The sequence below is a fragment of the Tamandua tetradactyla genome, chromosome 13 (assembly GCF_023851605.1).
Source record: "Tamandua tetradactyla isolate mTamTet1 chromosome 13, mTamTet1.pri, whole genome shotgun sequence".
Classification (NCBI taxonomy): Eukaryota; Metazoa; Chordata; class Mammalia; order Pilosa; family Myrmecophagidae; genus Tamandua; species Tamandua tetradactyla.
In genome coordinates this window covers 56297223-56407199 of record NC_135339.1, presented here as the reverse complement: position 1 = coordinate 56407199, position 109977 = coordinate 56297223, and the positions used below count along the sequence as shown (strand labels likewise).

General features: G+C 39.6%; 3 protein-coding genes and 2 pseudogenes across 6 annotated transcripts; 3 read left to right on the top strand and 2 right to left on the bottom strand.

Annotated features, from left to right (window-relative positions):
* The first annotated feature begins 14680 nt into the window (after positions 1-14680).
* LOC143654036 (cytochrome P450 2C19-like) lies at positions 14681-34010 on the top strand. Its single transcript, XM_077125497.1, has 9 exons — positions 14681-15237; positions 16814-16976; positions 22730-22879; positions 24996-25156; positions 26356-26532; positions 27803-27944; positions 28392-28579; positions 31743-31884; positions 33365-34010. The coding sequence occupies exons 1-9, from the start codon at positions 15070-15072 to the stop codon at positions 33544-33546; spliced, it is 1473 nt and encodes a 490-aa protein (XP_076981612.1). The 5' UTR covers positions 14681-15069; the 3' UTR covers positions 33547-34010.
* On the bottom strand, positions 19073-19652 carry LOC143654039 (rRNA-processing protein FCF1 homolog pseudogene; annotated as a pseudogene).
* Positions 34011-34135: 125 nt separating the features above from the next.
* Positions 34136-73114, top strand: LOC143654041 (cytochrome P450 2C18-like). 3 transcript variants are annotated; one of them, XR_013161645.1, is made up of 8 exons: positions 34136-40876; positions 41107-41837; positions 48227-48362; positions 55891-56053; positions 59944-60093; positions 61909-62095; positions 65311-65452; positions 66898-73114. XR_013161645.1 is itself a non-coding variant. In XM_077125501.1 (7 exons), the coding sequence occupies exons 4-6, from the start codon at positions 55933-55935 to the stop codon at positions 62055-62057; spliced, it is 420 nt and encodes a 139-aa protein (XP_076981616.1). In that variant the 5' UTR covers positions 34136-40876; positions 41107-41837; positions 48227-48362; positions 55891-55932; the 3' UTR covers positions 62058-62095; positions 63535-64685. The 3 variants fall into 3 exon arrangements, 2 of the variants coding, with proteins under 2 accessions (XP_076981616.1, XP_076981615.1); XM_077125501.1 differs by lacking the exons at positions 65311-65452; positions 66898-73114 and adding an exon at positions 63535-64685; XM_077125500.1 differs by lacking the exons at positions 65311-65452; positions 66898-73114 and having other exon boundaries at positions 61909-64685.
* A 5806-nt stretch (positions 73115-78920) lies between these two features.
* On the top strand, positions 78921-108130 carry LOC143654037 (cytochrome P450 2C9-like). 2 transcript variants are annotated; one of them, XM_077125498.1, is made up of 8 exons: positions 78921-82859; positions 88141-88290; positions 96537-96697; positions 99348-99489; positions 99809-100005; positions 103227-103290; positions 107564-107767; positions 108017-108130. In XM_077125498.1, the coding sequence occupies exons 2-7, from the start codon at positions 88176-88178 to the stop codon at positions 107761-107763; spliced, it is 879 nt and encodes a 292-aa protein (XP_076981613.1). In that variant the 5' UTR covers positions 78921-82859; positions 88141-88175; the 3' UTR covers positions 107764-107767; positions 108017-108130. The 2 variants fall into 2 exon arrangements, with proteins under 2 accessions (XP_076981613.1, XP_076981614.1); XM_077125499.1 differs by lacking the exons at positions 78921-82859; positions 108017-108130 and having other exon boundaries at positions 87117-88290; positions 104823-107676.
* Positions 85616-86203, bottom strand: LOC143654038 (rRNA-processing protein FCF1 homolog pseudogene; annotated as a pseudogene).
* Positions 108131-109977: the final 1847 nt, after the last annotated feature.

Below are 109977 nucleotides of genomic sequence, written 5' to 3'. Positions count from 1 at the left end.
AATTATACCACTGAACTACCCTCGCACCCCCTACTACTTTTTTTTTTTTTTAAATATTTTTATTGAGAAATCTTATGCATATAGCCCATACATGGTATACAATCAGGGGCTCACAATATCATGACATAGTTGTGTATTTATCACCATGATCATTTTTAGTACATTTGCATCACTCCAGAAAAAGAAACAAAAAGAAAAAACTCATACATCCCATACTCCTTACCCCTCCCTCTCATTGACCACTAGTATTTCAATCTACTCAATTTATTTTACCCTGTACCCCCATTATTTATTTTTAGATCCATATATTTTTTTACTTATCTGTTCAGACTCTTGATAAAAGCAGCATCAGACACAAGGTTTTCACAATCACACTGTCACATTGTAAAAGCTATATATGTATTCAATCATCTTCAAGAAACAAGGCTGCTGGAACACAGTTCAACAGTTTCAGGTACTTTTCTCCAGCCACTCCAATATACTCGAAACTAAAAAGGGAATATCTATATAATACATGTATTAGTTAGGGTTCTCTAGAGAAACAGAATCAGCAGGGAACACTCGCAAATATAAAATTTATAAAAGTGTCTCATGTGACTGTGGGAATGCAGAGCCCAGAATCCGCAGGGCAGGCTGTGAAGCCAGCGACTCCAATGGAGGGTCTGGACAAACTCCACAGGAGAGGCTCGCCAGCCAAAGCAGGAATAGCACCTGTCTCTTCTGAATCCTCCTTAAAAGGCTTTCCGTGATTAGATTAAGCATCACTCATTGCAGAAGACACTCCCCTTGGCTGATTACAAATGGAATCAGCTGTGGATGCAGCTGACGTGCCCATGATCTAATTCTATGAAATGTCCTCATTGCAACAGACAGGCCAGCACTTGCCCAACCAGACAAACAGGTACCACCACTCGGCCAAGTTGACACATGAACCTGACCATGACAATACATAAGACTAACCTCCAGGATAACCTCTCGAATCTGTTGGAGATCTCTCAGCCACTGAAACTTTATTTTGTCTCATTTCTCTCTTTCCCTTTTTGGTCAAGAAGGCTGTCTCAGTCCCGTGATGCTGGGTCCCGGCTCATCCCAGAAGCCCTGTCCCATGTTGCCAAGGAGATTTACCCCCTGGGAGTCATGTCCCATGTAGGGCGGTAGGGCCGTGAGTTTACCTGCCGAGTTGGTGCAGCATTACTTCTTAGGAGTGGGTGGTATGTACAGGTACCTCACTCCTAATGGAGGCCAGGTGCCAAGAGCATCAAGTGACACTCTTACCATTACCTGCAGCCTCCGTGGCTAATTCATTTCTTGACAGAATGAACCATCCCGAAGTGCAAGTCGATAATGCAGCTAAGTTTATCCCCATGTTATATATTTTTCAGGATTTGGCTTTTAAAATTGTTGCCTGCCTGTTTCTTGTGCTTGATAATTCCTCTGATGTTTCCCCCCTTTAGTGTTTACCCTAAAATGAAGGCAGCATGGAAGGAACATATGGAACCATCCAGTCTGACCTGCCTTAACTCTTCAATAGTAAGGTTTCAGATAGTTTCCGAAAGAAGAATAAGCCAGCCAGAGCCAGAGAGACTCTGCTCAGGCCGTTCTCTGACTTGGAGTGCTCTTCCTGCATTTGATTCAGTTAACACGTGTGGTCTTTCAAGCCTAAGCCCCAGCATCATTGCCCGTGCCGGGGCTCCTCTGGCTGCCCAGCTGGACGGGGTACCGCTCTTCGATGCACGCATAATCCAGGGCACACCTCCTTGGCGCTCACCCTGCAGAGCCCAAAAGGCACCAGGCACTCATCTCCTGAAAAGAACGAAGCCCTTCAGGAGAGCCAACCCTCTTTCTTCCCCTGCTTTGAGTTCTCTGCACCATGCTCAGTATCTCACAAGTGGCAGAGATAGTCTGCTCATGTTCAGCGAATGAAAACATAAACGAAAGCTTCATCCCTGTCCAGTAGATAAGAGTTACATATGCCATTTTAAAGTTTCTAGTAGCCACATTAAAAAAGAAAATTAAAGTAAATAAATTAAATTGATTTTAATAGTATATTTTATTTAACCCAGTATATCTAAAATATTACTATTTCAACTTAGGGCACCAACCACATTTCAAGGGCTCAGTGGTCACATGTGGCTACCACCATTAGGGACAGCAAATCCTCACTCACCTTGCAACTAATGTGTCTTGGATTTCTGCTTCCCTTCTAAGTATCATATTCTTTTCACATCCACCAAATCTCTTCTAACTGCCTTGCATTCTAGTAAGAGAACTAGAATGCCCCCCCTTCCCACTAGGATGCTTTATTGAAGGCTCCCTGTTGCTTCCTCCCAGCCAAACTCAAGGGCCTATTCTTTTTTTTTTATTGTGAAATATAATATGTACTAAAAAGCAATAAATTTCAAAGTACATTTTAACACTTAGTTATAGAACAGATTTCAAAGTTTGATATGGGTTATGGTTCCACAATTTCAGGTTTTACCTTCTAGCTGCTCCAAGACACGAGACTGAAAAGAAATATCAATATTTCTTTTTGATCCAGTAGTCATACTCATTTGTTAAATCCTAACTTCTGTTCTAACTCCTCCTCTCCTTTGATCCTTCTCCCAATCTTTAGGGATATTTGGGTTATGCCCATTCTAACTTTTTTATGTTGAAAAGGGATGTTGACAATATGGAATAGGGGGATGGAACTGGTTGATGTACTTGGAGATACTGGCACCCCAGGATTTCAGGACTTATCTGGCTTAGGAGCCATCTGAAGTCTTTAGGTTTCTGGAAAGTGAACTTAGTGCTTGAGACTTTTATAGGGTATCAAATAGAGAGACCTGGGTGTTCTTTATGGTTGACAGGATTGATGTTGTTTGTTTTGAGTTTGGCAGACCATAGCAATTGGCAATATCTTCCTGAAGCTTGCATAAGAGTAGCCTCCAGAATAACCTTTGAACTCTTTTTGGACACTCTTAGCCACTGATCCCTTATTTTGTCCATTTGTTTTCCCCCTTTAGGTCAGGAAGGCATGACTGATCCCACCGTGCTATGGTCAGACTCATCTCAGGGGGTCACATCTGTGTAGTGGGAAGGAGTAAAGATTTTATGTGCAGAGTTGGGCTTAGAGAGAGAGAGAGGCGCCACATCTGAGCAACAGAATGTTCTCTAAAAATAACAGGCATAATTATAGATAGGCTTACCTTTTCTGCTACAGAAATAAGTTTCATAAGAGTGAGCCTCAAGATCAGAGACTTGGACTATTAGCTTGGGAGTCCCTAGTGCTTGAGACAGTATCAGGGGTTTCCAGGGTGAGAAGGTTTAATAATTCTATATTGTTTTCTCTCATCCCTGAAAGGACTTTGCCAATTCTTTTTAATTATCTGCCCCCAATACTCCAGGATGTATATGGGTATTACAATAAGCTATATGGAATTACAAGCACTCATTTCTCATTCTGGGTTCCATGTATTTGGGTTGTTTAAATGAGCAATTCAGACAGGTTAACTTAGATTCTGTGCTACAGAAAACTTAGGTTTTGGACAAAATAAAGCCCTCTTCCTTTGGTCTCATACAATAGGAGAAGTTCTAAAATACAGACACCGTCAACCTTTACCCTGTATTCTATTTTACCTTAGTCCCCAAAACATTGGTTTCATTCTTATGTGTAATTGAAGCCTGCTCTCTTTTTCGGTTTCTTTAACAGTTGCTGTATGTAAGAACGCTGACTTTCAGAGCTACATAATTCCTACTCTGAGTCTTAGGTGTCACAAAGGCACCCAGAGGTGCAGGGGGAATGCCAGGCTATACACATAGAGCAGAGCATCTCAGAACCTAGAAATAACACTTAAGCTCAGGAATAAATGTGACTGCTATAAGAGCTTACAATCTAGGCCCAATTTTCTTATAAATGTTCTCTAAAAGAGACCGTACAATATTTGTCCTTTTGTTTATGGCTTATTTTGCACCACATAATGCCTCCAGGTTCATTCACCTTGCTGCATGCCTCCAGACTTTGTTTCTTCCTGCAGCCAAGGGCCTATTCTTGGTCCTCACTTATCTCGTCCACTCGGTGGCATTTCCATCATTGCCCACCCAGGGCTTCTTGAACCTCCTGCATTCTTTGACTTGCATGATTGTGAACTTTCTAAGTCACTTCCTGCTTCTCTGGGTCTCTAATTGTCTCCTTGCCAAAATCAGGAGGACTCCTATTTCAGGTAAGTCCTTTTAGAAAACAGAATGACCAAAGATTTAGGAAACCAAATGTGTTGGTTTGAAAGCTGCCGGAATGCAGTATACCAGAACTGGAACAACTTTTATAAAAGGGGGTTTAATAAGTTATAAGTTTACAGCTCTAAGGAAGTGAAAATGTCCAAATTAAGGCACCACCAAGAGGCTACCTTCACTCAAGAAAGGCCAATGGGTCAGGAACACCTGTCAGCTGGGTTGTCACATGGCTGGCATCTGCTGGTCCCTTGCTCCTGGGCTCTGTTGCTTTTAGCCTCTGTTCCTGTAGGAATTCCTCACTTTACTTCTCCTGGGCTGGCTTTCTTCTCTTGGCTTCCCTTGGATCTCTCCAGGTCTGGCTTGCTTAACATCTCACAGCAACGTCTTCTGGGCTCCAAGCATCTCTAAACATCCATGTCTCTTTTTTCCACATGTCTGCATCTGTGTCAACTCTGCTGTGAAATTTCTGTCAGCTCTGAGACTTCTGTTATTTCTCCAAAATGTTTCCTCTTTTAAAGGGCTCCAGTAAACTAATCAAGACCCACCTGGAATGGGTGGAGTCACATCTCCATCTAATCAAAAGGTCACACCCACAGTCAGGCATGCCACAACTCTGTGGAGATAATCTAATTAAAAGTTTCTACCCTACAGTATTGAATCAGGTTTAGAAGAAACAGCTGCTCCCACAGGATTGGATCAAGATTAAAACATGGGGCTCTTTTTACATAATACTTTCAAAACTGCCTACCAAAGATCAAAGTGTTTTCAAAGAGATTTTCTTCTTCTCTTTTATTCTCTACTGAAGACAATGTTTTAAGCATGATCTACATTTTACCTATGTTGGGTTCTGCCCTTTTCTTGATGAATTTTCCCCCAATTTTTTGAGTTTATCTGGGTTTCCTTAAGTTGAAGGAGAGGCTCAAGGGAATATGCCCTGCATTCAGAGCCAGGAATATTTTCCTTAAAAGAAAATATTGGTTAGGGTGGCATCTAGTCACTACTTTCTTATCTCACAGGAGTTATTAAGGACTGGATTTCATTAGAAGAACATTGAATAGAAAGCAAGAATATTTTTTAGATACAGCATTCTTTTTTGATTGTATAAAGTAAAATTAATAATGTATTATGGAAGTAATTTAATATAGAACTAAAATTATAGCATAATTTGCACAAAGAGTGGGAATGGAGAATGAAAGAATGCCATTATAATTTTCTCCTGTGTTTGAAGTCTACAAAGGTAGAGTGTGATAAATTAGAGAAATATATTTTGAATACTAAAACAGCCATGTAAATGAAAAGAATTAGCTATAAAGTTAACAGAACTATAATAGAATCATAAAAATACTCAATGAAGGAAGGCAGGAAATGAAGGTAAAGGTGGGGGGGGCGGACCAGAAAGAACAAATAGAAATTAAATTGTAGAATAGTATACCTGAACTCAACATCAGTGATCGTATTACGTGTGAATGCTGTAACATCCCTATTATAAGATAAAGGGTTTTTTTTAATTGAGAAATCTTCACACACATATAGTCCATACATGGTATACAATCAGTGGCTCACAATATCATCACATAGTTGTGTATTTATCACTACGATTATGTTTAGAACATTTATATCACTCCAGAAAAAGAAATAAAAAGAAAAAAGAAAAACTCATAAATCCTGCCCTTACCCCTCTCTCTCATTGACCCCTAGTATTACAATCTACCCATTTTTTTTTTTACCCTTTATCTTTATTTTTTTCACTCGTCTGTCCATATTCTGGATAAAAGGAGCATCAGACACAAGATTTTCACAATCACATGGTGTGCCAGTTTGAAGCTATTATGTACCCCAGAAAAGCCATGTGCTTTAATCCTCATTCAGGATTGCTAGGTGGAATCTTTTTTTACTGTTTCCATGGAGATGTGACCCCAGTTGTGAGTGGCAACTTTTGATTAGATGGTTCCCATGGAGATGTGTCTCCACTCATTCAAGGTGGGGTTGCTTACTAGAGTCCTTTAAGAGGGAAGCTTTTTGGAAAAAGCTTTAGAGCCACCAGAATTGATAGAGCCAACAGAATGAACAGAGCCCAGGGGAAGCCATTGGAGAAGGCTGGAAAGAAAGCTAGCAGATGTCGCCATGTGCCTTTTCAGCTGAGAGAAATCCCAAACATACCTTCCTGAGCCAAGGTATCTTTCCCTGGATGCCTTAGATTGGACATATTTATAGTTTTGCCTTAATTTGGACTTTTTCTTGGCCTTAGGACTGTAAACTGGCAATTTAATAAATTCTCCTTTCTAAAAGCCATTCTGTTTCTGGTATATTGCATTCTGGCAGCTTTTACAAACTAAAACACTGCCAAATTACTCTGGGATATATTGGGGCATCACACTAACCTGGACGAACCAAAAAAAAAATCTCATGCCCTATTCAAGATTCCATGTACTTATGGTGTTCAATTAAACTGACCATACAAGTTAGATTAGGAAATGCACTAGCCAAAATATAGATATTGTATCAAATAAACATTTCTCCCTTTAGTCTCATGCAGCAGTTGAAGTTTTAAAATATGGATGATATCATCCTTTACCCAGTCTTCTGATATACTTTAGTCCTATCTGATTAGCTTCATTCATATCTCTACTCTATGTCTGATCACTATTTCAGCTTTTTGAACACTTCCCATATGGGGTACTGCTGATTTTCATAGCTTCAAAGCTCTAACTCTGAGTCTCAGGTGTCACATAAATGCCTGAAGTTTTTGGGGAAGACCATGTTATATACAAACATCTCAGTATCTGAGAATTTAGAATGAACAGTTACACCTCCTGAATATATGTGACTGCTATAAGAGCTTACAGTCTAGGACCCTTTACAATAAGCCCCAACCTGATAACCCATGCTCTTGACTTTAGTTTACCAAATTTTTATATTATAGTTAGTCCATATAATTGAGGCATGATAATATTTGCCTTTTTGTTTGCCATAATTCATTCAACATACAGCTCTTAAGATTCATTCATCTAGTTGCATGCCTCACATCTTCATTCCTTCTTGCTGCGGCTCAGTAGTCCATTGTATGTATACACCATCATTCCTCCTTCCATTTCTGATTCGTTGTACCCTTAGGCCACCTCCATTCGTTGTAGATCACAAACACTGGCCAGAGACACCAGTGCGCAAATGTCCATTCATGTCCCCATACTCAGCTCCTCCAGGTATATACTGAGCAGCAGGTTTCAGGATCATATGGCAAACCCAGCCCTAGTTCCTCTGGAAGCACCACACTCCCCTCCAAGGGGCTGCACCTCTCATTTCCCTACCAACAGTGAATAGGTACATCTCTTTCTCCTTATTTTCTCTAGCACTTGTTTTTCTCTGACTTGTTTCTCTCTACTTATTTTTAAATAGTTTTATTCACATGATGTGACTTTTCACATAAACTTTGCTCTTCCCTGGCAAAGAATATGTCATTGTTTGGGCCTGTGCCCTCTCTTATGAAGTTATGGGTGGAGTGAAAGGGCAATAGCCATATCTTCATTGTTTTGCTTGGCTCTGCTTCCGCCTGTAGAACTGAGTATTTAAAGTGCCCCAGGATTTGGGGTGGGGGTGGGGGTACGGGTGGAGGAAGGGAGAGAAAGAAGGAAGGGGAAGAGAGAGGGTAGGGGGTCGGCAGAGGAAGGAGGCAGAGAGGGAAGAGGGGTGAAGCAGTTTCCTCCAGGAAAACACATACCCAACTTTTCTTTTAAAATGGCCCATGGAATGACAGGTTGGATGGGGATTGAGGAGCATAATTGTTGTAGTTCATTTACATGTGTGATTGTGCTTCAGTCTTAATGACAAGGTATTGTATTCATATCCTTAAGTCTGGGAAGCATCCTGGTGGACTGGAAAGTAGTACCTTTAGTAGTCATAAATGGCAGCTTGGTTAATTATGCAAGCCTACCCATCTGTACTTATAAGTTGCACCACCATTGATTCCTCTGATGTGTGCTATTTGGCTCCACTGAATACACAGTCCCCTAGCCAAGGCTGAGAGGAAGAACAGGATCCAGGGCCCAGGAGGCTGGGCTGGTATCTCCCTGGCACAGCCCTTGGGGCCCCCACTACCCTGGAGGATCCCTGTGAGCCGGCTGGAGAAGGGAGTGGGCATGGCAAGGAGGAAGAAGGAACTGATATGTTTACATTTTTTCATTCACTTACCCAATATCTGCTGAGTTCTGACTGTGTGCCAGGCACTGATCCAAGGCAGAAAATAAAATGGTGAACAAGACAGATAAAGTCCCTGCCATCATGGGACTTATTTTTAGGGGGAGACAGACAATAAAGAAGCACAAGTGTTATGCAAGGTAAGAAGGTGATAAATAACATGCAGAAAGATGCAGTAGAGTCAGGGGCTGGAGAGTGAAGGCGTGGGGTGGACTGTTTAATGTTGAGGTCAGAGAAATCCCCTCTGAGGAGTGACATTTAGGCAGAGGCCTGAGTGAAGTAGGGGAGTAGTGGGGATATGTGAGGAGAGGGCCTTCCAGGCAGAAGGAGCGATAAGAATGAAGGCTTTGAGGCTGAAGTGTGCTCTGTGTGTTGCAGAAGCAGCAGGAAGGCTAGAGTGGAGTGAGCAAAGGAAGAGTGCAAGATGTGTTGGGGCAGAGAGGAAGGGGCCTGGTCTTCTAAGTTTGTGTAGGCCACTGCAGTGTGAAACTGTGCTGTGCTTTCCCATTCCCCTTTAGGCAGGACTGACAGGGCTCATTCTCTCAGGAGCGTGGGCTGCTGCCAACTGACAAACCTCAGCGCTTTTTAGGATTGCACAAGATCATTCCCTTTCACTAGTAGCCTGTATCTAATGGAAATATAAAGTCCTCTGACTCCTACTTGAGGTGACTCTGAAGGGCCATCCCAGCCTCAGAGTTCGCCATGCCTTGTTGAGATTGCATCACATCTCTACCCAGCCCTGCTTCCTTTTCCTCCCACAGGTGATGGTGCTGTACATTCTCACAGATAAACTCCTTGTATGCTAACCTGTGATGTTGGGGAGTGGCCCGTAAAAACAGAAGCTGTGATGGGATTTGGAGCTGGATCTCCTGCTGCCTGGCTGGAAGGAGGACCTGTAACTGGTGGGAAGTGCAACACAGGTAGACCCAGCACGAGGGAAAGTACCAGTGATTAACAAGTTCACCAGCAGTGAATCTGGTTGGCACCATAGAACTGAACGTTCTAAGTGTTTGAGAAATACAGGCAAGATAGTAATTGTAAGGACAGCGAAATTGGGTGTTGTTGCTATGTTTGATTTATGCTTTGGTAAAAAGATAATGAAAGGCTGAAAATTATTGCTCATCTACTAAAAGCTAACAGCCAATGCTAGAGGGCCATCCTGGTAGAATATAAAGAAGACAGAGAAAACTAAGTTCCAGGCCCAGGACTTAGGAACAGAACTCCTAAATAAATGCATACAATCACGAATAGATAGATAAATAAATAAGTAAATACATAAGCTCTCAACATTAACAATTTTGTTATGCCAGCACCCTATCCTATTTGGGAAAGAATGATCCTGATACATGGGAACATCTGGGCTGATGCCTCCAGAAAATCTTGAATTCTTATATTTCTCTAAATTCTCACATCCTGCAGAAGTGACTCTCTCTTCCCTTCTTGGAGCATGTGTTGCTGCCTTGCTTGAAGGCAACACTGAGTGTTTTGGTTTGTTAATGCTGCTGAAAATGCAATATACCATAAACAGGTTGGCTTTTATAAAAGGAATGTATTAACTTACAAATTTATAGTTCTAAGGCCATAAAAATGTCCAAATAAAGGAATCCAGAGAAAGATACCTTGACTCAAGAAAGGACTGGTGACATTCTCTGTCAGCCAGAAAGTCACATGGCGAGGTCCGCTAGTTTTCTATCCTGGCTTCTCATTTCAAATGCCTTCTTTGGGGCCTTTTCTTTCTGAATCTCACTGTCTCTGTATGTGTCAGCTCTGAAGCTTTTTTCAAAATGATTCCCTCTTAAAAGCCATTTAAGAGAGATGATTCTCAATGGGTGGAGACACATGTCCATGGAAACCACCTAATCAAAAGGTCCTACCCACAATTGAGTGGGTCACATCTCCATGGAAACAACTTAATCAAAAAGATTCCCCCCAACGATATTAATCAGGATTAAAGAACATGGCTTCTATGGAGTACACAACTGGCATATGGAGGCCTCTCCTCTGCAGGACAATACGTGTCCACTTCAGGATTTGTCCCCATCACCCGTCCTGGCTTTAATTCAGTACTTTGGGTTATATTGCAACATAACTCAGCTGGGGACGTGCTTGACCTGATAGGGAGGAGAGGGACTGTATCCCAAAATTGCAACATTTAGTGGCTGGAGCCAGGAGATGACACATAGTACTGGCTTCTGGGGTTTTTGGAACAAGAAGCTCAGAGGAGAAGGTTGGGTTGGGTAGAGTTTGTTGATTTGGGAACACTCTCCCAGGATAAAAGATTTACTATCCTGGCAAGGACCCCAGGTGATTGCACAAACTTAAAGTTTGGCTGGCTCTCAAAAGCATGGAAAAAGGAGTGGCTACGCTAAGTGCTAGAAAGACATGGCAAATGGCAGAAGAAGGGATTAAAAAGCTTAGAGAATTGGGCATGCTGGAATGAGTATATTATGTAACACTGGAAAATTCACCCTCTGTGGGAGGACCCAAAGATGTGTCATTTGCCAAAGCAAAAAGGAGCACACTTACTGCTTTCTGGTGAGAGGGGCATCAGCATCACTGAGTTCAATGGTGACCCTCCTGGAAGGCCTGGGCTGAGGGTTCAAGCTGCTGGTACAGAATTGGATTCATAACTAGCACTGGGGATGATAGGTCCCCTGAAAAATAAAGGCCAGGTATAGCTTTAAACATCAGCAGAAAGTGGATGCAATTATTATAATGATAACTGGATTGGCAGCTAAAGGGAACTGAATTACAGAAATTTGGGAGATAGTTGAACAAGGTATTTTGAGGGGCTAAATAGATGGGCAGCCAAAAAGGATATTGCTCAAGAGGCATGACTAAAGAAAGTGGGAAAATCATGAGGAAGATGAGGGCAGTTACCCCAGTAAAAGTTACCATTTATTGACTGTTTTAAATCTGAGTCTGTTTTCAGATCTGAAACACAATGAATGAAGGATAGGTAGGGACCTCAGGAAGGAGAACCTGCAGCATCATGACAAATGTTTTCTTTTCTTTTTTTTTAAATTTTTAATTGAGAAATCTTTATACATATCCATTCCATACGTGGTGTACAATCAGTGGCTCACAATATCATCACATAGTTATTTATTCATCACCATGAATGACAAGTGTTTTCAATAATGATTTCAAGACTGTCCCCTAAAGGACCACTGTCTATTTTCTCAGGTAGTAGTATACTCAGGAAGAAGAATCCACAGATATTTTGAGAACTGCTGGATACAGGATTTGAATTGATATTGATACCTGGAAACCCAAAGCATCATCTTAATTCTCCTATTGGAGTGAGAGCATGTGGGAGGAGATAGTCATTTTCCTGATCCCCATATGTAATTGGAAAAAAAGCACGACATGGTTTATGTTTGGCACAGCACCTACATTGGTGTCCTGGTCATTGAGGTTAGAGCTATGATTATTAGGAAAGCCAAATGAAAACCTTTGGAACCAAAGGAGATATCAATTTAATGATTCAACAATCACACTCATCTATCAAATCCTATCTTCTCTGTATAACTCCACCATTACCTTTGATCTTTCTGTCCCTCTCTTTAGGGGTGTTTGGGCTATGGCCATTCTAACTTTTTCATGTTGAAAGGGTCTGTCAATAATGTGGGGTAGGGAGATGAAACTATCTGATGTTCTGGAAAGGCTGTGCCCTTTAGGTTTCAGGACTTATCTGGTCTAAGAACCCACCTGGAGGTTGTAGGCTTCTGGAAAGTTACTCTAGTGCATGGAGCCCTTGTGGAATTTTAATATTGCCCAAGGTGTTTTCTTTTAGGATTGGCTGGATGTCCTAGTTGGGGTTTGGCAGGTTATGATAGGTAGAAAGGTCTAACTGAAGCGTGCATAAGAGCAATCTCTAGAGTAGCCTCTCGACTCTATTTGAACTCTCCCTGCCACTGATACTTTCTTACACTTCTTTTCCCCTTTTTGGTAAAGATGGAATTGTTGATCCCATGGTGCCAGAGCCGGACTCATCCCTGGGAGTCATCTCCCACACTGCCAGGGATACTTTCACCCCTGGATATTATGTCCCACATAGTAGGGAGGGCAATGATTTCACTTGCAGAGTTGGGCCTAGAGAGACTGAGGCCACATCTGAGCGACGAAACAGGTCCTCCAGAAGTAACTCTGGAGGTTATAGGTAGCCTAAGCTTTTCCTCTACCTAGGTAAGCTTCACAAGGGTAAGCTGTAGAGCACTTTCTAAGCTGAGGCACTTACTGTTTTTAGAGCTCTGAACTTACTGAAATCAGTCAATAAAAAAAGATTGCTCTAAAGGGAGCTAGTGAATTTGTTTTTCTCCAAACTTTTCTAAATTTGTATTTTATTCAACTGGTGTTGTAATATTAAACTCAGTTCCTGTTTATTTTGAAAGTTATAATTCATAGTGGATTACACAATACTGAATTATTAGATTCTCAGGAAATATTGGTTAATCTCTTAAATTAATGTGTTACCAGGATAGGAAAGTCCAATACTCCAGAGAGGGCGTCCAAGCCTAACCTCTGCCCCTCACAGACTGTGTGTTCTTGGGAGGGCATTGAATACCTGAGGTTTTCTTTCATCACCTCTGGAAATGGGAATACTTTTATGGAGGTGACATTGTGATGACCAAAAGAAATATAAAGGATATAAAAATGCTTTGTACATTGACCAGCTCCTTGTAATATGTGATAAAAACACTTTGAAAATACCAAAGTAATATTGTATTTTAAAAATAATTTCTTTAACTAATTGATAACAAATCTGATAGTGCTTTACCAAAAAAGCTTTGAGAAGAAGTGTGTTCCCATTAGGAGCTTGGTGTGAAGTGTTGGGATTCAGTCATGTTACATTTAGCTCTGCAGGGTCCCTCGTGCTGTCTCCCAGGTCTGCACGTGGTGGTGTCCTGTGCTGCTGCTGTGTTGGGAGCAGTCCTTGTCTCCCATCTCCCCCCTAAGGCCACACGGTGCTGTTCCCCTAGAACCTCTTTTCCTTGCTTCACAGAAGTCATTGGTGGGTGGGGTGAGGACATTGGGAAGGGGAAAAGCCCTTGTCTCTCAGTCTTCCCCACTGACTTTCTCTGACCAGGTTTCTCCATAACGGGGCTGAGCTAGTTTCATCCCCACTGCGATGGGGAAGGGAGCAATCAGCCCCTTGATTTTGGGTTTGGCTTCTTATGATCACTTGTGACCCAGTGTATCAGAAATGGGCTCCTATTTGGTGTGAAAGGCATCAGTGGGTGGTATTTCATTGTAACTGATGATTTTTTAAAACTTTTTAATTGTAAAATATATACACAAAGAAAAAAAAAAGCCATAATTTTCAGAGCACATTTCAACAGCGCAGATCCCAGGGTTTTTCATGGGCTACCAGTCCACCAGCTCAGATTTTATCTTCTAGCTTCTCCAAAACACTGGAGGCTAGAGGAAATATTAATATGATGATTCAGCAGTCATACTTGTTTATAAAATCCTGTTTTCTCTGTTGTGCTTCCTTCTTCTTTGATCCTTCTCCCAGTCTGTATGGATCTTTGGGTAATGACCCATGTTGAGATAGGGTGTCCACACTAAAGGAGAGGAGGATGAAATTAATTGATAATCTTGGAAAGGCTGGTCCGTCTGAGTTTCAGGATTTATCTGACCTAGGAACCCTATGGAAATGATAGGTTTCAGGAAATGAAAAATTGTAGCTAATGATTTTTTCACTAAATTGCCCTCCTGGCAGCTGTGATGTAGGAGATGGTGTGATATAATGGTGCACTGATGTTCTAGGTTCAGATCCCTGCATTGCACTATCAATGGGCAAATCTCCATATTTTTCTCTCATTTTAAAAATAAAAAACAATGATCCTCATTTTCCAGATTTGTTTGAGGAGTTCAATGATAAAGCATGTGGAGAATTGTTTAGCACATATTGATTACACAAAAAATGATTTTTCCCATTCAGTGTGAATACGTTATTCTTGCTATTTTTTATATATTCAGCTGTAACTGTTAATATAGCACCTTAAAATATTTCAAAAGATACCTGTTTTCAAGGACAAGGTATTACAGTTTTAGCTGAAGTCATAAGAGAAAGATACATTTTTTTAAAGCAAGGACTTAATCATACTGCTTGTCCTAAGTATTATCTCATCCTAATATGTCATCATGAGCATTAAGAATAGTAGCATTCAAAAAAAAAATAGTCATCTGTTCTAGTGGTTATTCATCCTGGCTCATATTGCAATCATCTGTGAAATTATTAAAAAATATATCAATGCCTGATCTTCTCTCTAAAGCTGCCAGATTTTGCAAATGAACACAAACGACATCCAGTTACATTTTAGTTTCAGATAAATATGGGATATTTTGGGTGTTGAAAGCACGTATCTGGGTCACTCAAGAACATCCACTCAACTGAAACCTCTCTTCTGAGAAAAACAGGTTTTATTTTTCTTTCTTAACTAAAATCTTCTGTACTTTATAATTCCTCCAAATTCGTAGAGATGCACTAGTTTGATATTTAATGGCCAGCCAAAGTTCACTTGGGAAAGACCTAAGTTGATGTAGCTGATCAGCCACTGTAATGATTGGTAGAGCACAGGTCAAGGGGGCACTGGGTGTTTATAAGGCATTCAGTTCCAAGCTTACCAGCTGCCTTAGGAGAAAGGAAACGTTCCGATGGATCCAATTTTGGTCCTACTGCTGTGTCTCTCGTGTTTGCTCGTCCTTTCACTCCTGAAACAGAGCTATGGGAAAGGGAGGCTCCCTCCTGGCCCCACTCCTCTTCCAATTATTGGAAATCTCCTCCAGTTAAATCTGAAGAACTTCGGCAAATCCCTAGACAATGTAAGTATGCCTAATGCTCTTCCAGTGGCTTGTAAGGGGAAAGTAGCATAGCTCTGCACTGCTAAATGAAATGTGTTCTTTGAGGTCAACTGTTAAAATAGATCATTATATTACTGAGCAATTGTAATGCTAATTTTCAGGCTTGTCATTGTCAACAATAATTGAATAAAGTGATGTGGTTTGAGGAAATAAGATATAGAAAGCCTGGATCAAAAGAATAGAAACAGTAAAGTTGTGAAATGGCCACATTAGGGTTTTGCTTTCAATGATTTTTCCATGGTTAAAGAATGGCAGTCTCTGTGATTTGTGTATTTTTGTTTAAAAAGTTGAATTTCCTCTTGCAGTGGTGTCTCCTGGAGCTGGGAAGGTTGGGAACAGTGTTCCCAGCAGGGAGATGCATTTAATCACTGATAATGTATAGAATTCCTGGGGGCATGGTGATAATATTAAGAAATCAGACTTTTAGCCAATCATTATTGTTACAAAGTCTTTATAGTAAATACACTCTTTTATATTAAATACAACCTTTTATTGCCTCTCTCTGGCAATAAAACCATTCGGGAGTTTAATGGTAAAGTGTGTGGTGAATTGCTTAGCATGTATTAATTGCATAAGTAATGATTTTCCAATTCAATGCGGATGCATTATTCTTGTGATTTTATGTGTATGCTTCTGTAACTGTTAATATGACACCTTAAAATATTTCAAAAGCTATCTCTTTGCAAAGGCATCCCCAGTCCCATTTCCTCAGACTTGCCTCTAAAGCAATGTGTTTTGTTTAGATTTGTTATGAAAAACTTTTGAAAAGATGAAAATTATGTTTGAATTCAAGGAAAGAGCCAGGCTTTAGTGCCAGAGGAAGTGAGCTAATCAATCAGGTGCTGACATATCCTGCAGAGGGCTCTGGGGTGCAGATGCTTTAGGAGGGAAGAAGTTGGTCTTCCTGTAGCTGCATTTAACTTCAACAAGCATCGCTGTCCTCCCACTTTTTCTGTGTTGGTGCCACTGGGGGTTCTCAAACTGGGTCTGGGTGAATATTTAAAATAGAGTTTTATAGGGATCATCATAGCTCTACTGAATCTGAATTCCCAGGCCAGAGCCCAGCAACATGCATTTTGAATGCCCTTCCTGATGATTCTGGACTGTCAGCTTGGGCACTGGTTCCCAGGCAGGTACAGGAGATGATACATTCCTTAGGCTTTAGTTGGACCAAACAGGATTTGAATTGTACTTTTCTACTTTTTGGAGTTATGGCCCTGGGACAGATCCATAAACTCTCTGAATCTCGGTTTTGTCATATGTAGAATAGGGATAGATAACCTTATCTTGAGAGTTTGTTAAAAGCATGGTTGGAATAGGGTTTATACGAAGTTCCTAGACTTACGTCTAGCACACACTGGGCATCCCATGAATAACAGATTTATGGGGTCTATATATAAAAGAAATGTTTGATATTGTGGGTGCAGATTAAGAGTATCAGTGGTACAAATTGAAATCAATCTGAGTCACATACAACCATTCCAGGCCAAATAAATGCCTTTGTGGTTAATGTTTTCCCTGTTGTTTGGTTTCCCAGCTAGCCAAAGTCTATGGCCCCGTGTTCACAGTGCATTTGGGCATGAAGCCCTCCGTGGTGTTGCATGGGTATGAAGCCGTGAAGGAAGCTCTGATTGACCATGGAGAGGAGTTTTCTGGAAGGGGAACTCCTACAGTGATAGACAGAAGTCATCGAGGACTTGGTAGGTGTGTGTGTGTGTGTGTGTGTGTGTATGTAACAAAAGGCCAGATTAAATTCATATTCAAATATCCGAATACCACACCGCAAGAAACCATCCACTAATTGAATGCTGATTTTTTTTTCCTTTTTTTTACTCTCTTTCTTTCCTTTTTCTCCAAAGTTTTTTTAATGGGTAGTTCTGTTCACATACCATACAATCCATCCAATGTGTACAATCGATAGCTCTCAATAAAATCACAGAGTTGTGCATGCATAACCACAATCAAATTTAGAACATTTTTATTACTCCTAAAAGAAAATTTTTACCCTATTGTTGACACTTAGCATTGTTTAGTAACTTTTTTACAATTGATGAAAGAAAATCAAATGTTACTCTTATTATAGTCCACAGTTTACATTGGACATATTTTCCCCATATAATAAAAATGTTCTAAATTTGATTGTGATTATCCATTTCCAGACATTTCCAGTCAACTTAATTAGAATTTCTGCACAAATTAGCATCAGTTTCCCAGTCTCTATCCACATTGTATCTCCTAGTGAACTTCATTCTAGATTCTAACTTGGTGACTTTACTTATTATAATTAATTCATAGTAGTGCAATTGCACAATATTTGTCCTTTTGTGTTTGGCTTATTTAATGACATAATGTTCTCAAGGTTAATCCATGTTGTTCACGTGAATCAGGACTTCATTCCTTCTTATAGCTGAGTAATATTCTATGGCATGTATGTACCACACTTGGTTTATCCTTTCATTGGTTGATGGGCACCAAATAATGGCACCATAAACGTAGGTGTGAAAATGTCTGTTCACATCTCTGCTTTTAGTTCTTCTGGGTGTATACTTAGCAGCCTGATTGCTGGATCATAAGGCAATTCTATTCTTAGCTTCCTAAGGAACTACTAAATTGTTTTCACAGTGTGTGCACCTTTTTACTTTCCTACCAGCAGTGAATGAGTTCTCTACATCCTCTCTGACACTTGTAGTTTTCTGTTTTTTTTTTCAATAGTGGTCTCTTTAATAATTGTGAAATGATCACTCATTGTGGTATTGACTTTTATTTTCCTATTAGCTCATGATGCTGCATATCTTTTCATGTGTTTTTTAACCATTTGTATTTGCTCTTTGGAAAAATGTGTATTCAAGCCTTTTCCCATTTTTAAAATGAATTGTATTTTCATTGTTGAGTTATAGGACTTCTTTGTATATTCTGGATATTAAACCCTTATTGCATATGTGGTTTCCAAATATTTTCTCTCATTTTGTACGCTGCCTGCACTTTCCTTTCCTGCCCAGCACATGGCACTCCTTTTCCTCTGCCGTCTATACTTTCCCTCCATGCCACACACACAACTCTATTCTTATTCTTGGAAAGGAGCTTCCAGGGCTTTCTCCATCTGTAGCAGCCAGCCAGGGGCCAGAGCCAAGGTGGTTCACCTTGAGGGAGGGGGATGGCCACCAGCCACCCCTTTTGAGAGAGTTATTCAGGCTTTCTTTGTTTTTTTCATTAAAAAAATTATTTTGAAATATTTTCAAAGTTACAGGACAGTTGCAGAGTAATACCAGCCCCACACAGAGAACTCCAAAATAACCTACTGACACGTCAAAACACCACCACCTCTGGTCTTCCTTCTGTCCCATCACAACCAAGTAGAAAGACATCATTCTTTCCATGCTCATATATCTATATCCTACCCCTCCACACTTTTACCCTAGCTCACTATTTTACTGTATTTATTTATTTATTTATTTATTTATGTGTTCCTCCTCCCCAGTATAACACTGAGTCTTGAGGGCAGGACCATATCTTACTAAGCACCTTGCATGGACTTAATAAATATTTGTTGAATAAATGAATATAAGACAAAGACCATGAAATGATCTGAACAATCATTCGAGCATCTGATTTATAAAAAAAATGCAACAAATCTTTAAATTATATGAAATATTTTTAAAACAGCATCAAAAAGTGAGCCCATTTAATAACACTCAATTAGCTCATAACAGTATGTTTAATGAACTAGTAACAGAGAAAGTCAGTTGAAGGAAGGCAGAGACACTTTGTCTTGCAGGGACTAGCATCGAGTGGCTCCCTAATCATCTGGCATCCATTTGATGTTGTAGCTATGGTTAGAAATGTACACGATAGGCACTCAGGGCGTCTTTTGGATTCTTTTCTTAAAGTCCAAGTCCATCGTGGCCACAATATAACCCTTGTGCTGAGTTACTCTTTGTACTAAGCAGTCATCTGCACAAGTTCCTTTGTGTGTGCATGGCAGCCATTCAAATCGCGGATCCTTAGCCATCCTTAGAGCCACTCGAATCTTCTGTCCCAATTTCTCAATTTCAGCCATTACACAGTCAGTTATACAAAGGATACACTTGGCATACAAACAGTCCATCATTGACTGCACTAAATCCAGTTTGGCTATAATGGAAAAGTTGATAAAATTGGTATGGACAAGGACATGGTGAGGAGGGCCCAGCTGTGTATTGTATTGGAAGAATAAGCCGGAAGCGTGTTGGGGCACTTCTCTTTTCTTGAGTGTGCTGGAATCTTTCTTTTCTTTCTTTTTTAGGTTTTAATCTATCCTTTTCTTTAAGCCTCTGATCTCTGAGACTAAGCATTCATTTCATGGTCGCATGCTTCCTTGTTATCTTGTGCTTCCCCATGTTCATGGCGCACTCTCATTCTCATTTCCGGAATCACCTGCAGTGCGACCCTTTTAGTCATTCACATGCTGTTTCCGTCTACTCAGTTTTTTTTTTTTTACCACAGCTTCTCAGTCTCTTCATCTTGCTCTTACCTGGATGCTGTAGAGTGCTCCCTGGCCTCCAGAGTCTCAGAACAGTTGTGTCAGACGGTTTCTGATGGAGGAGTGAGTCCTGTAGCTTCCTGCTCCACCATCTTCCACCAAAGATCATTGGATCCTTTTGAAACATAGAAAATATAATTCGGTTTTTCATTTTGGACAATTAGGGATAAGGGTAAAGAGATAGAAGGAGAGGATTAAATAGAAGCAAAAAATGTTGGGGCATGACCAGAGAAAGGATGGAGGTTATCTTGTCCCTCCCTTAAGTACCCCTCCCTGCCCCTAGACTGGACCCATGAGAGCTGTAATAGTTGCAGGTTATTTACATTGAAATTATTTACACCAATTACACTAAGGCCTAGAACTTCCCTGACCTGGTCTTAGATCATCTATTACAAAAAGATGAATAAAAATTAACATGTGGAGTGAACCAAAGCAAGAAGCCTTAAGAGTTTTTAAAATGGGTATTTGTTCAGTCCAGATAAGGGTGGATGTGGGACTAGGTTATCTGAACAGTCACATGAAGCAGTTTCCCCTCCTTTTGGAATTGGCATCCAATAACCATGGTTGACAAGGCAGACCCTCGAGTCCACCTATATGGCTTCCTTGACTATCTGGTCTGCGTTTGCAGCTGTGTAACTTTGGGTGAGTTCCTTCATGATTCTCTGTCTTACCCATTCATATGTAAAAATGGGAATAGTAATAGCACCCACTTCCTAGGCCTCTTTCTAGGATTAAATGAGATACCCCTGTTTTGTTGGCAGAACAGAACTGGACATAGTAATGTCGGAGATGGTTGTACTGTTCACCTGGATCCCTGTGAACCTGCTCAGGTCTTGACAGCTGAGGAGAGAATGGAGTTGCTCTTCCATAGTGTGCACATAGCTCGGTCCTGCAAAATTTCCTGTTCTCCTGTCGTCTTACCTCAAGGAAGTTCACTTTGCTCTTACACATTCTTTTGATTGTGAACTTCCAAAGGAGAAGATATAGAAGAATATAGAGTAAGAGTAAAATGTCTTTGTCAAGGGTTGAGTAAACTTACCCCTTCACAGCAAAAATCCCTGTAGAAAATCCTCCTCCTGTGCAAATTTCTGGTTGACAGATTTCAGGAGAGAATTAGTCTAAGAGTTGATGGTGCTTTTCTCACAACCATCATGATGGTGAGATCTTGGGCCAGGCATTTACCTCTCTGAACCTCAGAGTCACATCTGTTCAATGGGGACAATAGTAGCGCTTTTTGGTTTGATGAGGTTGAGATGCGACAATGGAGAAAATAGAGCTCCTGCAGTATGTGTGTGTATTGTGGGTGGTGGGACCATTACAATTGACAGTTGGAGCATCTCTGGCAGAGGTTGGCACATGGGCATGCCAGCCAGGTCTTCCCTCCTAGGACCTCCTTCCTTGAATGCCATGTTGTACTAGATTTCTTTGCCTGGTATAGCAAATTACCCAAACTTAGTGGCTTAAAACTTCACACATTTATTATCTTACAGTCTGCCTGTATCCAACTTTTCAATAGGCACATCTTCTTTTTTTAAAATTTTATTTATTTATTTATTAAATTAAAAAAATTTAACAACAAACGAACAAAAACACTCAACATATGATCATTCCGTTCTAAATATATAATCAGTAATTCACAATATCAACACATAGTTGCATATTCATCATCATGATTGTTTCTTAGAACATTTGTATCAATTCAGAAAAAGAAAAAGACAACAGAAAAAGAAACAAAATGAAAACAGAAAAAAAAGAGATTATACATACATACACATTACCCCCCCTTTCATTGGCCACTAGCATTTCTAACTAAATTTATTTTAACATCTGTTCCCCCTATTATTTATTTTTATTCCATATGTTCTACCTGTCTATTGACAAGGTAGATAAAAGGAGCATAAGATGCAAGGTTTTCACAATCACACAGTCACATTGTGAAAGCTATATCATTATTTAATCATCATCCAAAAACATGACTGCTGGAACACAGCTCTACATTTTCAGGCAGTTCCCTCCAGACTCTCTATTACATCTTGAATAACAAGGTGATATCTACTTAATGCGTAAGAATAACCTCCAGGATAACCTCTCGACTTTTTTTTGGAATCTCTCAGCCATTGACACTTTGTCTCATTTCACTCTTCCCCCTTTGGGTTGAGAAGGTTTTCTAAATCCCTTGATGCTGAGTCTCATCTCATTCTAGAGTTTTTCTCAATCCCTTGATGCTGAGCCTCAGCTCATTTTAGGATTCTGTCCCATGTTGCCAGGAAGGTCCACACCCCTGGGAGTCATGTTCCATGTAGACAGGGGGAGAGTGGTGAGTTTGCTTGTTATGTTGGCTGGAGAGAGAGAGGTCACATCTGAGCAACAAAAGAGGCTCTCCTGGGGGTGACTCTTAGGCCTAAATTTTAAGTAGGCTTGACCTATCCTTTGTGGGGTTAAGTTTCATATGAACAAACCCCAGGACTGGGGGCTCAGCCTATAGCTTTGGTTGTCCACACTGCTTGTGAGAATATCAAGAGTTCAACTTGGGGAAGTTGAATTTTCCCCCATTCTCACTATTCCCCAAAGGGGACTTTGAAAATACTTTTCCACTTACTGATCAAATCACTCTGGGATTTATCGGGGCATCACTCTGGACAAACCAACAAAATCTCATGTCATACTCAAGGTTCCATGTAGGCACATCTTCTAAGCACAACTGGCAAAAGCTCTCTGCGTTTAAGGTCTCATTTCATTGGATTATATCTACCCTATAAACCAGGATATTTTCTCCATCTCAAGGGCCTTAATGTAATCAGATAAGCAAAGCCCTTTGCCTTGTCATGTAACATAGTCACAGCTTCCAGGTTTAGGAGGTGGAGACGTGCGGGGCCATTATTCTGACCCCCACACCTTTGAGGGAGGATTTTCTCCTGTTTCCCATCCTGGTAGGAGTCCTTTTCAGCAATGGAGAAACATGGAAGCAAACGCGGCGCTTCTCGCTCATGACCCTGCGGAATTTCGGGATGGGGAAGAGGAGCATTGAGGACCGCGTCCAGGAGGAAGCCCGCTGCCTTGTGGAGGAGCTGAGGAAGACCAACGGTGGGTGACTCTTTCCTCTGTCACTACCTCACCACACTCATCTCTCCTCTGATATGGCCTGGGGAGAATTGCAGCAGCTGCTGACCTTTCTGAGGAATGGCTAAGTTAGACCTCAGCTGGGGAGCAGGAACCTTCTCTACGTGGGTGCCCATGTGATTGTAGGTACAGTGAGGATATAAAGCCTCATTTAATTACATCATTATCCAAGCTTTCATTTTTTTACTCGAAATATCCTGATAGTAGGAAATTATGAGATATATTTTCATTATCGCAAAAAACAGGGACAAACAAAATCCTGGGCCGGCAAGCCACTATTTTACATATAACAGGCCAGCAATATTAATTTTTAAGCTTTGGAGCCAAGAGGCAAAATGAGGGCTATCATGCATGTACTTTGTAACTGTTGGACCTATAGCTATTTGAAATATACCACTGAAAAATGTAAAACCATTCTAAGCTCACAGATCTTCAAAAAACACACAAGTTAGAGCTATCCTTGTAGAGTAGAGTTTTAAATAGTAAATGTAAGTGCTTTAATTATTCATGACTGTTCTGTTTCATATATTTCAAGAAAACATGGAAAATTAATGAGGATACGCATACATAATGGCCAATGTGACAACTTACAACTCACTGTGTCTGGCTCTAGCAGCTTTTACCTGGAGGGCAGATTGTGGGAGGAGAGTCACCCTGGAAAGGACTTTCCCAGGGAGGATTTCCCAGCTAAAGCAGGGGCAGGGACCCAGGAAGGGGATGCAGATCAGTGCCAGAAAGCCCTGGGCGGAGTCAGGAAAGGGGCCTTAAAGCCTTTTGGTCAGCTTCCCAGAGCTGCACTTTCACCGCCTGCCCAGCAGATGGCAGACTGCAGTGAACTTTGCAGTGTTGGGAGGTCCTCATCTTTAAACCTCCATCTCTTTGCTTCTATCAGGGGCGGGTTGAAACAATGGTTGTTCTTCCCTGTGCAGGGCGGACTGAAACTGCAGTTCAGAGCTGAGACCCAGAGACTCAATTTGCTGATCAAAAGCCGTGATCAGTGCTCAGCCATACCCTCTCTCACTCCATTCTTCGAGAAAAGGGTTTTGATGTCCATTTTCATCTGCAGAACTAGTCAGGGACCAGATCCCTGCTGTCTCTCCTCGAGAGTGGGGTGTGGGCACCTGGCTGCTGTGCAAAAGTTACTCAACAGTTTCTTACCGCAGTTTCTCAGTCTCTTTGTCCCGCTCTTCCCTGAGTGCTAAGGAGCGCTCCCCTGGCCTTCAGAGCCCCAGAAAGTTGTTTCAGACTGTTTCTGCCTGTTGTCTAGCTGTTTTTGTGGGTCAGTAGCTCCCTCTGCTGCCATCTTCTTATCCACATAAGCGATATTAAAAATAGCTTCACTTAATATGTGTTTGGTTTGCCTGCAGATTCACAGGGTTACAGAATAGTGTGAGTAAGTCAGCAGTGCCATGCTGAGCCATACTGGAGCCTGAAGCCACAGAAAATATGTCCACCCCTATATTCAGGTGTTATGTATTTTTTAAATGGTTAATGGTTTTAGTGAAAATATTGATGGCTTTGCTTCCTTTAAAGTCAAGAAAGTAAAATTAGAATCAATTCTGTTTTTTTTTTATAAGTAAAACATTTGATCCTGAAATTATGAGTTTTAATATACCAAGTGTTCAATTCTTTAATATATTTCAACTACTTTAATCTTCTGGAACAAATAATCACTGAGCATACAGAAAATTGTTGATGTTCACTTTGTCATTTATTTTAGCATTAATTTTGATTTTTGAAATATTGCATAAATTATGATGTTTTGTAATTGCTGAGATTTTGCTGCCTCCTTAAATTTTGTACCCAAGAGTTATGCCTCACTCATCTTACCCTAACATCACTCCTGAAAGGTAGAACAGGTAAGTGGGTGTTTGGAAAACTATTTTTATGTTGGTTAGGATGGAACAATTAGTTCAGATATTGAGGTAAAAGGATGTGTTTAATTTAGATATCCCTTTTACAAAATGGGATTTTCAGGTGGCAATTGCTTTAGAACTTCTAAAAGTCAAATGTACCATTATCTCAAAAAACCGTGAGATTCATGTTTGTATCAATTAAAAAAATGTTTCTATCTGTTTAGGTTCTCCCTGTGATCCCACTTTTATCCTGGCATGTGCTCCCTGCAATGTGATCTGCTCCATCATTTTTAAAAATCGTTTTGAGTATAATGATGAGTATTTTCTTAATTTAATGGACAAACTCAGTGAAAATTTCAAGATTGTGAACTCACCATGGATTCAGGTGAGGTTAAAATCCTTTCTTTAGGAACTATGCTCTTGTGCTGGAAAGTTCAAAATTCTTTGTGGGCCAAGCTTTGATAGACAGTATCTGAACAACAAAATGTTGCTCAGAGCTTAAAGTGATAGAGTATACATCTTGGAAAGTCTCTGGGGATCATTTATTACAATCCCTGAATGTTTTGAATGAAGGAACTAATGCCCAGAACTGCTAAGCAAAGTTTTAAGGTAGGTCTTGCAAGAAGCTCGAGTGGAAACTAGGAATGGAGCCAAGTCTACTGGCTCCCTATTTAGTGATTTTTTCACTGTCTCCCATGTCCCCATGTCCACATAGATGACTCTGGGCTCTCCAGGCGCATGCCTACAGTCCTCAGTGAGCATCCGATCCTTGTGAACACCTCACAGGTCATCTAATCAGACGTCTTTACTCTTCTACTGTGAAGCAGGGACAATGTTCTCACTGAATGTAATGCAGGACAACACCACCCTACTTTGTGATGTGGAGGAAAGGGAAGTTTGGGGCAACAGATACTTATATAAACATGTGAAATATCACTAGAGAATAATGTGTGACCATCGATGCCCTAGCTACCAGGGGTCCAGAAATCTGAGTCAGGGATGTTCAAATCGTGGAATGTGAGTATGGATTTAGGTACATATCACATTTTTACCCTCTGCTAAACCACCATGTTTCACACTCACCCTGAACTTCAATTAATGGTGTGACTTTATAGAAATCACTTAATCTCTCGATCCAAGGCCAATTCATGTATAAAGTATGGAGCTCCATTTTGTGATATATTCGGACCCTTCACATATTTAAACTATGGTATTAGTAGTTGACTGGTGTCAGAAGAAGGAGCCGTGACTACGTTTGTGCCCTATAACAAGTTTCCAGAACTGTCTTAGACTCTGTTCTTATCTGCAAAATTTGGATCACCTATAATTGCTACCATCCTGTAACTCAGGATTGCTGTGAAAGTGCTGATGCAAGAATGTGAGAATTGATTGAAGGAGATGACGTGGTGTTTGATCATTTAGTAGGATGCCTCCCTCAAATCCTCTGTCATTGTAGAGAATTGTGTGGTATGTACAGTAGGAAGTTATCCCTCAAGCGAGAAGCCATGGCCTAGCATAATGGTTGGGTTATATGGTTGTGCTCAAACGCTATTGCATGGAATAAATGAGTCTTTTCCTTTTCAGGTCTGCAACATGTTTCCCATCTTCATAAACTTTTTACCAGGACGTCATAATAAGTATTTAAAAAATAAAGACGAGTTACATAACTTTATTTTGGAGGAAATAAAGGAGCACCAAGAATCCCTGGATATTAACAATCCTCAAGACTTCATTGATTGTTTCCTTATCCAGATGGAAAAGGTAGGATGTGAACGAATAATTGACTATCAAGGTTATATAATTCATTGATAAGTCCAATATATTCTGGGGTCATTTAGCTGGCTTGGTAAACACTGCTTGATAAGCAGTTAGACCTTGCCCACGGGTCAGTACCATGCATATAAGATGCTTTAAAATGTGATAGTGAGGTACAGGGAAGGGGATTTCCAGTGAAGTGGGCAATGAAAGTCCAGAGGTATGGGCTATCAAAGAGATGCAGTGGATGGAAGAGGAAAGTTTAATTGGATTTGATGAAATAGGAGTTTGGGCAGAGGTTGGTGTTTTTGAAGAAACTTGAATACTGGTTTGGAAATCTGAGATTATTTTTAGATGGGAATTTGAACCAACATGAGGTATTTGACAGAAATTCTGGTGTTCTGTACTATATGGAGTGCTGGGAGAATGCAGTTCAAGGGATAGATAGAATATTTTTCATTTTCTAGACTTGGCATGATAAGATTCTAGATAATTATTACAACTGTGGGAATGCAGAGAATGTGGTAGAAACTGAAGTAACACTGTGCTTGCTTAGCTTGCTTGATTCTCAAGGTGTCTAGTTAAAGAGTGACTTTACATGTGTCACGTGTGTTTCTCCCATAGCATCAGGCCCAAGTCTAGTTCAACATCTTAGTAACAGTGTCAGATACCCAAATGCTTTCCATTTCCCTTTCAACTTTCCTGGCATATAGTCCCATGTTCATCTTCACATCCATGTTGATAGAAGACATATGAACCAACATGCTTGTCCATATTTTTCTTTGTCAAAAATAATATTTAATCATTTAATAATCATATTGAATTATTTAAACCAAACCTGGCTGTATGTGTGTGTGTTGAGAGATGGGTGAGAAAGTAAAATTTAATTTTTAAAATCACTCTGTTAGATTAGAATAAAGGAGAAGGAGGTTGGAAATGAAGCCACCTACATTGTCTGCCACAGCACATACCAGTTCAACATATGTATTTATCACTTTTCATCAGAAGTCCTTCTAAAATAAATCAGAGATCATTTTGAAAAGTAAATATTAGCAAACACAAAAGAAGAGCGGGGGAAACAGGAGATTTGAATGCATATTTGTAATGTAGAAAATGATAATTTCATCAGAGTGGTGACAACAGCAGTTTCTTCTAATATTACATTCTCCAATTTTTAGCTTTGCTGAATTTTACAACTCCTGAGTAGCTTGAATGAATTGTGATTAAATATGCTAGCAAATTAATTTGTAAAATAATTGTATCACATTATTCCTAGGAAAAGCACAATGAGAATTCTAAATATTTCATTGAGAACTTGGTAGTCACAGCAAGTAATCTCTTTGTGGCTGGGACAGAGACAACAAGCACAACCCTGAGATATGGACTCCTACTGCTGCTGAAACATCCAGAGGTCACAGGTATGACAGTAAAAATGAGCAAGTCATGGTAGTCCCAATGTAGAAAAGACTCATTATGTGAATTTGTGTGTCTCCAGCTTCATCTGTTCAGGGGTTCCCAATGGTGACAAAGTCAACTACAACAGAGAGGAAAAAAAAGTGTAGGTCTTAGGAAAAGTGACAACTCTCTCAGCTGTGATGCAGGTCTCGACTCCTAGGGACGGAGTCTGGGGCAGGCACAGACTGACGTAGGAGTGGGTATTTGTTGGGAAAGAAAAGAACCAGTCCAGGTTCAGGTGTTCTTCTGCTGGGCATGTGGTCTGGGTATCTCTTATGAACCTCATTCTTGCCTAAAAAGCTAAATTCACTCTTGACCTGAAAATAATAATATACAGACACTGCATTATGAGTCTTTGGGAAAGTGATGTTTCTTTTTTTTCCCATCGATTTTTACTTGTGTGTCATCAGCTAAAGTACGGGAAGAGATTGACCGTGTGGTTGGGAGACACCGCAGTCCCTGCATGCAGGACAGGAGCAGCATGCCCTACACGGATGCCGTGGTGCACGAGATCCAGAGATTCGTTGACCTCCTTCCCACCAGCCTGCCCCATGCGGTGACACAGGACGTTCAGTTTAGAGGGTATCTCATCCCCAAGGTGAGTCTAGTGTGTTTTCTTCACTCCCTGTCAATGCCCTTGAGGTGCCCATGTCTCAGTATAATCGCAGAGCATTCATTCAGTTCTTAACTGTCCCAAAATGGAGGAGGAGTGAGTCACTGTGGGGAGATCATTAGAAGACTGGTTTGGGCAGATGTAGAAGGCCAGGTGTCTGTTTCTTAACTTCATCGGGCCTGGAATGTATTGGATATGGGAGCTCTTGATAACTTCTTAAATTTTTATACCTTTTAACTGTCCTTTCTCTGAACACATGGCATTTTAAATGTTGTAAAATATATACCCGCTATTTTCTTTATTTGATAATCACATATTTAGCATGTATGAAAGTCAATTCCATGTGTCCACAATTGGAGATATGATGAGCTGTGGTACACCCATGTCATGGAATACTATGCAGCTATTTGGATGATGATATGGAGCTTTCCTAATAGAAAGATAAATGTGTTTATGCTACACTGGTAAATGAAAAGGCTGAATGTAAAACAATATGTAAAATATGATCACTTATTAAAAGTTTTCACCCTCAATTTATTATGAAAATATTATAACAGAGACTTTGGAAGAATTATACAGTGAAAATCTACCTCTCTTCTACTCAGATCCTACAACTAACATGTATTATATTTGTTTTGTCACATATCTCTCTCAGTTTCTGAATGCATCCATCAATCATTGTTATATTTGATGCATTGCAAAGTATGTTAAAGACTTCAGTTTATTTTACCCGTAAATACTTCAGTGTGGTATCATTTAGTACAGTTCCCTATTTGTTTGAAGTCCTTTCTTTAACTGTTGAGGTAAAATTTACATGCCATGAACTGCACAAACCACACTTGATCTTTCAATGAATTGTGACAAATGTATACACCATTTTTTACTTAGAACCCTATCAAAACATAGAAAAAACTACTACCATTTAGACTGTTCTGTCATGCCCATCCTTTTGATCTCTACTCCACCCAAAGACTTTCGTGATTTTTTCTTTAATGAAAGATAGTTGTATAATTTCATATAAATGGAATTCTACCATATGTAAATGTCCTACTTTGTGAGCTGCCAGAATGCAATTTACCAAAGACAGAATGGCTTTTAAAAGGGGGAATTTATTAAGTTGCAAGTCCACAGTTCTAAGGCCAAGAAAATGTCCCAACTAAAGCAAGGCTATAGAAATGTCCAATCTAAGGTCCAAGCAAAGGTACTTTGGTTCAAGAAGGCCAATGACATTCACGGTTTCTTTCTCAACTAGAAAGGCAGATGGTGAACATTGTGACATCTGCATGCTTTCTCTCCCAGTTTCTTTTTACTTGAAGCTTCCCTGGGAGCAATTTCCTTGTTCATATCCAAAGGTCTTGGGCTGTATGGCCTCTGTTTTGTTGCTCTAAAAAGGGACTCTGTCCAAAATGTTTCTTTAAAGGATTCCATTAAACGAATCAAGACCCACCTGGAATGGGTGGAGTCACATCTCCCTCTAATCAAAAGTTAATACCCACAATTGTGTGAGTCACATCTCTGTGGGAACAATCAAAATGCTCTCAACCAACAATATTGAAGGAGGATTAAAGGACATCGCTTTCTGGGGTCCATAATAGATTCAAATCAGCACAGTAAGTATGTAGCCAATTGTTTAAGGCTTCTTATTCAGGATAATGCTTTTGAGATTCATACATATTATGGCATGCATAAATACTTTGTTTCTTGGTATTGCTGATTGATTTTCCATTGCATAAATATACTGCAATTTATTTATCCATTTTCCTGATGGTGGGCACCAAGACTGTCTCCAGGATGGGGACATTTTGAATAATTTGTTCTTTTTCATGTCTTTCAATTGGTTCATTTCTCTTGGGTAATTACCAAGCCTGGAATTGCTGGACTATACATTGGGGGTTTGTTTAGTTTTATAAGAAACTTATAGGAAATTTTCCTACTTAGGTGTACCATTTTATAGTTCAGAAAGTATATAGGAGGGTGGTGCAAGGGTAGTTCATTGGTAGAATTTTTGCCTGCCATGTGGGAGACCCAAGTTCAATTCCTGGTCCATGTACTTCCCCCAAAACAAACAAACAAACAAACAAATAAAATTTAACCAACAGGAAAAATCCAACAAATGATGCTTCAATAACAGGATACTAATGTGGAAAAGTAATGGCATGTGACCCCACCAGACAGCATACAAAAAGAAAGTGTATATGAAAGTTCTGGTTCTGCACCCTCACTGATATTTGGTATTGTACGTCTTTTAGATTTTAGCTATTTTGACTGGTGTGTATAGGCATTTCACAAAGGTTTAATTTCCATTTCCCTAAGGGCTAATGATACTTAACATTTTTTCATGTACTTGTTGGTAATATCTTTCTTTTTTGAACTGTCTTGTTATACTTAAGTTACAGGAGATATTTATTTATCTTAGATACCAATCCTTTGTTAAATATGTATTGTGAATATTTTCTCCCCATTTGACCCTTACCTATTCTTTTATTTTTATTTTTTGGCATGGGTAGGCTCCAGGAATTGATCCTGGGACACTGGCATGGCAGGCAAAAATTCTGCCACTGAGCCACCTAATTTTTTTTAACATATCTTTTGACAGACAAATAATTTTATTTTGGAAAAGTCTAATTAATCAATTTGTTCCTTCATAGTTACTGCGTACTGTGTTCTAAGATAAGTTTGTCTATGGCTAAGTCACAAACATTCTCTAATTCTTTCTTCTGGAGTGTTATAGTTTTAGGTTTTATGTTTAGGTCCATCTTGAATTAATTTTTGTGTATGATGTCAGGTATGAGTTGATAAACTTTTGAAGATGTGGATATGCAATTGTTTTGGCACCATTTGTTGAAAGACTTTCTTTTCCATATTGGATTGATTAGTCTTATTTTAATTGACTGTATGACTTTATAGAAATCACTTATTCTTGGGATACGGAATGTGAGTTTGGGTAATATGTTTTGTAATTGAACCCAGTATACCTGGGATATGTTTAGGTTCTGGTGCTTAATTGTTCTATGGGGTTGGGAATGCTACTTCTTCTACTTGGAAATAGGTTTTCTTATTTATAAATTAAGGATATTGGGCTAGTGATTTTCAGTGATTCCTCCAGCTCCGTGTGCTCCTTATAATGAAGTTTCTCTGTTCATTCCAGGGCACGACTGTTTTAGTATCACTGAGTTCTGTCCTGCATGACAACAAAGAGTTCCCCAATGCAGGTCAGTTTGACCCTGGCCACTTCCTGGATGAAAGTGGAAACTTTAAGAAGAGTGACTACTTCGTGGCTTTCTCAGCAGGCAAGACTAATTCTTTTATCCATCTGAAACAATAGATTTCTTGGAGAAAGGAGGGATTCTCTGGAGTTGTCAGGACTGCTCTCTATAGTAATCCTAAGCCCCATTCCCAATGCCCCAGCTCTTTTTTATTTCATGACACCTCTTTGTTATAGGACCAGTTCAGTGTTACCTTGGGGTCTGGCCCTATTTCTTACAAAGGCAAGGCAGCAGGAGTCTGGAGTAACTGCACTCTGTCCCCAAGTGATCCTTTCAGGAGCTCAGCATTATTAAACCTTTCTTTTCTGCTCTGAAGACAGAGCTCTCTCATCAACCTCATTTAGACCCATATGTGTGGCTGCCATAGGCTAAGCTCTAGGTATGGTCAGAACATTCCTTCAAGGGTCAGACCAGCTTTGTGAGTGAGGAGGGACACATGTGATGATCTCTAAGCCTTGAAATGTTCCACCAACCATGATCATCCTACCTGGTTATTGGAGGGCCCACCTCCACAGTGGCCTCTCGGCACTGAATCTCTGACCAGGTAGTCTCCTGTATTCCATGGCATTTAATGCCTGAATTGGCTCAATCCTGTGGATACCAAGAAAATGGGGACAGATCCTGTCTTCTGGTTCCACATTACAGCAGGGGAGAAGGATAAACAATAGGAGGATTATGTCTTGGGCTGATCCATGCTTCAATGGAAACATTAATGTGAAACTGAAGAAAACCCACAGAAGAAATGTTTCTATTGATAGTGGGATTCAGAGAGATTTTCCCACAGAAAAGGAAATGAAATTTAAGCTGGGTCCTGAAGGCAGGGGTAGAAGAGGAGAATTGTGCATTTCAATCAAAGGGAACAGAATGAGATTAATTTTACAACTGGCTGTCTTATTTGGGAATTGGTGAGTGCTGAGTGTGGCTGTACCTGCAGCTAGACGGTAGGAAGAGTGGAAGGAAAGAGCATAGACTGCAAGACAAGAGAGATAATATGATCACCTCACAATTTGCAACTAATCCTGTAGTCCAAGTAAGGAGAGCCATGTAAAGTGTTTAAATAGGGGAGTGGCGAAGTTTGACAAGACCTTTAGAAATCACATGAGAGGTATTAAAGTTTCGTTAAATTCTGTACCAGAAATAGAAGGAGAAGCACAATTACACAGCCCCTTTCATTTCTCTACTGCTCCATCCCTTTGACAGATCAACATGTGGGTCATTCTGGAAAGCCCAAATCCCAAAAGATGAACAGTTTCATTACGTGAATGTTTGTTTAAATTCCTTTTGTTGAGCAAGCACTCAGTAAATGTTATGGAAGTTAAGGACAGGAAGTGCTTCCTTTCATCCATCCATCCATCCATCACTCCCTCCCTCCATCCATTCATCCATACATACATACATCCACTGATGCTCTCACCTAGTAATTCTTGAAATAGTTATGGTGATTTGCTTGGTGCCATTTCAGGAACAGGATTCAAAGAGAAAATAATTTTTTGTTTCTTTGTAGGGAAACGAATTTGTGCTGGGGAGAGCCTAGCACGCATGGAACTGTTTTTATTCCTGACCACCATTTTACAGAATTTCACCCTGAAATCTCTGGTTGAGCCTCAGGACATTGACCTCACCCCATCTTCCACTGGGATTTTCCAAGTGCCACCCTTGTTCCAGCTCTGCTTCATTCCTGCCTGAAGAAGGGGAGACCAACTGCGTGTGTTCTGTTGTCTGCAGCTACCCTTCCTCTGGGGTGTTGTGTTTCCCATTACCTGGGGCACCTTTTCTGGATTCTTTTCCTGCCCTGTTTCCCCTCATCATTAACTAGCTAGTGAAATATTCACCTCCGTTAATAATATTTTCCTGATTTTTCACTTGCCAGAGTTACCTCCTATCCTCCAATCTCTGCCCTTGTATTAGAAACCATTTGCCTTACTATTTTGCTTTCTTGGTTTTCCCTTGAGTAACTGGGAGTTTGATTGGAGAGGAAGATAAAAGATTTGTGGAAGTGGCTGCAATATCTAAGGATATATTGAGAGGTTCAGTAATGGAAAGAAGTTATTCTAAGATTTTTTGCTCTGCATTGTGATTCAACCCATTCTCTCCCCCCATTGTTGTTGCCTTTCACATCCTATTAAAATTTAGTTACTTTTCATCTCAGATATGACAGTGTAATTGTGCATCCTTTTCTATTGTTTAATCATGTATCCTGTATATTATTCCTTTCTAACCAAAATGCAAGCCTAGTTATTATTGTAGAAAAAATTACATTGAACAATTATGCTCAGTGCACTGGCAAAGATCACTTTATTCAAAGCTATATGAAGTAGAGCAGAGAAATGTCACTTGAAAGGCTATCGTCAACAAGAAAGAGAGAATGCAGTTCCCCTGAAGTGGGGTTCTAGACGGTTTTCAAGGACTTTATGAAAAAATGGAAGAGTACTGAAGGTGGAGGTCAAGCAATTGGGTGTGTCCATTAAGGAGATCATCTCCTGAGTGTACCATTGCAGCTAGCAGAACATGTTGTATGTGGATTCTGCAAAGGCAAAGGTGAGGGAGGTCAGGGGCCTAGAGACAAAGGGAAGCTTATGTAAAGATTCGGTAAGCTAAGGAGAAGTTAAGGCCATTTTAGACAGTAACCTAGTGGGTAGGGAATTTCTTATCTTACACTGTTTTCCTGGATCACAAGGTTCAGGTAAAATTCAACACTGTAAGTCTCCCCTTTTGTTCAAGATGATGATATTTGTTCATCACTGAACAATTCAGAGGGTCATAGATCTGAGTGGGGTGAAGCATCATCTAAGAATGGTCCACTGAGGATTTCTGATGCTACTGTTCTTAGAAAACCAGTTGAACCTCTTAGTATCATTGGCAGTAATGGTCAGTTATTTTATGATCTGGCTTCTTCAAAAGGGGATGCCAGTCTTCCTTAGTGACTCAGTCAAGCAGCTTGCCAAGGAGAAATCTTGTCTGATGCAGTAATGAGACCTTCAATGTATATGTTAAGTTGTTGAGTTTAGCTTGTAGTCCCTCTTCAAATTGTGGGACAAGGCCAGTTGCAAGGCAACCTAGAGTCCTGGTAGAGATTTGGGCTGTCACACTTTAGTTCTCAGTGATGTTCTTTCAGGAGGGTGAGAGAATACATGGGAACGTTCCTCTAGAGAGTTGTAAACTGATATCCAAGGAAACTGGAAGAAGTGAGAAGTTACGTGTTAACACATTGTTCAAGAAGACAGGGTCCGGTCCAGTTAATAGGTAGGTAATAAACCAGGCAGTTATCTGCAGTTAATAGAGGGGCACACAATAACTGAAAGACAATGAACAGGATTAGAATTTCATAACCCCCAGAGTGTGCTTTAGTTTTTTGTTGAAGCAACAAAATTTCTCTCTATAGTCACTTCTGACTTTGTTTCTGGGCTGCAATCACAAATACCCCAAAATGGATTGGCTTAACAGGAACTTTTTGCTTCATGATTTCGGGGCTGGGAGAAGTCCAAATTCAAGGTTTCGGTAAGGTGAAGCTTTCTTCTTAGGACTGTGGTGATCTGGGCTGGCTGTTGGCAATCCTTGTGCATTTGGCATTTCCATCACAATACAGTGCTAATGTCCTCCCTGATCTCCTCCACATTTGGTGACTTCCAGCCTCTTAGTCCTTCCTGTGATGTTCTCTTCATAGAGCCATCAATCAGTTGTGCTATACTCTAATTAAAAATAACATTTTAAAAATTTCCTATTTGCAATTGGTTCATACTCACAGGAATTGATTAAGAACATATTTTGGGGGTGATACTGTAATTCAACCTTTTCATCAAAGATAACCAAAGTAAGATTATTCTTGATCAGAAAATAAGACAGTTTCCATTAAATATGTCTTGATTATTTTCATAAGTGTAGCAAGAATATGATCTACCCCATAGGCTTTTTAAAGTTTGTTTTGCTGGAATTTTTCATAAGGAACCTCAGATTGGTCTTTAAAAATGTCTCAAAGATAGGAAGCCAAGCCAACTCATCACCAGATTTCACTTATAATACCTATAGATCTGGGTGAAATCTTCTTTCTTGCAGTCCCCAAGTTAACATATGGTTCCTATGCCTGGCAGGAAGTGACTCCCTTAGTCACCAGTAAGGCTTGAACCCCTGTAAGCTAGGTACTATAAAGTAAGACATAATAATGGCCAAAATGTGTCTAGTTATATCTGATTAAACATTATTCTCAAATAAGACATTACTAGTGATGGATAACCAACTAGCTTTAGATTATCTTTCAGATGAAGAAGGTGGTGTTTGCACTGCTGCCTATAAATCCTGCTGGGTCACTGCCACCAGACAAGTCCCATTCATCATCCAAAACATCTTCAAGCAAGTGAAATGGCTTCACAGCATGAAGAGGAGACCCCAGAGACACATGGGAATCAATCAGTGGGTCTGCGTAACACCTCCTGCTTGTGTTCCCTTTTCTCACTGCTGATCATGTTAGTCATTATCCTACTCCTCAGACCTGTCTTTATCTTCACACAATAAGCCACCCACTTCAAAAGCCACCCACCTCTTTCCCTGTCCCGTGTTGCTTTTAGGTAGCAGCCTATAAAATCACAAACCCACTGTCTTTGGTCTTTTTGGGGATAAAAAGGAGGGAATGTGAAAATGGAATGGTTGTTAGCTTCACTAACCCACTTGAATGCTTGAACTTTCTTTTTATGCGGGAACTAAAAAGAGGAAACAGAAAAACAGGCTGATGGACCCGTTGTGCTGGTCCAGGCCACGTTCTTGCAGACCACGGGCCTGGGCTGCAGAGAGATGGAAAAAAGAGGCCAGGCACAGACGCAGACGTGAATTTCATTGGAAGTTTGAACAGGAGAAGATTTTTCTGGTGGTGGCCATTCTAGAAGTGAGCATTCCACAAAGGGAACAGAAGTGCACAAGGCTATACACATTTTTAAAACAGAGACATTCCATAGTATGAGGACATCAGGTCTCTAGTATAATCATTATAGGGGCCTAACAGCTCATATTTCTCAGGTCAGAGTTCAAGATAAAACCTTTTGAATCAGTAATTACAGTCCTCCCCTTTGGCAGATCATTTAGTCTCTTCACCTTTGTCCTTGGCTCCAGCAGGTTTGTTACAGACCTTTATGAGGGGACCTGGGCATCAGGCCACCACACCAGTAATCCTTCATGGGGCTTACTTACACCGTTGTCCCTGCAGAAAAGAAACAAGTCCTGTGGACACCAAGTTTGCTTATTTTCGCCAGATAGCCATGCTTCTGCAGAGTCATCCTCCCTCTCTGGCTTGCAAAATCAATGAGACATGGCCCAAGGACACCCCACTCCAAACTACCCCTGTAGCTCACTCTCCCTTCTTCTGTCTCCCCATTCCCACACTCTCCCTTTGTTCCTAGCAGCGATATATAGTGCCTGGCTAAAACTTGCCTTTTGAACACTCAAATTCTGTTGCTGTGCTGCACTAATGCTACTTTAGTCAATTAACTTCATTTTTTAAATTAATCTTTTATTTTTTTAAAACACCAAACAAACTCAAGCATTTGTGACTTTTGATCATTCTGTTCTACATATATAATCAGTAATTCACAATATCATCACATAGTTCCAATATTCATCATGATCATTTCTTGGAATATTTGCATCTATTCAGTAAAAGAAATAAAAAGAAAACAGAAAAAAATTCATACCTATCATAACCCCCACCCCTTCCCCTCACTGATCACCAGCATTTCAGTCTAAATTTATTTTAACATTTGGTCCCCCTCTTATTCGTCTTTATTCCGTATGTTTTACTCGTCTGTTGATAAGATAGATAAAAGGAGCATCAGACACAAGGTTTTCACAATCACACAGTCACATTGTGAAAGTGATATCATTATACAATCAGCTTCAAGAAACGTGGCTACTGGAACACAGCTCCACATTTTTAGGCAGTTCCCTCCAGCCTCTGCACTACATCTTGACTAAAAGGTGGTAGCTATTTAATGTGTAAGAATAACCTCCAGGATAACCTCTTAACTCTGTTTGGAATCTCTCAGCCATTGCCACTTTATTTCGTCTTATTTCCCTCTTCTCCATTTTGGTCAAGAAGGTTTTCTCAATCCCCTGATGCTGAGTTTCAGCTCATTCCAGGATTTGTGTCCCGTGTTGCCTGGAAGGTCCATAACCTGGGAGTCATATCCCACGTAGACACGGGGAGGGTGTGAGTTTGCTTGTTGTGTTGGCTGGAGAGAGAGGCCACATCTGAGCAACAAAAGAGGTTGTCTTGGGGGTGACTCTTAGGCCTAATTTCAAGTAGGCTTGACCTATCCTTTCTGGGGTTACGTTTCATATGAACAACCCCCAAGATTGGGGGCTCAGGCTATAGCTCTGATTGTCCACACTGCTTGTGAGAATATCAAGAATTCAACTTGGGGAGGTTGAATTTTACCCCTTCCTCAGCATTCCATGAAGGGGACTTTGCAAGTACTTTTTTATCCATTGTTCAAATCACTCTGGGATTTATTGGGGCATCACTCTGGACAAACCAACAAAATCTCATGCCCTACTCTAGGTTCCATGTACTTATGGTGTTCAATTAAGCTGTCTACATAAGTTATATTAGGAAATGCACTAGTCAAGATATAAATTTTGTACCAAATAAACATTTTGTGCTTTAGTCTCACACATAAGATAAATTTTTAAATCTTAATTACCATTTATTTTCAGTACCCTGCAGTAATGACATTCCTTTGTTCATCCTCAAGCAAAAACATTTTTAAAATTTGTACATTTATTCACTATCATTATACACTCAGGGCATTCCTAGATTATACCATCTCAGTCTTTATTATCTATCTTTCTTTCTGATTTCATTTGTGCCCCCAGCCCTCCTCCCTCTATCATTCTCACATTCAGCTTCATTCAATGTTTTAACATAATTGTATTACAGTTAGGTAGTATTGTACTGTTGATTTCTGAGTTTTTTACAGTCAGTCCTGTTGCACAATCTGTATCCCTTCAGCCCCAATTACCTGATATCTTACCCTATTTCTCTCTCCTGATGGTCTCTGTTTCCAACAAAATTCTCCAAGTTTATTCACTAATGTCAGTTCATATCAGTGAGACCATACAGTATTTGTCTTTTTGTTTCTGGTTAATCTCACTCAGCATAATGTCTTTATGTCCATCCATGTTGTTACATACTTCATAACTGTATTCTGTCTTACAGCGGCATAATATTCCATCATATGTATATACCACAGTTTGTTTAGCCACCCGTCTGTTGATGGACATTTTGGCTGTTTCCATCTCTTGGTATTTGTAAATAATGCTGCTATAAACATTGGTGTGCAAATGTCCATTTGTGTCCTTGCCCTCATGTCCTTTGAGTAGAGACAGCATATAGATGGGTCCCGTTCCCTATCCATTCTGCCAGTTCATGTCCCCTGATTGGGAAGCTTAATCCATCAACATCAGTGTTCTTACTGTCCGGGCTTTTTGCCTTTTGGCTTTTATATGTCCTTCTAATTTTCCTTCTTTTAACCTTTACTCATGGTCTTTCTTTCTACACTCTTCTCCACACCTCTCTCTTCTGCCTTTGTATCCATCTCTGTTGCTCCCTTTAGTATTTCTTGCAGATATGGTCTCTTGGTCACAAATTTTCCCAGTGATTTTTTGACTGGAAATGTTTTAATTTCCCCCTCATTTTTGAATGACAGTTTTGCTGGATATAGAATTCTTGGTTGGCACTTTTTCTCTTCTAGTAATTTAAATACATCATCCCACTGTCTTCTCGCCTCCATGGTTTCTGATGAGAAATCTCCACATAGTCTTAATGGCTTCCCTTGTATGTGATGGATTGCTTTTCTCTTGCTGCTTTCAAGATGCTCTCTTTCGCTTTGAACTCTGACATTCTGATTAGTAGCTGTCTTGGAGTACCTCTATTTGGATCTATTCTCTTCCAATTATGCTGTACTTCTTGGATCTGTAATTTTAAGTCTTTCATAAATGTTGGGAAATTTTCAGTGCTAATTTCCTCCATTAGTTTTTCTCCTCCTTTTCCCTTCTGTTCTCCTTCTGGGACACCCACAACACATATATTCATGTACTTCATATGTTTATTCAATTCCCTGAGTCTCTGCTCATATTTTTCCATTCTTTTCCCTATATTTTCTTCTGCTTACCAGATTTCAGTTGTTCCATCTCCAGTTCACTAATTCTATCTTCTGCCTCTCGAAATCTACCATTGTAGGTTTCCATTGTTTTTTCATCTCTTCCACTGTGCCTTTCATTCCCATAAGTTCTGTGATTTGTTTTTTTCAGACTTTCGATTTCTTCTTTTTGGTCCTTCCTTGCCTTCTTTATATCCTCCCTCAATTCATTGATTTGATTTTTGATGAGGTTTTCCATATTTGTTCATACATTCTTAATGAATTGTTTCAACTCCTGTATCTCATTTGAATTGTTGGCTTGTTCCTTTGACTGGGCTATATCTTCAATTTTCCTAGTGTGATTCATTGTTTTTTTGCGGGCATCTAGGCATACAATTACCTTAATTAGTTTATTCTGGAGATTGTTTTCACTTCTTTTACCTAGGGTTTTCTTGCTGGATGACTTTGTTGTCTATCTGTTCTTTGACATTCAGTTCAGCTTTTTGTGGACCCCCAGCTTAGGTTTTGTTTAACAGAGGAGAATTTTCAGTTTTCATTTCCTTGTTTCTTGCCTTGCCTGCATGGTGCCTTCCCCCCCCCCCCCCACCACCCTTAGGAGGGTCTTCATAGGTATTATAGACTCCAGCCAGATTTTCCCAGACTAAACTGGCCTCCTGTCAGGAGGAAAGAATCACCTGTGTCAGTTTTCTAAAGATGAACCCAACAGGTTGAAAGACTTTCCTGTGAAGTCTCTGGACTCTGCTGTTCTCATCCTGCCCAGTATGTGGCGCTTGTCTGCCTGCAGGTCCCACCACCATAAGATGATGCAATACCTTTAACATTGGCAGACTCTCCCTTCTGGGGGCGTGGTCAAGACAGAGGAGAGGTTGTAGGCTGGTTTTTTGTTTTTTTTTTTTTTTTTTTTTTTTAAAGGAAAGACAGAGAGAAGGAAGGAAGGATAGAAGGGAGGAAGAAAGGGAAACATCTTTTAAACATTTTCTTGTTTTATTGTATTTTGTTTCTCCGTTTTTTTGTTACATGGGCTGGGGCCGGGAATCGAACCGAGGTCCTCCGGCATAGCAGGCAAGCACTTTGCCCGCTGAGCCACCGTGGCCCGCCGTAGGCTGGTTTTAATGGCTTCAAATTACCAAGCCCTGGGGTCTAAATTCCTTGAGGGAGAGAGTCCACCTGAGATGGGCCTAACTCCTCCCCTGGGGAAGGCACTGGTTGCAGACAAGCTGTATTCAAAGGCAGCCAAGACTTTGCAGAAACACAGTCACAAAAACCTCCGTTTCTTTTTTGTTTTCCCTTTTTTATCAACCCTGCCTCCTCCGCACTAGGGTAAAAATGAACAACTTCCGCTTTAACGAGGTTCACCTGGGCTGGGGGCCTATTTCAGTAGTCAGAGTTTGTGAATTAATTCCACAGTAGGAGCTTAGATGCACTCAGCCCCTGCTGCTGGTAAAGTCTCTTTTCCTTCCCCTCTGGGAAGAGCCTGTGGGGGAGGGGCACTGGCCACCACGGCTTGGGGAAGTCACTGTTCAGGGGGTGCTCACAGTCGGTCTAGCTGGTCCAGACTGGGGTACGCTGTGTGTCCGGTCACTGACGTGGCCCCAGGAACTGTTCTGTACTGCTCCTGGTTATTTAGTAGCTGTTCTGGAGAATGAACTAAATCCCACACCTCACTAAGCTGCCATCTTGGCTCCTCCCTCAGTAAATTTCTTTTATACTTTCATTTTCAGAGTCTGTTTCAAGCAAAACAGAGCACATAGAAAGATATCGGATATTTGACTGAACAACTGAGAATGAAACCCCCAAGCCTGAAGTCTGTCCTACCACTCACCTTGCTTTTAGGTAAAATAATAAATTTTCTGATTGTCTTTAGGCATCTTGAGAGATGCCTGCTATCAGCAAGCAAACACTTCCTATCTCTTTGTACTGTTGTACAAAGAGAAAGACAAAATAAATATCTGACGTAAGTTCAGGAAAATAAAAAAGTATGATAGAAGAGTACGTGCAATTAAAAAAAAAGCAGTGAGCTATGAGACCTTGAGATCTTTTAGTTAAATTGAAACAATAGTATAAAATAAAACCATAAATACACCTTTTTCCTTGAAAATATTCAAGCATATAGCAAAATTGAAAGAGCATTAAAATGAATACCCATAAATCCTCAATCTAGGCTTAACTATATTTTACCATATTTGCTCCCTGATACATATGTAATTTTGCTGAAACATTTATGGGAAATTACAGATAACTTGAAACTTAACTGAAAAATTGTAACACACATTTCTAGAACATAAGAACAATCTCCTACATAACCACAGTACTATTATCATACCAACAATACAAACAATCTTTCCAGAGTGTTGCCTACACCCAATCTTTATTTAAATTTACATAAACGTCCTCCAAAATGTTTTGTGTAGTAAATTGTCCCTTTTATTATAAACACAGAACACTATCAAGGACCATCATAACAAATAGACACAGGAACTAGTATCAAACCTGCTCATTCTATCAACAAGTTTGTTTTAGTAAACATGCTTTCACAACTCAATCTCTTAGTAGCATCTCCTAGCTCTTGAAAGTCAGCCAATTAGGGATGGACTCACTGCCATAAATACATCTCTGAGTGCCAGTCAATCAATGATCCTGAATTTCACACTTCCCAAATAGAATGAGCAGTCCACATAAGATGAACTGTATGACATGCTTGGGGAGGCAGACTGACCAGCATAGCTCTTCCTTGCACTGACAGTAAGCAAGAAATTCAGCTTTGTCTTTTAAATTTCAGATATCGATTAGTAGTTTCATCACCATTTGCTGCTTGTGGTATACAGTATAATTATGCTAATTAGGATGGTGCAGGTAGCTCATTTCACTATAAAGATTATTTTTTTTCCTAAAGGAAATAATCTAGGCAGTGACAATTTAGCATCTTTGGAAAAAATATCTAGTTCACTCTTAGCTCTTCAGTAAATTATTTTAATATCAATGATGATCCTTTTCCAAATCAATTATTTCAATAGGGTTTGCAAAATGGTGATTTTCTAATTCTACAATTTATTAGCTGGTTTTTCTTGATCAGCTGCGGGTATTTATTTAATGTAAAATAATGACAAGGTAAAAGCATAACCTTTAACTTTGAACCATCAATTTTACAAATGAGAAGCTGATGAAATAATCCCCTATAGTGATGGCATGTGAAGGAGGGTATGCTGCTTATTTCTTTTTTTAATACCATTGTAGATTACGGACGTGTGAGTGTGTGTAGTTCAATAGGTTTCAATAAAGTGCAATCATGCTTTTGATGCCCAGGATGTCCCATGAATCTATATTTATATTTTAAAATGTAATTTAGCTTTGCATAGCTTTCCTTAATTTATTTAATCCCGATACACATTTACTATGAGAATTGTTTTTACTTTGCTATACCTTGTTCCTCATAATTGCTAGGCTGCTGGGGATAGATGGGCATGTATTCTCTGTTTTTCTGGTTCAACCTCAATGTTAGGCAGGCAACATGTCCTTGGATTTGGGGGATGGACCCTCTTAGTGATCCTGCCCCTTTCCTGGTGTTCATCCTGAGACCTAATTTCAATCCAACACCACAGGATTCAGTGTATGTCCTCTGCCTTCTTTATTTTTAACTCCCTTTTCCAATATTAAAAACCCTCGCTTTCACTATTCTTAATATGTTTACTTATTTCATCAGTCCTCCTATGTGTGATCCATCTCCTATCTCTACTGCCACCTCCTTTCCTCTCACACACAACCCTTCCTTTCCCTGCTTGTGCTTTGACGTCTCATGGGCAGCTACAAGCCCTCCATACCCCAGCATGAAGACAGCGTCACCATTCCTGGGTTTTGACCTCCTCCTCTTCATCTTGTTCAGCCTCTGAAACCCCGTACAGTTCTGCTCCCATGTGTGGACGCCCTCTGTGACCCTCCCGTACTCTGCCCACCCAACAGGAACCCACCTTTCACACTCTATTTCTGAGACCCTTGGTGAGGCCACCTCGTGCTTGGATGCTTCTTCCCTCTGCTCAGGTTCTGACTTTCCATGCCAAGTCAGCCTTTTTCAATTTGTGAGAGAGCTACACGGGGCATGAATCTCCAGAGGCAGTGAGCATTGAAGGCGAGCTTGAAGGCTGATACCACATTACCCCATTACACTTTCTCACCCGACATATTCACATCCCTCCCATATGCAAAATAAATCCATGCTCAGAAATCAATTAGAAATAAGCCCTCTCTAGTACTTAGAATAGTTAGTTCAAGGTTCTTGCATTTTGTAATATGTATCAGTACTCCATTCTTTTAATGGCTGAATAATATTCCTTTGTATGTGTATACTGCATTTTGTTTATTCCTTTAGCTGATGGAAATTTGAGTAGTTTCCACTTTTTTAACTTTTAGAAATAATGCTGCTATTATATTCATGATATTTTTCCCCTGGTAAAACAAAATCAGCAATGTGTGAAAAGACACTTTTAAGGTAATACAAATGTCCTCAACAAACTTTCTTCCTAGATTTATTATTCATTGTTGATTTTGCTCACACCAGTCTTTACTCTGGTGTTTGTATAATGATAATTTTCCAACTTCACTACTCTCATTACCCTTATCAGTCATCATTCTACTGGAGGGAAAAGTCCCCCTTTTCCTTTTTATTTATTTATTTATTTAATTACTTAGTTTCCTATCTAATATTATCAGTGGGGAGTCATTGATTTCTATTTAATAAACTTTTGGTTTTGTTGATCTTTCTCTAGTTTATTTCCGCTTTAATCTGTGTTATTTTTGTTCTTTTCTTTGCTTGGGACTAGTTTGCTGATCTTTCTCTAAATTCTACATGTAAGCAGTTAAGTCCTTGATTTTGCAAATTTGTGTTTTTAAATATATGCATTTAGGGGAATAAGTTTCCCACCTCACCACTGTCTTTTTTTGCATTCCATATGTTCTGATATGTTTAATTCTCATTGTCACTCATCCCCAGAAATTTACTGTTTTCTCTAGGAATTTCTTCTTTAACCCAATGCTTATTTAATAGTGTGTTGTTTAATCTCCATATATTTGTGCAGGTTCCTGTTCTTTGGTGATTATTAATTTCCAACCCCATTACATTGTGGTCAGAGGAAGTGCTTTGGATTATTTCAATCTTACTAAATTTTTAAAAGATTCAGTTTGCTTCTGAGCATATGATCTGTCTGTACAACATTCCATGTTCACTAGAGAATAACGTACATCCTGGGGTTTTGGGGTGTAATGATCTATCTGCGTCTGTTAGTTCTAGTTTATTTATCAGATTGTTTAAGTTCCCTGTTTCCTTGTTGATCTTCAGTCTGATTCTTCTGTTTATGGAGGAGAGAGGTGTATTGAATTCCCTCCCAGTATTAATGTTGAAATGTCTATAGCTCCTTTCAGTTTTTACTAAAGTTTGCCTCATATTTCTTCTTGGTGAATTGTTCCTTTTATTAATATGCAGTGTCTTTCTTTGTCCCTTATGATCTCTTTACATTTAAAGTCTCTTTTATCTGATGTTAGTATAGCTACTCCTGCTGTCTCTTGGTTACAGCTTGCACAGAACATCTTTTTCCATCTTTTCACTTTCAATCTAATTGTGTCCGTGGTTCTGAGATGTGTCTCTTGTTAATAGTGTATAGACAGATTATATATTTTTGATCCATTCTGCCTAGCTGTGTCTTTTAATTGGTGAGTTTATTCCGTTAGCATTCAAAGTTATTACTGTTAAAGTCGTTCTCGAATCTAACATCTTATCCTTTTGGTTTTATTTGTCAGATCTCTCTCTATTTTTTTTCCCTCTCTCCCTTTTTACTCTTTCAATTACTGATACTTGTATTCTTCAATTCTGTGCCCTCCTTCACATCTCCTACTTCTGACATTTCCTTCAGCTATCAGGACCCCCTTTAGTATTTCTTGTAGAACAGGTCCATTGTTGGCTAGTTCTCTTAGTTTTTGTCTTTGAAGATTTTAATCTCCCCCTCAGTTTTGAAGGACAGCTGGGCTGGATAAAGAACTCTTGGCTGGTAATCTTGCTCATTCAGGATCTTTTTTTAAAATTTAATTTTATTATTATTATTATTTTTAACATGGGCAGGTACCAGGAATCGAACCTGGGTCCTCTGGCATGGCAAGCGAGCATTCTTGCCTGCTGAGCCACCGTGGCCCGCCCTCATTCAGAATCTTAAATATATCATACTTCTACCTTCTTGCTTCCATGGTGCCTGTTGAATATTGCAAACTTAGTCATATATGTTTCTTCCTGCATGTAGTAGATTGCTTTCCTCATGCTGTTTTCAGGAACTTTCTGTTTCTATTCAGTATTTGGTAGTTCGATTTGTCTGTGTCTTGGAGTGGGCTTATTTGGATTTATTCTATTTGGTATTCATTGGGCCTCTTTGATTCATGTATTTATGTCTTCTGTAAGGGTTGGAAAGTTTTTCCCAATTTTCTTCAACTGCCTTTCCCAGCCCTTTACTCTCTCTTCTCCTTCAAGGACACCATTGATTCTTGTGCTTGTTTGCCTCCTGTTCTCCATCATTTCCCTGAGATCTAGTTCCATTTGCCCATCTTTCTTGCTATTTGTCATTTTATGTGTTCTAGTTCAATAGTTATGTCTTCTAGCTCACCTGTTCTTCCTTTGGCCATTTTGAATCTGCTATTGTGTATCTCTAATATATTTCTAATTTGGTGTAATGTATCTTTCTTGTCTGAAAGATCTGCCATTTTTCTATGTATCTTTCAGATTCTTCTTTATGCTCTTCTATTGTCTTCTTGCTCTCCTTTATTTCATTATAAGTATCCTTGAGTAGTTGTTCCACATTCTCTGGTCTCTCTGGTGCTTTGATTTGGTTATTTGACTTTGTCATTTCTGCTTGGATCTGCACGGGCTCCGTGATTTTCTGTTGTGTTTGGGGCATTTGCTTTTCTTAATAAGGTTATTTTGCACATTGGTTTCCTTCAATAATCTAAACTTTTTATTTACTTGGTTTTCCATTGAGGGTTTCCACTTGCACTTGGTTTGTTGGTAATTCCCCACCAAGTGAAAGTGCAGATCTCAGGTAGGGGGTATAATTTTACTTGAAGGCCTATTGAAATTAGTACATGGTACGTCATAGGTTATAGTTTTATTTGAGGGCCTATTAAATGTATCTGGGGTACAAGTGTACTTCAGTGGTAGCATGCTTGCCTGCCACTCAAGAGACCTGGGCTCAATTCCTGGCCCATGAGCACCCAACGAAAGATTAAATAAATAAATATTAGTAATAAAATAAATAGTTAATAAATATGAAAACAGCCCCATTCTAAAAAAAAAAACAAAAACAAAAACAACACATCACACCAGTGGTAAGCCCCATCAAAGTCAAAAGGAGATAACTCAAGATATATTGAAAATGAACTCAAACTGTGGCCCACAGAAGGGAGAGAAATTACAAATTAAAGAAAAGAAATAAATAAAATAAAGGTTTAAGAAAATAAAAATAAGAAATAAAAATCAGTAGAACGTGTAAATATTTAAAATATATATAAATAAAAAATGAAAAATAATGCTACCTATAAGGAAAATATATATATATATACATAAGATAAAAGAGGAAAAGAAAAAAGTACCTAGGAATATAGGGAGTCTGCTTTCTTGTACTCAGTACTTTCCCTAGCTGGTGGCTCTTCTTAGAAGTCTTCTCCCCTCAGGCCTGTGCCTATAGGGAGCAGCTGGGGAGATTGCATGCATCACATTGAGGGATGCTGTCTGTCCACAATGGTAGATCAGCTGGATCTGGTGCATGGGATGGGGGAGCAGATCAGCACCCATGGAGACGAGCAGCTGACCTGCAGCACTGTACCCGTTTTCAGCACCTGGCCAGGTGACCGCTCCAGCATTGCAGAGTGTGGCTCTTCACAGTAGACGACTGGGCCACCTCCATGGTCCCCAAGGGTGCTGCTCAGGGAGGTTTTCTCAGCCAGCAGCTGGGACAGGCTGGAGCAGAGGGAGGTTGGTTCCCTCCATTCCACACCACCCCACAGTAATAGCAATTTGATGTTATTGTCCTGTAGTCTTTAGCTCTATCTCACCTGTAATGTGTGGACAACTGGACTTTCTATATATTTGAAATTGTAGTGGTATTTACGTTATGTTATGGAAGGACTAAAGGCTTGTTCTAGAACATTGGGAAACAGAAGTATTTTCTCTTTTCTTTCCTCTCTCCTTTTAGAATGATATGAAGTAGAGGCAGGTAGCAGCCCCTTCTCTGCCCCAGCTCTCATCCCAGAGGAGACCAGGGCTGGCCGGAGCACATACACACATGCACACGTGTGCCCAGTGCTGTGGACGGGCGGCCATTTACTCAGGTGGGTCCATGTTAGCCGCATTATCTTGCAGCTTGATGTTTACAACTTAACAGTATCACGGAAGGACAATTCAACCTCAGTCGTGGTTTCTGTGGGCAGGTTTCAGAAAAGAAAATACAAATGATTAGTGAGCATATGAAAAGACCCAAAAAGAGCTAAATGAAATCTATAACTGACTATATTTCACCTACTTGAATGCTAAGGAGAAAAACCCTTTTATCATATAGAGTATTATTGAGGAGGTGGGGGGGAAAAGGTCCTTTGGTACTTTGTTCAGTTGTCACCTTCTAATGAAGCCTACTCTGAACATCTCATTGGAAATTGTGACCGTTTTCTGTCCTAAGTCTCCTCATATTGCATCTCCTGGGCCCGTTTATCCCATGTTTTCATTTTCTGTTTGCACCTTTCACCTCCCAAAAGACCTGTTGTATTCAACAGACATGTGTAGAGCACTTTCTACGTGCAGGGTACTTAGTGATCTTAGAGCTCTGAACATGTTGAAATCAGTCACTCCATATCACAAGTCTATTGGGGCAGATGCAAATGCAAAGTATTCATTAATAGAGATGGGTATATGGGAAATCTTTATTTTCTGCATGCTTTTTGTGGAAACTTGCACAACTTATCTAACAAAATAATCTAAAAAATCCTGTAGCATTGTTTAAATATTTACAAATACATTGTATTTAAAAATTTAAAAAGTTTAACTTGATCTATGTAGTAATTCAAATTCTTAGGATTCATTTCTTGGATATATTCAGTATGTGCACAAAGAAATATGTGAAGTATATACATTGCAGGAGTTTGAGATAAAGATGAGAAATAATTTACATGTTCTTCACTAGGAGACTATTTAAATAAATCATGATGCATCTATATCATGATCTGATATGAGGAAGTAAAAAATCATTATGGTTTGCTTCATAGAGAATTGTTGATTATGTCCCAGGCACTGTTCTAAACAGTTTACACACCTCGATTCTAGACTTATCAAAACCCACTGAGGTAAGGACAGTAACAATTCATTAACATTTAACAGATGGAATCATTGGGACACAGAGACTTTCACTGATATTGCCAGTGTCCCAAGGACAATCAGTCCTAGATCTAGGATCAAACCCACAGGTGGCTCAGGAGTCTGTTCCTGTCATCACCGCCCCACCCTGCCTCTAAGTCGTGGGTCCACGTGAACCCACGTTATACTCTTTTCCCCCTTTTGGTCAGGATGAAATTGTTGATCCGATGGTGCCAGGACCAGCCTCATCCCTGGGAGTCACCTCCAACCACCAGGGAGACTTTCACCTCTGGATGTCATGCCCATGTAGAGGTGGATCCATATCTTTTTACCAATAAGTCCATATCATGGATAAAAGGAGAATCTATTCAGGTTTTCACAATCACACACACATTGCAAAAGTTATATTTTCATATAATACTCTTCAAGAATCAAGGCTACTGGGACACAGCTCAACAGTTTCAGGTATTTCTAAGTTGTGGGTCCACGTGAACGGTGGGGAGCAGACAGCATGGTATCCTAGTGTTCTCGTCTGTAAGCTGCTAGAATGCGATATACCAGAAATGGAAAGGCTTTCAATTTGTTAAGTTGCAAATTTACATTTCTAAGGCCATGAAAATGTCCAAATTAAGACATTCAAGAAAAGATACCTTGGTTCAAAAAAGCCGATGATGCTTGCGATTTCTCCCTCAGCTGGAAAGGCACATGGTGACATCTACCAGCTTTTTCTCCAGGTTTCTTCAATGGTTTCCCTGCGGTGTTTTCTTTATTTAACTCCAAAGGTCTCTGGCTGTGTGTATTCTGTTGGCTTTGTTGGCTCTTTACAAAATGGATGTGTCTTGGGCCAGCCTCTCCAGAATATCAAATAGTTCCATCTCCCTATCCCATATTATTGATAGCTCCTTATCAATAGCCCCTGTGAAGCTTATTCTTACAAAGGATAGTCTGAGCCTACTTGAAATTAGGCCTAAGAGTCACCCCAGAGAGCTTCTATTGTTGCTCAGATGTGGCCTCTCTCTAAGGCAGTTCAGCAGGTGAGTCATGTCCCCTGTGTGGGCCATTTCGTAGGGATGTAAATCTGCCTAGCAACACGAGACAGGACTCCTGGGAATTAGCTGGAATCCAGCATCATGGGAATGAGAAAGCCTTCTTGACCAAAAGGGGGAAGAGAGAAATGAGACAAAATAAAGTTTCCATGGCTGACAGATTTCAAACAGAGTTGAGAGGTTATCTGGAGGTTTTCTTATGCACTATAGGTTATCCTTTTTAATTTATTGTGTATTGGAGTGATTGGAGGAAATACCTGAAACTGTTAGCTGTGTCCCAGTAGCCTTGATTCTTGAAGAGTATTATATGAAAATATAACTTTTGCAATGTGTGTGTGATTGTGAAAACCTGAATAGATTCTCCTTTTATCCATGATATGGACTTATTGGTAAAAAGATATGGATCCACCTCTACATGGGCATGACATCCAGAGGTGAAAGTCTCCCTGGTGGTTGGAGGTGACTCCCAGGGATGAGGCTGGTCCTGGCACCATCGGATCAACAATTCCATCCTGACCAAAAGGGGGAAAAGAGTATAACTAATAAAGTATCAGTGGCAGAGAGAGTTCAAATAGAGTCAAGAGGCTACTCTGGAAGTTGCTCTTATTCGAGCTTTAGTTTGACCTTGCTACCTATCATAACCTGCCAACCCCCAACCAGGACCATTCCAGCCTATCCCTAAAGAACACTTAGGGCAATTTATAAGATTCCACAAGGCTTCCATGCGCTAGAGTGACTTTCTAGAAACCTACAGCTTCCAGATGGGTCCCTGGACCACCTAAGTCCTGAAACCTAGAGGGCCCAGCCTCTCTAGAACATCAGATAGTTCCATGTCCCTACTCTATATTATTGACAGACCCTGCCAACATGGAAAAATTAGAATGGCTATAGCCCAAATATCCATCCCTAAAGAGAGGGATAGAAAGATCAATTCATTATGATGGGCACTAGAAGGACCCTTTCTATCTAAATGTCATCATAGGGAAGTTGTTTCTCTGAGATTATTTAGTTTTTCCAGGGAAGACTCCTCCAGTATTCTGTAGCTGGCTGTGGGTTCTTGTGAGCAGAGCGTGGAAGGGACTGAGGGTCTCAATGCTGTGTGTGAAGCTTGGAAACCCGGATTTTAGTACAAGACCTTGTTCTGATGCATTGTTTTTACTTCCCCTTGCCGACTCAGCAGTTACTTAATATTGATAGTGAGGGATTTGACTAGAGTATCTCTGAGGTCCCTAAAGTAGTGAAATATTTGTGATAGGATACTGAAGGAACGTCCTGGAAAAAGAGAAAAGCAGAGCAGAGACTCAATTCTCAGGGAAGAAAAGATTGCTCTAATTAGAGCTAGTGAATTTGTTTTTTTCCAAACTTTTGTAAATTACATTTTAACCAACTGGTGTTGCATTCTGAACAGTTCCTGTTTATTTTGAAAGTTACATTTCATAGTGAATTATACAATACTGAGTTAGATAAGATTCTCAGGAAATATTGGTAAATCTCTTAAATTAATGTGTTACCAGGATAGGAAAATCCAATAGTTCAGAGACAGGGTCCAAGCCTAACCTCTGTCCCTCACAGACTGTGTGTTCTTGGGAAGGCATTGAATACCTGAGTTTTTCTTTCATCACCTCTAAAAATGGGAATACTTTTATGGAGGTGACCATTGTGACGACCAAAAGAGATATAAAGAATGTGAAAATGCTTTGTACATTGCCCGGTTCCTTGTAGTAATATGTGATAAAAACACTTTGAAAATACCAAAGTAATATTATATTTTAAAAATAATTTCTCTAAATGATTGAAAACAAATCTGATATTCCTTTACAAAAAAAAAGCTTTGAAAACAAAAAATTGTGTTCCCAGTAGGAGCTTGGTGTGAAGTGTTGGGATTCAGTCTTGTTACATTTAGCTCTGCAGGGTCCCTCGTGCTGTCTCCCAGGTCTGCACGTGGTGGTGTCCTGTGCTGCTGCTGTGTTGGGAGCAGTCCCTGTCTCCCATCTCCCCCCTAAGGCCACACGGTGCTGTTCCCCTAGAACCTCTTTTCCTTGCTTTACAGAAGTCATTGGTGGGGTTTGGTGAGGACATTGAGAAGGGGAAAAGTCCTTGTCTCTCAGTCTTCCCCACTGACTTTCTATGAAGCCAGATCTCTCCATAATAGGGCTGAGCAAGTTTCACCTCCACTGCGATGGGGAATGGAGCAATCAGCCCCTTGGCTTTTTGTTTGGCTTCTTAGGAGCACTTGTGACCCAGTGTACCAGAAAGGGGCTCCCACTTGGTGTGAAAGGAATAACTGGGTGGTACTTTCATTGTAACTAATGATTTTTGATTACTAATATTGTCCTCCTGACAGCTAGGATGCATTAGATGGTGCCCTTCAATGGTACCCAAATGGCTAGTTCAGATCCCTGCATTGTAGTAGTTGTCAGTGGGAAAATCTCCATATTTCCCCCTCGTTTATAAAATAAAAAAACAATGATACTAATTCTCCAGGTTTATTTGAGGAGTTCAATGGGAAAGTGTGTGGAGAATTGCTTAACACGTAGTGATTAAAAAATGATTTTTCCCATTCAGTGTGAATGCATTATTCTTGCTATTTTTTTATATATCCAACTGTAACTGTTAATATAGCACCTTAAAATATTTCAAAAGGTATCTGTTTTTTAGGACAAGGTATTACAGTTTTAGCTGAAGTCATAAGAGGAAGATACCTTCTTTTTAAAGCAAGGATTAATGACATGTTTTGCCATAAATATTATCTCATCCTAATATGACATCATAAGATTTCAGAATAGTAGCATTTAGTAAAAATAGTCATCTCTTCTAGTGGTTCTTCATCTGATTCATATTGCAATCATCTGGGATATTATTAAAAAATATATCAATGCCTGATCTTTTCTCTAAAGCTGCCAGATTTCGCAAATGAGTATAGACCACGTCCAGTTACATTTGAGATTCAGATAAGTCCCAGATAATATCTGGGATACTTTGGGTGTTTGAAAGCAGGTATCTGTGCCACTCAAGAACATCCACTCAGCTGAAATCTCTCTTCTGAGAAAAACAGGTTTTCTTTTTCTTTCTTTACTAAAATCTTCTGTACTTTATAATTCCTCCAAATTCGTAGAGATGCACTCATTTGATATTTAATAGCCAGCCAAAGTCCACTTGGGAAAGACCTAAGTTGATGTAGGTGATGAGCCACTGTAATGATTGGTAGAGCACAGGTCAAGGGGGCACTGGGTGTTTATAAGGCATTCAGTTCCAAGCTTACCAGCTGCCTTAGGAGAAAGGAAACGTTCCGATGGATCCAATTTTGGTCCTACTGCTGTGTCTCTCGTGTTTGCTCCTCCTTTCACTCCTGAAACAGAGCTATGGGAAAGGGAGGCTCCCTCCTGGCCCCACTCCTCTTCCAATTATTGGAAATCTCCTCCAGTTAAATCTGAAGAACTTCAGCAAATCCCTAGGCAATATAAGCATGCCTGATGTTCTTCCAGTGGCTTGTAAGGGGAAAGTAGCATAGCTCTGCACTGTTAAATGAAATGTGTTCTTTGAGGTCAACTGTTAAAATAGATCATTGTATTACTGAGCAATTGTAATGCTAATTTTCAGACCTGTCATTGTCAACAATAATTGAATAAAGTAATGTGGTTTGCAGGAAGTAAGACATAGAAAGCCTGGATGGAAAGAATAGAAACAGTGAAGTTGTGAAATGACCACATTAGGGCTTTGCTTTCAATGATTTTTCCATGGTTACGGAATGGCAGTCTCAGTGATTTGTGTAGTTTTGTTCAAAAAGTTGTATTTCCTTTTGCAGTTGTGTATCAAGATGCTGGGAAGGTTAGGAACAGTGTTCCCAGCAGGGAGATGTATTTAATCACTGATATTGTATAGAATTCCTGGGGGCATGATGATAACATTAAGAAACTAGACTTTAAGTCAATCATTATTGTTTACAAACTGTACAGTAAATGCACTCTTTTATATCAATAAGACCTTTTTTTGCCTCTCCCAGGCAATAAACCATTTGGGATTTTAAAGATAAGGGGTGTGATGAATTGCTTCGCGCATATTAATTACTCAAGTAATGATTTTCCAATTCAATGCGGATGCATTATTCTTGTGAGTTTATATATATGCAGCTGTAACTGTTAATACGACACCTTAAAATATTTCAAAAGCTATCTCTTTGCAAAGGCATCCCCAGCCCCATTTCCTCAGACTACATCTAAAGCAGTGTGTTTTGTTGAGATTTGTTACAAAAAACGTTTCAAAGGATGAAAATTATGGTTGAAATCAAGGAAAGAGGCGGCTTTAGTGCCAGAGGAAGTGAGCTAATCAATCAGGGGGTGACATTTCCTGCAGAGGGCTCTGGAGTGCAGATGCTGGAGGAGGGAAGAAGTTGGTCTTCCTGTAGCTGCATTTAACTTCAACTACCATCACTGTCCTCCCACTTTTTCTGTGTTGGTGCCACCGGGGTTTCTCAATCTGGGTCTGGGTGAATATGCAAAATAGAGTTTTATAGGGATCATCATAGCTCTACTGAATCTGAATTCCCAGGGCCAGAGCCTGCAACATGAATTTTGAAAGCCCTTCCTGATGATTCTGAACTGTCAACTTGGGCACTGGTTCCCAGGCAGGTACAGGAGATGACACATTCCTTAGGCTTTAGTTGGACCAAACAGGATTTGAATTGTACTTTTCTACTTTTTAGAGTTATGGCCCTGGGACAGATCCATAAACTCTCTGAATCTCGGTTCTGTCATTTGCAGAATAGGGATAGATAACCTTATCTTGAGAGTTTGTTAAAAGCATGGTTGGAATAGGGTTTGTACCAAGTTCCTAGACTTATGTCTAGCACACACTGAGCATTCCATGAATATCAGATTATGGGGTCTGTGTACAAAAGAAATGTTTGATATTGTGGGTGCAGATTAAGAAATAAGTGGTACAAAGTGATATCAATCTGAATTACCTACTATTGTGGGGCACACCGAAAGAAAGACCACATGAGTCAAAGCAATTTGCAAGCCAATTAGGAGTCTTTATTAGCCGGCCCGGTGACTGCCTCAGAAACTCAAGAAGGAGGAATCAGCGAGCAGCCCTGAGGAGTTCTCAAGGGGGGCTTATAAAGGTAAAAACCACAAGCGTATCCACGGAAGCAGGAAAAAGGACATTATCTTTTTGAGCCACATCTTGGTTTGCAGTTGTAAGCAAGCAATCTTATCTACAGAAGCAGAGAAATGCCATTTGCTCTTGCACAATACATCCCATTCTTTTTGTTTCTTAACAATGATTATTGTTCAATTTTTAACTCTTGGGAACTTCCCGCCATGGATCTTGTGACTCCGGATACCTTCTTCTTGATAGGGCCCAATTTATTGCCTAATTTATTGCTCCTGACTCCCCACACTACAACCATTTCAGGTCAAAGAAATGCCTCTGTGATTAACATTTTCTCTGTTTTTTCGCTTCCTAGCTAGCCAAAGTCTATGGCCCCGTGTTCACAGTGCATTTGGGCATGAAGCCCTCCGTGGAGTTGCATGGGTATGAAGCCGTGAAGGAAGCTCTGATTGACCATGGGGAGGAGTTTTCTGCAAGGGGAACTTCCTCAGTGATAGAAAAAACTCAACAAGGACTTGGTAAGGGTGTGTGTGTGTGTGTGTGTGTGTGTGTGTGTAGCAGTAGCACACACAAGACCAGATTAAATTCATATTCAAATCTCAGAATACCACACAGCAGTAAGCAATCCACTAATAGAATACTGATTTTTAAAATTTAATTTCTTTCTTTTTTTGTTTTGCATGGGTTGGCACCAGGAAACAAACTCAGGTTTCTGTCATGGTACATGAGAATTCTGCCTGTTGAGCCACCATTGCATCACCCCCTCCCAAGATTTTTTAATAAGCATTTTTATTGAGATATATTCAGATAGCATTCAATCCATCCAAAGTATACAATCGATAGCTCTCAATAAAATCACAGAGTTTTCATCCATAACCACAATCAATTTTAGAACATTTTTATTACTCCAAAAAGAAAAACTCCATATCCCTTTTACCCCCCTATTGTTCACCCTCAGCATTGTTTAGTACCTTTGTTGCAATTGATGAAAGAATATCAAATGTTACTCTTAGCTATAGTCCATAGTTTACATTGGACATATTTTTCCCATATACCACCCTATTATTAGCACCTTGTAATAGTGATGGACACCTGTTAGAGTTCGTGAAAGAACATTCTTTTATTTGTACTATTAACCACAGTCATCACCCACAACAGGCTCACTGTGCTGTACAGTGCCATGTTTTATCCTCTAGCTTTCCTTCTAGTGACATACATGACCCTAAACTTACCCTTTCAATGACATTCATTCCCATAATTCAGTGCTGTTAAATTCACAATAACGTTTCATTGCCTCCCCATCCATTTCCAGACTTTTACAGTCAACTTGACTAGAATTTTTGTACAAATAACCATCAGTTCCCCATTCTCTATCCACATTCTACCTTCTAGTAACCTCTATTCTAGATTCTAACTCAGTGATTTTATTTACTATAATTAGTTCATAGTAGTGCAATTGGACAATATTTGTCCTTTTGTGTATGGCTTATTTCACAACATAATGTCCTCAAGGTTAATTCATGTTGTCACATGAAACAGGACTTCATTTCTTCTTACAGCTGAATAATATTCCCTTGTAGAAGAACTTCTTTCCTTCTTATAGCTGAATAATACTCTATCACATGTATGTACCACACTTGGTTTATCCATTCCTTGGTTGATGGGCACCTGGGTTGTTTCCATCTTTTGGCAGTTGCGAATAATGCCACCATGAACGTAGGTGTGAAAATATCTGTTCACATCTCTGCTTTCACTTCTTCTGGGTATATAACTAATAGCCTGATTGCTGGATCATAAGGCAATTCTATTCTTAGCTTCCTGAAGAACTGCCAATGAATGAATCTTCCACATCCTCTCCAACACCTGTAATTTTCTGTTATTTTTTAATAGTAGTCTTTCTAGTAAGTGTGAAATGGTGACCCATTATGGTTTTGATTTTTATTTTCCTGTTAGCTTGTGATGTTGCATATCTTTTCATGTGCTTTTACCCATTTGTATTTGCGCTTTGGAAAAATGTCTATTCAAGCCTTTTGCCCATTCTAAAAATGAGCTGCTTTTCATTCTTGAGTTATAGAGTTTCTTTGTATAGTCTGCATCTTAAACCCTTATTGGTGGGGGTGCAAGTTTAGTTCAGTGGTAGAATTCTTACTGTCCATGCGGGAGACACACATTAAATTCCCAGCCCGTGCACTTCCCAAACAAACAAGCAAACAAAGAAACGAAAAACCAAAACAACCAAAAGTTCAGTAAATGGTGCTGCACAAGGGGATACTCACACGGAAAATGAATGAAATGTGACCCCCCTCCCATACTGCATCCAAAACAAACAAAGAAAGAAAATAGCTTATTGGAAATGTGGTTTCCAAATGTTTCTCCAATTAATTAGACTGCCTGCAGTTTCCTGTCCTGCCCAGCAGATGGCCCTCCTCAGACACTTTTTCCTCTGCCATCTATACTTTCCCTCCGCTGCCACGCACACAACTCCATTCTCGCTCCTGGGAAGGAGCTTCCAGGTCTCTCTCCATCTGCAGCAGCCAGCCAGGGGCCAGACCCGAGGCGACAAACCTCGCGGGAGGGGGATGGCTACTGGCTACCACTTTCAAGAGAGTTACTCAGTTTTTTGTAACTACAGCTTCTCAATCTCCTTGTCATGCTCTTCCCTGGATGCTGTAGAGTGCTCCCTTGGCCTTCAGAGCCTCAGAACAGTTGTTTCAGATGGTTTCTGCCTGTCCAGTAGCTGTTTCTGTAAGAGGAGTGAGTCGGTTAGCTTCCTACTCCACCATCTTCCACCAAATATCATTGGATCATTTTGAAATATGGAAAAATATAACTCAGTTTTTAATTTTGGACAATTAGGGATAAGGATAAAGAGGTAGAAGGAGAGGATTAAGGAGAAGCAAAGAATGGTGGGGCATGACCAGAGAAAGGATGGAGGTTATCTTGTTCCTCCCTTAAGTACCCCTCCCTGCCCCTAGACTGGACCAATGAGAGCTGTGATAGTTGCAGGCTATTTACACTGAAATTATTTACACCAATTACACTAAGACCAAGAACTTCCCTTACCTGGTCTTAGATCATCTATTATGAAAAGATGAATAAAAATGACCACGTGGAGTGGCACAAAGCAAGTAGCCTTAAAAGTTCTTAAAATGGGCATTTGTTCAGTCCAGATTAGGGTGGATGTGGGATCAGGTTATCTGAATAGTCACATGAGCAGTTTCCCCTCCTTTTGAAACTGGCATCAAGAACCATGGTTGATAAGGCAGATCCTCGAGTCCGCCTATATGGCTTCCTTGACTATCTGGTCTGCACCCACTTTGGGTGCGTTCCTTCATGATTCGCTGTCCTACCATTCATATGTAAAAATGGGAATAGTAATAGCACCCACTTCCCAGGGCTCTTTCTAGGATTAAATGAGATAGCCCCTGCTTTGTAGGCAGGACAGCACTGGACATGATAATGTCGGAGCTGGTTGTACTGTTCAGACCTGGATCCCTAGTGAACCTGCCCAACTCCTGATAGCTGAGGAGAGATGGGAGTTGCATTTCCATAGAGTTCTCATAGCTGTGTCCTGCAAAATTTCCCATTCTCCTGCCTGAAGGAAGCTCACTTGGCCCTTACAAATTCAAGAATATGGAGTAAGAGTAAAATGTCTTTGTCATGGGTTGAGTAAACTTGCCTCTTCTCAGCAAAATTCCCTGCATAGAATCCTCTGCCAGTGCAAATTTCTGGTTGACCAATTTCAGGAGAGAATTTGTCTAAAAGTTGATGGTGCTTTTCTCACACCCATCATGATGGTGAGATCTTGGGCAAGGCATTTAACTCTCTGAGCCTCATAGTCACATCTGTTCAATGGGGACAATAGTACTGTTTTTGGTTTGATGAGGTTCAGATGCGACAATGGAGGAAATAGACCTCCTGTAGTATGTGTGTGTATTGTGGGTGGTGGGACCATTACAAATGCTAGTTGGAGCAGCTCTGGCAGAGGTTGGCACATGGGCATGCCAGCCAGGTCTTGCCTCCTAGGACCTCCTTCCTGGAACACCATATTGTACTAGATTTCTAGGCCTGCTAATACAAATTACCCCAAAATTAGTGGCTTAAAACTTCACACATTTGTTATCTTACAGTCTGCATGCATCTGACTTTTCTGTAGGCACATCTTCTAAGCACAACTGGCAAAAACTCTCAGCATTTAAGGACTCGTATGATTAGATTATATCTACCCTATAAGCCAGGATATTTTCTCAGTCTCAAGGGCCTTAACATAATCAGATCCACAAATCCCTTTGCCGTGTCAGGTAACATGGTCACAGGTTCCAGGTTTAGGAGGTGGAGACGTGCGGGGCCATTATTCTGACCCCCACACCTTTGAGGGAGGAACTTCTCCTGTTTCCCATCCTGGTAGGAATCATTTTCACCAATGGAGAAATGTGGAAGCAAACGCGGCGCTTCTCGCTCATGACCCTGCGGAATTTCGGAATGGGGAAGAGGAGCATCGACGACCACGTCCAGGAGGAAGCCCGCTGCCTTGTGGAGGAGCTGAGGAAGACCAACGGTGGGTGACTCTTTCCTCTGTCACGACTTCACCACACTCATCTCTTCTCTGCCACGGCCTGGGAAGAACTGCAGCAGCTGCTGACCTTTCTGAGGAATGGCTAAGTTAGCCCTCAGCTGGGGGGCAGGAAGCTTCTCTATGTGGGTGCCCATGTGATTGTAGGTACAGTGAGGATATAAAAGCCTCATTTAATTGCCTCATTATCCAAACTTTGATTTTTTTCACTCAAAATATCCCAATGGTAGGAAATTATCATGAAAAACAGGGACAAAGAAAATCCTGTGCCAGCTAGCCACTAATTTACATATAAAGGGCCAGCAAATAAGAATTTTAGGCTTTGGAGCCAAGAAGTTATCAAAGGGATGGAAGAGGGAGGTTTAACTGGGTTTCCTAAAATAGGAGTTTGGGCAGAGGTTGGTGTTTTTGAAGAAACTTGAATACTGGGTTGGAAATCTTAGATTATTTTTAGATAACAGTTTGAACAAACATGGAGGTGTTTGAGGAAAACTATTTCTGGTGTTCTGAAGAATATGGAGTTCTGGGAGAATAAAGTTTAAGGGATAGCTAGATTATTTTTCATTTTGGCATGATGGAAATCCTCACAACTTTGGGGATGCAGAGAATGTGGTAGAACCTGAAATAACTCTGTGCTTGCTTAGCTTGCTTGATTCTGAAGGTGTCAAGTGAACCAGTGACTCTGTGCGTGTCAGGTGTGTTCCTCCCATAGCAACATGCCCAAGTCTAGTTCAATACCTCAGTAATAGCGTCAGGTACCTGGGTGCTTTCCCTTTTCCTCCAACCTTCCTAGGATATCATCCCACCTTCATCTTCACATGCATATTGAAAGAATGAGGACGTACGAAACCAACATCTTCGCCCTTATATTTCACTGTCAAAAATTATATTTAATCATTTAAGAATCACTTTTAATTATTTAAACCAAGCCTGGCTGTGTGTGGGTGTGTTGAGAGTTGGGTGAGAAATTAAAATTTAATTTTTGCTGTCACTATGTAACAGTTGAACACACATATTTATCTCTTTCCATCACAAATCCTTCTAAAATAATTACAAAGGACATTTTAAAAAGTAAATATTTACAAAGACAAAAGAAGAGTGGGGGAAACAGAAGATTTAAATGCAGATTTGTAATATGGAAAATAATGATAATTTCAGCAGAGTGGCTAAAACAGCTGTTTCTTCTAATATTACATTCTCCAATTTTTGGCTTTGCTGAATTTTACACTCCTGAGTAGCTTTAAATGAATTGTGATTAAATATGCTGGCAAGTTAATTTGTAAAATAATTGTATCACATTATTCCTAGGAAAAGTACAATCAGAATTCTAAATTTTTCATTGAGGTCACAGGTATGACAGTAGAAATGAGCAAGTCATGGTAGTCCCAATGTAGAAAGGCTCTTTGGTTGAATTTATATATCTCCAGCTTCATTTGTTCAGTGGTTCCCAATGGTGACAAAGTCACACTACAACACAGAGGAAAAAAAATGTGTCGGTCTTTGGAAAAGTGACAACTCTCTCAGCTGTGATGCAGGGCTTGACTCCAAGTGAAGGAGTCAGGGGCAGGCACAGATTGACATAGGAGGGGGTATTTGTTGGTAAAGAAGAGGACCAGTCTAGGTTTAGGTGTTCTTCTGCTGGGCATATGGCCTGGGTATCTCTTATGAACCCCATTCTTGCCTAAAAAGCTAAATTTAGCTCTTGATCTACAAATAATAATACACAGACACTGCACTGATAGTCTTTGGGAAAGGGATGTTTTCTTCTTTTCCTATCAATTTTTACTTGTGTCTCATCAGCTAAAACTGGGAAGAGATTGACCATGTGGTTGGGAGACACCGCAGCCCCTGCATGCAGGACAGGAGCAGCATGCCCTACACGGACGCCGTGGTGCACAAGATCCAGAGATACATTGACCTCCTTTCCACCAGCCTGCCCCATGCGGTGACACAGGACATTCAGTTTAGAGGGTATCTCATCCCCAAGGTTAGTTAGTGTGTTTCCTTCACTCCCTGCCTATGCACTTGAAGTGCCCATTGGCACAATATAATTGCAAGAATTCAGTCAGTTCTCAACTATAACAAAAAGGAAGGAGGAGTGAGTCACTGTGGAGATGTCACTAGAACGCTGGTTTGGGCAGATGTAGAAGGTCAGGAGTCTATTTCTTAACTTCATCGCACCTGGAATTTATTGGTTATGGCAACTCTTGATAACTTCTTAAATTTTTGTAGCCTTTTAACTGGCCTTCCTCTGAATGCATGGCATTTTACAAGTTGTGAAATATATACCCACTATTAACTGTATTTGAGAATCACATATTTAGCATGTATGAAAGTCAATTTCATGTGTCCACAATTGGAGATATGATGAGTTGTGTTTCACCCATGTCATGGAATACTATGCAGCTATTTGGATGATAATCTAGAGCTTTCCTGATAGAAAGATAAATGTGTTTATGCTACACTGACAAATGTAAAGAGCTGAAAGCAAAGCAGTATGTAAAAATATGGTCACTTTTTAAAGGTTTTCACCATCAATTTATTATGAGTATAACAGAGGCTTTCGAAGAATTATACAGTGAAAATCTATCTCTCTACTACTCAGATCCTACAACTAACATGTATTATATTTGCCTTATCACATATTTCTCTCCGTTTCTATATGCATCCATCAATCATTGTATATATTGATGCATTGCAAAGTATGTTAAATGTATCATTTATTTTACCCGTAAATACGTCAGTGTGGTATCATTTAGTATAGTTCCCTATTTGTTTGAAGTCCTTTCTTTAACTGTTAAGGTAAAATTTACATGCCATGAACTACACAAACCACACTTGATCTTTCAATGAATTGTGACAAATGTATACACCATTTTTTACTCAGAACCCTATCAAAACATAGAAAAAATTACTACCATCTCAGACTGTTCCTTCATGCCCATCCCTTTGGTTTCTACTCCACCCAATGACTTTTGTGATTTTTTCTTTAACCAAAGAATAGTTGTATAATCATATAAGTAGAATTCTACCATATGTATGTGTTCTACTTTGCTAGCTGCCAGAATGCAATGTACTAGAGATAGAATGGCTTTTAAAAGGGGGAATTTATTAAGTTGCAAGTCCACAGTTCTAAAGGCCATGAAAATGTCCCAACTAAAGCAAGGCTATAGAAATGTCCAATCTAAGGCATCCAGGGAAAGATACTTTGGTTCAAGAAGGCCAATGACATTCAGGGTTTCTCTCTCAAGTAGAAAGGCACATGGTAAACATTGTGGCATCTGCTAGCTTTCTCTCCAGGCTTCTTGCTTCATGAATCTTCCCTGCAAGGACTTTCCTTGTTCATGTCCAAAGGTCTTGGGCTGTGTGGCCTCTGTTTCGTTGCTCTAAAAAGGGACTCTGTCCAAAATGTTTCATCTTTTAAAGGATTCCATTAAACTAATCAAGACCCACCTGGAATGGGTGGAGTCATATCTCCCTCTAATCAAAAGTGAATACACACTATATGTGGGTGAGATAACCACATATCTCCTTGGGAACAATCCAGATGATCTCAGCCAACAGTATTGAAGGAGGATTAAAGCACATGGCTTTCTGGGGTCCATAACAGATTCAAATCAGCAGAGTAAGTATGTAGCCAATTGTATAAGGCTTCTTATTCAGAATAATGCTTTTTAGATTCATACATATTATTGTATGCATGAATACTTTGTTTCTTGGTATTGCTGATTGATTTTCCATTGCATAAATATACTGCAATTTATTTATCCATTTTCCTGATGGTAGACACCTAGACTGTCTCCAGTATGGGGACATTTTGCATAATTTGTTCTTTTTCATGTCTTTCAATTGGTTCATTTCTCTTGGGTAATTACCAAGCCTGGAATTGCTGGACTATACATTGGGGGTATGTTTAGTGTTATAAGAAACTTATAGGAAATTTTCCTGCTTGGAAGTACCATTTTATAGTTCAAAAAGTGTATAGGAGGGTGGTGCAAGGGTAGTTCATTGGTAGAATTCTTGCCTGCCATGTGGGAGACCCAAGTTCAATTCCTGGTCCATGCACTTCCTGCAAAACAAACAAACAAACAAGCAAAATCAAACATTTAAAATCCAACAAACAAGCAAAAATCCAACAAATGATGCTGCAATAACGGGATACTAATGTCGAAAAATAATGAAATGTGACCCCATCAGATAGCATACAAAAAGAAAATACATGTGAGAGAGAGTTCTGGTTCTGTTCCCTCACTGATATTTGGTATCGTATGTCTTTTAGATTTTAGCTATTTTGGCTGGTGTGTAGAGGCATTTCACAAACGTTTAATTTCCATTTCCCTAAGGATTAATGATATTTAACATTTTTTCATGTACTTGTTTGTAATTTTTTTCCTTTTTGAAGTGTCTCTTCAAGTATTTTGTCCATTTAAAAATTTTTTGTCTTGTTATAATTCAGTTATAGGAGATATTTATATATTTTAGATACCAGTCCTTTGTGAATATGTGCTGTGAATATTTTCTCCCCATTTGTCACTTACCTATTTTTTTGTTTTTATTTTTTTCATGGGTAGGCTCTGGAAATTTGGCACGGCAGGTGAAAATTCTACCACTGAACCACCTAATTTTTTTTTAACAATATCTTTTGGCAAACAGACAATTTTGATTTTGGAAAAGTCTAATTAATCAATTTGTTCCTTCATAGTTACTGCTTACTGTGTCCTAAGGTAAGTTTTTCTAAGGCTAGGTCACAAACATTCTCTAATTCTTTCTTCTGGAGTGTTATAGTTTTAGGTTTTATGTTTAGGTCCATCTTGAATTAATTTTCGTGTATGGTGTCAGGTATGGGTTTATAAACTTTTTGTAGATATGGATATGCATGTTTTGGCACCATTTGTTGAAAGACCTTCTTTTCCATATTGGATTGATTAGTCTTATTTTAATTGACTGTATGACTTTATAGAAATCACTTAATCTTGGGATATGGAATGGGAGTTTGGGGAATATGTTTTGTAATTGAACTCGGGATACCTGGGATATAGTTTAGGCTCTGGTACTTAATTGTTCTATGGGGTTGGGAATGCTACTTCCTCTACTTGGAAATAGGTTTTCTCATTTATAGATTAAGGATATTGGGCTAGTGATTTTCAGTGATACTTCCAGCTCTATCTGCTCCTTATAATGAAGTGTCTCTGTTCATTCCAGGGCACAACTGTTTTAGTATCACTGAGTTCAGTCCTGCGTGACAACAAAGAGTTCCCCAACCCAGGTCAGTTTGACCCTGGCCACTTCCTGGATGAAAGTGGAAACTTTAAGAAGAGTGACTACTTCATGGCTTTCTCAGCAGGCAAGACTAATTCTTTTTCCATCTGAAACAATAGATCTCTTGGAGAAAAGGAGGGGTTCTCTGGGTTTGTTGGAACTGCTCTCTGTAGTAATCCTAAGCACCATTCCCAATACCCCAGCTGTTTTTTATGTCATGACATCTCTTCATTATAGGACCAGTTCAGTGGTACATTGGGGCCTGGCCCTATTTCTTACAAAGGCAAGGAAACAGGAGTCTGGAGTAACTGCACTCTGTCCCCAGGTGATCCTTTCAGGAGCTCAGCACTATTAAGCGTTTCTTTTTTCCTCTGATGAGAGAGCTCTCTCATCAACTTCACTGAGACTCATCTATGTGGCTGCCATAGGCTAAGCTCTAGGTATGGTCAGAACGTTCCTTCAAGGGTCCGACCAGCCTTGTGAGTAAGGCAGGACACTTGTGATGATCTATAAACCTTGAAATGTTCCACCAACCATGATCATCCTGACCTGTTTATTGGAGGGCCCACCTCCACACTGGCCTCGTGGCACTGAATCTCTGACCAGAGAATCTTCTGTATTCTGTGGCATTTAATGTCTGATTTGGGCTTAATGCTGTGGATACCAAGAAAACTGGGACAGTTCCTGCCCTCTGGTTCCATGTTCCAGCAGGGGAGAAAGACTAACAATAGGAGAATTATGTCTTGGGCTGATCCAAGCTTCAATGGAAACATTAATGTGAAGCTCAAGAAAACCCGGAGAAGAAATGCTTCTACTGACAGAGGGATTCAGAGAGATTTTCACAGAGGACAGGAAATGAAATTGAAGCTGGGTCCTGAAGGCAGGAGTAGAGGAGGAGAATTGTGCATTTCAATCAAAGGGAACAGAATGAGATTAATTTTACAACTCATTGTCTTATTGGGAATTGGCGAGTGCTGAGTGTGGCTGTCCCTGCAGGTAGAGGGTAGGAAGAGTGGAAGGAGAGAGCATGGGCTCCACGACAGGGGACAGAATATGAACGCCTCACAATTAGAAACTAATCCTATAGACCATGTAAGGAGAGCCATGTAAAATGTTTAAATAGGGGAGTGGAGTAGTCTGACAGGACCTTTAGAAATCACATGAGAGGTCTCAACCTTTTGTTAAATTCTGTACCAGAAATAAAAGGAGAAACACAATTGCACAGCCCCTTTCATTTCTCTACTGCTCCATCCCTTTGACAGATCAATTTGTGGGTCATTTTGGAAAGCCCAAATCCCAAAAGATGAACAGTTTCATTACGTGAATGTTTATTTAAATTCCTTTTGTTGAGCAAGCACTCAGGAAATATTATGGAAGGTAAGGGCAGGAAGTGCATCCTTTCATCCATCCATCCATCCACACATCCACTGACACAGTCACGTAGTAATTCTTGAAATAGTTATGGGGATTCACTTGGTGCCATTTCAGAAACAGGATTCAAAGAGAAAATAATTTTTGTTTTCTTTATAGGAAAATGAATTTGTGCTGGGGAGAGCCTAGCACGCATGGAACTGTTTTTATTCCTGACCACCATTTTACAGAATTTCTCCCTGAAATCTCTGGTTGAGCCTAAGGACATTGACCTCACCCCAGCTTCCACTGGGATTGTCCAAGTGCCGCCCTTGTTCCAGCTCTGTTTCATTCCCGCCTGAAGAAGGGAAGACCAACTGCGTGTGTTCTGTTGTCTGCAGCTACCCTTCCTCTGGGGTGTTGTGCTTCCCACTACCTTGGACACCTTTTCTGGATTCTTTTCCTGCCCTGCCTCCCCTCATCATTAACTATCTAGTGAAACGTTCACCTCCGTTAATGATATTTTCCTGATTTTTTACTTGCCAAAGTTACTTCCTATCCTCCAACCTCTGCCTTTGTGTTAGAAACCATGTGCCTTACTATTTTGCTGACTGGGTGCTCCCTTGAGTAATTGGGAGTTCGATTGGAGAGGAAGAAAAAAGGTTTGTGGGAGTGACTGAAATATCTAAGAATATATTGAGAGGGTAAATAATGTGAAGAAAGTTATTCTAAGAAATTTTTCTCTGCATTAATGATTCACCCATTCTCTCCCCCCACTGTCGTTGCCTTTCACATCCCATTAATATTTTAATTACTTTTCATCTCAGATATGACAGTGTAAAAATGCATCTTTTACTATTATTTAGTCATGTATACTGTATGTTATTCCTTTATAACCAAAATACAAGCCTAGTTATTATTGAAGAAAAAAGTGCATTGAACAATGATGCTGAGTGCACTGGCAAAGATCACTTTATTCAAAGCTATATGAAGTAGAGCAGAGAGGATGTCACTAGAAAGGCTATCGTCACCAAGAAATAGAGAACACGGTTCCCTTGAAATGGGGGTCTAGAAAGTTTTCAAGGACTGGATGAGCAAAGGGGAGAGTACTGAAAGGGGAGGTTAAGCAATTGGGTGAATCCATTAAGGAGATCATCTCCTGAGTGTACTGTTGAGGCTGGTAGAACATGTCGTATGTGGATTCTGCAAAGGCCAAGGTAAGGGAGGTCAGGGGCCTAGAAACGAGGCTTATGTAAAGATCTGTAAGCTAAGGAGAAGTTAAGGCCATCTTAGACAGTAACCTAGTGGGTAGGGGATTTCTTATCTCACACTGTTTTCCTGGATCACAAGGTTCAGGTAAAATTCAACACTGTAAGTCTCCCCTTTTGCTCAAGATGATGATATTTGTTCATCACTGAACTATTCAGAGGGCCATAGATCTGAGTGGATCGAAGCATCATCTAAGAATGGCCCACTGTGGATTTCTGAGGTTACTGTTCCTAGAAAACCAGTTGAACCTGTTAGTATCCTTGGCAGTAATGGTCGGTTGTTTTAGAATCTGAATTCTTTCTTGTGTATTTGGCGTTTCCATCACATGACAGTGCTAATGTCCTCCCTGCTGTCTTCCACATTTGGTGACTTCCAGCCTCTTAGTCCTTCCTGTGATTTTTCTCTTCATAAAGCTTTCGATCACTTGTGCTATACCCTTATTAAAAATAACATTTTTGAAAAGTCTTATTTGCAATTGGTTCATACTCACAGGAATTGATTAAGAACATATTTTGTGGGAAGATACTGTAATTCAACGTTTTATCAAAGATAACCAAAGTAAGATGATTCTTGATCAGAAAATAAGACAGGTTTCATTAGATTTGTCTTGATTATTTTCATAAGTGTAGCAAGAATATGATTTACCCTATAGGCCTTTTTTTTTTTTATTAATTAAAGAAAAAAAAAGAAATTAACCCAACATTTAGAAATCATTCCATTCTACATATGCAATCAGTAATTCTTAACATCATCACATAGATGCATGATCATCATTTCTTAGTACATTTGCATCGATTTAGGAAAAGAACTAGCAAAACAACAGAAAAAAATATAGAATGTTAATATAGAAAAAAAATAAAAATAATAATAATAGTAAAAAAGGAAAAAGAAAAAAAAGACAAACAAACAAACAGACAGACCAAAAAAAAAAAAACCTATAGCTCAGATGCAGCTTCATTCAGTGTTTTAACATGATTACTTTACAATTAGGTATTATTGTGCTGTCCATTTTTGAGTTTTTGTATCTAGTCCTGTTGCACAGTCTGTATCCCTTCAGCTCCAATTACCCATTATCTTACCCTGTTTCTAATATTCCAAGTTTATTCTTGGAATATTCACATCAGTGAATCAGTTCACATCAGTGGGACCATACAGTATTTGTCCTTTAGTTTTTGGCTAGACTCACTCAGCATAATGTTCTCTAGGTCCATCCATGTTATTACATGCTTCATAAGTTTATTCTGTCTTAAAGCTGCATAATATTCCATCGTATGTATATACCACAGTTTGTTTAGCCACTCGTCTGTTGATGGACATTTTGGCTGTTTCCATCTCTTTGCAATTATATATAACGCTGCTATAAACATTGGTGTGCAAATGTCCGTTTGTGTCTTTGCCCTTAAGTCCTTTGAGTAGATACCTAGCAATGGTATTGCTGGGTCGTATGGCAATTCTATATTCAGCTTTTTGAGGAACCACCAAACTGCCTTCCACAGTGGTTGCACCATTTGACATTCCTACCAACAGTGGATAAGTGTGCCTCTTTCTCCGCATCCTCTCCAGCACTTGTCATTTTGTTTTGTTGATAATGGCCATTCTGGTGGGTGTGAGATGATATCTCCTTGTGGTTTTGATTTGCATTTCTCTAATGGCCAGGGACATTGAGCATCTCTTCATGTGCCTTTTGGCCATTTGTATTTCCTCTTCTGATAGGTGTCTGTTCAAGTCTTTTTCCCATTTTGTAATTGGGTTGGCTGTCTTTTTGTTGTTGAGTTGGACAATCTCTTTATAAATTCTGGATACTAGACCTTTATCTGATATGTCATTTCCAAATATTGTCTCCCATTGTGTAGGCTGTCTTTCTACTTTCTTGATGAAGTTCTTTGATGCACAAAAGTGTTTAATTTTGAGGAGTTCCCATTTATTTATTTCCTTCTTCAGTACTCTTGCTTTAGGTGTAAGGTCCATAAAACTGCCTCCAATTGTAAGATTCATAAGATATCTCCCTATATTTTCCTCTAACTGTTTTATGGTCTTAGATCTAATGTTTAGATCTTTGATCCATTTTGAGTTAACTTTTGTATAGGGTGTGAGATATGGATCCTCTTTCATTCTTTTGCATGTGGATATCCAGTTCTCTAGGCACCATTTATTGAAGAGACTGTTCTGTCCCGGGTGAGTTGGCTTGACTGCCTTATCAAAGATCAAATGTCCATACCATAGGCCTTTTTAAGTTTGTTTTGCTGGAAGTTTTCATAAGGAACCTCAGATTGGTCTTTAAAAACCTTTCAATGATAGGAAGCCAAGCCAACTCACCACCAGATTTCACTTATAATACCTATAGATCTGGATGAAATCTTCTTTCTTGTAGTCCCCAAGTTAACATATGGTTCGTATGTCTGCCAGAAAGTGACTCCCTTAGTTACCAGTAAGGCTTGAACCCCTGTAAACCAGGTAGTATAAAGTAAGACATAATAATAACCAGAAAGTGTCTACTTATATCTGATTGAACATTATTCTCAGATAAGACGTTGCTAGTTATAGATAACCAAGTAGCTTTAGATTATCTTTCATATGAAGAAGGTGATATTTGTGTTGCTGCCTATAAATCCTGCTGGGTCAATAGCACCAGACAAGTATCACTCCTCATCTAAAACATCTTCAAGCAAGTGAAATGGCTTCACAGCATGAACAGGAGACCCCAGAGACATGGGAATCAATCAGTGGGTCTGCCTAGTGCCCAGTTGTATTCCTTTGTCTCACTGCTGATCATGTTAGTCATTCTCCTACTCCTCAGACCTGTCTTTATCTCCACCATCACCAGCTTCATCACACAATAAGCCACCCACCTCTAAAAGAAACCCACCTCTTTCCCTGTCCCATGTAGCTTTTGGGTGGCAGCCTATAAAATCACAAACCCACTGTCTTTGGTCTTTTTTGGGGATAAACAGGAGGGAATATGAAAATGGAACAGTTGTTAGCTTCACTAACCCACTTGATATGCTTGAACTTTCTTTTTATGCGGGAAGCACAAAGAGGAAACAGAAAAACAGGCTGATGTACCCGTTGTGCTGGTCCAGGCCACGTTCTTGCAGACCACGGGCCTGGGCTGCAGAGAGATGGAAAAAAGAGGCCAGGCACAGACGCAGACGTGAATTTCATTGGAAGTTTTGAACAGGTGAAGATTTTTCCAGTGGTGACTATTCTAGAAGTGAGTGTTCCACAAAAGGAACAGAAGTGCACAAGGCTATACACATTTTTAGAACAGAAACATTCTGTAGTATGAGGACATCAGGTCTCTAGTATAATCATCATAGGGGCCTAACAGCTCATATTTCTAAGGTCAGAGTTCAAGATAAAATCTTTTTGCATTAGTAATTACAGTCCTCCCCCTCTGGCAGATAATTTAGTTTCTTAACTTTTGTCCTTGACTCTAGCAGGTTTGTTATGAACGTTTAGGAGGAGACCTGGGCACCACACCAATCATCCATCATGGGGCTTACTTAGGCCTTTGTCCCAGCAGAAAAGAAACAAGTCCTGCGGACACCAAGTTTGCTTATTTTTGCCAGATAGCCATGCTTCTGCAGAGTCATCCTCCCTCTCCGGCTTGCAAAATTAATGAAACATGGCCCAAGGACACCCCACCCCAAACAACTCCTGTAGGTCACTCTCCCTTCTTCCGTCTCCCCATTTCCACACTCTCCCTTTGTTCCTAGAAGCCATATATAGTGCCTGGCTAAAACTTGCCTTTTGAGCACTTAAGTTTTTGTTGCTGTGCTACAGTAATGCTACTTTAGTTAGTAAACTTCTTTTATACTTTGGTTTCAGAGTCTGTTTCGAGCAAAACGGAGCACATAGAAAGATATCAGATATTTGACTGAACCACTGAGACTAAATCTCTCAAGCCTGAAGTCTGTCCTACCACTCACCTTGCTTTTAGGTAAAACAATAGATTTTCCAATTGCCTTTAGGCATCTTGAGAGATGCCTGCTGTCAGCAAGCAAATGCTTCCTAACTCAAATAACTTTATGAAGAGAAAGACAAAATAAATACCTGAAGTAAGTTCAGGAAAAGAAAACTATGATAGAAGAGTATGTGCAATTAAGAAAAAAGCTGTGAGCTATGAGACCTTGAGATCTTTTAGTTAAATTGAAAGAATGGTATAAAATATAACTATAAATACACCTTTTTCCTTGAAAAATATTCAAGCATATAGCAAAATTGAAAGAGTATTAAAATGAATACCCATAAATCCTCAATCTAGGCTTAACAATATTTTACCATATTTGCTTCATGATATATATGTAATTTTGCTGAAACATTTATGGGAAATTACAGAGGATTGAAACTTACTGAAAAATTGTAACACGCATTTCTAGAACATAAGGACAATCTCCTACTAACCACAGTACTATTATCATACCAACAATACAAACAATCTTTCCAGAGTGTTGCCTACACCCCGTCTTTATTTAAATTTACATAAATGTCCTCCAAAATCTTTTCTGTAGTAAAGTATTCCTTTTATTAAAAACACAGAACACTATCAAGGACCTTCCTAACAAATAGCCAGAAGAATTAGTATTTAACCTGCTCATTCTATCAACAAGTTATTTTTAGTAAACATGCTTTCACAAGCCAGTCTCTTAGTAGCATCTCCTAGCCCTTGAAAGTCAGCCAATTAGGGATGGACTCACTCTCATAAATACATCTCTGAGTACCAGTCAATCAACAATTCTGAATTTCACACTTCCCAAACAGGATGAGCAGTCAGTCCACATAAGATGAACTATATGACATGCTTGGGGAGGCAGCCTAACCAGCACAGCTCTCCCTTACACCAAGAGTAAGCAAGAAATTCAGCTTTGTCTTTTTAAATTTCAGATATTGTTTAGTAGTTTCATCACTATTTGATGCTTGTGGTGTATTGTATAATTATGCTAATTAGGATGGTGCAAGCAGTTCATTTCACTATAAAGATTATTTTTTTCCTAAAGCAAATAATCTAGTGAATGATACCTTAGCATCTTTGGAAAGAATATCTAGTTCACTCTTAGCTTTCCAGTCAATGGTTTTAATATCAGTGATGATCCTATTCCAAATAAATTATTTCGATGTGGTTTGCAAAATGATAATTTTTGAATTCTACAATTTATTAGCTGGTTTTTCTTGATCAGCTGAGGGTATTTATTTAACTTCTAATAATGACAAGGTAAAAGCTTAACCCTTTACTTTGAACCATCAATTTTACAAATGAGAAGTTGATGAATTAATCCCCTACCGTGATGGCATGTAAAGGCAGGTATGCTGTTCATTTCTTTTTTGAATATCATTGTAGATTAGGGAAGTGTGTGCGTGTAGTTCAATAGGTTTCAATAAAGTGCAATCATGCTTTTCATGGCCAGGATGTTCCATGAATCCATATTTATATTTCAAAATCTAATTTAACTTTGCATAGCTTTCCTTAATTTGTTTAATCCTGATACCACATTTACTATGAGAATTGTTTTTACTTTGCTATACCTTGTAACTCATAATTGAAGCATACCTGCCTTCACATGCCACCACGGTAGGGGATTATTTCATCAACTTTTCATTTGTAAAATTGATGGTTCAAAGTAAAGGGTTAAGCTTTTACCTTTTCATTATTAGAAGTTAAATAAATACCCACAGCTGATCAAGAAAAACCAGCTAATAAATTGTAGAATTCAAAAATTATCATTTTGCAAACCACATTGAAATAACTGATTTGGAATAGGATCATCCAAATCAATTATTGGGGATAGATGGGCATGTATTCTCTCTTTTTCTGGTTCACCCTCAATGTGAGGCAGGCAGAGTGTCCTTGGGTTTGGAGGATGGACCCTCTTAGTGATCCTGCCCCGTTCCTGTGTGTTTACCCTGAGACCTAATTTCAATCCAACACCACAGGATTCTGTGTATGTTCTCCACCTTCTTTATTTGTAACTCCCTTTTCCAATATTAAAAACCCTAGCTTTCATTATTCTTAATATGTTTACTTATTTCATCAATCCTCGTATGTGTGATCCATCCCTATCTCTACTGCCACCCCCTTTCCCCACACATGCAACCCTTCCTTTCCCTGCTTGTGCTTTGACTTCTCATGGGCAGCCACGAGCCCTCCATACCCAGCGTGAAGACAGCTTCACCATTCCTGGGTTTTGACCTCCTCCTCTTCATCTTGCTCAGCCTCTGAAACCCCGTACAGTTCTGCTCCCATGTGTGGACGCCCTCTGTGACCCTCCCGTACTCTGCCCACCCAACAGGAACCCACCTTTCACCCTCTATTTCTGAGATCCTTGGTGAGGCCACCTCATGCTTGGATGCTTCTTCCCTCTGCTCAGGTTCTGACTTTCCATGCCAAGTCAGCCTTTTTCAATTTGTGAGAGAACTACACGGGGCATGAATCTCCAGAGGCAGTGAGCATTGAAGGTGAGCTCGAAGGCTGATACCACATTACCCTATTACACTTTCTCACCCGACATGTTCACATCCCTCCCATATGCAAAATAAATCCATGCTCACAAATTAATTAGAAATAAGCCCTCTCTAGTACTTAGAATAGTTAGTTCAAGGTTCTTGCATTTTGTAATATGTATCAGTACTCCATTCTTTTAATGGCTGAATAATATTCCTCTGTATGTGTATACCGCATTTTGTTTGTTCATTCAGCTGATGGAAATTTGGGTTGTTTCCCCTTTTTCACTATTAGAAATAATGCTGCTATTATATTCATGACATTTTTCCCCTGGTAAAAAAAAATCAGCAATGTATGAAAAGACACAACAAACTTTCTTCCTAGATTTAATATTCATTGTTGATTTTGCACAAACCAGCCTTAACTCTGGTGTTTGCATAATGATAATTTTCCAACTTCGCTACTCATTACACTTATCAGTCATCATTCTACTGGAGGGAAGAAGCCTCATTTTCCTTTTTATTTATTTATTTATTTATTTATTTATTTATTTATTTAATTACTTAGTTTTCTATCTAATATTATCAGTAGGGATTCACTGATTTCTATTTAATAAATTGTTGGTTTTGTTGATCTTTCTCTAGTTTGTTTATTTCTGCTTTAATTTTTCTTATTTCTCTTCTTTTATTTGCTTTGGGGTTAGTTTGCTGATCTTTCTCTAAATTCTACATGTAAGCAGTTATGTCCTTAATTTTTGCTCATTCTTGTTTTTAAATATATGCATTTAGGGGATATATAAGTATCCATCTTACCACTGCCTTTTCTGCATCCCATAAATTCTCATATGTTTAATTCTCATTGTCATTCATCCTCAGATGTTTACTGTTTTCTCTAGGAATTTCTTTTTTAATCCAATGATTATTTAAGAGTGTGTTGTTTAATCTCCTTATATTTGTGGAGGTTCCTGCTCTTTCGTGATTATTAATTTCCAACCACATTACATTGTGGTCAGAGGAAGTGCTTTGGATTATTTCAATCTTACTAAATTTATAAAGATTCAGTTTGTGTCTGAGCATATGATCTGTCTGTACAACATTCCATGTTCACTAGAGAAGAATGTGTATCCTGGTGTTTTGGGGTATAATGTCCTATTTGTGTCTGTCAGGTCTAATTCGTTTATCAGATTGTTTAAGTTCTCTGTTTCCTTGTTGATCTTCCGTCTGATTCTTCTATCTATGGAGGAGAGAGGTGTATTGAAGTCTCTCAGTATTAATGTTGAAATGTCTATAGCTCCTTTCAGTTTTTGCCAATGTTTGCCTCATATACATTGGAGGTCCTTGTTTGGGAGCATAAAATTAATTCTGATTATTATTTGTTCTTTGTGAATTGTCCCTTTTTTTAATATGCAGTGTCCTTCTTTGTCTCTTGTGACGTCTTTACATTTAAAGTCACTTTTACCTGATGTTAGCGTAGCTACTCCTGCTGTCTTTTGGCTGCATAGACCATCTTTTTTCCATCGTTTCCCTTTCAATCTAATTGTGTCCTTGGTTCTGAGATGTGTCTCTTTGGAACAGTGTATAGACAGATTATATATTTTTGATACATTCTGCCTAGCTGTGTCTTTTAATTGGTGAGTATAGTCCATTAGCATTCAAAGTTATTATTGTTAAAGTCGTTCTTGAATCTACCATCTTATCCTTTAGGTTTTATATGTTACATCTCTCTCTATTTTTTTCCCCCTCTCTCCCATTTTACTCTTTCAATTACTGATGCTTGTATTCTTCAATTCTTTGCCCTCCTTCACATCTCCTACTTCTGACATTTCCTTTAGGTGACAGGATGCCCTTTAGTATTTCTTGTAGAACAGGTCTCTTGTTGACTAGTTCTCTTAGTTTTTGTTTGTCTTTGAAGATTTTAATCTCCCTGTCAGATTTGGAGGACAACTGGGCTGGATAAAGAACTCTTGGCTGGAAATCTTTCTCATTCAGGATCTTAAATATATCATACTTCTGCCTCCTTGGTTCCATGTGCCTGTTGAATATTGCAAACTTGGTCATATGTGTTTTCTCTTGTATGTAGTAGATTGCTTTTCTCGTACTGTTTTCAGGAATTTTCTGTTTCTTTCCAATCTTTGATAGTTTGATTAGTCTATGTCTTGCAGTAGGCTTATTTGGATTTATTCCATTTGGTGTTCGTTTGGCCTCTTTGATTCATGTATTTACATTTTTTATAAGGGTTGGAAAGTTTTTCCCAATTATTTCTTCAAGTATCTTTCCCAGCCCTTTACTCTTCTCTTCTCCCTCTAGGACATCAGTGATTCTTATACTTGTCTGCCTCCTGTTCTCCATCATTTCCCTGAGATCTAGTTCCATTTGTCCATCTTTCTTGCTATTTGTCCTTTTATGTGCTCTAGTTCAATTGTTCTCTCTTTTAGCTCACTTGTTCTTCCTTGGCTTCTTCGAATCTGCTATTGTGTATCTCTAGTATATTTCTAGTTTGGTCTAATGTATCTTTCATGTCTGAAAGATCTGCCATTTTTCTATTTATCTTTCAGATTCTTCTTTATGCTCTTCTATTGTCTTCCTGATCTCCTTTGTTTCTTTATAAATATCCTTGAGTAGTTGTTCCACATTCTCTGTTCTCTCTGGTGCTTTGAGTTGGCTATTTGGCTTTGTCATTTCCACTTGGATCTGCCTGGGCTCTGTGATTTTTGTTGTGTTTGTGGTATTTGCTTATTTTAATAAGGTTATTTTGCACATTAGTTTCCTTCAATTATCTAAACATTTTATTTACTTGGTTTTCCATTGAGGCTTTCCCTTTGCACTTGGTTTGTCGGCAATTCCCCACCAAATGAAGGCCCAGATATCATGTAGGGGATATAATTTTACTGGAAGGTCTATTGGAACTAGATGTTTGCGGTTTCTCCCTCAGCTAGAAAGGCACATGGTGACATCTGCCAGCTTTTTCCCCAGGTTTCTTCAATGCCTTCCCTGGGGTGTTTTCTTTATGTATCTCCAAAGGTCTCTGGCTGTGTGTATTCTGTTGGCTCTTTAAAAAATGGATGTGTCTTGGACCAGCCTCCCCAGAACATCAGATAGTTCCATCCCCCTCTCCCATATTATTGATAGCTCCTTATCAATAGACTCTGTGAAGCTTATCCCAACATAGATAGGCCGAGTCTACTTGAAATTAGGCCTTAGAGTCACCCCCAAAGAGCTTCTTTAGTTGCTCAGATGTGTCCTCTCTCTCTAAGGTGGCTCAGCAGGTGATTCATCACCCCTGTGCATGACATGATTCCTAGGAATGTAAATCTCCCTACCAACATTAGCTGGAATCCAGCATCATGGGAATGAGAAAGCCTTCTTGACCTAAAGGGGGAGGAGAGAAAGGAGACAAAATAAAGTTTCAGTGGCTGACAGAATTCAGAGTTGAGAGGTTATCTGAAGGTTATTCTTCTGCACTGTAGGTTATCCTTTTTAATTTATTGTGTATTGGGAGTGACTGGAGGAAATACCTGAAACTGTTGAGCTGTGTCCCAGTAGCCTTGATTCTTGAAGATTATTATATGAAAATACAACTTTTGCAATGTGATTGTGTGATTGTGAAAACCTGTCTGATGCTCCTTTTATCCAGGATATGGACAGATTGGTAAAAAGATATGGGTCCATCCCTACATAGGGCATGACATCCAGGGGTGAAAGTCTCCCTGGTGGCATGGGAGGGGACTCCCAGGGATTAGTCTGGTCCTGGCATCATGGGATCAACAATTCCATCCTGACCAAAAGGTGGAAAGGAAGTATAACTAATAAAGTATCAGTGGCAGAGAGAATTCAAATAGAGTCAAGAGGCTACTCTGGAGGTTGCTCTTATATAAGCTTTAGTTAGACCTTGCTACCTATCATAACCTGCTAACCACCAACAAGGACCATTCCAGCCAATCTCTAAAGAAAATTTAGGGCAATTTATAAGATTCCGCAAGGGTTCCATGCACTAGAGTGACTTTCCAGAAACCTACAGCTTCCAGATGGGTCCCTGGACCGCCTAAGTCCTGTAACCTAAATGGCCCAGCCTCTCTAGAACATCAGATAGTTCCATCTCCCTATACCATATTATAGACAGACCCTGCCAACATGGAAAAATTAGAATAGTCATACCCAAATAACCCTAAAGAGGGATAAAAAGATTTACTCATCGTGCTGGGCACTAGTTGGACCCTTTCTATTTAAATGTCATCATATGGACGTTGTTTCTCTGAGGATATTTAGTTTTTCCAGGAAAGACATATCCAGTATTCTGTAGCTGGCTCTTGGGTTCCTGTGAGCAGAATGTGAAAGGGGCTGAGGGTCTCCATGCCGTGTGTGGAGCTTAGAAACCCGGATTCTAGTACAAGACCTTGTACTGATGGATTGTTTTTCCTTCACCTTGCTGACTCAGCAGTTACTTAATAATGATAGTGTGAGATTTGACTAGTCCCTAAAGTAGAGAAATATTTGTGATAGGATACTGAAGGAACATCACTGGAAGAAGAGAAAAGCAGAGCAGAGACTCAATAGTCTCTGCTCAAAAGAAAAGATTGCTCTAAAGAGAGCTAGTGAATTTGTTTTTTTTCAAACTTTTCTAAATTACATTTTAACCAACTGGTGTTGCATCTTTAACAGTTCCTGTTTGTTTTGAAAGTTACAATATATAAGGAATTATACAATACAGAGTTACATAAGATTCTCAGACAATATGGTCCATCTCTTAAATTAATATGTTACCAGGACAGGAAAGTCCAATAGTCCAGAGAGGTGGACCAAGCCTAACCTCTGCCACTCACGGACTGTGTGTTCTTGGGAAGGCATTGAATACCTGAGGTTTTCTTTCATCACCTCTAGAAATGGGAATACTTTTATGGAGGTGACCATTGTGATGACTAAAAGAGATATAAAGCATGTAAAAATGCTTTGTACATTGCCTGGTTCCCTGTAGTAATATGTGATAAAAAAAACTTTGAAAATACCAAAGTAATAATGTATTTAAAAATAATTTCTCAAAATGATTGAAAACCAATCTGATAGTGCTTCACAAAAAAAAAAGCTTTGAAAAAAAAACTATATTCCCATTAGTAGCTTGTTGTGAAGTGTTGAGATTCTGTCGTGTTACACTCGTGCTGTCTCCCAGGTCTGCACGTGGTGGTGTCCTGTGCTGCTGCTGTGTTGGGAGCAGTCCCTGTCTCCCATCTCCCCCCTAAGGCCACACGGTGCTGTTCCCCTAGAACCTCTTTTCCTTGCTTCACAGAAGTCATTGGTGGGGTGGGGTGAGGACGTTGGGAAGGGGAAAAGCCCTTGTCTCTCAGTCTTCCCTGCTGACTTTCTCTGAAGCCAGGTTTCTCTGTAATGGGCTGAGCATATTTCACCCCCACTACGATGGGGAATGGAGCAATCAGCCCCTTGGTTTCTTGTGTGGCTTCCTAGGAGCACTTGCGACCCAGTGTATCAGAAAGGGGCTCCTATGTGGTGTGAAAGGCATAAGTGGGTGGTACTTTCATTGTAACTGATGATTTTTGTTTACTAATATTGTCCTCTTGGCAGTTAGGTTGCATTAGATGGTGCCTTTCAATGGTGCCCAAATGGCTAGTTCAGATCCCTGCATTGTACTAGTTGTCAATGGGAAAATCTCCATATTTTCCCTCATTTATAAAATAAAAAACAACGATATTATTCTCCAGGTTTATTTGAGGAGTTCAATGGGAAAGTGTGTGGAGAGTTGCTTATCACATTGTGATTATGCAAAAAAAAATGATTTTTCCCATTCAGTGTGAATGCATTATTCTTGCTATTTTTAATATATCCAGCTGTAACAGCTAATATAGTACCTTAAAATATTTCAAAACATATGTGTTTTCAAGGACAGGTATTACAATTTCAGCTGAAGTCATAAGAGAAAGATACCTTCTTTGTAAAGCAAGGATTTAATCACACGTATTGCCCTAAATATTATCTCATCGTAGTATGTCATCATGAGCATTCAGAATAGTAGCATTAAAAAAAATAGTCATCTGTTCTAGTGGTTTTTCATCCTGGCTCATATTGCAATCATCTGGGAGGTTATTAATAAATATATCAATGCCTGATCTCCTCTCTAAAGTTGCCAGATTTTGCAAATGAACACACATGACATACAGTTACATTTGAGTTTCAGATAAATTTGGGATATTTTGGGTGTTTGAAAACAGGTATCTGGGCCACTCAAGAACATCCACTCAACTGAAACCCCTCTTCTGAGAAAAGCAGGTTTTCTTTTTCTTTCTTTACTAAAATCTTCTGTACTTTTATAATTCCTCCAAATTCGTAGAGATGCACTCGTTTGATATTTAATGGCCAGCCAAAGTCCACTTGGAAAAGACCTAAGTTGATGTAGGTGATGAGCCACTGTAACGGTTGGTAGAGCACAGGTCAAGGGGGCACTGGGTGTTTATAAGGCATTCAGTTCCAAGTTTACCAGCTGCCGTAGGAGAAAGGAAACGTTCCGATGGATCCAATTTTGGTCCTACTGCTGTGTCTCTCGTGTTTGCTCGTCCTTTCACTCCTGAAACAGAGCTATGGGAAAGGGAGGCTCCCTCCTGGCCCCAGTCCTCTTCCAATTATTGGAAATCTCCTCCAGTTAAATCTGAAGAACCTCAGCAAATCCCTAGGCAATGTAAGCATGCCTGATGTTCTTCCAGGGGCTTGTAAGGGGAAAGTAGCATAGCTCTGCACTGCTAAATGAAATGTGTTCTTTGAGGTCAACTGTTAAAATAGATCATTATATTACTGAGCAATTGTAATGCTAATTTTCAGACCTGTCATTGTCAACAATAATTGAATAAAGTAATGTGGTTTGCAGGAAGTAAGACATAGAAAGCCTGGATGGAAAGAATAGAAACAGTGAAGTTGTGAAATTGCCACATCAGGGCTTTGCCTTCAATGATTTTTCCATGGTTATGGAATGGCAGTCTCTGTGATTTGTGTAGTTTTGTTCAAAAAGGTATATTTTCTCTTGCATTGGTGTATCAAGAAGCTGGGAAGGTTGGGAACAGTGTTCCCAGCAGGGAGATGCATTGTATAGAATTCCTGATATTCCAGAATCACTGATATTATATAGAGTTCCTGGGGGCATGGTGATAACATTAAGAAAGTAGACTTTAAGTCAATCATTATTGTTTACAAACTCTATAATATATACACTTTTAATTAAATAAAACCTTTTATTGCCTCTCCCATGCAATAAACCATTTGGGAGTTTAATGTTAAAGGGTGTGGTAAATTGCTTAGCATGTATTAATCACATAAGTAATGATTTTCCAACTCAGTGTGGATGCATTATTCTTGTGATTATATATATATGCAGTTGTAACTGTTAATATGACACCTTAAAATATTTCAAAAGATATCTCTTTGCAAAGGCACCCCCAGCTCCATTTCCTTAGACTGCCTCTAAAGCAGTGTGTTTTGTTGAGATTTGTTACAAAAAACATTTCAAAGGATGAAAATTATGGTTGAAATCAAGGAAAGAGCCAGGCTTTAGTGCCAGAGGAAGTGAGCTAATCAATCAGGTGCTGACATATCCTGCAGAGGGCTCTGGGGTGCAGATGCTGGAGGAGGGAAGAAGCTGGTCTTCCTGTAGCTGCTTTTAACTAAACAACCATCGCTGTCCTCCCACTTTTTCTGTGTTGGTGTCACTGGGGGTTCTCAAACTGGGTCTGGGTGATTATTTAAAATAGAGTTTTATAGGGCTTATCATAGCTCTACTGAATCTGAATTCCCAGGGCCAGAGCCCAGCAACATGCATTTTGAATGCCCTTCCTGATGATTCTGGACTGTCAGCTTAGGCACTGGTTCCCAGGCAGGTACAGGAGATGACACATTCCTTAGGCTTTAGTTGGGCCAAACAGGATTTGAATTCTGCTTTTCTACTTTTTAGAGTTATGGCCCTGGGACAGATCCATAAACTCTCTGAATCTCGGTTTTGTCATATGTAGAATAGGGATAGATAACCTTATCTTGAGAATTTGTTAAAAGCATGGTTGAAATAGGGTTTGTATCAAGTTCCTAGACTTATTTCTAGCACACACTGGGCATCCCATGAATAGCAGATTATGGGGACTATATATACAAGAAATGTTTGATATTGTGGGTGCAGATTAAGAGTATCAATGGTACAAATTGATATCAATCTGAGTCACATACAACCATTCCAGGCCAAATAAATGCCTTTGTGATTAATGTTTTCCCAATTTTTTGGTTCACAGCTAGTAAAATTCTATGGCCCCGTGTTCACAGTGTATTTGGGCATGAAGCCCTCCGTGGTGTTGCATGGGTATGAGGCCATAAAGGAAGCTCTGATTGACCATGGAGAGGAGTTTTCTGGAAGGGGAACTTCCACAGTGCTAGAAAAGCTCAAGAAGTACTTGGTAGGTGTGTGTGTGTGTGTGTAATAGTAGCCTACAAAAGACCAGATTAAATTCATATTCAAATATCAGAATACTGCACAGCAAGAAACCATCCACTAATTGAATACTGATTTTTTTTTACTTTCATTCTTTCCTTTTTCTCGAAAGTTTATTTAATGAGCATTTTGTTCACATGCCATACAATCCATCCAAAGTGTACAATTGATAGCTGTCAATAAAATCACAAAGTTGTGCATGCATAACCACAATCAATTTTAGAACATTTTTATTACTCCAAAAAGAAAAACTCCATATCCCTTCGACCCTATTGTTGACTCTTAGCATTGTTTAGTAACTTTTTTACAATTGATGAAAGAATATTAAATGCTACTATTAACTATAGTCCATAGTTTACATTGGACATATTTTCCCCATATACCACCGTATTATTAACACCTTGTAATAGTGATGGACACCCGTTAGAGTTCGTGAAAGAACATTCTTTTATTTGTACTATTAACCACAGTCATCATCCACAACGGGCTCACTGTGCTCTACGGTGCCATGTTTTATCCTCTAGCTTTCCTTCTAGTGACATACATGACCCTAAACTTACCCTTTCAATGACATTCATACACATAGTTCAGTGCTGTTAATTAAATTCACAAAACGTTTCATCATCACCACTATCCATTTCCAGACATTTACAGTCAACTTAATTAGAATTTCTGTACAAATGAGCATCAGTTTCCCATTCTCTATCCACATTCTATCTCCTAGTAAACTTTATTCTTGATTCTAACTCGGTAACTTTACTTATCATAATTAGTTCATAGTAGTGCAATTGCACAACATTTGTCCTTTTGTGTTTGGCTTATTTCACAACATAATATTCTCAAGGTTAATCCATGTTGTCACATGAATCAGGACTTCATTCCTTCCTATAGCTAAATAATATTCTATGACATGTATGTACCACACTTGGTTTATCCATTCATTGGTTGATGGGCACCAAATAGTGCTACCATGAATGTAGGTGTGAAAATGTTTGTTCACATCTCTGCTTTCAGTTCTTCTGGATATATACATAGTGGTCTGATTGCTGGATCATAAGGCAATTCTATTCTTAGCTTCCTGAGGAACTACTAAACTGTTTTCCACAGTGTGTGCACCTTTTTACTTTCCTACCAGCAGTGAATGAGTCCTCCACATCCTCTCTGACACTTGTAGTTTTCTGTTTTTTTTTTCAATAGTGGTCTCTTTAGTAATTGTGAAATGATCACTCGTTGTGGTATTGACTTTTATTTCCCTATTAGCTCATTATATTGCATATCTTTTCACATGTTTTTTTAGCCATTTGTATTTGCTTTTTGCAACAATGTCTATTCAAGCCTTTTTCCCATTTTTAGAATTAATTGTGTTTTTTATTATTGAGTTATGGGATTTCTTTGTATGTTCTGGATATTAAAACCATATTTTGTATGTGGTTTCCAAATATTTCCTCCCATTTTGTAGGCTGCGTGTACTTTCCTTTCCTGCCCAGCACATGGCGCTCCTCAGATAACTTTCCCTCTGCCATGTTTACTTTCCCTCCACTGCCCTCCACTGTTCTTATTCTTGGAAAGGAGCTTCCAGGTCTTTCTCCATCTGTAGCAGCCAGCCAGGGGCCAGACTCAAGGTGGCTCACCTTGAGGAAGGGGAATTTCCACCAGCCACCCCTTTTGAGAGAATTACTCAGGTTTTCTTTTTTTTTATTAAAAAAATATTTATTTTCAAATATTTTCAGAGTTACAGGACAGTTGCAAAAATAATACCAGCCCCACACAGAAAACTCCAAAATAACCTACTGACACGTCAAAACACAACCACCTCCGGTCTTTCTTCTGTTCGATCACAACCCAGTGGAAAGACATCATTATTTCCATGCTTATGTATCTATATCCTACCTGTTCTAGTTTGCTAGCTGCCAGAATGCAACACACCAGAGACAGATTGGCTTTTAATAACAGGGGATTTATTTTGTTAGTTTTTCAGAGGAAAGGCAGCTAACTTTCCACTGAGGTTCTTTCTTACGTGGGAAGGTACAGGATGGTCTCTGCCGGCCTTCTCTCCAGGTCCCTGAGTTCCAACAACTTTCCCTGGGGTGACTTCTTTCTGCAACTCCAAAGGCCTGGGCTGAGCTGCGAGTGCTGAGATGAGGAATGCCGAGCTGCTTAGGCTGTGCTAAGTTGTGCTCTCTCATTTAAGCACCAGCCAGTTAAGTCAAAAGTCATTCATTGCAGCAGGTATGCCTCCAGCCGACTGCTATGTATTAGCAACAGATGAGGTTCACATACCATTGGCTCAAGTCCACAGCAACAGAACTAGGTGCCTTCACCTGGGCAAGTTGACAACTGAATCTAACTACCACACTACCCCTCCATACTTTTACCCTAGCTCACTATTTTACTGTATTTATTTATTTGTGTGTTCTTCCTCCCCACTATAACATTGAGTCTTGAGGGCAGGACCATATCCTTTACTAAGCACCTTGCATGGACTTAATAAATATTTGTTGAATAAATGAATATAAAACAAAGACCATCAAATGATCTGAGCAATCTTTCGAGCATCTGATTTATAAAAAAATGCAACAAATCTTTAAGTGATATTTTTAAAACAGCATCAAAAAGTGAGCACATTTAATAACATTCAATTAACTCATAGCAGTATGTTTAATAAACTAGTAACAGAGAAAGTCAGTTGAAGGAAGGCAGAGAACTTTTGTCTTGTAAGGACTAGTATTGAGGGGCTCCCTAATCATCTGGCATCCATTTGATGTTGTACCTATGGTTAGAAATGTACATGATAAGCACTCAGGACATCTTTTGGATTCTTTGCTTAAAGTCCCAGTCAGTCGTGGCCACAATATAACCCTTGTGCTGAGTTACTCTCTGTACTAAGCAGTCATCTGCATAGGTTCCTTTGGGCGTGCACGGCAGTCACTCAAATCTTCGATCCTTAGCGATCCTTAGAGCCATTTGGATCTTCTATTCCAATTTCTCAATTTTAGCCATTATGTAGTCAGTTATACGAAGGATACACTTGGCATACAAACAGTCCAGCATTGACTGCACTAAATCCAGTTTGGCTTTAATGGAAAAGTTGATAAAATTGGTATGGACTAGGATGTGGTAAGGTGGGCTCAGCTGTGTATTATATTGGAAGAATAAGCTGGAAGAGTGTTGGGACACTTCTCTTTCCTTGAGTGCACTGGGATCTTTCTTTTTAGGTTTTAATCTGTCCTTTTCTTTAAGCCTCTGATCTCAGAGACTAAGCATTCATTTCATGGTCGCATGCTTGCTTGTTATGTTGTGCTTCCCCATGTTCATGGCGCACTCTCATTCTCATTTCCGGAATCACCTGCAGTATGACCCTTTTAGTCATTCACATGCTGTTTCCATCTACTCAGTTTTTTTTTTTTTTACCACAGCTTCTCAGTCTCTTCATCTTGCTCTTCCCTGGATGCTGTAGAGTGCTCCCCTGGCCTCCAGAGCCTCAGAACAGTTGTGTCAGATGGTTTCTGCCTGTCCAGTAGCTGTTTTTATAGGATAAGTGAGTCCTGTAGCTTCCCACTCCATCATCTTCTGCCAAAGATCATTGGATCCTTTTGAAACATGGAAAAATATAACTCAGTTTTTCATTTTGAACAATTAGGGATAAGGGTAAAGAGGTAGAAGGAGAGGATTAAGTAGAAGCAAAGAATGGTGGGACATGACCAGAGAAAGGATGGAGGTTATCTTGTCCTTCCCTTAAGTACCCCTCCCTGCCCCTAGATTGGACCAATGAGAGCTGTGATAGTTGCAGGTTATTTACACTAATATTATTTACACCAATTACACTAAGACATAGAACTTCCCTGACCTGGTCTTAAATCATCTATTATGAAAAAATGAATAAAAATGACCATGTGGAGTGGACCAGGGCAAGAAGCCTCAAGAGTTCTTAAAATGGGTATTTGTTCAGTCCAGATTATGGTGGATGTGGGACCAGCCTATCTGAATAGTCACATGAAGCAGTTTCTTCTCCTTTTGGAACTGGCATCCACTAACCATGGTTGACAAGGCAGACCCTTAAGTCCACCTATATGGCTTTCTTGACTATCTGGTCTGAGTATGTAGCTGTGTAACTTTGGGTGAGTTCCTTCATGATTCTCCGTCTTACCCATTCATACATAAAAAATGGGAATAGTAATAGCAACCACTTCCTAGGGCTCTTTCTAGGATTAAATGAGATAGTCCTGTTTTGTTGGCAGGACAGTACTGGACATAATAACGTCAGAGCTGGTTGTACTGTTCACCTGGATCCCTAGTGAACCTGCCCTGGTCTTGACAGCTGAGGAGATGGGAGTTGCTCTTCCATAGAGTTCTCATAGCTCAGTCCTGCCAAATTTCCTGTTCTCCAGTTGTCCTACCTCAAGGAAGCTCACTTGGCTCTTACACATTCTTTTGATTGTGAAGCTTCCAAAGCAGAAGATATAGAAGAGTATAGAGTAAGAGTAAAATGTCTTTGTGAAGGGTTGGGAGAACTTACCCCTTCTCAGCAAAATTCCCTGCATAAAATCCTCCGTCAGTGCAAAATTTCTGGTTGACCAGATTTCAGGAGAGAATTCCTCAAAGAATTGATGGTGCTTTTCTCACAGCCATCATGATGGTGAGATCTCGGGCCAGGTATTTTCCTTTCTGAGCCTCAGTGTCACATCTGTTCAATGGGGATAATAGTATTGCTTTTGGTTTGATGAGGTTCAGATGCGACAGTGGAGGAAAGAGGCCTCCTGTAGTATGTGTGTGTATTGTGGGTGGTGGGACCATTACAAATGCCAGTTGGAGCACTTCTGGCAGAGGTTGTCATATGGGCATCCCAGCCAGGTCTTTCCTCCTAGGACCTCCTTCCTGGAACACCACATTGTACTAGATTTCTATGCCTGCTAATAAAATTACCCCAAAATTAATGGCTTAAAACTTCACACATTTATTATCTTACAGTCTGCATGTATCCGACTTTTCTGTAGGAACATCTTCTAACCACAAGTGGTAAAAACTCTCAGCATTTAAGGACTCATATGATTAGATTCCATCTACCCTATAAACCAGGATATTTTCTCCGACTCAAGGGCCTTAACATAAGCAGATCCACAGATCCCTTTGCCATGTCAGGTAACATGGTCACAGGTTCCAGGTTTAGGAGGTGGAGACGTGCGGGGCCATTATTCTGACCCCCACACCTTTGAAGGAGGAACTTCTCCTGTTTCCCATCCTGGTAGGAATCATTTTCACCAATGGAAAAACATGGAAGCAAATGCGGCGCTTCTCCCTCATGACCCTGCGGAATTTCGGGATGGGGAAGAGGAGCATTGAGGACCGCGTCCAGGAGGAAGCCCGCTGCCTTGTGGAGGAGCTGAGGAAGACCAACGGTGGGTGACTCTTTCCTCTGTCACGACCTCACCACACTCATCTCTCCTCTGCTACGGCCTGGGGAGAACTGCAGCAGCTGCTGACCTTTCTGAGGACTGGCTAAGTTAGCCCTCAGCTGGGGGGCAGGAAGCTTCTCTATGTGGGTGCCCATGTGATTGTAGGTACAGTGAGGATATAAAAGCCTCATTTAATTGCATCATTATTCAAGCTTTCATTTTTTTTACTCGAAATATCCTGATAGTAGGAAATTATGAGATATATTTTCATTATCACAAAAAACAGGGACAAACAAAATCCTGGGCCAGGCAGCCAGTATTTTACATATAAAGGGACAGCAAGAAAGAATTTTAGGCTTAGGAGCCAAGAGGCAAAATGTGGGATATCATGTGTGTACTTTGTAACTGTAGGACCTGTAACTATTTAAAATATACCACTGAAAAATGTAAAAACCATTCTAAGCTCACATATCTTCAGAAAACACACGTTAGAGCTATCCTTGTAGAGTACAGTTTTAAAACAATAAATGTAAGTGCTTTAATTATTCGCTATTGTTCTTTTTCAGATATTTCAAGATAACATTAAAAATTAATGAAGATACGCATACATAATGACCAATGTGACAACTTACAACTCACTGTGTCTGGCTCTAGCAGCTTTTACCTGGAGGGCAGATTGTGGGAGGAGGGTCACCCTGGAGAGGACTTTCCCAGGGAGGATTTCCCAGCTAAGGCAGGGGCAGGGACCCACAAAGGGGATGCAGATCAGTGCCAGAAAGCCCTGGGCGGAGTCAGGAAAGGGGCCTTAAAGCCTTTGGGTGTCAGCTTCCCAGAGCTGCACTTTCATGGCCTGCCCAGCAGATGGCAGACTTCGGTGAAGTTTGCAGTGTTGGGAAACCCTGATCCTTAAACCTCCATCTCTTTGCTCCTATCAGAGATGGGTTGAAACAATAGTTGCTGGTCCCTGTGCAGGACGGGCTGAAACTGCTATTCATAGCTGGATCCCCGAGATTTAAATTTGCTAATTGAAAGCCATGATCAGTGCTCATCCATACCCTCTTTCACCCCATTCTTCAGGAAAAGGGTTTTTATGTCCATTTCCATCTGCAGAACTAGTCAGGGACCAGACCCCTGCTGGGTCTTCTCCAGAGTGGGTGTGGACACCTGGCTGCTGTGTAAAAGTTACTCACAGTTTTTTATTGCAGTTTCTCAGTCTCTTTGTCCCGCTCTTCCCTGAGTGCTGTGGAGCGCTCCCCTGACCTCCAGAGCCCCAGAACAGTTGTTTCAGACTGTTTCTGCCAGTCTCCTAGCTGTTTTTGTGGGAGAAGTAGCTCCCTCTGCTGCCATCTTCTTATCTATATAAGGGATTTTAAAAATAGCTTCACTTATTACGTGTTTGGTTTGCCTGCAGATTCACAGGGTTACAGAATAGTGTGAGTAAGTCTGCAGTGCCAGGCTGAGCCATAGTGGAGCCTGAAGGAACAGAAAAGATGTCCACCCCTATATTCAGGTTTTAATGGTTGTTTTTTTTAATGGGTAATGGTTTTAATGAAAATATTATTGATGAATTTGCTTGCTTTAAAGTCAAGAAAGTAAAATTAGGATCAATTCTGTTTTTTTTTTATAAGTAAAACATTTGATCTTGAAATTATGAATTTTTCATTTTTTTATTAATTAACGGAAAAAAGAAATTAACCCAACATTTAGAAATCATACCATTCTACATATGCAATCAGTAATTCTTAACATCATCACATAGATGCATGATCATCGTTTCTTAGTACATTTGCATCGGTTTAGAAGAACTAGCAACACAACAGAAAAAGCTATAGAATGTTAATATAGAGAAAAAAAATAAAAGTAATAATAATAGTAAAAAAAAAAAAAGACAAACAAACAACCGGACAGACAAAAACAAAAACAAACAAACAAACAAAACCTATAGCTCAGATGCAGCTTCATTCAGTGTTTTAACATGATTACTTTACAATTAGGTATTATTATGCTGTCCATTTTTGAGTTTTTGTATCTAGTCCTGTTGCACAGGCTGTATCCCTTCAACTCCAATTACCCATTATCTTACCCTGTTTCTAACTCCTGCTGGTCTCTGTTACCAATGACATATTCTAAGTTTAATCTCTAATGTCGGTTCACATCAGTGGGACCATACAGCATTTGTCCTGTAGTTTTTGGCTAGACTCACTCAGCATAATGTTCCCTAGGTCCATCCATGTTATTACATGCTTCATAAGTTTATCCTGTCTTAAAGCTGCATAATATTCCATCGTATGTATATACCACAGTTTGTTTAGCCACTCATCTGTTGATGGACATTTTGGCTGTTTCCATCTCTTTCTAATTGTAAATAACGCTGCTATAAAAATTGGTGTGCAAATGTCTGTTTGTGTCTTTGCTCTTAAGTCCTTTGAGTAGATACCCAGCAATGGTATTGCTGGGTCGTATGGCAATTCTATATTCAGCTTTTTGAGGAACCGCCAAACTGCCTTCCACAGTGGTTGCACCATTTGACATTCCCACCAACAGTGGATAAGTGTGCCTCTTTCTCCGCATCCTCTCCAGCACTTGTCATTTTCTGTTTTGTTGATAATGGCCATTCTGGTGGGTGTGAGATGATATCTCATTGTGGTTTTGATTTGCATTTCTCTAATGGCCAGGGACATTGAGCATCTCTTCATGTGCCTTTTGGCCATTTGTATTTCCTCCTCTGAGAGGTGTCTGTTCAAGTCTTTTTCCCATTTTGTAATTGGGTTGGCTGTCTTTTTGTTGTTGAGTTGGACAATCTCTTTATAAATTCTGGATACTAGACCTTTATCTGATATGTCATTTCCAAATATTGTCTCCCATTGTGTAGGCTGTCTTTCTACTTTCTTGATGAAGTTCTTTGATGCACAAAAGTGTTTAATTTTGAGGAGTTCCCATTTATTTATTTCCTTCTTCAGTGCTCTTGCTTTAGGTTTAAGGTCCATAAAACCGCCTCCAATTGTAAGTTTCATAAGATATCTCCCTACATTTTCCTCTAACTGTTTTATGGTCTTAGATCTAATGTTTAGATCTTTGATCCATTTTGAGTTAACTTTTGTGTAGGGTGTGAGATATGGGTCTTCTTTCATTCTTTTGCATATGGATATCCAGTTCTCTAGGCACCATTTATTGAAGAGACTGTTCTGTCCCAGGTGAGTTGGCTTGACTGCCTTATCAAAGATCAAATGTCCATAGATGAGAGGGTCTATATCTGAGTACTCTATTCGGTTCCATTGGTCAATATATCTATCTTTATGCCAATACCATGCTGTTTTGACCACTGTGGCTTCATAATATGCCTTAAAGTCAGGCAGCGCGAGACCTCCAGCTTCTTTTTTTTTCCTCAAGATGTTTTTAGCATTCGGGGCACCCTGCCCTTCCAGATAAATTTGCTTATTGGTTTTTCTATTTCTGAAAAATAAGTTGTTGGGATTTTGATTGGTATTGCATTGAATCTGTAAATCAATTTAGGTAGGATTGACATCTTAACTATATTTAGTCTTCAAATCCATGAACACGGTATGCCCTTCCATCTATTTAGGTCTTCTGTGATTTCTTTTAACAGTTTTTTGTAGTTTTCTTTATATAGGTTTTTTTGTCTCTTTAGTTAAATTTATTCCTAGGTATTTTATTCTTTTCGTTGCAATTGTAAATGGGATTCGTTTCTTGATTTCCCCCTCAGCTTGTTCATTACTAGTGTATAGAAATGCTACTGGTTTTTGAATGTTGATCTTGTAACCTGCTACTTTGCTGCACTCATTTATTAGCTCTAGTAGTTTTGCTGTGGATTTTTCTGGGTTTTCGACGTATAGTATCATATCGTCTGCAAACAGTGATAGTTTTACTTCTTCCTTTCCAATTTTGATGCCTTGTATTTCTTTTTCTTGTCTAAATGCTCTGACTAGAACCTCCAACACAATGTTGAATAATAGTGGTGATAGTGGACATCCTTGTCTTGTTCCTGATCTTAGGGGGAAAGTTTTCAATTTTTCCCCATTGAGGATGATATTAGCTGTGGGTTTTTCATATATTCCCTCTATCATTTTAAGGAAGTTCCCTTGTATTCTTATCTTTTGAAGTGTTTTCAACAGGAAAGGATGTTGAATCTTGTCAAATGCCTTCTCTGCATCAATTGAGATGATCATGTGATTTTTCTACTTTGATTTGTTGATATGGTGTATTACATTAATTGATTTTCTTATGTTGAACCATCCTTGCATACCTGGGATGAATCCTACTTGGTCATGATGTATAATTCTTTTAATGTGTTGTTGGATACGATTTGCTAGAATTTTATTGAGGATTTTTGCATCTATATTCATTAGAGAGATTGGTCTGTAGTTTTCTTTTTTTGTAATATCTTTGCCTGGTTTTGGTATGAGGGTGATGTTGGCTTCATAGAATGAATTAGGTAGTTTTCCCTCCACTTCAATTTTTTTGAAGAGTTTGAGGAGAGTTGGTACTAATTCTTTCTGGAATGTTTGATAGAATTCAGATGTGAAGCTGTCTGGTCCTGGACTTTTCTTTTTAGGAAGCTTTTGAATGACTAATTCAATTTCTTTACTTGTGATTGGTTTGTTGAGGTCATCTATTTCTTCTTGATCAAAGTTGGTTGTTCATGTCTTTCCAGGAACCCGTCCATTTCCTCTAAATTGTTGTATTTATTAGCGTAAAGTTGTTCATAGTATCCTGTTATTGCCTCCTTTATTTCTGTGAGGTCAGTGGTTATGTCTCCTCTTCCATTTCTGATCTTATTTATTTGCATCCTCTCTCTTCTTCTTTTTGTCAATCTTGCTAAGGGCCCATCAATCTTATTGATTTTCTCATAGAACCAACTTCTGGTCTTATTGATTTTCTCTATTGTTTTCATGTTTTCAATTTCATTTATTTCTGCTCTGATCTTTGTTATTTCTTTCCTTTTGCTTGCTTTGGGGTTAGTTTGCTGTTCTTTCTCCAGTTCTTCCAAGTGAACAGTTAATTCCTGCATTTTTGCCTTTTCTTCTTTTCTGATATAGGCATTTAGGGCAATAAATTTCCCTCTTTAGCACTGCCTTTGCTGCATCCCATAAGTTTTGATATGTTGTGTTTTCATTTTCATTTGCCTCGAGGTATTTACTAATTTCTCTTGCAATTTCTTCTTTGACCCACTCGTTGTTTAAGAGTGTGTTGTTGAACCTCCATGTATTTGTGAATTTTCTGGCACTCCGCCTATTATTGATTTCCAACTTCATTCCTTTATGATCCGAGAAAGTGTTGTGTATGATTTCAATCTTTTTAAATTTGTTAAGACTTGCTTTGTGACCCAGCATATGGTCTATCTTTGAGAATGATCCATGAGCACTTGAGAAAAAGGTGTATCCTGCTGTTGTGGGATGTAATGTCCTATAAATGTCTGTTAAGTCTAGCTCATTTATAGTAATATTCAGATTTTCTGTTTCTTTATTGATCCTCTGTCTAGATGTTCTGTACGGTGATGAGAGTGGTGAATTGAAGTCTCCAACTATTATGGTATATGTGTCTATTTCCCTTTTCAGTGTTTGCAGTGTATTCCTCACGTATTTTGGGGCATTCTGGTTCGGTGCGTAAATATTTATGATTGTTATGTCTTCTTGTTTAATTGTTCCTTTTATTAGTATATAGTGTCCTTCTTTGTCTCTTTTAACTGTTTTACATTTGAAGTCTAATTTGTTGGATATTAGTATAGCCACTCCTGCTCTTTTCTGGTTGTTATTTGCATGAAATATCCTTTCCCAACCTTTCACTTTCAACCTATGTTTATCTTTGGGTCTAAGATGTGTTTCCTGTAGACAACATATAGAAGGATCCTGTTTTTAATCCATTCTGCCAATCTATGTCTTTTGATTGGGGAATTCAATCCATTAACATTTAGTGTTATTACTGTTTGGATAATATTTTCCTCTACCATTTTGCCTTTTGTATTATATATATCATATCTGACTTTCCTTCTTTCTACACTCTTCTCCATACCTCTCTCTTCTGTCTTTTCATATCTGACTCTAGTGCTCCCTTTAGTATTTCTTGCAGAGCTGGTCTCTTGGTCACAAATTCTCTCAGTGACTTTTTGTCTGAGAATGTTTTAATTTCTCCCTCTTTTTTGAAGGACAATTTTGCTGGATATAGGAGTCTTGGTTGGCAGTTTTTCTCTTTTATTAATTTAAATATATCATCCCACTGTCTTCTAGCTTCCATGGTTTCTGCTGAGAAATCTACACATAGTCTTATTGGGTTTCCCTTGTATGTGTTGGATTGTTTTTCTCTTGCTACTTTCAAGATCCTCTCTTTCTTTTTGACCTCTGACATTCTAACTAATAAGTGTCTTGGAGAACGCCTATTTGGGTCTATTCTCTTTGGGTGCGCTGCACTTCTTGGATCTGTAATTTTAGGTCTTTCATAAGAGTTGGGAAATTTTCAGTGATAATGTCTTCCATTAGTTTTTCTCCTCCTTTTCTCTTCTCTTCTCCTTCTGGGACACCCACAACACGTATATTTGTGTGGTTCATATTGTCCTTGAGTTCCCTGATACACTGTTTAAATTTTACCATTCTTTTCCCGATAGTTTCTGTTTCTTTTTGAAATTCAGATGTTCCATCCTCCAAATCACTAATTCTATCTTCTATCTCTTTGAATCTATCATTGTAGGTATCCATTGTTTTTTCCATCTTTTCTACTTTATCCTTCACTTCCATAAGCTCTGTGATTTGTTTTTTCAGTTTTTCTATTTCTTCTTTTTGTTCAGCCCATGTCTTCTTCATGTCCTCCCTCAATTTATCGATTTCGTTTTTGAAGAGGTTTTCCATTTCTGTTCGTATATTCAGCATTAGTTGTCTCAGCTCCTGTATCTCATTTGAACTATTGGTTTGTTCCTTTGACTGGGCCATATTTTCAATTTTCTGAGCGTGATCCGTTATCTTCTGCTGGCGTCTGGGCATTTAGTCTGGTTTCCCTGGGTGTTGGACCCAACAGGTTGAAAGATTTTTCTGTGAAATCTCTGAGTTCTGTTTTTCTTATCCTGCCCAGTAGGTGGCGCTCGTGGCACACGTTTGTCTGCAGGTCCCACCAGTAAAAGGTGCTGTAGGTCCTTTAACTTTGGAAAACTCTCGCTGTGGGGGAGGTTCGCCAGCCGAAGCGGCTTGGAAGAGTGCCAGGTGGCCCGGGGGTCCAAACGCGGGGAGGGTCGCCGGCCGCCGCAGCCCGGGAGAGCGCCTGTCCAAATTTCTTAGTCGGCCCGGGGCGCCAAGCATGGCGGGAGGGCGCCAGCCGCCGCGGCCCTGGAGAGTGCACCTTTCCCAGCCGGACCGGGGAGTCACGTGTTTGGAAGGGACCCCCCTGGTCACCGTTCTCCGTGGCCTGGGGATTTCTGATCCAAATCTCTCAGTTGGTCCGGGGGGCCTCTCGTGGTGGGGGCACCAGCCGCCGCGGCTTGAGTGTACCACCTGCCCAATTCTGCCAGCTGGCCCGGGAAGGAGGAAGGGAGTGACTCTGGCCACTTGCCGCCCTGCCCGGGGAAGCCCGCGCCCCCGGCGATCTCACCGGAGCGGGTTCTCTCAGCCAGTCAGCCGTTCCAGGATGGGGTACGCTGTCTTTTTGATCTCTGTCATGGATCCGGGAGCTGTTCTGTATCGTTTCTACTCCCCTAGTAGCTATTCTGGAGGAGGAACTAAGATCCGCGCGTCTTACTAAGCCACCATCTTCTCCGGAAGTCTGAAATTATGAATTTTAATATACCAAGTGTTCAGTTCTTTAATATATTTCAACTACTTTATCTTCTGGAACACATAACCACTAAGTATACAAAAAATTGTTGATCTTCATGTTGTCATTTATTTTGGCGTTAATTTTGATTTTTGAAATATTGCATAAAATATGAGATTTGTAATTGCTGAAATTTTGCTGCCTGCTTAAATTTTGGACCCAAGAGTTATGTCTCACTCATCTCACTCTAATATCACTCTGAAAGGCAGAAGAGGTAAGTGGGTGTTTGGAAACCCGCCTTTATGTTGGTTAGGATGAACAATTAGTTCAGTTATAGGGGTAAAAGGATATGTTTGATTTAGATACCCGTTTTAGAAAATGGGATTTTCAGGTGGTGATTGCTTTAGAACTTCTAAAAGTTAAATATACCATTATCTCAAAAAACCATGAGATTCATGTTTGTATCAATTAAAAAAATGTTTCTATCTGTTTAGGTTCTCCCTGTGATCCCACTTTTATCCTAGCATGTGCTCCCTGCAATGTGATCTGCTCCATCATTTTTAAAAATCGTTTTGAGTATAATGAGGAGAGTTTTCTTAATTTAATGGACAAATTCAATGAGAATTTCAAGAGTTTGAGCTCACCATGGATCCAGGTGAGATTAAGACCTTTTCTTCAGGAACTATTAAAGCTCTTGTGCTGGAAAATTCAAAATTCTTTGAGGACCAAGCGAATATATACCGTATCTGAACAGAAAACATTGCTCAGAGCTTAAAGTGATAGAGTATATATCTTGAAAAGTCTCTGGTAATCATTTATTCCAATCCCTGAATGTTATGAGTAAAGAAACTAATGCCCAGAAATGCTAAGCAAAGTTTTAAGGTAGGTCATGCAAGAAGCTTGAGTGGAAACTAGGGATGGAGCCAAGTCCACTGGCTCCCTATTTAGTGATGTTTTCACTGTCTCCCATGTCCCCATGTCCACATAGATGACTCTGGGCTTTCCAGTCGCATGCCTACAGTCCTCCATGAGCATCCAATCCTTGTGAACACCTCGCAGGCCACCTAATCAGATGGCTTTACTCTTCTACTGTGAAGCAGGGGCAACATTCTACCTGGTTGTAATGCAGGACTGCAACACCCTACTTTGTGATGTGGAGAAAAGGGAAGTTTGGGGCAACAGAGTCTTACATAAAATGTAAAATATGACTGGAGAGTAATGTGCTACCGCCTGTGCCCTAGCTACCAGGGGTCCAGAAATCTGGGTCAGAGATGTTCAGATGGTGGAATGTGAGTATGAATTTAGGTACATACCACATTTTTACCCTCTGCTGAACTACCATGTCTCACACTCACCCTAAACCTCAATTAATGGTGTGAATTTACAGAAATCACTTAATCTCTTAGTCCAAGGCCAATTCATGTATGAAGTATGGAACTACATTTTGTGATATATTTGGACACTTGCCATTTTTAAACTATGGTATAAGTGGTTGACTGGTGGCAGTAGAAGGAGCTGTGACTACTTTTGTGCCCTATAACAAGTTGCCAAAACTGTCTTAGACTCTGTTCTTATCTGCATAATTTGGATCACCTGTAATTGCTACCGTCCTGTAACTCAGGATTGCTGTGAAAGTGTTGATGCAAGAATGTGACAATTGATTGAAGGAAATGATGTAGTATTTGACATTTAGTAGGATGCCTCCCTCAAATCCTCTGTCATTGTAGAGAATTGTTTGGTGTGTACAGTAGGAAGTTATTCCTCAAGCGAGAAGCCATGGCCTAACATAATGGTTGGGTTATATGGTTGTGCTCAAATCCTTTTTCATTTAATAAATGAGTCTTTTCCCTTTTGGTCTGCAACATGTTTCCCATCTTCATAAACTTTTTGCTAGGAAGTCATAGTAAGTATTTACAAAATAAAGATGACTTATATAACTTTATTCTGGAGAACGTAAAGGAGCACCAAGAATCTCTGGATATTAACAATCCTCAAGACTTCATTGATTGTTTCCTTATCCAAATGGAAAATGTAGGATGTGAACAAATAATTGACTGTCAAGGTTATATAATTTATCAATAAGTCCAGTATATTCTGGGGACATTTAGCTGGCTTGTTAAACACTGCTTGATAAGCAGTTAGATCTTGCCTAAGGGTCAGTACCATGCATATAAGAGCCTTTAAAATGTGATAGTGGGGTACAGGTGAGGGGATGTCCAGTGAAGTGGGCAATAGAAGTCCAGAGGTATGGGCTATCAAAGAGATAGAGTTGATGGCAGAGGGAAGTTTAATTGGATTTGATGAAATAAGAGTTTGGGCAGAGGTTGGTGTTTTTGAAGAAACTTGAATAGTGGTTTGGAAATCTGAGATTATTTTTAGATGGGAATTTGAACCAACATGAGATGTTTGAGGGGAATTCTGGTGTTCTGTAGGATATGGAGTGCTGGGAGAATGCAGTTCAAGGAATAGCTAGAATATTTTTCATTTTCTAGACTTGGCATGATAAGATTCTAGATAATTATTACAAGTATGGGAATGCAGAGAATGTGATAGAAACTGAAGTAACACTGTGCTTGCTTAGCTTGCTTGATTCTCAAGGTGTCTAGTTAAAGAGTGACTTTACATGTGTCACGTGTGTTTCTCCCATAGCATCAGACCTAATCCTAGTTCAGTATCTCAGTAACAGTATCAGGTAGCCAAATGCTTTCCATTTCCCCTTCAACTTTCCTGGCATATAGTCCCATGTTCATCTTCACATCCATGTTGAAAGAAAGAGAACATATGAACCAACATGCTCGTCCTTATATTTCTTTGGCAAAAATGATATTTAATCATTTAATAATCATATTGAATTATTAAACCAAACCTGGCTGTATGTGTGTGTGTTGAGAGTTGGGTGAGAAAGTAAAATTTAATTTTTAAAATCACTATGTTAGATTAGAACAAAGGAGAAGGAGGTTGGGAATGAAACCACCTACATTGTCTGCCACAGCACATACCAGTTCAATATATATATTTACCTCTTTCCATCGGAAGTCTTTCTAAAATAAATACAAATATCATTTTAAAAAGTAAATATTTACAAAGTCCAAAGAAGAGCAGGAGAAACAGAAGATTTAAATGCAGATTTGTAATGTAAAAAATGATAATTTCAGCAGAGTGATTAAAATAGCAGCTTCTTCTAATATTGTAGTCTTCAATTTTTAGCTTTGATGAGTTTTACAACTCTTGAGTAACTTTAAATGAATTGTGATTAAATATGCTGGCAAATTAATTTGTAAAATAATTGTATATATTATTCCTAGGAAAAGCACAATCAGAATTCTAAGTTTTTGATTAAGAACTTGGTAGTCACAGCAAGTAATCTCTTTGTGGCTGGGACAGAGACAACAAGCACAACCCTGAGATATGGACTCCTACTGCTGCTGAAACGCCCAGAGGTCACAGGTATGACAGTAGAAATGAGCAAGTCATGGTAATCCCAATGTAGAAAAGACTCTTTATTTGAATTTATGTATCTCCAGCTTCATCTGTTCGGTGGTTCCCAATGGTGACAAAGTCACACTACAACAGAGAGAAAAAAAAATGTGTTGGTCTTAGGAAAAGTGACAACTCTCTCACGTGGTCTGGGTATCTCTTATGAACCCCATACTTGCCTAAAAAGCTAAATTTAGCTCTTGATCTGCAAATCATAATATACAGACACTGCATTATGAGTCTTTGGGAAAGTGATGTTTTCTTCTTTTCCCATCGATTTTTACTTGAGTCTCATCAGTAAAAGTCCGGGAAGAGATTGACCGTGTGGTTGGGAGACACAGCAGCCCCTGCATGCAGGACAGGAGCAGCATGCCCTACACGGACGCTGTGGTGCACGAGATCCAGAGATACACTGACCTCCTTCCCACCAGCCTGCCCCATGTTGTGACACAGGACGTTCAGTTTAGAGGGTATCTCATCCCCAAGGTGAGTCTAGTGTGTTTTCTTCAGTCCTTACCCTTGAAGTGCCCATTGGCACAGTATACTTGCAGAGAATTCAGTCAGTTCTCAACTATAACAAAATGGAAGGAGGAGTGAATCATTGTTTGGCCATCACTAGAAGACCGGTTTGGGCATATATAGAAGGTCAGGAGTCTGTTTCTTAACTTCATCGTGCCTGAAATTTATTGGTTATGGCATCTCTAGATAGCTTCTTAAATTTTTGTAGCCTTTTAACTGTCCTTCCATGAATGCATGGCATTTTACAAGTTGTAAAATATATACCCACTATTTACTGTATTTGAGAATCACATATTTAGCATGTATGAAAGTCAATTCCATATATCTGCAATTGGAGATATGATGAGTTATGGTACACCTATGTCATGGAATTCTATGCAGCTATTTGGAGAGTGATATGGAGTTTTCCTAATAGAAAGATAAAAGTGTTTATGCTACACTGCTAACTGAAAAGAGCTGAATGTAAAACAGTGTGTAAAATATCACTTTTTAAAAGTTTTTACCATCAATTTATTATGAAAATATTATGACAGAGACTTTGGAAGAATTATACAGTGAAAATCTACCTCTCTACTTCTTAAATCCTACAGCTAACATGTATTATATTTGTTTTATCACATATTTCTCTCTGTTTCTATATGCATCCATCAATCATTGTTATATTTGATATATTGCAAAGTATGCTATAGATATCAGTTTATTTTACCCGTAAATGTGTCAGTGTGGTATCATTTAGTACAGTTCCTTATTTGTTTGATGTCCTTTCTTTAACTATTGGGGTAAAATTTACATGCCATGAAGTACACAAACCACACTTGTGTCTTTCAATTAATTCTAACGAATGCATACACCATCTTTTACTCAGAACCCTATCAAAACATAGAAAAAATTACTGCCATTTTTGACTATTCACTCATGCCCATGCTTTTGGTCTCCACTCCACCCAAAGATCTTTGTGATTTTTCCTTTAATGAAAGAATAGTTGTAGAATTTCATATAAGTGGAATTTTGGCATGTGTAAGTGTTCTACTTTGCTAGCTACCAGAATGCAATGTACTAGAGGCAGAATGGCTTCTAAAAGGGGAAATTTATTAAGTTACAAGTCCACAGTTCTAAGGCCATGGAAATGTCCCAACTAAAGCAAGGCTATAGAAACGTCAAATCTAAGGTAACCAGGGAAAGATACTTTGGTTCAAGATGGACAATGACATTCAGGGTTTCTCTCTCAACTAGAAAGGCAGATGGTGAACATTGTGGCATCTGCTAGCTTTCTCTCCTAGTTTCTTGTTTCATGAAGCTTCCCCGGGAGAACTTTCCTTGTTCATGTCCAAAGGTCTTGGGCTGTGTGGCCTCTGTTTTGTTGCTCTAAAAAGGGGACTCTGTCCAAAATGTTTCCTCTTTTAAAGGATTCCATTAAACTAATCAAGACCCACCTGGAATGGGTGGAGTCACATCTCCCTCTCATCAAAATTTAATACACACTGTATGTGGGTGAGATAACCACATATCTCCTTGGGAACAATCAGGATGCTCTCAGCCAAGAATATTGAATGAGGGTTAAAGGACATGGCTTTCTGGGGTCTATAAGAGATTCAAATCAGCACAGTAAGTATATAGCCTACAAGTGTAAGGCTTAATATTCTGGATAATGCTTTTGAGAGTCATACTTATTATTGCATGCATTGATACTTTGTTTCATGGTATTACTGATTGATTTTCCGTTGCATAAATATACTGCAATTTATTTAATCATTTTCCTGATGGTGGACACCTAGACTGTCTCCAATATGGCAACATTTTGAATAATTTGTTCTTTCTCACTTCTTTCAATTGGTTCATTTCTCTCAGTTAATTACCAAGCCTGGAATTGCTGGACTATACATAAGGGGTATGTTTAGTGTAATAAGAAACTTATAGGAAATTTTCCTACTTGGGTGTACCATTTTATAGTTCAAAAAGTATATAGGAGTGTCTTGCAAGGGTAGTTCGTTGGTAGAATTCTTGCCTGCCATGTGTGAGGCATACGTTCCATTCCTGGTCCATGCACTTCCCGCAAAACAAACAAACAAGCAAAAAAAAAAATTGAATAAAATTCAAGAAAGAAACATAACTCCAACAGATGATTCTGCAATAACGGGATACTAATGTGGAAAAATAATGAAACGTGACCTCATCAGACAGGATACAAAAAAATTATATATGAAAGTCCTGGTTCTGCACCCTCATTGATATTTGGTATTGTAAGTCTTTTAGATTTTAGCTATTTTGGTTGGTGTGTACAGGCATTTCACTAAGGTTTAATTTTGATTTCCCTAAACGCTAATGATATTTAACATTTTTTTCATGTACTTGTTGATAATATCTTATTTTTTGAAGTGTATCTTCAAGAATTTTGTCCATTTAAACATTTTTTGTCTTGCTGTAATTAAGTTATAGGAGATATTTATCTATCTTAGATACCAATCCTTTGTTAAATATGTACTGTGAATATTTTCTCCCCATTTGACCCTTACCTATTTTTTATTTTTAGTTTTTGGCATGGGTAGGCTCCAGAAATTGAACCTGGTTCTCTGGCATGGCAGGCGAAAATTCTGCCACTGAGCCACCTAATTTTTTTTAGCAATATCTGTTGGCAGACAGACAATTTTGATTTTGGAAAAGTCTAATTAATCAATTTGTTCCCTTATAGTTACTGCGTACTGTGTCACAAGATAAGTTTGTCTATGGCTAAGTCACAAACATTCTCTAATTCTTTCTTCTGGAGTGTTATAGTTTTAGGTTTTATGTTTTGGTCCATCTTGAATTAATTTTTGTGTATGGTGTCAGGTATGGGTTGATAACCTTTTTGAAGATGTGGATATGCAATTGTTTTCGCACCATTTGTTGAAAGACTTTCTTTTCCATTTTGGATTGATTAGTCTTATTTTAATTGACTGTATGACTTTATAGAAATCACTTAATCTTGGGATACAGAGTGAGAGTTTGGGTAGTAGGTTTTGTAATTGAACTCAGGATACCTGGGATATAGTTTAGGCTCTGGTGCTTAATTGTTCTATGGAGTTGGAGCTACTTCCTCTACTTGGAAATATGTTTTCTTATTTATAAATTATGTTTATCGGGCTAGTGATTTTCAGTGATACCTCCAGCTCCATGTGCTCCTTATAATGAAATTTCTCTGTTCATTCCAGGGCACAGCTGTTTTAGTATCACTGAGTTCTGTCCTGCATGACAACAAAGAGTTCCCCAACCCAGGTCAGTTTGACCCTGGCCACTTCCTGGATGAAAGTGAAAACTTTAAGAAGAATGACTACTCCATGGCTTTCTCAGCAAGCAAGACTAATTCTTATTTCCATCTGAAACAATAGAACTCTTGGAGAAAAGGAGGGTTTCTCTGGGGTGGTCAGGACTGCTCTCTATAGTAATCCTAAGCCCCATTCCCAGTACCCCAGCTCTTTTTTATTTCATGACACCTCTTCGTTATAGGATCAGTTCAGTGGTACCTGGGGCTTGGCCCTATTTCTTACAAAGGCAAGGCAGCAGGAGTCTGGAGTAACTGCACTCTGTCCCTAAGTGATCCTTTCAGGAGCTTAGCATTATTAAGCCTTTCTTTTTTGCTCTGAAGAGAGCACTCCCTCATCAAATTCATTGAGACCCATTTATGTTGCTGCCATAGGCTAAGCTCTAGGTATGGTCAGAACATTCCTTGAAAGGTCAGACCAGCCTTGTGAGTGAAGAGGGACACCTGTGATGGTCTCTAAACCTTGAAATGTTCCACCATCCGTCATCATTCTACCTGGTTATTGGAGGGCCCACCTCCACAGTGGCCTCTCGGTGCTGAATCTCTGACCCAGGAGTCTCCTGTATTCTATGGCAATTAATGCCTGATTTGGGCTCAATGCTATGTTAATCAAGAAACTGGGAAATGTCCTGCCCTCTAGTGCCATATTCCCACAGGGGGGGAAGGATAAACAACAGGAGGATTATGTCTTGGGCTGAAACATGTTTCAATGGAAACATTAATGTGAAGCTGAAGAAAACCCAGAGAAGAAACGTTTCTACTGTCAGACAAATTCAGAGAGATTTTCCCACAGGAATAGAAATGAAATTTAAGCTGGGTCCTGAAGGCAGGAGTAGAGGAGGAGAATTGTGCATTTCAATCAAAGGGAACAGAATGAGATTAATTGTACAACTGGCTGTCTTATTTGGGAATTGGTGAGTGCTGAGTGTGGCTGTCCCTGCAGGTAGAGGGTAGGAAGAGTGGAAGGAAAGAGCACGGACTGTAAGACAGGGGACAGAATATGAATGTCTCACAATTAGAAACTAATCCTATAGACCAAGTAAGGAGAGCCATGCAAAGTGTTTAAATACAGGAGTGGAGTAGTCTGACAAGACCTTTAGAAATCACATGAGAGGTCTCAACTTTTTGTTAAATTCTGTACCAAAAATAGAAGGAGAAACACAATTGCACAGCCCCTTTCATTTCTCTACTGCTCCATCCCTTTGACAATTCAATGTGGGTCATTCTGGAAAGCCCACATCCCAAAAGATGAACAGTTTCATTACGTGAATGTTTATTTAAATTCCTTTTGTTGAGCAAGCACTCAGGAAATATTATGGAAGGTAAGGGCAGGAAGTGCATCCTTTCACCCATCCATCCATCCATCCATCCATCCATCCATCCACTGATGCACTACCTAATAATTCTTGAAACAATTATGGGGATTCACTTGGTGCCATTTCAGAAACAGGATTCAAAGAGAAAATAATTTTTGTTTTCTTCATAGGAAAATGAATTTGTGCTGAGGAGAGCCTAGGTGTATGGAGCTGTTCTTATTCCTGACCACCATTTTACAGAATTTCACCCTGAAATCTCTGGTTGAACCTATGGACATTGAAACCACCCCAGTTTCCACTGGGATTGTCTCAGTGCCACCCTTGTTCCAGCTCTGCTTCATTCCTGCCTGAAGAAGGGGAGACCAACTGCTCGCGTTCTGTTGTCTGCATCTACCCCTCCTCTGGGGTGTTGTGCTTCCCACTACCTGAGACACTTTCTCTGGATTCTTTTCCTGCCCTGTTTCCCCTCATTGTTAACTATCTAGTGAAATGTTCACTTCCATTAATGATATTTTCCTGATTTTTCACTTGCCAAAGTTACTTCCTATACTCCAGTCTCTGCCCTTGTATTAGAAACCATTTGCCTTATTATTTTGCTGGCTGGGTGCTCCATTGAGTAATTGGGAGTTTGATTTGAGAGGAAGATAAATGTTTGGGGGAGTGGCTGCAATATCTAAGGATGTTTTGAGAGGGTAAATAACGTGAAGAAAGTCATTCTAAGAAATTTTTCTCTGCATTAATGACTCATCCATTCTCTCCCCCCATTGTCGTTGCCTTTCACATCCCATAAATATTTTAATTACTTTCATCTCAGATATGAAAGTATTATAATGTACCTTTTACTATTGTTTAATCATGTATCCTGTATGTTATCCTTTTCTACCAAAATGCAAAGCTAGTTAATATGGGAGAAAAAAGTGCATTGAACAATGATGCTGAGTGCACTGGCAAAGATCACTTTATTCAAAGCTGTATGAAGTAGAGCAGAGAGGATGTCACTAGAAAGGCTATCATCACCGAGAGAGAGAGCACAGTTCCCTTGAAGTGGGGGTCTAGACAGAGTTCAAGTACTGGATGAACAAAGGGAAGAGTACTGAAGGTGGAGGTCAAGCAATTGGGTGTGTCCATTAAGGAGATCATCTCCCGAGTGTACTGTTGAGGCCAGGTAGAACATGTCGTATGTGGATTCTGCAAAGGCCAAGGTAAGGGAGGTCAGGGGTCTAGAGATAAGAAGAAGCTTATTTAAAAATTAGGTAAGCTAAGGAGAAGTTAAGGCCATCTTAGACAGTAACCTAGTGAGTAGGCGATTTCTCATCTCACACTGTTTTCCTGGATCACAAGGTTCAGGTAAAATTCAACACTGTAAGTCTCCCCTTTTGCTCAAGATGATGATATTTGTTCATCACTGAACAATTCAGAGGGTCGTAGATCTGAGTGGGGTGAAGCATCATCTAAGAATGGTCCACTGAGGATTTCTGATGCTACTGTTCCTAGAAAACAAGTTGAACCTCTCAGTATCGTTGGCAGTAATATCAGTTGTTTTAGGATCTGGTTTCTTCAAAAGGGGTTGCTAGCCTTCCTTAGTGACTCAGTCAAGCAGCTTGCCAAGGAGTAATCTTCTCTGATACATTAATGAGACCTTCAATGTATATGTTAAGTTGTTGAGTTTAGCTTGCAGTGCTTCTTCAAAACGTGGGGCGAGGCCAGCTGCAGGGCAACCTAGAGTCCTGGTAGGGATTTGGGCTGTCACACTTTAGTTCTCAGTGATGTTCTCTTAGAAGGGTGAAAGAATACATGTGAACGTTCCTCTAGAGAGTTGTCAGCTGATATCCAGGGAAACTGGAAGAAGTGAGAAGTTATGTGTTAACACATTGTTCAAGAAGACAGGGTCCGGTCCAGTTAATAGGTAGGTAATAAACCAGGCAGTTATCTGCAGTTAAGAGAGGGGCACAAAACAGCCCAATGAACAGGAGAAGAATTTGATAACCCCCAGAGTGAGCTTAGTTTTCTGTTGAAGCAACAAAATTTCTCTCTATAGTCAACCTCTGACATGGTTTCTGGGCTGCAATCACAAATACCCCAAAATGGATTTGCTTAACAGGAAGTTTTTGCTTCACGATTTTGAGGCTGGGAGAAGTCCAAATTCAAGGTTTCAGTAAGGTGATGCTTTCTTCTTAAGTTGTAGTCTTCTGGGCTGGCTGTTGGCAATCCTTGTGTATTTGGCATTTCCATCACATGACAATGCTAATGTCCTCCCTGTTGTCTTCCACGTTTGGTGACGTCCAGCCTCCTAGTCCTTCCTGTGATTTTCTCTTCATAAAGCCTTTGATCAGTTGTGCTATACCCTAATTAAAAATAACATTTTTAAAATGTCTTATTTACAATTGGTTCATATTCACAGGAATTGATTAAGAACATATTTTGGGGGAAGATACTGTGATTCAGCCTTTTCATCAAAGATAACCAAAGTAGATTATACTTGATCAGAAAATCAGACAGGTTTCATTAGATTCGTCTTGATTATTTACATAAGTGTAGCAAGAATATGATTTACCCCATAGGCTTTTTAAAGTTTGTTTTGCTGGAAGTTTTCATAAGGAACCTCAGATTGGTCTTTAAAAACCTCTCCAGGATTGGAGCCAAGCCAACTCACCACCAGATTTCACTTATAATACCTATAGATCTGGGTGAAATCTTCTTTCTTGTAGTCCCCAAGTTAACATATGGTTCCTATGTCTGCCAGGAAGTGACTCCCTTAGTCACCAGTAAGGCTTGAACCCATGTAAGCTAGGTACTATAAAGTAAGACGTAATAATGGCCAAAAAGTGTCTAGTTATATCTGATTAAACATTATTCTCAGATAAGACATTGCTAGGTATGGATAACGAACTAGCTTTAGATTATCTTTCAGATGGAGAAGGTGGTATTTGGGCTGCTCCCTATAAATCCTGCTGGGTCACTGCCACCGGACAAGTCCAACTCATCATCCAAAACATCTTCAAGCAAGTGAAATGGCTTCACAGCATGAACAGGAGACCCCAGAGACACATGGGAATCAATCAGCGGGTCTGCCTAGCACCTCCCGGTTGTACTCCCTTGTCTCACTGCTGATCATGTTAGTCATTCTCCTACTCCTCAGACCTGTCTTTATCCTCACCTTCACCAGCTTCATCACACAATAAGCCACCCACCTCTAAAAGCCACCCACTTCTTTCTCTGTCACGTGTAGCTTTTGGGTGGCAGCCTATAAAATCACAAACCCACCGTGTTTGGTCTTCTTGGAGTAAAATGGAGGGAATGTGAAAATGGAATGGTTGTTAGCTTCACTAACCCACTTGAATGCTTGAATTTTCTTTTTATGCAGGAACTACAAAGAGGAAACAGAAAAACATGCTGATGTACCTGTTGTGCTGGTCCAGGCCACGTTCTTGCAGACCACGGGCCTGGGCTGCAGAGAGATGGAAAAAAGAGGCCAGGCACAGACGCAGACGTGAATTTCATTGGAAGTTTGAACAGGAGAAGATTTTTCTGGTGGTGGCCATTCTAGAAGTGAGCATTCCACAAAGGGAACAGAAGTGCACAAGGCTATACACATTTTAAAACAGAGACATTCCATAGTATGAGGACATCAGGTCTCTAGTATAATCATTATAGGGGCCTAACAGCTCATATTTCTCAGGTCAGAGTTTAAGATAAAATCTTTTTGCATCAGTAATTACAGTCCTCCCCTGCTGGCAGATCATTTTGTCTCTTAACCTTTGTCCTTGGCTCCAGCAGGTTTGTAATAGACTTTTAGGAAGGGACCTGGGCATCAGGCCACCACACCAGTAATCCTTCATGGGGCTTACTTAGACCTTTGCCCCTGCAGAAAAGAAACAAGTCCTGCGGACACCAAGTTTGCTTATTTTTGCCAAATAGTCATGCTTCTGCAGAGTCATCCTCCCTCTCCAGATTGCAAAATTAATGAAACATGGCCCAAGGACACCCCACCCCAATCAACTTCTGTAGCTCACGCTCCCTTCTTCTGTCTCCCCATTCCCATACTCTCCCTTTGTTCCTAGCAGCTATGTATAGTGCCTGGCTAAAACTTGCTTTTTCGAGCACTTAACTTTTTGTTGCAGTGATGCACTAATGCTACTTTAGCCAATTAACTTCTTTTTTTAAATTAATTTTTAATTTTTTTTAAATACTAAATAACACCAAACAATCTCAAGCATTCGTAACTTTGGTCATTCTGTTCTGCATATATAATCAGTAATTCACAATATCATCACTTAGTTGCATATTCATCATCATGATCATTTCTTAGAATATTTGCATCAATTCAAAACAAGCAATAGAAAGAAAGCAGCAAAAAATTCATACATACCATACCCCCCATGCCGCCCCCTGACTGATCAGCAGCATTTTCCTCTAAATTTATTTTAATGTTTGGTCCCCCTATTATTCATCTTTATTCCATATGTTTTACTTGTCTGTCGATAAGGTAGATAAAAGGAGCATCAGACACAAGGTTTTCACAATCACACAGTCACGCTGTGAAAGCTATATCATTATACAATCATCTTAAAGAAACATGGCTACTGGAACACAGCTCCACATTTTCAGGCAGTTTCCTCCAGCCTCTCCATTACATCTTGACTAACAAGTGATAACTATTTAATGCATAAAAATAACCTCCAGGATAACCTCTTAACTCTGTTTGGAATCTCTCAGCCATTGACACTTTATTTTGTCTCATTTCACTCTTCCTCCTTTTGGTTGAGAAGGTTTTCTCAATTCCCTGATGCTGAGTCTCAGCTCCTTCTAGGGGTTTTCTCAATCCCTTGATGCTGAGTCTCAGCTCATTCCAGGTTTCTGTTCCACATTGCCAGGAAGGTCTGCATCCCCAAGCGTCATGTCCCATGTAGATAGGGGGAGGGTGCTGAATTTGCTTGTTGTGTTGGCTGGAGAGAGAGGCCACATTTGAGCAACAAAAGAGGTTGTCTTGGGGGTGACTCTTAGGCCTTTCACATAGGCTTTACCTATCCTTTGTAGGGTTAAGTTTCATATGTGCAAACCCCAAGATTGGGAGCTCAGCCTATAGCTTTGATTGTCCACACTGCTTGTGAGAATATCAAGAATTCAACTTGGGGAAGTTGAATTTTCCCCCTTTCTCAGCATTTTTGAAGGGGACTTTGCACATACTTTTTAAGTCACTGTTCAAATGACTCTGGGATTTATTGCAGCATCACTCTGGACAAACTGACAAAATCTCATGCCCTACTCAAGGTTCCATGTACTTATGGTGTTAAATTAAGGTGTCTACATGTTATATTAGGAAAT

Coding starts and splice junctions, on each gene's coding strand:
- LOC143654036 (XM_077125497.1), top strand. CDS start 15,070: ATGGATCCAATTTTGGTCCTACTGCTGTGTCTCTCGTGTTTGCTCGTC. Junction 25,157..26,355: donor TGAACTCACCATGGATTCAG/GTGAGGTTAAAA, acceptor TTTCCTTTTCAG/GTCTGCAACATGTTTCCCAT. Junction 26,533..27,802: donor TCCTTATCCAGATGGAAAAG/GTAGGATGTGAA, acceptor CATTATTCCTAG/GAAAAGCACAATGAGAATTC.
- LOC143654041 (XM_077125501.1), top strand. CDS start 55,933: ATGAAGCCCTCCGTGGAGTTGCATGGGTATGAAGCCGTGAAGGAAGCT. Junction 56,054..59,943: donor AAAAACTCAACAAGGACTTG/GTAAGGGTGTGT, acceptor CCATCCTGGTAG/GAATCATTTTCACCAATGGA. Junction 60,094..61,908: donor GGAGCTGAGGAAGACCAACG/GTGGGTGACTCT, acceptor GTGTCTCATCAG/CTAAAACTGGGAAGAGATTG.
- LOC143654037 (XM_077125498.1), top strand. CDS start 88,176: ATGCGGCGCTTCTCCCTCATGACCCTGCGGAATTTCGGGATGGGGAAG. Junction 88,291..96,536: donor GGAGCTGAGGAAGACCAACG/GTGGGTGACTCT, acceptor CTATCTGTTTAG/GTTCTCCCTGTGATCCCACT. Junction 96,698..99,347: donor TGAGCTCACCATGGATCCAG/GTGAGATTAAGA, acceptor TATTATTCCTAG/GAAAAGCACAATCAGAATTC.